This window comes from Silene latifolia, chromosome 9 (genome assembly GCF_048544455.1).
Source record: "Silene latifolia isolate original U9 population chromosome 9, ASM4854445v1, whole genome shotgun sequence".
Classification (NCBI taxonomy): Eukaryota; Viridiplantae; Streptophyta; class Magnoliopsida; order Caryophyllales; family Caryophyllaceae; genus Silene; species Silene latifolia.
Genome location: NC_133534.1, coordinates 117,926,111 through 118,070,289, shown reverse-complemented (window position 1 = coordinate 118,070,289; position 144,179 = coordinate 117,926,111).

Here is a 144,179-nt window from a genome sequence, read left to right as displayed (position 1 = left end):
GTTCAAATCAGTCAATCACATTTCCGAATGTAAATGGTAACGTAAATCAACAACCAGGAATCCAGTCAACACAATTCAACAACGACGATAATAGGACAAGTGTATTTCCCTACCTCATAGTGGCAAAGAAATCCAATTAAGCGATTAAGAAGTCCAAAATAAAGCAACGAATCTGATTATCGATCCTTCACGAATCCGTCACCTAAAACAATTATAATATTTATAATTACTAACTACTAAATATAACAATCTCCCAAAATAGAAGTTTCCCGAAATACAATCCCGACACCAAACTTAGACTCAATTGATAGCTAAAATAGCCCGATTAATATTTGACCCAACTTCCCAAATAGACAGTTATTAAAGTGGAATTTCTTAAAATGGAAACTTTCCCGATATAGTAACTTTTCTCTTTTAACCAACCCGACTCAAAACCCGACTTGAATTATTAAATGTCTCGGGAATTAAATTAAATAACCGATATGATAATTAAAAGATTAAACGGATTATTTGATTAAGAGAAACCCGAATTAATTATTGAACTACTCACAACAATCCCGTCTCTAATTATATTAAATAATTCGGGAATTAAATTAACTAATCATTTAAAGGACTCGGAAAATAAATTAATTAATTAAGAGTACGACCGCATAACGAATTATAATGATTAACTAATAAAAACTCGTTTCAAACAAACATAACCCGTCCACATCACTACCCCTACTTCGCTCTCGCCCACACACCACCACCGGCCACCACAAGGCCGTGTCAACCACCAGCCCCAACACCCACTTCAACACCACCACCAAGGACCACCCCCACGACGGTCGACTCTCGCCGGCGAGTCAGACCGTGGCCTTCTTTGGCCTGGTTCCACCCCGCGCCTCACCAACACCCACTGTTTCTCTCCTTTCCTCCACCGCAACCAACACCCTATCCCTGCCTCACCACCACCGTACTGCTCACCGTCATCCCACGAACCCAGACACCGTGGCACCACCATTTCGACCTCCCCGAGTCCACGGTGGTGCCACCCCAACACACCTCTCTAACTCGCCTTGAAACCCGCATCTTAAACCCGTTTCTACCACCCCCCTGCCGCCGCCTTTTTATCATTATTATCACCGCTCAAAACCACCCTAACCACCACCACTCCACTCGTCCCTTACCACCCATTACCCTTACCCCGACATCAACCACCCATATCCCCTCCCTAAGACACGACACGACACTACAACCAACAACCCACGACATTCATATAAAACAGAGGAAGGAATTGCTCTTACCATTTTTCTGCCACCATAACAGCCACCACGGCCGCCTAAGGACGTCGACGACCACCCCTAGCCCTTCCTTGCTGCACCGTGACCACCCATGCTCTCTCTCTCTCTCTCGTTTTGCGTGAAAGCCGAGTTTGAAGCTGGTGAAGAAGGGTGGCGTGAAAGAGGGAGGCGGGTTGAGGGAGGTTAGGGTAAATTAGGTTTAGGCTTTAGGGTTAGGGTTAAATTGGGTTAGGGTTATTGGGCTGGACATGTTATTGGGCCAACTCAAATGGGTCGATGATTAATTGTTTAGCTCACCTTTCGAATTATATATAAAACCGACTCAATTAACTTAGCTCGATACGACGCGAGTTAAATAAAGTAACTTAACATAATTATCGACTCAACAATTTGCCCGACTTAATTAGTAATATAATATGATAAAATGTATAATAAATAATATTATATGATATCCATTTAATTTATTATATAAAATCCATTTAATTTATTATATAAAATACGGGGTATTACAATCCTGATTTCTCTGAGGAGTGGATCACTCACATAGAGGGAGGACCAGCTCAAGGAAGGAAATATCTGCTGCATGAGCGTTTTCTATTTCATGGCAACAACTTGTGTTTACCAAGGGGATCCTACAAGGCTTTGATGATCAGGGAAGTCCATTCAGGAGGATTAGGGGGACATTTTACGGTCCAGAAGACCTTGGAGATTCTACAAAACAAGTTTTACTGGCCAAGAATGATAGGAGATGTCAAGGCAGTCCTTAGGAGGTTTTCAACATGCCAGAAAGCCAAGAGCTCCTTCCAAGGAGGACCATACACTCCATTTCTTGTCCCTGATAAGCCTTGGGAAGATGTGTGTCTTGATTTCATTGTGGCCCTGTCTAGGACACAGAGAGGAAAAGATTCAATCATGGTGGTTGTGGATAGGTTCAGTAAAATGGCTCACTTTATAGCCTGCCAGAAAACTGAGGATGCTGCCAGTGTTGATGAATTATATCTGAGGAAAGTTGTGAGACTCCATGGGGTACCTAAGACAATTGTCTCAGACGGAGATACCAAGTTCTTGAGTTACTACTGGAAAACCCTATGGAAGCTTCTGAACACAGAGCTTTTGTTTAGTACCTCCCACCCCCCTCAAACAGATGGCCAAACCGAGGTCACCAACAAAACTTTGAGGAGGATACTAAGGTGTCTAGTCAGAAACACCTTAGAGGATTGGGATCTGAAGCTAGCGTCAGCGCTAAATTTGTATTCAATAGAGCACCCTCCACTACTAATGGTCATAGTCCCTTTGAGGTAGTCAATGGGGTTAATCCACTTATGCCCTTGGACTTGTCTTATGTCCCAAGGAAAGAACTGAATCCATATGCCAAGAAGACAGTTGAACAACTACTGACGTTACATGAATCCGTGAAGAAACAAATTGAAAAGTCCAATGAGCTGTACAAAAAGAAATCCAAGGAGCCTAGAAAGAAAAAAGGAATTTGACGCAGAAGATCTGGTATGGATGATCCTCAAGAAAGAAAGATTTTCATCAAAGAGAAAGAACAAGCTTATGCCTAGGGCATATGGACCATTTGAGGGCTTGGAAAGAATTGGCCCAAACGCTTACAAGATTGACCTTCCAGGGGACTATGGGGTTCATGGAATATTCAATGTGGGTGATCTCAGTCCATTTTATGAAGACTCTGAGGAAGAGGAGGATCCAGGCTTGAGGACAAGCCCTGTTCAACCAGGAGGGGTTGCAGCAGGAGCTGATAACCAGGCCACTGTGTGGACATAGCCCACCTAGGTGCCCAGCCGATCTATGGACGCATAGCGGTCTTTTGAAAGCCACACTCGGCGGCGTAAGAATGCTTTCGATCGGATCATTTTAGATCGGTCGGTTTCGTCTCGGCAAGGGTCTCGAAACGATGCAAGATATGTTCGGAGTCGCCACCAAGCATTTGAGGGATGCTTAGAACCCGTTCTAATCAACTTTATACCTAGGTCAACCAAGGCAAAAAGCGGTGTTTGACATAGGTACTAAAGATAAGGAGTCGTCCCTCTTTAGCATCCTATCTCTAGAATGACTCTCGTACGCCCTGGATAAGGTCGTCCACAATCCAAAGTTTCTGACTAAGAGGTGAAAGTATGTATTGGGAAGCCCTTTAGTCGGACACCCAATCCTGCCTGCGGTAGCGGCCTGTACTAATCGATCTTGGTTGGTTAAATGCGAAAGTTGATAATATGGGTAAATGCATGAATGCGCATGCACGAGTTTGAACTTAACATATGAGCTTTCTATGTTGGTTATTTAATCCAAATATCAATTATTTGATGTCAAGTTGGATTTAATGTTGATTTGCATGCAAGACGGAAATTAAACATCCATTTACCGAGTTAGCTTTATTATGCATAACGTGATCCATTTGTCTTAGTAAGGCGTTTTGCAAATACAATGTGAAAGAGAAGATTTGTCATTTGATCCGTCATGTATTCAGGTTATCCGAAGTCGAGATCGTCCTAGAAAAGTGTTGGAAGGAAAAAGGGTCTGCATCAGACAGCCTATATATGTGCGAGCCATCCGGCGATGCAAACAGGCATGTCCTGGTTTGGGAATTGGAAAACGATTAGCCTGTTTAGGCGCGAGTCAGCAGACGGTTCAAGGACGTCTTCTGAGTGATAAAAACGTTTGTAAAGTGGTTAGAAAAGAGGTTATTTGAACCCGTCTTGATTTGAAAAGGTCGTTTAGACCGCTTTTGTGTTAATGTGTGGCACGGGACTTGAATAATCGCCATTGTATTGACAATATTCGTTGTCGGGTTCGGTTTTGCAAGCTTGACATGGATAGTCTTGAAAATGATTATGAACTAATTGTTTTAAGTTCAATTTTGTGTGATTAGTCAATGTTTATCATCGTACTCGGGTTAAAACCCGACATGGTATGTAGAACCAAGGATGATTTTGTATTCATGACTAATATGTTTGTTTTTGAAATGTAAAGAAATGAAATAAAAGGTTTTATAATGCCTTTTAAAATGTAATTAACCAAATATTATCACCGAAACACGGATTAAACCGTCATGGTATTAGGAACCAAGGGTGAAAAATGTTTCATGGTTAAAAGTTTATCATGAAAATTGATTTGAAGTAATTGAAATGGTAAAAACCGATTACAAATGAGAATTGAAATAAAGAGGAAGATGAGACCAAACACGGTTGGATTAAGGCCTGAGAGGGCGTTTAGGCGCGAGCCCTCCTGCTATACAAGCAGCCCCTGTCTCCAGCCAAAATCTGGTTTTGGCTCATTTAACCTATTTATGAATCTTGTTATGCATGTTTTAGCATGTTATAATCATAAAACAGATGAAAAACATGATAGATGAGGATTTTTACACCCTCATATTTACATGCTAGGCTTGAGACGAGAAATCGACGAAAGTGTTTCAACTTGTTTGGTCGGAAAACGCGGTTTGAAAACCGTTTTAGCAATGTAAAAGGGTGTTTTAAGTTTAGTGATGGTGTAGTTGGTCGAGATGGTCGATCAAATGATTTAATGTACGATGACGGTACCAAACAATATGTAAGGCTTGCGTTTTTGATCGGTAGGTCGAAAACACGTGTCGGTTTGTGACTTGAGAAGTCGAGTCTAGAATTTTAAGGGGGAGATGAGGGGGCGAGCACTCGCATAAAGTGTTATGGCGTGTGAAGGTGGGTGTTTATAGAGAAATGGGTGGTTGTGTGCGCTTTGAGCGACGTGGCCGCATGGGCTGCTCGAAGAGGCGCGAGCCGTTTCGCGGGTCTTCGAGGTGTCTTGTCACTATCACGTAATTGAAATCATGATTTGTTCTATTTTGTGCCGTCGTAATGCCGAAATTTCGGCTGACGTTTTTTGTTTTGTCCTGATTGCAGGGGAGTGTTCTCGGCCCACTGGGTCCGTTACTGAGACCTTAGAGGTTATTGTTTGCGACTGGGCCGGTTAGTACTCCGGCGAGTGCGCCCAAGGTGGTGGTAGAGGACGCTTCTAAGGAGGAGTTCAGTGAGGAGGCTGTTAGAGCCGAGAGAGCTGTGGGGGCTCGTCAAGAGGCCGTTGGTGCTAAGGGACCCACGGGGGCTCGGGAGGAGCCTGTTGTTGAGGCCGTTAATGCTGGGAGGGCTCAGACAGGGTCTGAGGCCGGTACCTCTGGGAGGAGGGTTTTTACTAGAAGAAGGGGCCCTCGACCCAGCAGACGAGAGCTTTATAATGTCGCTAGGATCATTGGGAGGCCTCCTCCCCGTCACGTAGAGTCTCGCGGGCAGAAGAGGTGGAGAGTGGAGATGGAGGCCGATGACGTCTTTGTCGAGAACTAGGATGTCAGACGGTTAACAGCCTCTCGAAGGGTGAATCTACGGGCGGTGCCTGCTTGTGCCGAGGGCTTTGACGCTAGCCAGTTGTTTTTGCGGCTAGAAACTCACATCTCTTATCGCGCACACGAGGGCTTGGTGAGTCTGCTGCCTTGTTTGAGTTTTTGCTGTTTTTGTTATTTCAGACCTAGAAAGGTATTCTGATGCTGTTTGTTTCTCAATTTCAGGAGATTGCTACCATGAGGACTTTCTCAGGCTTTTCGACTTGTCTGGGTTTCTATGACGTTCTTCGGGCCGGTACGAGGGCGTTGATAGAGAGGTCGACTCTAGGGCTTCGATTAGGTCGAACGTGTCTCTGATCCATGCCATCTTGTACCGTTACTGGGATACGACGTCATCGTGCCACATGGAGTTCGGGGAGGTCGGTGTCACCCTAGAGGACTTTGCCATGATATCGGGCCTTCCCAGTGGCGAGACGTCGGTTGAGTTCCCGGAGACGCCGCAAGAGTGTCTTTCGTCGCGGTTACGGATTTGATTGACAAGGTTTTGCCTGCGCCGACTGACACCACTCCTTTTCTGATAGGGAACTCCTATATGAGGGACCACTTCAGGGGGAGAGTGGCGGGCTTTGTTCCGGTGCCGTTGGCTAATCCGGCGGTAGAGGCTGAGACTGACGCGCAAGTGGCACGGCTGTGGGTGTGGTACTTCTTGAGTACCACGTACTTTGGTGACAAGGGTTAGCGCTTGTCGACCAAGGTACTTCCTTTGCTTGCTGACCTGGATGCCTTGGGTCAGTTTGACTGGGTGACGCTGGCTTTGGCGAGTTTTACCCGTTACCTGCACGCTGCAGTTCGTCCGGAGGTGATGGGGGATGGGAGTTCTCCCGCTTTTGGTTAGTCCCGGCCTCATCTTGGAGGTACGAGCATTTTTGTGGTTTTTTTATTTTGATTTTTTATTGATATTTTATTGATTTGGCAATTCCTGAAAAATTGGCTGATTTGTGGTTGCTGTGTTTTTTTACAGGCTTGGTTGTATGCTTACTTCGTCCCCCTGCGCCCGAGGACGTCGGGTGATGTGCCTTTGGCTTACCCTGCCGTGTGGGGTTGGACGGTGGCCCGGAAGAAGTTGACCAAGTCGACTTACGAGGACTGTAGGTGTCGGGTGATCGCTCCCCGAGCTGGTGGCATAAGTCGTTGCTTCTTACCTCTTTTGTTTTGTAGAAACAGATAGAGATCCGATGACTAGGTAGCCTAGAAAGCCCGAATAGTTGATTAGCTTTGCCTTGAGTGCAGTTTGTCGGGTGGCCTTGGGAGCACTACACATGCATACCGGCTGCTGTCAGGGAGCGTTTGCGACCTCGCAGTGGCCAACGCTTGTACCTCGAGACAGCGATCGAGCCAGTTTGGTACCTGGGCGAGTGTTTAGCTCGTCAGTGTTTTAGTGAGACCTTTGTGGCGCCGGTCGATCCACCTAGGATGTTGTTCCAGGAGTGGACACCTGACGAGGTTGAGGAGCACCTCCACGGCCGTGGGGGTGATGAGCTGTTGTTACGGGAGGCAGACTACGACACCTTCCGCTTGTCGAGGCTTGCTTGGTACCCGATTGAGGTACGTTTCCCTCTATTCTTCGTTTTCGTTGCCTCTTTTTGTGCTTTGGTGGAGTGGTTTGTTACCATTGACGCGGATTCCCGCTGCAGGGCGTCGACATGCTCATGAGGACCCAGCCCGCAGTTTTCCCAACACAGACCACCTTTCAGGGGCCAGGTGGTGAGGAGCTACATTTGCGTCTGCCAGAGCTTGCGGCTGCTAAGGTGATCGACGCTGGCATGGAGTGGAGATTGACGGTTCTGAGGGTGAGTTTCTGATTTGAATACTCCTCTTTGTTTGTATTTTGCCTTGTATTTTTGTTGTATTAAAGGACTTTTCTGGTTGTAGGTGTCGACCGTTAGTCATCAGGCTTTATAGCGGATGGCTAACCGGTGGAGGGCACTTGCTGGTGACCTAGCTGCGAGGGAGTCTCTGGAAGATCATAGATCCTAATTAGACTCTCTAATTAAAAATCAAATTATCTCATAATTTGTGTTTATGTGATCTATGTAACATGCATGCAATATAGAAGCATATTAATATAAAAGATGAGCAAAATAATATTCCTTACATTGAAAATTGGTAGTATTTGGGCACAACCAAGATCACCATCTTGGTTGTTCTTGAGCTATTTATCAATGGCAAGATACTTCATAACCCAAGTTTCCAAAGAGAAAGCCTCCTCTCAAGTACACTCCCTCACTCCACCTACTCCCACCGGTTTTCCTCCTCCATATAGACCAACAATTGCTCATTTTACATACTACTTCATTTTTGTGTATTTTGCATGTGAATGAAGTTGTTGGTATTTTCTCTCTAAAATTAATATGAACATTTTACTAAGCTTGTTAGTAATTAAACAAAAATTATTACTAAGATTGTTAGTAATATTTACATATTATCAAGGGTAATCTTACTAATATCTAGTTAATATTAGTAAGGTTGTTGGGTAAGTTCTTGGGTGCATTTGAGAGGAGGCTTTCCCTTTGCAAGCTTGGGTTATGGAGGATCTTGCCATTGATAAATAACTCAAGAACAACCAAGATAGTGATCTTGGTTATGCCCAAATACTACCAATTTTCAATGTAAGGAATATTATTTTCCTCATCTTTTATATTAATATGCTTTTATATTGCATGCATGTTACATATATCACATAAACACAAATTATGAGATAGTTTGATTTTTAATTAGAGAGTCTAATTAGGATCTATGATCTTTCAAGTGGTATCAGAGTTTAGGCTTGTAATTTACATGTTGATTTTAAGCATATTAATAAATTATGAGATAATTTATAAAAACTCAAAAATTGTGTTAGAAGAGGTTTTAGCAAAGAAATTTTTGGGCATGCATACCTACTGATCTCAAAAGGTTTGTGGTAAAATTTGGTGATTTATGAAGTTATTTTGCTATTTTTAATGATTTTTGGTAGAAAACCGAGTCAAAAATGTCGTATTTTGGTTAAGAGTTAACTAAAAGTAGTTAAAAGTTGATTCGGGTCTTGAAATGTTTTTGATGTTTCATGCATATTTTCTACAGATTGTATATAAAATTTCGAAGGTTGGTTTAAAGTTTTGCATATTTATTGATTTTATGAGATAAAAGTCGATAAAAGTGAAATAATTTAATCATATACTCGAAACATTTGTTCCTGTCCTTGGTAAATTTATGTAAATTTAAAAATATGATTTAAAAGTTAAAAGTGAAATTTAAAATATGATTTCACCTTGTTTTGATGTTTATTGGTTTTAGCGGTTAAAAACCGATAAATATCGATCTTTTTCTTCATAATTTTTATCCGAAATTTTTGGGCAATTTTTCTGACATTATGGTTTTCTTGGGAGTGTTCTGGAATACGCAAAATTTTTTGTTTCAATGTTGGGTAATATTTTAAATTATTTTGGATTTATTACTTAAAAGTTATGATTTTACCGATTAAATTAGCAAAATATCACCAAATCAAACTAATTATTCATCATCAAATTAGTGAGGACTAAGTTTGAGGTCCACAATAGTTTGGAAAATTAGTTTGGACTTAAATGAGATTTAAGAGTTGATTATTGATTTTTACAAGTTAAAAATCGATTAAATCCACAAAACCAAGATGGATACCAACGATTGATAGATAGGGCGATTTTGGCATCATTTTACAGTATTTTTAAGCATATTTATTTAAATTGAATGAATGATTGTCATTTATTTAAAGTATTTATTTTGTTGTACCTAGTATGGCCTAGTTTATTTTAATCGTTATTACCCGAAATGAATGGGAATAGCGATTTGTTTGTAATTAAATACGATCTCGTATCGTCGGTTTGTAATTAATTAATAGTTTTTATTTATTTTACTAATTAATGAATAATAGGAATAGCTATGTAATTTAATTGTAATAGTTATTCTTACCTGCGTTTCCAAAAGACGGATTACATCGAGACGGATTCTATTTTTGGAAGGTGTTCCAAATCCCACAAGAAGAAGCCACTTTTGGAATGAAGAGGCAAGGGACCAAGGAGTTGGTTTCCGATATGTAATAGTCTAGTTTATTTTAACTAGGTGGCCATACACGGATTCTATTCATATGCTTGCTTGTTTTTATTTTCGCGCATGCCAAAATCGCCATTCACATGCATTTTATTTTCGCGGTTGTCAATTCACGTCATTTACATTCACCAACTTAGTTCACTTATAGGGAATTTATGACTAAATTGACAAGATCTCTCACATAACTAAAATTGAGATTAGCCTTACCAATTAGTAACACCTATGAATCCCTTGTTCATTAGAGCCACGCTCGCCCAAGCGGGGTGTTCTCTTTTTACCTTGGGTAAGTAGGGTAATAAATGGTTATCACGCACCAAAGTTGGTTGGACTCAACGGGGTATAAGACGGTCTTGTATTCCGGGGCTAGTAGATGGGTTTGTTGAAATCCGTCGACCAAGAGTTCTCATGGTATAATTAATCAAGCGTTGACTTACCAAATTTACACAATTATGGGATGTTTCGCCCAAGCGATGCTCATTTTAGTTTAATATTTGGGTCTTGGAATAATTTATATAATTTAGTGGGAGATCATTATATAAATGTTAAAACTTGTTGAACATGTTTTCACAAGTATTTTTAAAACATTGAATGTTAATTTTTCCTATTTTTCGTTCTTTTTCATTAATGTATTTACTATGACATCGCGCATTTCATCCTCCTTTCATCCTCCATTTATTATTATACTTGTTTCGTTCTTTCATAGAAAGCGGTTTCTTTGAAAGAATTCGGTAGCAATGATTGGTAACATGATTTACCAATTCACCTACATAAGCTTACAACAATTATTGCGATTATTTTACAACTAGACATCCATACGTATTATATAAAGGGGTTTAATGTTGCGAACTCTTATTATGAGTTTAACAATAAGGAGTCAAATTTTATCAAGAGAGTCTTGATTTCAAAAGTGACACCTTCGTCATGATGATGACATATTAGTTTTAATTACTCAAGAGTAATTCAAAAGTTTGCGAAAAGAGTTTTCAAAAACACAAAGAATACTCTAATATGATACCGTCAAATGGCTCAATTCGAGAAAGGCCAAATCTATTGTTTATGCGCTAAAGAGTTTTAGGCACATGATGACAATTGAACGGTTAGGTAGTCCAATTTCGCAAGAAGTTGAGATTTTGCCAGATGTTGCACTCACTTTATAGTAATTCACTCTTACTAAGTGTATAAAATATCACGAATGACTTGAAGAGAGGTCTTCATAAGATTCATTTTTTCTTGTTGAAGCAAAGAGGAATGTGAAAGTGAGTGGGAGTGAAGAAGAAGAAACCCTAGATGTATGCGATAAGACAAAGTTGAAGGAGACATCTACTCAAAGGATAGGCTAGTTCCACTACCTTGGTATGAGATACCAAGTACGGGTCATCTCTTTGTAAAGAAGTTTACATGAATTGATAAAACGTAAGACGTCTAGCATAGGACATTTTTATATCGAAATGATGCTAGAGTAGCAATGATTTCGATAGGGACAAATGTACCTAAATTTGACTTTAAAAGAATTTAATCATCTATGTTTATACATAGAAGGCATCACTCATGTGATTTAAAACAAAAGGTTGTACCTACTCCTATGATAACTTGGTGGTAGGTTTAGACCACTCAAGTTAGAGGAATTTTACAATCTTCGCGAAAACTAAATGTTATACTATCTTGTAGATTTTAAAGTCTGTAATACGGTGAACCCAATTGATCAAACCTCAAGTAAGTTCGTTTAAAACGAGTAAACGATAAGCACATCGAACAACCATTTGATTGAGAATCTGATGGTATGTGTGCATGTATTATGTTTTCTTTTGCTGAAAAGAAATACAATAGTGAGGTGATTGACCATATACATACGAATGTGTAAGGCCGATAGTTGGTTATATATATATATATATATATATATATATATATATATATATATATATATATATATATATATATATATATATATATATATATATATATATATACTTCGTTACTTTTACCGTAATGTTAAGTAGATATATAAGCCTCGTATCTATTTAATAAGACATAAAAGTGATTTTTGAAACGTGGAATATTTTCAAAATGAAGTAGTAAACCAAAAGTACGACAAATTCAAAAATGCTGATCGGAAATTTCAAAGTAATGACTTTGAAGATCAAATGGGTAATATCAAGTAATGACCTTGACGATCACTAAGAAGATTGTGAACCATAGAGTATGGTATAGTCAAGAAGATAAACCAAACTTTTTGAGATATGGTTTGAGGTTTTCGCAATTTTGTAAGCTATTTTCTCACTAAGGATGTGTTTGGATAACAAAAGTGGAGGGAAGGGGAGGGGAGGGGGAAAGAGTGAAGGGAAAGTGAGAGAATGGAAGGGGAAGGGGAATGGAGTGTGGATGTTTGGGTATAATTTCCCTCCAAATCTTGCCTATTATGGAGAGATTTTAATTAGGCTTGGAGGAGGGAAATTGGATCCCTCTAAATCTCTCCCCATCCATTTTCCTCCACCCTCATTTGATACCCAAACCAAGGATTTTAAATCCCCTACTCTCCCTCCCTTTCTTTTCCCTCCAAACCTCTCAATCCAAACACACCTTAAAAGTTTAAAACCCGACTATAATAGCCTAAATGACTCCATATGAGATATGGATAAAGAGAGTCCCTAACTTGTCATTTTTATACATTTAGAACCATAAATGTTTATCTTCAGAACCAATTTATGTATTTGTGAGGGTTATCCAAAATTGAACCACATGGTTTTTACTCCTCCAAAACGAAAACAAAGAATTTGTGGCTCTTAATGCTGTCTTTCTAGAAAGATTTTCATTTTCTGGAAGACAGAGTGGGATAAATTTTGAACTTACAGAAGTCCAAGACCCACAAACTGAGTACAATACAAGAAGACGTTCTTTATTGAGGCTCGGTGGTTATAAGGAGATATGATTGCGATAAGATTGCATTACTTTTCGGAAGTGACGAATCATCAACCCTCATCAAAGGCTTTTCTGTAGTATGAACTCTATGTGATGGCGTGTCACCATGCAATTCGAATTGGTCTTCTTCCATAAGATGTGATAAGGAAGGAAACATGAGATGTTTTCGAGACTTGATTTGGGGCGATAACTTTACACCAAATTAGGTTACATTGATCTTGTCATAAAGGTTACATAAGATGTTTAAATATTGGGTTCGTTATAGAGAGTTTGTGACAACCTAAATGCCTTTATCAATTCGAATGTTCTTAGCAATATAGCCTCTCATGAGGATGAGATTAGGCAAAAGGATAACGAAACTTTCTCCTTGAATGTAACTCATGAAGGGAGAAGTTTTGTTGATCTTGTTAATGCTAAAAAGCTTAGCATGCTTGAAAGATCCCTTTTGTGATCTTATATACGTCAAAGCTAAAAAGCTTAGCATGCTTTAAAGATCCCTTTTGTGATCTTATATACGTCAAAGCGTTGGAACTTTGGGTTCAATCATGTAGTCTATCAAAATGGTATTACTCGAGCGTCGAGGTACCATGATGATACATGGAGTTTAGTGGGAGCTAAAGTGAGTTTCTTAGTCTAAATATGTGCTTGACATATTAGTGACTAGAAATGTAGTTAAAGTGAGTTTCTTAGTCTAAATATGTGCTTGACATATTAGTGACTATAAATGTTGCTAAGGTGATGTTTCTTAGTCTAAATATGTGTTTGACATATTAGTGACTAGAAATATTCTCGGGTTAATATTTGAGAGTAGCATGGCGCATCTTAAATATCCGGATCTAAAGAGATAGATCTCCATGGATATTAGCATTTTAGTCAAGAGACTTATGTGATAAGATTGTTGACTCATTCAAGTTGTTGAATAATTAATATGATCTCTTATGCTTCCGCTGCAGGATCTATTAAATATGCTAAAAGCTGCTCTCGTCGGGACTTATCATATTGAGAATATGAGAAGTCATTACCAATCATTTCCTAGTGAGTGTCACTAGATGATTATCAAGAGCATTCTCGAGTACTTGAGAAGCACTGAGAATTTACTCTTGTAGTTTGGAGAAATATATGAATTTCGTGTAAAAGGATTACACGGAAACATTCCTATGCTTATAAGATGTTATGGGCATAGTTAAGGAATGATTAGCATGTAAGAGTGCTATGTGCATAAAGAATAATATGTATAAGAAGTTATACATATATAAAGCTGATATGTATGAGGAGCCATACATAAAAGATGTCATATGAAGGATGTGTATGTATAAGTGTTATACGCATAAATAATGAACGAAAGCTAAGTACATTACAACATCCGATGTTGTAAAAGAGATAGTTGATATCCGGAATTTAATGGAACTAGAGTAGTTCTGTTAGCCGAATATCATCCCCCAAGAGACTGTGAAAACAGGGGGAGCGTTTAACTGGCTTTAGAACCAGAGTCTAAAAACTTGTTTAGACATGTACTTAGAAAGGCTCTATGTGATCAAAAGATTGCATAGAACAAAGGAAAAAAGCAATGGAAATTAGAGTGATGCAACTGTTGTTAATCCTCTAAGCAAAGCCGTAGGCATAAGGTAGACATTATGGTTATGTCATCTCAATGTGATTGAGGAGTATACCTTAATTGCTAAAGATCGTTATGTAAATATTGGACAGAGTATTAATATTTACGTAAGTCATGATTGCATTCATTGTTTGAGTTTCTTTAAAAACTCAATTATTCAGTTTGACTGAAAACAAGAATACCTTGTTTATCCGAATTGGTTGTGGAGACAATGTTGAACCCCAATTCAAGTGAATAGGATGAACATTGTATTAGCCCCTAGTCACTTAATGAGGTGACGTCTCAGAGTGACTAGATTGTAAGACGATTGATGGTAGGTTCAGCACCATAAGGTCATAAGGATGACTAGTCGTTTACGTAGGCAGGCTATAGGACACTTTGCCGGGCAGTGACCTTTATAGAGTCCCTTAGATCTATTACAGACGCGTGGTCATGGCAGGGACTTCTATGATATTCCTATGAGTTGATTCTTTAAACTGGAGACTATTATCTGAGCAAGTGCAGAGTTCGAGTGACTTTGGTTTTTGTCCTAGGTCGTTCCGTGAAAGGAGGCCAAAGGACATCTACTGGGTCATGGTGATCTGTATTGTGCAAAAGGATAGATATGGCAGACAGGAATTGTCCACCCACGTTGGGTTTAAACATCTCAAGGCCACTCGACGAGTTATGACTACAAATGCGTGGCCACGCTCGGAAGTAATCTGTGGGAGATTTTTCCGGTCAGGTAGTCACAATCCCGATCGAGAAAACCACTCACGATATGTTCATGTACAAGTGCGACCTGAAAGACCCCTTGCATTGAGTGGGAGATTGTTGTTAAAACGGACAAGAGAATCGGTAACACACCCTTGTAGAGTACAAGCAGGATATTGTTGGGATAAGGAGACTATCCACAATTGTGTGTTATAATCATCACACAACTTGTCTTGGACAAGTGGGAGATTGTTGGAGTTTTTGTCCTCCACAATAGTGCATGATAATATTATTAAATCTCATTAAGGAATATGCATGGGATATTCATTGATGAGATTTAATAATATTATCATGCACTATTGTGGAGGACAAAAACTCCAACAGTCTCGGCTTGCATAGGTGCTTTTTATTGGTTGTTTTATGTGTTTTTTATGTGTGTTGTATTTCATGTTTAGATCTCAATGACATGTATTGTGCTTCGCAGGGTACTGCGGATCCGGCGGAGCTTGCTCGGGTCCGTGCTGAGTTGGATGCAGCAAGGTCGACGATCCAGGCACACGAGCTGGGGATCATCAGTCGGGACCAGGAGCTGAGGCGTCGTGAGGACGGGTTGCCGAGCCGAGATGCAGAGATTGCCTCTCTCAGGGCTCAGTTGGCTGCGGTAGAGGAGCTTCGCGTCATAATGGAGTACGAGACGTTGGAGAGCTCTCCTGAGAGGGGGCCCGAACAGGAGGTGGTGTCTACTTTGCCCGCGACTCCTCGTGAGACCGAGACTTGTCCAATGGGAGGTTTTGAGTAGTCGTAGTTGTTTGCCTGTGTTTTAGACTTTTGTTTGTACATACTTATATTTTGCGTGAGGCGGTTTGTATATATGTGTTTTTGGTTTGTAGTTTACTTTGTTTGGCTTTTTTGTGTTGTGTTTCGGAGAAGCACGGTCAACGGCTGATTCTCCTTTGCTTTGCATTTGTTCCTGCATCGTTAGTGTAGAAAACTGGCAACATGTAGCACATATGCACACACGTAACCACACAAAAGCAGTTGACAAAACTAACCACGATGACTCGAACTTGAAATTTTGAAATTTGAGATTTGTAAAATTCCGCGACAGGTCATCACGTTTGGATTTTCCAAATGAGATTGTTTTGAATTTTTGAGTAATTAACTCGTGTTTGAATTAAATTGCATCGAATTTTGCCGAAAATTGCTTTGTAACTCGAAAAACTAAAACTCAAACCATCACGGATGAATTTTAAAAGAGATTTTTGCGAGTGTATTTGATTTGATAGATCAAGACTCGGTTTTGTTAGAGTCTCAATTTTCGAAGAAAAATGACGTCGTGTTATCAATTCTCGATTTTTGTGGAAAAAATGCGAAAAATGTTAGGAATTTTTTACTGACATGGAAACGATCTGCCACGGATCAGGGCGACTAGCCCTTCCCCCCTAAAAAAAAGAGAGGAATACTTGTATGCTTAAAGCTGCATCATGGAAACCGTGTCGGATTTCGTAAAACGCAAAAACAAGAAAATGTGAGTGTGAAAAAACATAAAACATCCCAGATAGGTCCGAAGAGGCGTGAGCCATCCAGTGAAAGAATCTAGGTGTCAGGAAGAAACACAACTTGATAGGGACAAATCAAGGTGCGGATCCTGAGGACCAACCCAAAGAGGCGCGAGGCCAAGGGCGATGGAAGTGAGCTTCCCCTTTTTTCAGAAAAAAACGCTGATTGTTTTGTATAAATAGGGAAGTTTGTGCTTCATTGTTTCATCATCCGAAACACGAAAAACATCTCTACAAAAAAAACCTTCTTCTTCTTCCACAAATTCGAAAATAGGTTGCGACATTGGTGTCGGGATTTGTCGACTCCCGAGAAGTATCAACTCATTGTAATGGGAGTTGGTCAATTGTTGGTGCTTCGTCAACTGAAGGTGAAATCCTCGTTTCTTTAAGCATGCTCTCGGTTTTGGGATTCAAAACATCATGTTTTCGTTTTCCCGAAAGGTGAAATTTGTCCTCTTGCCAAAGAAGTAGGCGCCATTGGTGGATGGTCGGGTTGTACTCCGGTGCTTCCTCCGGCTCGATTGTGTTACAAAGAGAAGTTTTGTTCAAGGTTGGGCTTGTCGCCAAGTCAAGTGAACTTTCTCTTTGCTCCCCATGCGATGGATATGTTGGATCTTATCAACATTTTCTCAAACCGGTTGGATGTCAATGTCTCGGAGGTGGCTAGGAGAAGGGCTCTTGCCTTTTTCCTAGTGAATGCATACCTCTTTGTCGATGCCTTGATGAATGAGGGGTCAAAGTGTTATGGTAGTATGACCCTTGTGCACATAGTTGAGAAAATGAAACATGGTAGGGATCTATCATGGTTGGTGCATGGCGAGATCATCCAAGCATTGGATTAGAAGGGCTCTTGTGGAGTAGCTCCCTCTTTCGGATCTCCAAGGATCCTCCAAGTGTGGCTATTGGAGAGGCTAAGGTATGTAGAGCCTCCGGCCGATTCTTCTTCTTACTCCTTACATCACCTTACTATTAGGAAAAAGTTGTACTCGAATAGTTTTGCATCCACCGAGGCCTATTGGACCTCGAGATTGGTGGTGGAGGGTGGTCCTTATATCCGTTGGGTGGTGCCATGTTGGCACTTGATGTCCTTCACGGGGTTGCCCGCTTCGGCCGCTAGTTCTTGTTCTTTGATGGTTGTGGGCTTGAAGGTTGCTTCCTTCATCTATCCCGAAAGGCTTATGAGGCAAATGGGGCAACAACAAAGGGTGCCTGCTCAAGATATTCTCGTCTAAGAGAGTGTGTTCCGAAACTCCGAGCTCGTGGAGGTCTTCGAAAGGTGGTGGGTCACTCGGCCGATTTAAGTGGTATCAAACCCCGTTGCTACGACATGGGTGACTCCCGCTTATGTCAAGTGGTCAAGAGCTCAAACCATGGAGGAAAGGTCCAAATCTCGTCAGGACGAGGTTGTCCACTTGAAGTATAGAGAGGTTGGTAAGGCCAACCGTGCCTTCTTTGATGATTTCGTTGATGGAGCTAGCCCGGATGTAATGAGGCCACCAAAGAGGAGAAGCTCGGGTCCCAAAGGGGTATTAGGCCATGTATGGGCTCGGCTTGGGCCGAGTATGGGGTCTTGCAAGAGACCGGAGGCCATTGCCGTTGTAGATCCGTTGAGGATCCGTTCCGAAGAGGAAGTTCAAGCTACGCGGGCCAACTAGAAGTACAAGAGAAAAATGTACCCTGAGGGAAAAGGCAAGGGTAGAATGGAACGGTGAAGACCTTCATTACCCATTTTATTATTATGTTGTATTAGTGTTTGTGAGTTTTTATTATGTTGTACTAGCTAGGTATTGTGTATTTTGTGCTAGTTTTACTATGTGAGATGTCTTAGTTGACAGTCTAGCTTTGACAAGTTGTAGACTTGCCTAACTTTATTTGTTGTCAAATTTGTAATCCTTCTTATTATTAATTAAATAAGAGGATTGATTGTGTTAAAAGAAATTGTGAACGCTTGTTTCTTCCATCCATTTTGTAGAGGCAATTCGGTTTGAATTATTCTAAACATTGCACCTGGGAAATGGGATTTTTGTGAGAAGGGAGAAAGGCTTCTTTTTTTGTTCTTTTGTGGAAACCGGAATGTTTTTCCTTTCCTTTTTTTTTTGAAGTCGATATGGGTGATGTTTTTTGTATGTGGGGATAGTTGTATCCTTCTTGTGTAAGAAAGGACTGCCTACGTATCCACCTGAAAAGGTGAAATCAAACCATGATCGTAGTTCGAAACGTTTTGTAAATTTTATTTGGGTTTTGTTGTTGTATCTCTCTTGTGTAAGGAAGGACTGCCTACGTATCCACCTGAAAAGGTGAAATCAAACCATGCTCGTAGTTCAGGTTTTTTTTGTATGAGTGGAAATGGATGTTGCCTTTAACAGATCGAAGCTTGTTTGAAACGCGGCAAGGTGCCGCAACTTTGACTCGGTAAAACACGCAATTTCAAATCAGAACGCGTTGAGGAACTTGACTTGAAAGGGATATGGTGGTTGCTAGTTGTAATACTAAGGCAAGGTTCGTGGGTTGCTAGGTCTCAGGGGTAGTATTTCTTGAGTTCGTCTAGATTGGTCGGGTTTGTAAAATCCTCCCCGTCTAGGTCACTCAGTCTCACTACGCCCCCCGAAAGTATTTTCATGACCAGGTATGGCCTGGCCCAGTTGGGTTTGAATTTCCCCCTCGGATCGACGGGTAGTGGTGCTCGAACCGACTTGAGGACCAAGTCGCCTTCTTTGATGTTCCTGGGTTTGACCTTTTTGTTGAATGCCCATATTATACGTCGTTGGTATAGCTGGACGTTGTGCAAGGCGTTGAGTCGCCGTTCATCTAGTAGCGTGAGTTGTTCGAACCTTCGACGGGTCCATTCCGCCTCAGAAACTTGACTCTCCAGTAGGATGCGAAGAGATGGAACCTCCAACTCTACTGGTTGAACCGCTTCCATACCGTATGCTAGGTAGAAGGGTGTGGCTCCTGTTGGTGTTTGAATGGAGGTGCGGTATCCCCAGAGTGCGAATAGAATCGGAGTTTGCTCGGCCAGTCGCGGTAATTTAGCTTGCATCTTTTTTATGATGGTGACAAGAGTTTTTTTGCAGCCTCTACCTCTCTGTTGGTTTGGGGACGATAGGGGGATGATCAGTGCCATTTGATTTTATATTCGTCCAGCAAGGCTTATGCTTCTGCCCGGAAGTGGGAGCCTTGATCGCTGATGATTTCATGGGGTACCCCATATCTGCATATGATGTTGTCCTGGATGAACATGGCCACTTGTTTGGCGGTCAAGACTGCATAGGACTTTGCTTCCACCCACTTGGTGAAGTAGTCGATGGCGACGAGGATGAAGCAATGCCCTTTGGTGCCTATCGGGTTGACTTTCCTGATAATGTCAATGCGCCTGGTCGAGAAAAGCCAGGTTGATGTCATGGTGTGCAAAAGGGATGGTGGTATATGTTGTATGTTGGCGAATATTTGGCAATTGTGGCAATGTTTGGCGTAGTTTCTACAATCGGCTTCCATGGTGGTCCAGTAGTAGCCTAACCGCATGATTTTTCGGGCTATCATCATTGCGCTCATTTGGGGGGCCGCATTCTCCGTCGTGGGCCTCTTCCATAACCTTTTTTGGCTTTGTGATGGTCAATGCAAAGGAAAAGAATCCCTTGGGGTGTTCTTTTGTATAGTTGTTCTTGGTTTATCACGAATTGTGATGCAAGTAAACGGATGGCTCTTTGTCCTCTGATATCAGAGTTGGGAGGGAATTTATTTTTGGTTTTATAGTTAAGGATGGCTTGGTACCAAGGTTCGACATGGTTCTCCTCGTCGTTGTTGATGGCGTAGATGTGAGTTGGTTCGCTCCTTCTCTCGACACATAGGAGCATCGATATCATGTCGTCGGGTATGTTGACGAGCGCGACAAGTTTTGCTAGGGCATCAGCAAATTGATTTTCCTCTCGACGTAAGTGGAAGTAGTCGACTTGGTTGAAGAACTCGGCCTCTTGATTGATTTTTGCTCGGTAGGGTGCTAAGCTGTCGCTTCGTATTTTCCATGATCCGGACACCTGATTGATAATGAGTGAGGAATCGCCGTGGACCCTCAGTCTCTTGATGCCAAGTGTTATGGCTGCTTGTAGGCCGATGAGGAATGCTTCGTATTCGGCGGCATTATTGGTGACGGCGAAGTTTAACTTGACTGAGATTGGAACATGTTCTTCCTCTAGCGATATTAGAAGGATTCCTACCCCGAAGCCTCTCAGGTTTGATGCACCATAGAAGTATAGGTCCCATGCATCGGAGTCAGTGCAAAGGATGTCTTCGTCAGGAAGTGACCATGTGTCGGTCGTTGGATCCTCGTTGACAGGGTTTTCTGCTAGGAAATCGGCGACTAACCTTCCCCTGATAACCCTGAGGGGTACGAATTTGAGATCAAATTCAGATAGCATGAGTGTCCATCTAGACAGCCTTCCGTTTAGTATGGGTTTTTCGAAGATGTATTTGACCGGGTCCATCTTGGATTAGATGTGAACCGCATAGCAGAGCATGTAGTGTAGCAGCTTCTTTATTGACCAGACCAGGGCAATGTAGGTTAATATCCGTATACTACCCTTTAAATTTAGGACTATAACGTAAATTTAACATGCGAATATCGTCATAAAACATAAATACAATAGAAACGATAAGTGTATAGAAATCAACCTCGGGTCCTTTAAATTGCGGCGTAAAGAACAGAAATCTAAGCAGATTTCCTCCTAATCGTTGCACCCAAGACTTTGTCCGAGATATGCCCTTGTGCTAGAATAGTGTTCTCCGATTGCCTTGCAATATTGGGAGAACTGATGTGAGTTTGCTTGAGATGTGAGATCTCGGTTTCTCCAGAGAAGAATGCTCTTTTTCGAAACCCTAATTTCTTTCACTGATGAACATTAGGTTAGACAAGAGGAGAAGCTCTCCTTATGTCCTTGGATGGCTCGGCCAAACCGTGAGGAGGGAGCCTCATGGGCTTTTTAATTTCCTCTTCACTTAAGCTTGCGGTCCGGTCCAAAACTCGCTAAGTGTATATGACGCGGTCTGATTATAAACTGTTATCGGTTATCGGAAATTAAGGCATCAGCTAATAATACGGGTTAGCTGAATTATTAATTCGTGTCCGACAAAACAGTATTGTATAATTACATTCAATATACATTTAATTAAATATAAATCACGTATATTTAATTTTACGAATTAACTGGTTAATTCGCCTTAGCCCATGATATTTAATCCTTATTAAATATAATATCTCAACATCACATATTTGACTAATTACTAGTCAAATAACTCGGACTAACTGGTTAGTCAATTTTGGCATCTATATGACAGTATTTTCACACCGTCACATCTCTCGAACGTATCCTATAGGTGTGACTTTTAGGGACCATTGATCACCGCCATCATCCGTATGACAATAACGTCAAACTTATCTAGCAAGCCAACCGTTATTGATAAACGTGGATCAACTGATAATAATACCAAAGTATGCCCTTTGATCCTTTTAGAGGTTTATGAGTCCTTGCACTAATTGTTAAGGACACCAACCCCAACAAGCTCCCACTTGTCCGTACAAGTGTATGTGCAATGACGTTATCCGCACTAACCGGAGGACACAAGCTCCAACAAACTCCCACTTGTCCGAACAAGTGTATGTGCGATAACCGATTCTCATATTCATTTAAAATCTCTCCCACTCAATGTAAAACAATTTGCCGATCTGGATCCACAAAGGTCGTATTTTACAATCGATCTGTATCTAGAGTGGTTTCCCCGACTAGAGAGTAACTTAACCGATAAAACGAATCCGTATCCGAGCATGGCCATGCATTTCGATTCTGACTCCTCGAGTGGCCCTGAGAAATATCGAGTACCCGATAAAGGCTGAATATTTCCTTCAACTCGACTCCTTCCGATCTAAGCACAACATGAAATGACCCAGAAAAAATCTACTTGGCCCCTGTTACGGATGACCGTGAGAAAGAAACCAAAGTCACCCAAAATCTGCCGTAGTCTCAAGAGACAGTCGATAGTCTAAGAATCGACTCTTAGGATCACCATGGAAGTCCTATCCACGACCGGGCAACGAATGTTATAAAACATTTAGGACTCCACGTCGATGTCACAATTGTGTCCTACGAAATATCCGTATAAATCGCCTCGTGATTGGTCGACAACAACTGTTGACTTATGGCTCGTTGAACCCACCATCAACCAACGTCACGGAATAATTGCGAGTTATCGGCTCATGTGGGCAATTAAGGACAAACAAGATATGATGTTTGTTCAATTCACTTTGTGGTGTTCAAAATTGTCGTACAATTCCACATGAAAAACAAAATATATATATAAAATATCAAAACGATGATGTCGTATAGAGTACAAAGGAGAATGAATCTGATCCATAAAAGAGTACTACAACTCATGAACACGTTTGATTCCCATGGAATTTACGTGCCCTTCATGCTTATCTTGTCGTAATGCTTTAGTGAGAGGATCTGCTATGTTATCATCTGTAGCAATCTTTTCTATCACTACTTCCTTTTGCTCCACGTAATCCCGGATTAGATGAGCTTTCCGTTGTACATGTCTAGATTTGTTGCTAGACTTTGGCTCCTTAGCTTGGAAGATGGCACCACTATTGTCGCAATAGATGGTGATCGGGTCATTCGAACTAGGCACTACAGAGAGCCCATGTAAGAATTGACGCATCCATATCGCTTCCTTTGTTGCTTCAGACGCGGCATAGTACTCGGACTCAGTCGTAGAATCTGCTGTAACAGTTTGTTTCGAACTCTTCCACCGATCAGCGCCATTAAGAGTAAAAACGAATCCAGACCGAGATTTCGAGTCATCTCGATCCGTTTGGAAGCTAGCATCTGCACAGAATCGGTTGCGCATAGCTTTTGAGAGCCTCCATAAGTCAATGCCCAATCTTTAGTCCTCCGGAGGTACTTAAGAATGTTCTTGACACCAACCAATGTGGTTCACCTGGTTCTTTGGGAATCGACTTGTCATACTCAATGCATATGCCACGTCCGGACGTGTGCATATCATGGCATACATGATTGATCCTATAGCCGAAGCATAAGGAATCCGTGTCATGCGCTCTTTCTCTTCCGGTGTCTCGGTGCCCGAGACTTGCTCAAATGCACCCACAGGGACATGGGAAGGAACCCCTTCTTGGAGTTAGTCATACTGAATCTCTCTAGGACTTTGTCTATGTAAGACTCCCCGATCGAGAGATAACATCCGTCGTGATCTATCTCGATAGATACGGATGCCTAGAATTCTTTGTGCCTCTCCCAGATCTTTCATCCGGAAATGGTTTTTCAACCATACTTTCACCGAAGTTAAGAGAGGTATGTCATTCCCAATCAGGAGTATGTCGTCAACATACAATATTAGGAAGACAATCTTGCTCCCACTCGACTTGATATATAGACATGGTTCCTCGACCGATCGAGTAAATCCATTGTCTTTTATCACTTGGTCGAAGCGATGATTCCAACTCCTTGATGCTTGCTTAAGTCCATAAATGGAACGCTTAAGTTTGCACACTTTCTTAGGATGCACTGGATCAATGAAACCTTCGGGTTGTACCATGTACAACTCTTCCTCCAAAAAGCCGTTTAAGAAGGCGGTTTTCACATCCATTTGCCAAATTTCATAGTCATGAAAAGCGGCAATCGCTAAGATAATCCGAATGGAACGCAAAGATAACTACGGGTGCAAAAATCTCATCGTAGTGCAAACCTGGCACTTGGGTGAAACCTTTAGCAACTAGTCGTGCCTTGTAGATATCTTGCTGACCTTCCACAGAATGCTTTATCTTGTAAAGCCATTTGCATTGAAGGGGACGAACCTTAGCAGGTAAGTCAACAAGATCACACACGTTGTTCTCATACATGGAGTCCATCTCGGATTGCATGGCCTCAAGCCATAGCTTTGAGTCAGAACTTGTCATGGCACCTTTATAGGTTGCGGGTTCACTACTCGTTAAGAGTAGAATGTCATCTATGTCATGTTCCTCGACCATACCAATGTATCTGTCCGGAGGAATAGAGACTCTTCCCGACCTCCTAGGTTCCTCAGGAATATTCACCGCAGCCGGGATTGAAGGAATAGGTTCCTCCAATAGTTGCTCGGTATTTGGTTCTGGAATCTCCGACAGGTCGAAGGTTCTATCACTCTTTGCATTCTCGAGAAATTCCTTCTCTAAGAATGTCGCACTAGCCGCAACAAAAACACGTTGTTCGGTTGGCGAATAGAAGTAATGACCACGTGTTCCTTTAGGATAACCTATAAAGTATGTCTTGACCGATCGCGGGCCGAGCTTATCCTCGTGTCTCCACTTGACATAAGCCTCGCAGCCCCAAACCCGTATAAAGGACAAGTTAGGGACCGTTCCCTTCCATAGTTCATATGGAGTCTTGTCAACACTTTAGACGGACTTGATTAAGTATTAGAGCGGTGACACAAAAGAGCATAACCCCATAATGAATCATGTAAAACCGTGTGACTCATCATGGATCGAACCATATCAAGTAGTGTTCGATTTCTCCGTTCGGACACACCATTCAACTGTGGTGTTCCAGTGGAGTTAATCGTAGGGCAACCCCACGTCCTTCGGTGTTGATCAAACTCGTGAGAAAGATACTCGCCACCACGATCCGAACGTAGTGTTTTAATCTTTCTACCTAATAGGTTCTGTACCCTATTTTGGTATTCCTTGAATTTCTCAAAGGATTCACTTTTGTGCTTCATTAAGTAGACATAGCCATATCTACTCAAATCGTCCGTGAAAGTGATGAAATACCTATAGCCTTCTCGTGCGGTGATTGACATAGGACCACATACATCCGTGTGTATGAGCCCTAATAGGTCGGCAGCGCATTCCAACACCTTTGAAGGAAATCCGAGTCATCTTACCGATGAGACATGATTCACACGTGCCAAATGATTGAAAATCAAAGGCCGAGATAGCTCCATGTTTGATGAGCTGTTTTACGCGTTTCTCATTAATGTGTCCCATACGGCAATGCCATAGATATGTTTGATCTTTGTCACCAACCTTTAACTTTTTATTCATTACGTGTAATATTTCGTAGGTCCGATCTAAAACATAAATTCCGTTCATGGAAACGCGCTTGCCAGTAAATCATATCGTGTAATGAGAAAATGCAAGCATTGTTTTCTATTACAAATGAAAAACCATGTTTATCAAGCGCGAGAAACCGAAATAATGTTTTGGAAAGACTAGGTACATAATAGCAGTCATATAATGACAACTCAAATCCGCTTGGAAGTCTGGATCACATATGTCCCCTTGGAGATGGCAAATACTCTTGCTCCATTCCCAACACGCAGTCCACCTCACCCTTTACGAGGGGTTCGATGTTTCGAGCCCCCGCACATGATTACACGAGATGAGAAACCACAACCAGATATCAAGTACCCAAGTTCCGTAACTTGCGTGGTTAATCTCAATCATATGAATAAAAGTAGAAAAGAGAGAAGACATACCAACAGGTTTAACACGACCTGCCTTTAAGTCCTCATGATAAACAGGACATGTGCGTCTCCAATGCCCAGTCTTGTGGCAATGATGGCATTCCATGTTTTCACTCTTGCTCTTTGTCATGCCTGATGAGTTACTCGCCTCACCAGGACCACTCTTCCCTGAACCCGACTTCTTGAACTTCGCCTTACCTACTATTAGGTTTGCCGGAGATTTGCCCTTACCTTTCCCTTTGTTTGACACAACGAGAACATCCTGTTTCGAGCTCCCACTGCACTTCATGTCCTTCTCGGTGCATGCGAGGAGGGAGTGCCATTCATGGGGAGTTTTCTTCAAATCATTCATATAGTAATTCGCTCTGAATTGCGAATAACCATCGTGGAGTGAATGAAGAATACGGTCGATAACAATATTCTCGCTGATGTTACAGTTAAAGGTCTCCAGTTTCTCGACATTCTCAATCATGCTGAGAATGTGTGGGCTAACCGGTTGGCCCTTCTGGAGTCTCGCATCAAAGAAGCGAGTGGTATGCTCATAGGTCACGATTCTCGGTGCTTTCGAGAATTCCTGAGTGAGCGTGGTGAAAATCTAGTTTGCACCTTGGGCTATGAAGCGTTTCTGCAAATTGGGTTCCATTGCAAAAATAAGTACGTTCTTCACCGCACCCGCTTCTAAAGCGAAATCGTTATACTTGTTGATTTCGTTAATTCCAGCCGTGGGACCTGGGTTTAACGGCATGGGCTCAAGCAGATATTTTGAGCTTTCCGTCGGCGCGGCAGCATTCCGTAATCTTTGCCTCCCGGTCCATGCGTTGGATCCGTCATTCTTGATCGAGTGGACTGATTCATCTGACTCATGAAGATCCTAAGCCAGGACTCACGGTCCAATGTGGCACTTGGCATTGGGTTATCACTTGAACCACCATTTGATGTTTAGCGATTTAAAACGTGATCTACACCGAAAAAGAAAGAAAAACAAAACGAAATAAGCAACTCATCGAGGTGATTTAAGTCTATTTTAAAATTCATTTTAAACATGTAGACTCTCGCACTTGCATAATTGATCTCCCTCAAGAATGATACAAGTGATCCCAAGACTCAATTTCTGTAAATTGATAAGCCAACTGTTTAGCTAATTCTTCCGGAAGAACTCTTGGTCGATAGATTTCTGTAAATCCTATCTATAGTCCACCATAGTCACAGGATCGTACGAGTGACCATGGTGTTGAGATAAAATAGGTCAATCAGTTCCAACTTACCCGACGTAGAAGGGGTCATAGTATGCCTACCGACGAAGAAGGGACTCATTGGAGTTTGACCTATAAAGACCGTTCTCAATTTTGGTTTATACGAGGAAGATCCCATCAACAAAATTATAATTCATTTTAAGTGAACGAATAACTAGCGTCTGTCGTGAATGAATTTATTTGGAAGATGGCTTAGAAACGTGTGACATGAGAATGTCAATGAAAACTAACTCGTGACCTCTATATGTGTCAGTTTTCATGCAATAAGTTATAGGTGGTTTGGTTTTTAGGCGGAATATGATGCATATTATCGTTGCATAAAAAAAAAAGGAATGCGATACGTAAATAAAAATTCCTAGTGTGGCCTATCCTAGTAAAAGAACAAGATACAACTTTGGAATCCACCGTTGGACCCGAAAAGCTTGTCTTGATGTTCCATCTTGATCCAAGTAGCGGGAGTGAGCATCCGGTCTCCATCTTTAGTCTTCTCAAAAATTACAATTTAAAATTACAAATATAAACCTATTTACATTCTAATTAAAACTGTAATTACAAGTGAAAAATCCAAAACGGAGATACAAGATCTCAAAATACAACCAAGACCGTGTTCCATCATTACGGTAACACGTTCTACTAAGGCCACACTAAGTTACAACTGATTGCAAAAATTTAAATACGTAATAAAAGGCATTCACGGCATTCATAAATTAACGATAAATAAAAATGCATCAACTAAAACAAATTCATTCGTGACATAATTCCGTAATTATGTTAAATTTATCCAAACCACCTTTTAATGATTAAAATACATGTGATAAAACCGCTTCTATCATTTAATTTTAATCCATTATAATCCGTCATTTTAAAGACGCTTTAAAACAACTATATGGTACGTGAGTGAACCGATTCACTATTAAGCGAGTGTACTATATCCGTATAAAGTACATATTGAAGCCAAAAGAAAATTTAAATCAAAAGAAACAAATTTTCAAAGTCTGTTAAAAGATTTAAATCCCTCGATCCAGGGACACGAGTGCTCGATCGAGGGACAGAGGGCTCGATCGATCAAACTGCAAGTCGATCGAGAGGTATGCTAACCAGGAGGTGCTCGATCGACAACACCGGTGGTCGATCGAGTACCTATATCAAGAATCTTGCTCGATCGAGTACGAGGACCTCTCGATCGAGCGGTGGGGTTTTAAAGGCTGGTCGATCGAGTGCAAGTGCGTGGACTCGATCGAGCAAAAAGATTTGGGTCAGGGTCGATCGAGTACAACAGGGACTCGATCGAGCAAAAATCATACAGAAAAGCCACTCGATCGATTAGAAACTTGGTCGATCGAGTGCAAAAGTCTCTGAAAACTTAAAAACCCTCGTGAAAACTGTTTTCGAGACAGAAACAATTTCAATTTTTTATCAAAACGCATCAAAACAAATTTAACAATTTGATAAAACTTGACATATTGTTATAATCTCCGTATAAAACAACAATATGTATAAAACAAATTGAAAACAAGGGTCACCGTGTGTAAACATGACACGGTTTACAAAAAAAAAGCAAAAACAACTGAAATAAAATTCCAGCCGCACGGTTTTCTAGACAAAACATGATCGTCTCAAAACGTTTTATGAAAAACACATAGAAAATTTACGTGGCCTCGCTCTGATACCACTTGTAGGTTAATATCCGTATACTACCCTTTAAATTTAGGACTATAACATAAATTTAACATGCGAATATCGTCATAAAACATAAATACAATAGAAACGATAAGTGTATAGAAATCAACCTCGGGTCCTTTAAATTGCGGCGTAAAGAACAGAAATCTAAGCAGATTTCCTCCTAATCGTTGCACCCAAGACTTTGTCCGAGATATGCCCTTGTGCTAGAATAGTGTTCTCCGATTGCCTTGCAATATTGGGAGAACTGATGTGAGTTTGCTTGAGATGTGAGATCTCGGTTTCTCCAGAGAAGAATGCTCTTTTTCGAAACCCTAATTTCTTTCACTGATGAACATTAGGTTAGACAAGAGGAGAAGCTCTCCTTATGTCCTTGGATGGCTCGGCCAAACCGTGAGGAGGGAGCCTCATGGGCTTTTTAATTTCCTCTTCACTTAAGCTTGCGGTCCGGTCCAAAACTCGCTAAGTGTATATGACGCGTCGATTATAAATCTGTTATCGGTTATCGGAAATTAAGGCATCAGCTAATAATACGGGTTAGCTGAATTATTAATTCGTGTCCGACAAAACAAAACGATTGTATAATTACATTCAATATACATTTAATTAAATATAAATCACGTATATTTAATTTTACGAATTAACTGGTTAATTCGCCTTAGCCCATGATATTTAATCCTTATTAAATATAATATCTCAACATCACATATTTGACTAATTACTAGTCAAATAACTCGGACTAACTGGTTAGTCAATTTTGGCATCTATATGACAGTATTTTCACACCGTCACATCTCTCGAACGTATCCTATAGGTGTGACTTTTAGGGACCAGTTGATCACCGCCATCTGTATGACAATAACGTCAAACTTATCTAGCAAGCCAACCGTTATTGATAAACGTGGATCAACTGATAATAATACCAAAGTATGCCCTTTGATCCTTTTAGAGGTTTATGAGTCCTTGCACTAACTGTTAAGGACACCAACCCCAACAGGCAAGTCTTTTCCGGTTAGGTGTACCTTGTCTCATACTCGATGAACTTTTTGCTGATGTAGTAGATGGCTTGTTCTTCGCCGTTTACTGTTTGTGCTAGCATTGCAACCATGGTTGTGTCGGTTACAATCAGGTATAGGGATAAGGGAATCCCTTGTTGAGGCGGCAGGAGGACAGGAGGTTTGAATAGGATTTCATTTATCCTGTCGAAGGCCTTTTGACAGTCGTTATCCCAATTGGTGTGATCGGAGGCGCGAAGCTTCTTGAAGATTGGTTCACAAATCATAGGGAGCTTGGCTATGAAGCAGCTGATGTATATGACTTGACCGAGAAAACCCCGAATCTCCTTCTCGTTCTTAGGCCGAGGCATTTGTTGAAGAGCCTTGATTTTCGTAGGATCAATTTCGATGCCTCTTTTGCTAACGACGTGTCCGAGGAGCTTTCCGGAGGTGACCCCGAATGCACACATCTGAGTATTTAGTCTCATGTTGTATTTTCGCAGACGAGCGATGAATTTCCGGAGGGCGTTGATGTGGCCGTCCCGTTCTTTTGATTTGACGATCATGTCATCGACATATACCTCCACCTCCTTGTGCATCATGTCATGTAGGATAGTGGTGGCGGTTCTTTGATAAGTTGCTCCGGCATTGATTAGACCGAATGGCATGGCTGTGTAGCAATATGTACCCCGCTGTGTAGTGAATGCAGTCTTGTTCATGTCTTCCTCAGCCATTTTGATCTGGTTGTACCCAGCATACCCGTCCAGAATGTCGACATGTGGCAGAGGGAAGTCGTCTTTTGGACTTGCTTTTTTCAGATCCCTAAAGTCAATGCAAACCCGAATTCTCCCATCTTTCATAGGTACAGGAACTATGTTGGCCGCCTAGTAAGAGTATTCAGACACTTTGATGAACCTTGCTTTGAACTGTTTGTCTACCTTTTCTTTGATTTTGAGGGCACATTCGGCGCAACTTCTATTTCACAAGCTTAGCTCCGGGTTTGATGGGTATCCTGTGTTCTGCAATCTCCCTGTCGATCCCAGGCATGTCTTTGTAGGATCAAGTGAATACGTCCTTGTTTTCGTGTAGAAGGTCGATGAACTTCTGTCTTTCCGAGGGGTCATGGGTTGTTCTTATCCTAAGTTCTTGAGGTGTGTTATCATTTCCTACGTTAATAGGTTCGGTTTCCTCAATGATGGGGGTCCTATCTTCTCGTTTGTCAAGTTCTTTGGCTAGGCGAGGTGGGTGGTCACTAAAGTCAAATTCCTCATATTCGTTCAGAATGGCATTTGAGTTAAAATGAGACGAGTCATAAGCAAACTTAGCGTTCATTAAGTCGACTTAAGCGAAAAGCTCGGATAGGACAGACATCTCATGGGCAGTCAGAGGCGACACAGCAGAGGAGGTGGCCCCTGGAACAGGCTCCAGGTTGTTACCTTCCGCGGGAGTAGGGATAACCTTAGTTGACTCAGCCTCTGAAGCAGCCACAGGTTTGTGATAAAACAGTGGAAAGGGGACCTTTACTGGGACATCAAGAGTACCAGAAGCTAAGACTGACTCTGACTCAGACTCAGACTCAAACTCGGACTCAGACTCTTCTTCACTTTCCTCTTTGAACATAGGGCCTTCCCCAGTTGTGACCTTGAGGATGCGGCCTTGGCGATTGGTCCACTTGATAGTTTTCCTCCAGCCCTGTGCAGTTTTCTCTGGGTCATTATTAGAGATTAAGGCGGTGGGATCGAACTGATTATCCTTTAGAGCGATGTTGATGATGTCCTCATAGCCGAGGTGCTTGATGTTGTCCTCTCTGAAGAGGAGACTTACGGCTTGTCCGTCGAGGCATGGGGTCGACTCAAATTTAGTCGGCGCAGCTTTTGTGTTGTCGGGGATGAAGTAGTAGTCTTGAAAGACTTCTACGCCCGGGTGCTTGACCTTGGCTACGGAGTCATAGATTGGCTCGGAAAAACTGTTGTAGAGCTCGTATTCTCCCTCGGGGACGAAGTATCCATTGAGAGTCAAATTGTAGGGATGGAGGATGACTCCGTGCTTTTTGCGCTTCCGTATTATGTGGTTCATCTCTTGGACGTCTTCATCGGTAGGCTCATAGCCTAGCCCAAAGGGGATGTTAGGGAGCTTGGCGTGTTTCATTGGAGGCAAGGTGTTCTTCAGCGGATTGAGGGGTAAGCCCGGGAAGTAACCCTAGCGCAACAGAGTGCGGTTGACTGTGAGGTTAGAGAACGGGTCACAATCAAGAGGTGATGACTCATCGGTTAAGGCATTCACAGCTTGGAATCCCCACATTTTGCTGTCGTCCTCTTCAATGACCTGAGAGGCTATTCCCTTCTTCATGATAGCCTTGATCGGGGAAGCGGGAATTGTGATTGTCTTCTCGTTGAAAGGGACCCTGATTTTCTGATGAAGGGTTGAGGTGACGGCCTTGACGGCGTGAATCCAGGGGCGTCCCAGAAGCTTGTTGATAGAGGCGTCAATATCGACCACCTGAAAACTGGCTTGTATTTCCAAAGGTCCACTTGCAATGGTCAAGGTGATAAGCCCCGCAACCTTACGACGAGTGCCGTCATAGGTGCGTACTCCTTGGTTAGTTGGGACCAAACCAGCTTCTTCGATACCCAGTTTATGAGCCGTCTTGAGGGGAATGACATTGACCGTAGATCGGTCATCCACTAGAACCATAGGCACATTCTTCTTGAGACATTGTACGGTGATTTATAGGGCCAGGTTATGGTTGGCTCCGAACGGAGGGATATCTTCGTCAGAGAGGATGACCGGGTTGTTCAGGTCGGGGACATCCCTTGTCATTGTTGGGATTCATTAATCTCATTTTTTTACATATCCAATATATGAAAGTTTAATTTAGTTATAAAATTAAATCGGATCTTATGCATGCAAAACAATTACTAGTATAAGGAGAAAATCAATTCTTACATTGATGATTTCGGAATATGGGCACTAGTAAATTCACCTTCTTACTAGTTCTTGTGCTTTCCAAAGGTGGAAGAACAAGATTCAAGTGGAGAATCTCTCCCAATGAATTATACCCAAAGCAACTCCCTTAATAATTATAATTAATATGATCTAGTATTAATTAAAATCTAACTTCAAATTGCCACAAAAATTGATTTTGGCCCTTGAGAATTTCGGACAAGGGGAGTATTTTGTGAGGTTTCTTTCTCTAAGTTTATTTCACAAATTCTCGAGAATGGTTATTTTTCTAACACTATAAAAAGTAGTGAAGTAGTGAATAATTATAAAAGAAAAATCCTTGGCCTTTTTCTTATAGGAAAACCGGTTGGGAGGGGGGCGGGTGGGGGGGATATAGAGGCCAATGCATGGTCTTTGTTCTTCTGAAGATAAGACTAGGTGTGCATGGCTATGTGTAGAGTTTAATCATTGTGTTTCCATTTAAAATAAACAACACAATATAAACTCTAATCCTCCCTCCTTTTTTTTTCGGTACATACATAAAAGGGAAGGTCCATTTTATTTTGGCATTTGTCAATTTTGTCATATGTCACATGTTACATGACATGTGACAATATTATGTAATTTTTAACATATTAAAAATCAGCATATTTATAAGATATGTCACATATAAAATTAACAAGTAATTCTTAATTACTTGTACCAAAATGGTTTATATAATTATAAATCACAACTACTTGTGTTCATAATAAATTATTCATCCTGTTTTAATTGTTTCGTAAACAATAATTTAATCTAAGTAATAAAACGATTCGATTACTTAGACCGTATCTTATTTAATCGAATTACAATAAGACACGTTAATTTTACTCACAAAATAATCCGTCAATTTTAAGCAATTTAATTAACTCGTATCGGCATACGATTAATTAAATAATCAATAAAGAGCATTACCCTATAGGTATGACCTTAGGAGATCAACTGATCACCACCGTCGTACGACAGTAATGTCAAACTCTAGTCAGCCAATCATTACCGATATGTGTGGACCAGTTGACTGTAAAATATTACTTTTCCTCATGTATTCTTAAATATGAGATTTAAACATGTGATCATCATGATCAACAATTGTGATCGCATTATTGTCGGGGACACTTACTCTAACAATCTCCCACTTGTCCTCGACAAGTGTGCGTCACCAATTCTCTTGTCCTATTACTATCTCCCACTCAATGCAAGGTGTCTTTCGGGTCGTGCTCGCAGGTGATCATATCGAGAGTGGTTTCCTCGATCTGGAGAATAACTGATTGACCGGAATTATCTACCATAGATACCTTCCGACCGTGGCCACGCATTTCCAGTTCATTACTCCTCGAGTGGCCCTGAGATATTGTTTTAACGCTGACAAAGGGGTGGACAATTCCTATCGCACTATTCCCTTCGACTAGCCACAACTCATCATAACCCAAAATAAGCCCATTTGACCCCATTTACGATGGTCGTAGGAATATAAATCAAAGTTACACTGAAACTGTGCCATCTTTGGAGAATAGTCTTTAGTCAAAAGAATCGACTCATTAGAATACTATAGTAGCTCTCGCCACGACCAGGCTATATAAATTTGCCAGAACTCTATAAGCGGTCATAAGCCCGACAGAGTGTCCCTTACAGTCTGCCTATATGATCGACTAGTCATCTCATATGACTCTATGACACTTGAACTTGCCATCAATCGCATCACATTTTAGTCACTTCGAGACGTCACCTTATACAAGTTACTATGGGCACATACCATGTTAATCCGGGTTCACTTTAACGGGGTTCATTATTGTCTCTACAACCCGTTTGGATGTAACAAAGTACAAGATGAGTTAATTATAACTCAAACAATAAATGTAGACATTTCATTTGAGTAGTCAATACCATATTACTACCATATGTCTTACAAGTGTGTTAGCACTTGTTGATGCAATAAAAGTTCAACACACCATGTGTCCACGTGCTCAAACTTTCGAATAGCGATTTCCCTTATTTTCATGCTATCTCTCATAGCATGAACTCTACCAGGCATATGTCTAGTCTTCGAACTAGACTTTGGTTCTTTAATCTGGTAAGAAACCCTTTTGTTGTTATCACATAACCAACAATTTGGATTATGGTGGATGATACAACTTGCACTAGTCAAGTGTTCCACCAACTCACAATGCACTAGTCAAGGACTTCTCACAAATCCTTGTATATTAGAAAATACTTGTTTTGTGTTACTTCTTACCACAACCAAGTATCCTTCCAAATTCTTATTTCTCTCTTAGCGTAATTGGCTTAGGATCTTCATAAATCCTTATGTGTTTGGGAACTCCAGCATGTGTAACTTCTTATCACACAACTGAGTGTTCTTCCAAACTCTAGAATAGCTCATTAGTTCTCCTCGAGAATACATGACGATTATTATATGGCTTACCAATGACTCATCATGCTCTAAGCATATGATTTATTTAGGACATGTGCATGATTATTCTAATGGCGGAAACATTAGTGATCTTAATCATGTAGTCAACAGTTCTTAGGTTCAATGAATGACCATGACCTTCTCATGGTAATTCCATCTTCATCCATATGAATAACCTACGTATCTTGTTGATTTGATGTGCGCATCTTAATGCCAATCCAACATCCCATGTTTTAATTGGATTCATCTTAGTCCATATTCATCCAGAATTGAAAACTTAAATGTTTTCTTTATCAAAGATAGTATATGCTCGTCATTCTCAATGAGTAATAAGTTGTAAAATTCATGGAGGATGATTACTCCCACTAAATCTCATGTCTATACATGACAATTTCAAACTCCCACTCAATTTCACATGTTTCGTGTTTGACCACTCAATCGAAAAATTTCATGAATTGAAATCATTTTTGCTTTGCTAGGTTGTTATGATAAAACCACATATGTTATCAACATATCCTTTCAAAATACCTATCTGGAAAGAGGTTTTGATCTCTAACAATGGAAAGAGATTTTAATCTCTAACTTATTCATTCTTAAAATGAAGCGAAGTAATCTCATTACTAAAATGTAAAATTCAATATGGAGTTCATACGTCCCTCTCAAAATACTCATTTCGGAAAGAGGTATAACTTGTCCATTTTCATGAAGTTTAGCAATGCCTCTAGCATGGTTAACCATTAACTTAGCTATTATAGACATCGATATGACTTTCTATGCAACTCTTAATCATAAATCTCATTTATATTCAAGGATGCATTACGTTTCATTAGGCTCTTAAGTAAACGTTAACGTTGAATCTTTATGTTTAGTTTGATCATAATCAAACAAGAAACTTTATGTTAAGTCTTTTCATTAGCCATGTTTCTTTAAGTACTTTGATTTGGTCTCCTTACGTAGTTTCCTTATGAACGTCTTCTTTTGGTCTCCTCACGTAGTTACCCTAGGAACATCTTCTTTTGGTTTCTTTACATGGATTCCATCTATAAATAATTAGTAATGTATACAAATTATTATCCCTTATATAGATCTCATATACCCAAGGTATACAAGTCATTCTTTGTGTCTTAATATTACTCCCACTCTATCTTTAGAATAAATACACTAAATATTCAAAAGATAGCTTTTGTGACACAAATGATGTTTTGGTGAAGAAGGAGAGATATCACATAGATTAATAGACTTATTCGATTTAATGGGTGTATGTAGGTTATTTAGTTTCCATTAAGTGAGTTCATTAACTCAATATTACTTTATAATCGATCATACACAAACTCCAAGCTTATGGACATATAATGAATCTATCATTATAATTGTCTATTGGATCAATTTAAGTAGATATTCATATGTTTCTATGTTAAGCATATAAAGATGAGTTTTAGAACAATTAAAATACGATGAACGTAGTGACTTGGGTTGCAAACTAAGTCACTATTAATCCAAAATTACAAGCATTTTTCAAAGGATTAAAACAAATTTCCATGTCAAACCAGGAAATTAAAATAGTTCTAGAATTAAAAACACAACATGAAATTAAAGACAATAAATAAAGCCAAGCTTCATGGGTGGTTACTCCTAGCTCCCTCACGATCTCTTAAGCTTGTTTTTCCTTGCCCTTGTCGTTGCTTGGAGGAGGCCCTAATTACAATAAAAAAGGGGATACTTTATCACAACTCGTATCAAAATACCAAAGTTGAATTAGAAACATAAAAGAAGGGATAGTCATTTTCCTAATGGAGTGATCTTTCCATATTTGATGTCGCCTAGGTACTTAGGACAATTCCTCTTCCAATGCCCAACACCATTACAATAGTGGAATTTGTCCCCAGAGGGGGCACCCTTCTTAGGCTTTGAGGAGCTAGCTTCACAAGCCTTTCCTTTGTACTTCTAGGGAGTTTGCTTCTTTCCCTTGTGACCACCTTTCTTGAAATTCCCTTTGCTCTTTTGATTAATGTTGAGCACATCCTTGGTGGTGATAGCATTTAGCCCCATGTCCCTCTCGGCTTGCACAAGCATTTTGTGCAACTCATCAAGGGATACTTTCAAGTTTTGCATATTTAAATTCACCCTGAATTGGACATATGTTTTAACCTTGTTCAAGAAATGAAGAATTCGATCAATGATGAGTTCCTCGGGAATCTCTACCTTTTGCATTTTCAAGGTCTCGACATGCTCCATTAACTTGAGCACATGAGGGCTAACTTTTTGGTCCTCCTTGATGTTGAGATCAAAGAATGCGGAAGCCGCTTCATATTGAATGATCCTCGGAGTTTGTGAAAACATGGTCACAAGCTTCGTATAGATCTCTTAGGCGGTGCTAATCTTTATAGCACTCCTTTGGAGTTCGGCCTCCATTGAGAAGATCAACACATTTTTGATCGCAGCTAACTCCTTTTGGTAAGTCTCATAGGCTTGCCTAGCGGCGGGAGTAGACCTAGCGGTAGGTGCGGGAGGAGAGGCCTCGGTAAGGTAACAAATCTTATCGTCACCCTCCGTGGCCAAGCGACGTTGTGCGTTCTAATAGGAGAAATTTGACCCATTCTTTTGAAGTTTACATCGGATCGGAGCCATGAAACATTGGTGAGAGTGTTCGAGCTAGTGGTTGCGTTTGAATTTGGAGTTGCCATTGCAATAGAGAAAACAACTTTGACTACAAAATAAAAGTGAAGGAATTAATAAACATCTATTGTTTTGATAAAACTTGTAAACATTTTAAACAAGTTTTAAGCATTTATATAGTGACCTCTACCCAACTATTATAAATGATCCCGAGATCCAAATTCATATCAATTCGGGCACGGTGAGCCGATTCATCCCTTATCAATATAACTCGGTGGATTAACTCTTTGATCGATTCAACTTCTAGACTCTCGGTCGATAAAATTACTCTAATATTTATCTTTAGCCCGAAACACATGCGACTACGGTCACGAATACTTCCGTTGAGCTCAATCCAAATTTCGATGTAATAACATTTTACTACCCGCTTACCCAACGTAACAAGGTTTGTATTACGGTGAAGCCGGATTAACTCCCTTATGAAATTGGGTTTCGTGGTTTCTACAATTTGGTAAGGCTAATTCTCAATTATTAATTTAGTGAGAGGTCATGTCAATTTATTGTCTATCACGTTTTAAGTGAACTAAAGCGGTGAACTACGATATTTACAATTGACACGGTCGAGGACTCGCTTAAATAAAATGCATGTTTAGTTATGGCGACTTAGCGATGCATGCAAACATATAAATAAAATGCAAAGCATAAATATAAAATCCTAGTATGGCCTTCCTAAAAAGAAAATTTAATTAACTATTACAAATTCGGAAACCAACTCCATTGGTCCCTTGAACTTCACTTGGCACGCATTCCAAGGCAACGCCGTCTTGTCGGAACGCCTTTTTCAAATGGCACCGTCTTCAAGGATCTCCGGAATTACAAGTAATAAATAAAATTACATAATTTCCTATTATACATTTGTAATAAAAATTAAATCTATTAAATTACAAAACGGTAATACGAGATCACAATAATTACAACCGAATCGATATTCCCATACATTCCGGGTACTACCAATTAAAAAACTAAGGCCATACTAAGTAAAATTACATAATTCAAAAATTATATAAATCAAAAATATGATAATCATAAATAAAATGCAGCATTAAAATATGTATGAACATGCTTAATTTTATACCAAATCGCCTTTAAAGAGCTAATATCGTATATTACATCGGTTTTTATGGATTTGCGTGATTTAACTTATTAAAATCACAATATGTTACATAAATTCATATTTATGTTCAAGTTAATTATCCTAACCATCTTATGACTCAAAACTTAGTCTTCACTAACATTTTGACAATAATTTAACTTGATTTCTTAATATTGTTCATAATGGACCCAAAAATACAATTTTATATTATAAACTCCAAATCAAATTATAATAATTTCAAATAATTTCAAAATTTGAAATTCAAACTCATGAATATTCTGGAAAAATACCACGACACTAATAATGTTCAAAACTTAAGTTTAAAAATTTCGAAATTTTTCGAGAAAAACATTGTTGCGGTTTATCGGTTTTATCAAATATGACCATTAAAATAAGAGAAAATTAATTTTAATCAACTTTTCACTTTTAGATCTGAAAATGTGGGATAAAATGCAACATTGGACATTTTTCTTAAGTCATGAAATATGTTTTAGCATTATAGGCTAATTTAAGTCACTATTTATTGAATTTTTACTCAAAAATTCATAAATCATGCATAAGGAGTTCAATCCGTCTAAGTTTTTACACACACTGAGTAAAAATGCATGTGACAACATATTAAACTTTCATGACTAGATTCGAAATTTAACTCATATTAACCTAATAAACCCTTTAAATTCGATTTTGACTTATAAAATCCATATTTTATGCAAAATGACTTAGTTTTTCACGAAATTTAACATGCAATCAGTAGATGATAATATATGAAATCATATCCAAAAATCACTTAAAAATTCGACGTTTAACTATTTTTCGTCCAAAATTGACATTTTTCTCATAAAAATCACATTTTAATGCCAATAATATATATAATGAAAATAAAATCCATAAATCAACCCATATGACCTAAAATCCATTTGTTTACATATCCAAAAATCACAGTTTTATTTGTTAACTAATTAACTCGGAAAAACAAACCCGATTTTGCATGCAACAACCTTGTGCTCTGATACCACTTGTTGGGATTCATTAATCTCTTTTGTTTACATATCCAATATATGAAAGTTTAATTTAGTCATAAAATTAAATCGGATCTTATGCATGCAAAACAATTACTAGTATAAGGAGAAAATCAATTCTTACATTGGTGATTTCGGGATATGGGAACTAGTAAGTTCACCTTCTTACTAGTTCTTGAGCTTTCCAAAGGTGGAAGAACAAGATTCAAGTGGAGAATCTCTCCCAAGGAATTATACCCAAAGCAACACCCTTAATAATTATAATTAATATGATCTAGTATTTATTAAAATCTAACTTAAAATTGACACAAAAATTGATTTTGGCCCTTGAGAATTTCGGACAAGGGGAATATTTTGTGAGGTTTCTTTCTCTAAGTTTATTTCACAAATTGTAGAGAATGGTTATTTTTCTAACACTATAAAAAGTAGTGAAGTAGTGAATAATTATAGAGGAAAAACCCTTGGCCTTTTTCTTGTAGGAAAACCGGTTTGGGGGGGGGGGGGATTATAGAGGCCAATGCATGGTCTTTGTTCTTCTCAAGATAAGACTAGTTGTGCATGGCTATGTGTAGAGTTTAATCATTGTGTTTCCATTTAAAATAAACAACACAATATAAACTCTAATCCTCCCTCCTTTTTTTTCGGTACATACATAAAATGGAAGGTCCATTTTATTTTGTCATTTGTCAATTTTGTCACATGTCACATGTCACATGACATGTGACAATGTTATGTAATTTTTAACATATTAAAAATGAACATATTTATAAGATATGTCACATATAAAATTAACTAGTAATTCTTAATTACTTGTACCAAAATGGTTTATATAATTATAAATCACAACTACTCGTGTTTATAATGAATTATTCATCCTGTTTTAATTGTTTCGTAAACAATAATTTAATCTAAGTAATAAAATGATTCGATTACTTAGACCGTATCTTATTTAATCGAATTACAATAAGACACGTTAATTTTACTCACAAAATCATCCGTCAATTTTAAGCAATTTAATTAACTCGTATCGGCATACGATTAATTAAATAATCAATTAAGAGCATTACCCTATAGGTATGACCTTAGGGGATCAACGGATCACCACCGTCGTACGACAGTAATGTCAAACTCTAGTCAGCCAATCATTACCGATATGTGTGGTCCAGTTGATTGTAAAATATTAATTTCCCTCATGTATTCTTAAATATGAGATTTAAACATGTGATCATCATGATCAACAATTATGATCAATTGTCGGGGACACTTACTCCAACAGTCATATGTGCCACCACTTCTTCAGGAGAGAAGGTAGAGGGAACCGTCAACTTTCCCAAGGCTTATAGCAAAGTCTACCGGTGTTCGAAGGATGTAGCAATTAGTTGCCAAATTGAAATTTCTGCCCTGTCTTTTTGCACTTGTTTAAGGATCGAGTTTTCAGGAACCCTGGGTTGAGTGTCCACGTCCGGGACAACTTGGTCATTCGTCGTTGGAACAACTGCTGAATTGTTCGGGTTTTGGTAGGGGCGTCCGGACCTGGTAAGGTAACCGATCTCTTTTACTTGTTTGCCCTTTCCCGAAACCATGTAGACATCCTCCGCGTCGTCTCTCCAGATACTGTTGATTTCGGGATCACGAGGGTACTTTGGAGGGGTATTCCTCGGTGGGTAGTTTTTGTGAGGGATTTTTTGTGGGGGTAATTTTTGTGAGGTTGATTATTGTGGGGTTTATTATTGTGGGGTCGATGCCAGAATGGTCACGGTAGCAATCCTTCCTGGTGAGGGTAGTTTCGGGTGTTTTGAGGACCATTCCTCGGGCGCGGTGTTGGTGTTGGTCGGTTGGAAATCAACCTGTGGTAGGTGTCCTCAAGTGAGGTAATCGGTTTTGAGAGACTGGCAATGGCTTCCTCAACCTGTTGGAACATGGTGAGCATGGTTGCGGCATTGAATACGAACATTCCGTCTGGGGTATCCTTTTCCAAGGCATTCACCTCGTCATCAATTGGCAGGATGAGGTGCGAGCAATGCAAAGTTGGCTCGTCATCAGAGATGGAATGGATTCCCAAGGGGTTTGTTTTGTTGTTTGGTTTGGTTGGTGGGCGTAAAGGTAGTTCCCCTTTCGCGATCATGTCTTGAATGATATGCTTCAGCTTAAAGTAGGCTTCCGTGTTATGACCCTTACCCTGGTGATACTGGCAGTAGGCATTGGGGTTCCAGAAACGGGTTTTCTTAGCCTCGGACGGGTCCAAAGTAGGCCCGATCGGTTGTAGTTTCCCTTGGTCCATAAGTCTTTTTAGGGCACTTGCATAGGTTGACCCCAAGTTTGTGAATACCCTTTGAGGACGCTCAGTTTTCTTTGTGGTTGGTTCGAGGAGATTGACCTCATCGATTTTGTTTGTCTGACCATAGGGGTGAGATCCAGTGGATGTAGACCCCTGATAGCCTCTACCGGTGGTTTTGGCTAGGACACCCTTGCGGAGATCGTCTTCAATGTGGGTCCCGAGGATTTGTAGGTCTTGGAACGTTTTAATGTTTTGATATCTCAGCATGTTGGCATAAACTGCGCAGAGATTGTTGACAAATTTCTCTACCAGAATTGATTCACTCGGCTTACTGACCAATTGAGTGCTTACCCTCCTCTAACGGGTTAGGAATTCTGTGAACCCTTCCTTACCATTCAGAGTCAAGACCTCAAGAGTGCCGGTGTTAGCTTGGATTTCAACATTGTCGGCATAATGTTTAGCAAATTCAACGACAACTTCATCCCAAGTAGTGAGGTTTTTGGGGTTTAGGGAATAGTACCATTGGCGGGGAATCGGTTCCAGAGATGACGGGAAGATCCGAGTGAAAAGTTCTTGTTTGACCCCCTTAATAACCATGTAATCCTTAAAGGGACGAATGTAATTGAGCGGGTCCTCTACTCCCTTAAACTTGGGTACATCAGTCATGGTAAAATTGTCAGGTAGTTGATCCCCAACGGGTTCGACCCTTCGATTGTTCTCAAAATGGAAGTTGTTACCACGAGCTAGGAGTTGTTCTTCTAGGAGCTTGAGCCTTTTCTCGGTTTCAGTCAAAGGCGAAGTGCTTTGTCCCCAGTTTCCTTGTTTTTCAGGGTGTGAATACGGGTCTCGACATGGTCCATGGTGACCTTAAGAGCGGTGACTAGGCTGGCCAGCTGAGCAGTCGTGAGATCTCTGTTGTCATCGTTGTTGTTGGATGAAGTTGAAGAGGAGGTCATGGCTCTGAGGCAGAAAATGGCTCACATTACAACCCAATCCGACATGGTTTAAAGACTAAACACAGACAACACAACGGCTGGAAAAACAAATCAGACTCAACAAGACGAGGGCGACCGTGTGTGGTGCCTCGGTGCTGACTCGATTTATAATGTGAGGGTATTGACCGGACTTTGACTTGAGTCCAACGTAATGGCGTGACGCCATTGAACAAGTCTCGAGGTGAGACGACTCATAAGTAAAGACCCATAAGCACGCTTGCTTCTACTCGATAGACAGGAGGCGGATTTGGAATAGTGCACTGAAATTTTCGAAAATAGAGATTTTCAAAAAGATTCGTTTGTCGCTTTATGGACGGCTCCCGAAGAATAGGGATCTTCGAAAGTCGGTCTGTTGAAAAGTTGTCTTAAGTTTGTTTTTAAAAGACGGTTTGAGTTTGAGTTGACTCTAAAAACAACGTACTGTTCCCAAAGACGGTTTTTGAAATTCAAAATTGTATGTTTTAAAAATCGAGCTTTGAAATGTTTGAAAAGGTCTCGGGAACAGCGTATGGTCCCCAGGATTCGAAAAAGGTTCGAAAAGGGGTGTATGCCTATTCGGGTTTTAAAAGAGCCATTGTGTCGGCGCGAGACGGGTTAAAATCCGTGTCTTGACGCGACGATTATAACGGCGTAAAAAGAAGTTTTTGAAATGGTTGTAGAAAACCAATTTTGAAAATCGTCATTACGACGGCCTAGAAAGGCGTGCTTTTAGGAATGGTTGTAAAAAAAACGGGTTTGAAAATCGTCATTACAACGGCCTAAAAAGGCGCGTTGTTTGAAATGGTTGTAGAAAACCGGGCTTGAAAATCGCCATTGCGACGGCCTAAAAAGGCGTGTTGTTTGAAATGCAACGGTCGGCAAACGACCGAGGTATGAAACGACCATTATAACGGCGCAAAAAGAGGTTTTTGAAAGTTTGAAATGACACGGAAGGACTTATGATTACATAACAGATAGGCACTCGCAGTTTCATTATATTATGCATAATGCTGACACGGGTTTTGGCTTAAAAGGGTGGGTTACACACCAAGCGATCAAACCCTGATTTTCAAGAGGGATACCAATCCAAACAAAATGTGTAAGGAGGGTTCCCTAGCCTCGTGCTCAAAGGTGATGAAAGCTCTTTGACGAAACAGAAATGTGTAACGTCAACGGTATGCTTGACTCGATCAGGATTCGAAGCGCGAGGGTGAGAAAACTCACGCCGACGAGACGAGCCAATTGGTCGAAAAGAGTTAGGTTGTGGGTCAGGACAAGGAACCCGACTATGACCGTAATATCAATTAACGCATTTCAACCAAGACCTCATTCGAGTCTCACCATCTAGGGATCACAAAGACACAATTGTCCTAGTTCTCCCCAGCGGAGTCGCCAATCTGTGGACATGGCCCACCTACGCATCCAGCCGATCTGTGGATGCATAGCGGTCTTTTGAAAGCCATGCGCAGCGGCGTAAGAATGGTTTCAACCGGATCATTTTAGATCGGTCAGTTTCTTCTCGACAAGGGTCTCGAAACGATGCAAGAGATGTTCGGAGTCGCCACCAAGCATTTGTGGGATGCTTGGTGATACGGTCGTTCCTGTACCAAAAATAAATACCTAAGTACAACTAACAGAAGTCAGCGGTAAGTAGGGTCGATCTCCAGAGGGAGGCGGTCCCTATTAACTTGTCTACTCGGCCTGTCTAATGTCACAGTGTGGGGGTTTTGGTTGTTTGACTAAACTAAATAAGATAAAGCAAGAGAAATAAAAACGAGAAGAATTAACAAGCAAGGGAGAGAGGACTAGGATTTCGGGTCATCAATGAACGTCAGTCAATCGCAGTTACGGTCACAGATCAGTCGATGTGTCGGTCTAAGGTGCAATGAATATCTCCTTTTGGTCTCAATTCGCCCTAAAATGCTATTAGCTTAACTTTCGCCCTCACTAAAGCATCCTATTGTTCACTGCAGGTCTCACCCCTTCCAACCTTTCGGTCTAGGTCAAGGCTTACCTAAATTAAAAGGCTACTTGTGTCGACTCAACTAGCAGGATACAATTATAGCAGCGATTAACAACATAGACTAAAACAACAACGACAACCTATAAACCTAATTAGCAATTTAACATCAGTCCATTGAATCACCTAATCCTAGCAGAGAAATTAGCTAGACATAATAAAAGTAATAACAAAAATAAAAGGAAGAAGAACAATAAACATTAATTAAATAAGAGATAAAAGGAAAAGAGAGAAAGATTACAGAGGAAAGATCCGGAAAATGAGAAAGTAGTATCCAACAGTGAAGAAGGGAAAAAGTAACGTATGAGATGTGAAGTATGATAAAAGATCCCCCTTAACCTAATTATCAAAGCTTAAATAGGAAAACAAAAGTCTATCCCAAAATTAAGCCCAACATGGGTTAATTAATCCCGCGTAACATCAAAACCACTCGATCGAGTAACTTTAAATCACTCGATCGAGTAAAATTAAGCTTAAACCACTCAATCGAGTAGAAAGTCTACTCGATCGAGTAAACCTTAAATTGAATCTACTCGATCGAGTAGAAAAAGGACTCGATCGAACATAAATCTACTCGATCGAATACTTTCCAACACACAATTCCTGCTTTGCGCACTGAACTTCAAACGGTTGCCATTTCTTCGTTACTTGGGAAAACAGGGCAATTCCAGTGGCGTTGGAAAGCTAAGAGAACAAACTTTCATATCCAATTAGAATCACCTGAAAATCAGTTGTAGAACTCGAGATATAGCTCTTCAAATAGGCACTAGCGATTTGAAGTTCTTCCTTTGCTCGCCTAGCTATCTTTCTTCTTTGCGCATCTCAAAATAGCTACATTCCCGCTCCAAATTCACTCTTCCTCCAAATGCATGCTAAACGGATGGTAAAAGGCTCGATTTCACTATTTTCTGGTTCATTCCTGCCAATAAGACAAAACAAACCAAAGGAGCATATTCGGGGCATTTCGTAGCATAAACTACGATAATAACATAGAAATACGTGCATAAAAAGACCTAAAAAGACTATATAAAATGCACGTATCAAATCTCCCCAAACCAAACCTTTACTCGTCCTCGAGTAAACTAAATGCAAACTAATGGAACGGAAAAGATAACTCAGAGCTAGCTATAACTTATCTACTTAAACCAATTTAATGCAAACTAAAATCAACAGTTACAGCTACAATGGTCATTACGCAAACGAATTATAAGATGTCCATAAATAAAGCTGACCTATCGACCCTACAAGACCAACAAAATTGGACTGTCACGTGGTCACTCTTCTCTCATGAAGCAAAGGGTGAAAGTATATGTATAACAGAGAAAGAGAAAACAGTCACTCACCTAGACTGCGACCTACATAACATGCATGCAACAAAAATGATAGACGATTCAAGTACTACACATACATTCCAACCAACAATGTCCGTCACAGCTGAGGGCTTACAAGTGATATGGGAAAGTGAGGTGCAGGTGAGAAAAGGCAAAACAAGTTATGGAAATGTGGAGGTAAAAGCGTCAAGCTAGTTCCTAAACAGGACCATATAAGACCGTCTGAATCTCAACTGACTGAAAAATAAACACAAGCTCCCTTCATTGGCACAAAACTCACTACCCAATACACAATCTCCTCAAAAAGGTATGAATAAAACGGAGGAGTGAGACCGTCACAAGATAAAAATGAACACGTACGGTCTCAATATTCAACCACCTCAATAAAATTTTCACACTTTTCTTCCCCTGGTTTCTTCCTGTGAACGTGATTTTTGATTTTTTTTTCCTTTTCTTTTTTTCTTTTTTTTCTTTCCTCCTTCCTTTGTATCTCCCGGAGCAAGCTCTGTATCCTTTGGACGCTTCTTACCTCTCGAACGAGGTCTTTCTGGTGATTTCTCGCTTAATCGAGCACTAGTAGGCTCTCGAACAAGCTTCCCGTCTTGAAAACTACTCGATCGACCAAATTGCCCATTCGATCGAGTGGTTTCTTCATCAATATCACTCGATCGAGTGGAAATCTCACTCAATCGAACAATCTGCTTTTCCTGTTCACTCGATCGAGTAGAAAAACCACTCGATCGAGTACTTTGATTACCAAAACTGCTCGATCGACCTCCAGAAACCAGTCGATCGAGCACTTTCTTGGCCGTCAGCTCATTTTCTTCGCCAGAACACTGTTCACCATCAGTTATAGCCTTCTTCGGGTCTGATTTCAACACTTCCGATCCCTCATATGAACGACCGCTTCTCAAATTGATTAAATTTACCGTCTCATGTGGATTCTTCTCATTTTGAGTCGGTAATTGACCCTGCTTCCTTGTGGATTGATTCGTGGCTAGTTGGGCAACTTGAGTTTTAAGCGCCTTGATGGACGCATCTTTCTGTTGATCACTCAGCTGCCACTGCTTTGTAAAGGACTACAACACACACTTAAGCTCACCTATTTCACTCACCCCACCGGAAGATGATGCACCGTGATTGGGAGGAGCGAAGGAAGGAGGCTTCTGAAAGCCTTGTTGATTCTTATGTGGAGGAACATACGGCTGTTGCTGGGGCGGAGGTGGGGTAGGATTGAGCACATTTTGACTAGTCCGCCTCAAATTGAGATGGACTGCCCCTTGGTTGTTGTAATAGGAACCCCCTCATTGCCTATATTGCTGAAAGGCAAGGACTTGTTTCTTCTCCACAAGACAGCCAACAGCAGTGTGGCCATCATTACTCCCACATCTCTCACATGAAACGGTCTCTCCTCTAGTAAGAAGATGGACCGTCTAAGGCTCCCCATGTAACACCCCCATACTCCGAGTGCCTTACCAGGACCACTCAGGTATGGAGACATCACCATCTCGGTTGCCCGAGGTATGATAATCAAACAACAGCGATAAAGAAACAACATTATTATTAATCGTTTAATGAATGAATACAATCCTTGAAACCCAAAATGATAATACGATACATTATTCCAAACTGTCTACTCAAACTGAAATGTAAATAAAACTAAACTACAAATGAAGACTCTATCGTCAAGTCGTGGCCATCCCACTATCCCGTATCATCTCTATACCTCGCTCAATATCTGCTCACCATCCCCGAATGGATCACCGCAGTTTTCAAAACAACACCGGGTCGATACTAATCACACAATCAAAACAGATAACAATAATAAGACAAACAGACAGCCGAACTGCCACACACACACACACATCCAACCAACCGTCTCAATCATCGATCGTCCACTGGACCAGCCCTGCCAGTGGGGGACCGCAGCCGTTCCCACCTAAGCCCCGCTCATCGTACGAGCGATAACCCTGTCCATTAATGTGCACATCCCCTTTCGTGGCGGGTTCCACTAAGGGCGAAACTAGGGCGTGAGATCACTCCCGCAAGTGACCCCACTCAGCCGAGAACGCATCTCGAGAACCATCAACAACACAACCACAATCACAAACACAATTACAATCAACAAATCAATTAACTAACTACAAAGACATCACCAATATCCCATTATGGGACTAATACCGAGTAGAAATCCTACCCGGAAAGCACACAAGGCACGGTATCTACAGCTGTCTCAAAACGCCTCTTCTATGAACTCTCCTCCTAACATAAACATACGAATACTACTATTCAATCACTTATTCACAAAAACCCCCAATTACTAAAATTAGGGTTTCACTAATCCTAACAAAACGTTATAAAAATTATGCTAGAAGCTTACCCTTGACGCAAGGAATCCAACGACACAAACTACGATGCAAACCGACCGTCTAATCTCCGGGAATTGTTAAGGACGCGATTAGGAAGAAGGACCAACTGCTTTCTCTCTTAAACAGGTTTTAGGTTTTGGCAAAAGTGTTTTAGAATAAAGACGAATATGTTTATATACCTTAATCGCGTAATTAACAAAACCCGAGAAAAACCCCCGATAAACCGGACACTCGATCGAGTACCCAAGGTACTCGATCGAGTACCCCCCTACTCGATCGAGTGCCCCAGCTACTCGATCGAGTGCCCAACAGTCGAAACTATTTTATTCTCGCGACACACCCCTACTGACAGAGTAAGGGCTACTCGATAGAGTACCCCCAAGACCATAAATACGGAGTATTACAGTCTTCCCTCCTTAAAAGGAACTTCGTCCCCGAAGTTCAAACCACTACCAAAACAAAGGTACTCCCATAAGCTTCCCGACTCGAAGGTCAAAATAAACACAACGTAAAACATGCTACCTAACCCAACTTATCCCGACAACATACCGACACAACATATACAAGGGGTGTAAAAACCCTTAAAAACTCTCGCGATCATCTCCTACCCCCCTAAAAGAAACAAGGTTACGTCCCCGTAACCATACATACCTGATCAAAAAGGAAAGGGTAACGCTCTTTCATGATATCCTCCGCCTCCCATGTAGCTTCCTCAGTCTCATGGTTAGACCAAAGGATCTTAAGCAAAACTGTCTCACCACTCCTGGTCTTTCTAACTTTTCGGTCTAGGATCTGCTTAGGCATCTCAAGGTACGATAAAGACTCATCCAGCTCTAAGCTCTCTGCCTCCAACACATGTGACGGGTCACTCACATACTTCCGCAGCTGCGATACATGAAACACATTATGTACTCTCTCCAAAGCGGTACTGTAACGCCAAACGATAAGCCACTTCCCCAACTCGCTCTAAGATCTCATAAGGCCCTATAAACTTCTGGCTTAGCTTGCCTTTCTTCCCAAATCTCATAACTCCGCGCATAGGAGACACTTTCAGAAGAACTTTGTCCCCAACTTGAAACTCTATGTCTCGTCGATGTAGATCTGCATAACTCTTCTGTCGATCCCGAGCCGCTCTCATCCGTTCCCTGATCATCTTAATCTGTTCCACCATCTCATGTACCATCTCTCGGTCCTAAAACCACTTGCCTCAAAGACTGTCGTCCCAACAGATTGGACTTCTACATCTCCTCCCATACAAAGCCTCAAACGGTGCCATACCAATACTAGTGTGATAGCTGTTATTGTAAGAGAACTCTATCAAGTCCAACCTCTGCTCCCAGCTACCACCGAAGTCCATCACACACGCTCTCAACATATCCTCCAAGGTCTTGATTGTTCTCTCGGTCCGCCCATCTCTGTCGCGGGATGAAATGCTTTGTACTCATCTTCAAAGCTGTTCCCAACGATTCCTGCAACTCCTTCCAAAACCTCGATATAAACCTCGCATCTCTGTCAGACACTATGTCCTTAGGGACTCCATGTAACTTAAGCACGTTCTTTCGATAGGCCATAGCCAATTGTGCCTTAGTCCATGTATCTTTCATTGGAAAAAGTGAGTGACTTGGTCGACGATCTACTATCACCCAAATCATATTGTTACCTTGTTGACTCTTAGGTAAACCCACAATGAAATCCATGGAAATGGATTCCCACTTCCACTCAGGCACCTCCAAGGATTGAACCTTACCTTGTGGTCTTCTCTGTTCCCCTTTTACTCTCTGGCATGTCAAACAACGGGACACAAACTCAGCTGTCTCTTTCTTCATCCCAGGCCACCAAAACGTTTTCTTCAAATCTTTGTAAAGCTTGTCTCCACCCGGATGAACTGAATATGGTGTGCAATGCGCTTCTGTCATGATTGTCTTTTTCAACTCCTCGTCATTAGGAACACACCACCTACCATCAAACCTCAAACTACCATCTGTATGAATGGAAAACCGGGACACCGTCCCTTTCTCTACTCCAGCTCTCCACTCCACTATCTTAGGATCCAAAGCCTGCTTACCTCGAATATCATCATAGAACTCCATATGTACTGTCATATCACCCATAGCCTCTCCTTTCTGCAACATATGAATCCCAAAGCTCGCTACCTCATCCCTCAGTCTCATCAAAGATAGAGCTGTACACAAGGAATGTACACTCTTCCTACTCAAGGCATCAGCTACAACGTTGGCCTTTCCTTCATGGTAGATGATTTCCATGTCGTAATCACCAATCAACTCCATCCACCTCCTCTGTCTCATGTTCAACTCCTTCTGCGTGAAGATGTACTTGAGACTCTTGTGATCAGAAAATACCTTAAAGATTGCTCCATAAAGGTAATGTCTCCAAATCTTGAGAGCAAACACCACTGCACCCAACTCCAGGTCATGAGTAGGGTAATTCTCCTCGTAAGGCTTCAACTGCCTAGAAGCATAGGCGATCACTTTACCATTCTGCATCAACACACATCCCAACCCATTCTTCGAGGCATCTGTATAAACCTCGAAATTCTCGCTTCCTTCAGTAATGCTAGGACAGAGCGTGGTCAAACGCTCCTTTAATGTTTGGAACGCCTTCTCACAACTCTCATCCCAACGAAACCTGTTCTCTTTCCTCATCAACGCCGTCATCGGTCTAGCTATCTTGGAGAAATCTTTCACGAACCGCCTGTAGTATCCAGCTAAACCCAAGAAACTCCTCACCTCAGCAACATTCTTTGGTGCTTCCCACTTAGTCACTGCCTCAATCTTCGCCGGATCCACAGCTACCCCATCTTTAGAGATTACATGCCCCAGAAAAGCAACTTTCTCCAACCAAAACTCACACTTGGACAACTTAGCATACAACTCATGATCTCTCAACGTCTGCAACACAATCCTCAGATGCTCCTCATGCTCCTCCTTAGTCTTTGAGTAGACTAAGATATCATCGATAAACACCACCACGAACTGGTCCAAGTACTGTCTAAAGATCCTATTCATCAAATCCATAAACACCGCCGCGCATTGGACAACCCAAACGGCATCACCACATACTCATAGTGGCCATACCTCGACGTGAAGGTCGTCTTTCGGTATGTCCACATCTCTAATCTTCACCGATGGTACCCGACCTCAAATCGATCTTAGAAAAGACCGTTGCACCACTCAACCGATCAAACAGGTCATCTATCCTTGGCAAAGGATACTTGTTCTTTATCGTCACACGGTTCGACTCCCTAATCTATGCATAACCTCAAAGTTCCATCCTTCTTCTTCACGAAAAGAACTGGTGCTCCCCACGGCGATACACTTGGTCTAATGTATCCCTTCTCTATCAACTCATCCAACTGCTTCCTAAGCTCCTCCATCTCCTTAGGACCCATGCGGTACGGTGCCTTAGAGATTGGCCCCGTCCCTGGCTTCAACTCAACGGTGAAATCTATCTCCCTCTGCGGTGGTAACCCCGGAATCTCCTCTGGAAAGACATCTGCATACTCTCCCACCACTGGTATCTCCTCAATTCCCGGGCTCTCTATCCGATCATCTCTCACATGGCACGAATCGAGGACATCCCTTCCTCGATACGACTTCAAAGCGACAAATGAATCAACTTAACTTTGGGTTTGACTAGAAACCCACGGTAAGACACACTAACTCCCTTAGGACCTCGTAGGGACACTTTCTTTTGATGACAATCTATCTTAGCTTTATACTTTCCTAACCAATCCATCCCAACTATCATCTCAAAACCATTAAAAGGAAACTCTAGCAAGTCTACGGGGAAGTCGACTTGCCCAACTATCAAAGATACATCTCTAAACAACCTCCCACACGTTACAGACTCACCTGAAGGTATGAAAACTTGCTCCCTAACAGACTCATATACCCTCAAACCCAACTGCTTTACATGACTCGAAGACACAAACGACTGAGAAGCCCCCGAATCAAACAAAACAAACGTAGGAACGCCATTAACAAGAAATGTACCGGTGATAACGTGCTCATCCTCCTCACCGCTTTCTTGTCCATCATGAACAAACTTGCCACTTGACTTCGCCCACCTCCCCGGACAAGATCGGGCGATGCGGTCGGCTTAGCACCCGACCCTTGATTGTTGTTGTTGTTCATCGGCGTCTTCGATAAGAATTACCGCCGTTGCGGTTGCCTCCACTCTGGTAGCTCGACCTCCACGGTTTGGCCATGATCCCGCCGGTCTCGTTGCTCGCGAAGCTCGCGCAGTCTCCGGAAAGATCCCGGTGCACTTGTGCACTCATGTCTCTTGTGGCCTACGCCACCACATCCAAAGCAGTCACTCCCACCGTTGCTCACACTCCCACGACCTCTCCCAAAGGAAGTTCCAAAGATCGAACCCGAACCGAAGAAAACCCCTTAGACTGATTGTGGTTGCCTTTCTTGAAATTAGATTGGCCACCACCCTCGCTCTCCGACTTTCTCTTCTCTCCACCTAACCTCTCCTTAGCCATCTCCACTAGCCTCTCGGCTCTCCCGGCCCTCTCATATGCTTCCTTCACATCGCAAGGACTCCCACGGGTAACTTATCCATAATTGTCGTGGTTAGCCCTCTCTCAAACCTCAAAGCAAGATTCTCCTCACTCAAACCCATGTCCTCGATATCCGGATTTCTCATTGAACTGTCTCGTAGTACTCACCACGACATTTCAGCCGTCATCTTAAACTTATCGAACTCCTCCCTCAACTTACTCCTCACATGCTCGCACGAACTCCTTCCTCACAAAATTTCCTACGAAACTCCTCCCAAGGTATAGCAGGTAACCCCTGGTTGGTATATAACTCCTTGGCACTCACTTTCACCGAGTCCCACCACTTGCCCGCGGCCTCCCTCGAGATAAAATGCAGCTGATCCACCCTCATCTCATCGGACAACGAACTAAATCTAGTATGTTCTCCATCTCCCTCAGCCAACTATCAAGGTGGTTAGGCTCCTCAACCCCCTTGTACTCCTTCGGGTTAAACCTCGCGATATAGAGGCTGACTTTAGCATGGTCAACCTCCTTCTCCTTACTCTTATCCTTGTCTTCATTCACTCTCTTCAGGGTCTCCGTAAGGGCGTCTTGATGTTCCAACATCTTAACGATGTCATCCGTAGTCATAAGCTCAGCTCTCGCGTACAAGGCATTTCTCTTGGGCGGCATCTTGAAGCTATAGAAGAAAGGGATAAACATAAACTCGCGTACTAAACCTCAAAACACGAACACGCGTTGCCCAGAACCCACTCGATCGAGTATCCAAACCCACTCGATCGAGTAAAGGGCTACTCGATCGAGTGCCACCATGTACTCGATCGAGTACCCAAACTCCAGAACTAAACAGACCTTCTGATCTCTAACCCACTCGATCGAGTATCTAGGCTACTCGATCGAGTGACCCCCTACTCGATCGAGTACCCCTAGTTACTCGATCGAGTGCCCCAAAACTCGATTCTGGACTCAAAATCGCCAAAAACCTACCCGATCGAGTCAGTCTCACTCGATCAAGTACCCCCAACACGTAAGAGATACCCGCATATTATTCGTATACTAATATGCCAACTTTATAAAATCACATGATAACAGAGTAAATACGCTACGCATCTACGCTACTATCGATAAGATCAATTCATCATGCTATTAAAGCCACATTATAAACATCCAACATGTTATCATCTCATTAACATGTTCCACATATCATTATTTTCTTTCAATGCTCAACTTCCTATTTCAACGCCAAACATTCAATCACATTCATCACTTTGTTGCACAAGTTACTAAGCACACACATGACTCAAACACATTTTCCCCCACGTGACCGGTTCAAAGTTGTAGGGCGACCCCTTGCGACTTTAGGACGTCTCCCAAGCCTTTGCACTAGCTCCTAGAACTTTTACCCCGGGTTCATTTTAATTGACTCTCTACGTTCATTAAGTTCATTGGTTACAGGTTTCAGGATCGTCGCTCTGATACCATTTGTAACACCCCCATACTCCGAGTGCCTTACCAGGACCACTCAGGTATGGAGACATCACCATCTCGGTTGCCCGAGGTATGATAATCAAACAACAGCGATAAAGAAACAACAATATTATTAATCGTTTAATGAATGAATACAATCCTTGAAACCCAAAATGATAATACGATACATTATTCCAAACTGTCTACTCAAACTGAAATGTAAATAAAACTAAACTACAAATGGAAGACTCTATCGTCAAGTCGTGGCCATCCCAGCTATCCCGTATCATCTCTATACCTGCTCAATATCTGCTCACCATCCCCGAATGGATCACCGCAGGTTTTCAAAACAACACCGGGGTCAGTACTAATCACACAATCAAAACAGATAACAATAATAAGACAAACAGACAGCCGAACTGCCACACACACACACACATCCAACCAACCGTCTCAATCATCGATCGTCCACTGGACCACCCTCGCCAGGGGGGACCGCAACCGTTCCCACCTAAGCCCCGCTCATCGTACGAGCGATAACCCCGTCCATTAATGTGCACATCCCCTTTCGTGGCGGGTTCCACTAAGGGCGAAACTAGGGCGTGAGATCACTCCCGCAAGTGACCCCACTCGGTAGAGAACGCATCTCGAGAACCATCAACAACACAACCACAATCACAAACACAATTACAATCAACAAATCAATTAACTAACTACAACACATCACCAATATCCCATTATGGGACTAATACCGAGTAGGAAATCCTACCGGAAAGCACACAAGCGCACGGTATCTACAAAATGTCTCAAAACGCCTCTTCTATGAACTCTCCTCCTAACATAAACATACGAATACTACTATTCAATCACTTATTCACAAAAACCCCCAATTACTAAAATTAGGGTTTCACTAATCCTAACAAAACGTTATAAAAATTATGCTAGAAGCTTACCCTTGACGCAAGGAATCCAACGACACAAACTACGATGCAAACCGACCGTCTGATCTCCGGGAATTGTTAAGGACGCGATTAGGAAGAAGGACCAACTGCTTTCTCTCTTAAACAGGTTTTAGGTTTTGGCAAAAGTGTTTTAGAATAAAGACGAATATGTTTATATACCTTAATCGCGTAATTAACAAAACCCGAGAAAAACCCCGATAAACCGACACTCGATCGAGTACCCAAGGTACTCGATCGAGTACCTACTCGATCGAGTGCCCCAGCTACTCGATCGAGTGCCCAACAGGTCAGAAACTATTTTATTCTGCGACACACCCCTACTCGACAGAGTAAGGGCTACTCGATAGAGTACCCCCAAGACCATAAATACGGAGTATTACACCCCAGCAGCTTGTAACTCCAACTTGTCAAACCTAGTGATGTGACCATGATTAGAGCATATTTAGTCCCCGAATTGGCCTTGTTCCCATGCTTTTTAGTGCATATTTGGGTCATTTATTGTCTTTAGTTCTTTGTTTTGCATATTCTTTGAGGTTTTGTGTCCTTGGTAGGAAAGGAGTGCAAACCTTGCATTTTCATGGCAAAACGAGACTAAGTTGATTGAATTCAATGACCAAGCATCAAGGAGAGACAAGATTAGAAGGCCTTTGTACATATTATAGTAGATGGGCAATGATGAGGAAAGATCCTTGCATCCCCGAGGAAATCTCCAAGGATTTTATGAAGAAAAGAGAAGAAAAGAAGAAGAAAGCACGCTGCATGTCAACCCGTGCGTCTTCCCAAGAAGACGCCCGTCCACCAAGCCACAATCCGTGCGTCTTCCTTACAAAACGCCCGAGCAGCAACCCCAGAAGACGCCCGTCTTCTCCCAAAGACGCCCGGGCAGAGACATAGGAATCCGGCCGTCCCGAGCCTAAGAAAGATGCCCATCCTTCAGAAAATACCGGCGTTTCCCTAAGTAGGGACTTAATCGTCATTTAAGCCCTTAGTTAACCCTAATTCCTACACCTAATCCCCACTATAAATACCCCATTAGTCTAATTGGAAAAGCATGTTCTTCTTATCAATTCTTAGAGTAGTTAATACCAATCAAATCTCTCTTTAGTTTTGTAATCAACAATTAATCAAGTTTTAATACAAGTTTTATTTCCTTAATCTCTCTTTTGTTCATCATTTATTTTGGGTAATTGAAGATTATTTGGGTTATTATTGGGAGATTGACAACCTCTCAATCAAGCATCAAGTACTTCTTTTATTCTTTGCTTTATTATTGGAATCATTAGTAGGTATAATTCTCTTAATCCCTTTTTAATTATTGTTAATTACTTTCATTTATTCATCATGTTTTACTTTGTTGGTATGATTGACAACATTGCTAGCATGATCAACTTGATAATGAGTGAGTAGTCACCTAGCTAGGGTTAATGGGTAATTAGGGGAAACCAACATGGGGAATGATTCATGCTTAAATTAATATGCTTTCATGGTTTATTTGCTTGCTTGTTTTGATCTCAACTCATGCACATTCTATGTTTGACGAAATGCGAGCCTATGAATCCTTGCATTTTTTTACCCATCACCTATCTTTTCAATGAGACTTGTAAGACATAAACCAACTCGAGTCTCATTAGACCATGCATGTTGTTGAGTAGGAAAGACTAAGTCGACTTGTAGGTGTTGTACAATCTAATCGATTCGGCTCCGGGACCCAAACTTTCCTAGGATTATAAGATATAACCCAACTCAATCCATCACAACAATAATTGCTTGCTTATAATTTGAGAACATGTTTGTATGATCAATTACCATGAATCCCCTATGACCCCATGACACCCTAATGCTTTTTTTCAATTATTTACAACCCTTTTAATTCATCTTGCTAGTTTACTTTCATTGCTATTTAGTTTAGTGACCTTCTACATCAGCCCAAATTGTGACACCCCTAAGACACCACTAGTTTCAATAGAAATCTCATCTCAATTCCCGTCCCTTGGGATCCGACCTTTACTTGCCTCTTTACTAATTGTAGAGTTGTTTGTGAAGCTATAAATTGTGTTTTGGTCTAGGTGCTCCTAACGACAAGTTACCGAAAAGATATAGTTCGTGTCCGACCAAAAATGGCGCCGTTGCCGGGGACGGTGTTAACTTGATTTAGATTTTCTTATATTGTTATTAGTTGTGTCTTTCTTTGCCTTGAGGAAGCAAAACTCCTCAAGGTTTGTTCTAATTGTTTTCAAGTTGTTTGATATTTTGCAAGATGGACCTTATAGATTGTTTTGTAGAGGACCACTTAAGTATACCTTTCTTCAAAGATCCCATGCAAGCATTGGAAGCCTTGGAAGCAAGTGAGGCTAAAAATATGTATTGGGAATTGGAGGTGGATCTTTTTGAGGCCGCTCTAGCTAACAAAGAACTTACTCATGCGCAATCCGAATTAGTGAATAACATCCTTGTGGAAGCATGTCAACCCATAGAAGATGAGCCATCCATCCTAGAAGACATTTTACAAGCTCAAGAGCAAGAGGAATCCATTATAGAATTCGAATGTGATGAGGTTGATGAGAATGAAGAACAAGTTGAATATGCTATGAGAATGGAATGTCTAATGGAGATGGAGGAAATTCTAAATGAAACTCCAAAGGAGGAAAGTGAGGTACAAACTCCTACTTTAAAACCCCTTCCCCCAAATTTGAAACATGCTTACCTTGATGAATCAAAGACCAAACCCGTGATTGTTAATGATAGACTTGATGAGAACCAATTGGGAAAATTGCTTGATGTGTTGAAACAACATGAGAAGCCTATAGGTTATAGTCTAGATGACCTTAAGGGGATAAGTCCCAACTTTTGCATGCATAGAATTCATCTAGAGGAAGACCATAGACCTACCATTCAACCTCAAAGAAGATTGAACCCCCACATACAAGAAGTTGTCAAAGGAGAAGTTATGAAATTACTTGATGCGGGAATCATATATCCCATATCGGATTCTTTGTGGGTTAGCCCCGTCCATGTGGTACCTAAGAAAGGAGGTACCACGGTAGTGACAAATGAAAAGAATGAACTAATACCCACAAGGATGATCACCGGTTGGCGTATGTGTATTGACTATCGTAAATTAAACTCCGCAACAAGAAAGGATCATTTCCCCTACCATTCATTGACCAAATGCTTGAGAGGTTAGCCTCCAACAAATTCTTTTGTTACCTTGACGGGTATTCGGGATTCTTCCAAATCCCTATACACCCGGATGACCAACATAAGACCACCTTCACATGCCCTTATGGTACTTTTGCATATAGGAGGATGCCTTTTGGTTTATGTAATGCCCCCGCTACTTTCCAAAGATTCATGATGAGTGTCTTCTCCGATTATCTAGAGACCATAATGGAAGTTTTTATGGATGATTTTAGTGTTTATGGAAAGGACTTTGACACATGTTTGCGTAATCTTTCTCTTGTATTGCAAAAATGTGAAGATGTTAGTCTTGTTTTAAATTGGGAAAAGTGTCACTTCATGGTCAATGAAGGAATTGTTTTGGGTCATTTAATTTCGGAAAAGGGCATCGAGGTCGATAAAGCTAAAGTTTAGGAGATAGAGAAACTCCCACCTCCCGTGAATGTTAGAGGGGTGAGAAGTTTTCTCGGTCACGCGGGTTTTTATCGCCGTTTCATAAAGGATTTTTCAAAAATAGCGAAACCCCTCACTCAACTTTTGCTTAAAGATGCCCAATTCCAATTCACTGATGAGTGTGTTGAAGCCTTTACTAGAATCAAGGAAGCACTAATCTCGGCACCGATCATTCAACCTCCAAATTGGGAACTACCATTCGAGATTATGTGTGATGCTAGTAAATACGCCGTTGGAGCGGTTCTTGGCAAACGGGTAGGAAGAGCTCTTCACGCCATCTATTATATAAGCAAGACTCTTGATCCCTCCCAAGTGAATTATGATACCACCGAGAAGGAGCTTCTTGCCATTGTCTATGCTTTGGACAAATTCCGTTCCTACTTGCTTGGATCCAAGGTGATTGTCTTTTCGGATCACCGTGCTCTCCGACATCTCTTGATAAAGAAGGAGGCAAAACCAAGGTTGTTGAGATGGATTTTACTTCTTCAAGAATTTGACTTGGAAATAAGAGACAAGAAAGGAGCCGAGAATGTAGTGGCGGATCACTTGTCAAGGATCCGGTTTCATGATGAAAATGGAGAAACCCCGATCAATGACTCATTTCCCGACGATATTTTGATAGCCATTCAAACACAACTTGAAAGGCACATCACCCCATGGTTTACCGATTATGCTAACTTTATTGTTGGAAAAGTACTCCCTCCAAATTTGAACCACAACCAAAGAAAGAGATTCTTATTCGAAGTGAAGAGGTACTTTTGGGATGACCCAAACCTCTACAAGGAGTGTAGTGATGGGATCTACCGGAGATGCATCCCTCAATGGGAAGTCTAAGGAAACTTTCAAGGGTGTCACTCATCACCTACGGTGGGCACCATGGAGCAAGAAGGACCATTGCAAAAATTCTTCAATCGGGCTTCTATTGGCCTACAATGTTTCAAGACACAAGAGAATTCATCATTCATTGCGATGCTTGTCAAAGAACGGGGAATATCTCTTGGAGGAACGAAATGCCACAAAGGGGTATTCTAGAGGTGGAGACCTTCGATGTTTGGGGAATCGACTACCAAGGGCCCTTTGTGACATCCAATGGGAATAAGTACATCCTTGTGGCCGTAGACTACGTCTCAAAGTGGGTGGAGGCAATTGCCACTCCAAATGATTATGCAAAAACGGTCACCAAGCTCTTCAAGAAAATAATATTCCCAAGATTTGGAGTTCCTAGAGCAATCATAAGTGATGGAGGAACGCATTTTCATGAGAAGAAACTTGCATCTGTTTTGACCAAATATGGTGTTCAACATAGAACCGGCTTGGGATATCATCCTCAAACAAGCGGTCAAGTTGAAGTTTCAAATAGAGAGATCAAACAAATCCTTGAGAAAGTTGTGAACAAGACCCGAAAAGATTGGAGCACAAAGTTTTATGATGCTCTTTGGGCTTATAGGACGGCCTATAAGACTCCCATAGGAGCCTCCCCTTACAAGCTTGTCTATGGAAAAGCATGTCATTTGCCAATCGAATTGGAGTACAAAGCTTTTTGGGCAATCCAAGCACTTAACCTTGATCTCAAATTGAGTGGTCAAAAGAGGATGATTCAAATTCAAGAGTTGGAGGAATTCCGACTACAATCCTATGAGAATGCAAAGATTTACAAAGAAAGAACGAAATTACTCCATGACAATAGAATTAGACAAAAGGCCTTGCACAAAGGAGACAAAGTCCTCCTATTCAATTCCCGCTACCGACTCTTTCCAGGAAAGTTGAACTCTAGGTGGATGGGTCCCTATGTGATAACCGAGATTGGAAAATATGAAGATTTTGAACTCAAGGCGGAAGATGGAAGCAAGTTAAAAGTCAATGGTCAAAGGTTGAAGCCATACTATGAGGGAGCGTTTATTGGAGAGGTCGAGGTCACCTACCTCGGGCCTCCTAATCCGTGAAAGAACCATCAAAGGGAGAGTTTGGTGGAGTCCTCCCCAAACCACCACTTGTAAATATACTAACCCTCTAACTTGTATTTATAATTTTATTGCATTTATTTAATAATAAACATAAACTCTTTTCATAAGAGTAAGTGAGGGAAGGTCACTAACGAGTTTTGAATGAAGGAAGGAACCAATCTTCAAGTGTGGGGAAGCATCTATAAAAGGAAAGAAAGTTAAAGGAAGAATTCACAGCTTGAACACGTGCGTGTTCCCCGGAATCCGGCAGTCTCGCTGGAATCCGGGCGTCCTGGGAAGAATCCGTCCGTCCTTCTAAACTAAGAAATTGAAAATTTTGGACTGTAGAAGAAACCGGGCGTCTCAGAAGGGAAGATGCTCGTCCTGAAGAATCCGGCCGTCTCTGCAGAAATCCGGCCGTCTTTCTACCTGTGCATTTCAAGAAAATTCCCTGGAAAGGAATCCGCCCGTCTTCAGCTGAAGACGCCCGTCCCGCAATCGTAAAATCCGAGCGGCTTAGGCTCGGGACGCCCGTCTTTGTGGCGTCATATTTTTTGGAAAGTTAGCTGTGACAGAATCCGGGCGTCTTACCTAGAATCCGCCCGTCCCGAGAAGCCTGAATCCGAGCGTCTTCTGCTCGAATCCGCCCGTCTTCCTGCGATGATTTGGCCCGACTTTTCTTAATCTAATTACACCCCACCACACAATTTGTGACACATCACCCTTCCTTCCACTTGAATTATAAAAACCCAACTCCTTATGACTCCAAAGCATATCTAAATCACTCTTTTACCCCACAAAATCAAAAAGCCCCAAATTTCTAGGGTTTTCAAAGGCAACATTCAATCTACAAGGAGCATCTTTATTCTTTAACAAATCAAAAATCCCAGCTCAATAATCAAAGAATGGCACCAAGGAGATCTTCTTTTAGGAATGGGAGAAGACCAAGGATGAGGGCAAGTTCTTCCACCTCCCATGTCAACACATTAAGAAGGGAGCATGAAGAAATAGTGGATCTTACAAGACTTGATGACTTCTCAAATGTTGAGTTTATCAATGATGTGCAAAGACTAGTCTTCCACCGGCTTCTAAGTAAGAACATACTCCCTACTAAGTTTTTATGTCATGATACCTTGAGAAAACTTGGGATTTATCACAAAGTGGAAGCTCTCTTTGAAGTATTTGGTCTCTCTACCCTTTTCCACATGTATGAGCAAACATATCGATCTCTTGTGCTTGAGTTTTTGAGCTTTTTGAAGATTACAACCTTGAACAAAACAATATGCATAGAGTTTAGGTTGGAGAATGTCCCAAGAATGATGACCCTTGTAGAATTCGCAAATGTGCTTGGACTCGATGTTTCGCCTACCCGAACATCGAAGCCAAAGAAATACAGTGTTGAACCTTTGTGGAGGGCCATGACCGGCCGGGATTTCATACACAACAAAGAATGTCTCGCTTTTCATATCCAAAATCCGATCTTAAGAGTCACTTAGAGGTTCCTCTCGGGCACCCTCTTTGCTCGCCGAGATCCGGCGATCGTGAACCAACTAGACCTTGTGTTTATGGAATCCTACCTCAATATTCAAGGAAGAAGTGTGTACCACTTCAATGCACCGCTAGTGTTACTCGATAAATGGGCAAAGTTTAGAAATGGTGATGATGACGGGATGAAACACATTGTGAATGGAGGACTCATTACTAGGCTTGCGAAGCATTTCAATTTGAGATTCAATGAGAATAATGAGTATGCTCCTCTTTCGGGAAACACGAGGATAAATGAAGATCTTCTTCTCATTCATCATCATTGGATAACCCTTGAGGGGGTTGATAAGCGGATCAAGTGGTTAACGAAAGGAAGTGATCCGATATATCTACCGATGACCGGCCTACCACGAATTTCCCCGAGAAGAGGACATTTGTCTCCAATCCCATCCTACCTCATCCCTCCAAACCCAACCCAACCAAGACAAGCACCACCTCCTCCAAATCCCCAACAACAACAACAAGAGCAACAATCTCAAAATGAGAAGATCAAAGTGCCTCCCTACCCATTTCCTTATCAACCGTACAACCATCCCAACCCCTTCATCCTTCCTCGTGACGACTTTGTCACGGGAATTCTACAAGATTTGCACTACCGACAATACGAAACCTCCGTGGACATTTACTATGCACTCTATCCTCAATACCATGATATGGTTCAAAAGGGAAAGATTAGTGAGGAGGGAGCATTTCCCTCATGGGCTCAAATGGACTTACTCTTCCCCAATTCGGAGAGGGAAAATGAAGGGGCAAACGAGAGACAAGAGGAGGGGAGCAACAATTCTTGCGGAGGGGACACAGTGGAGCTTGAAAGTGAAGAGGACGAGTTCATGGACCCGAGTATGAGTGATGCATCAAAGGAGATATGCGATAGTGATATAGAAGGAGATGATGCCAATCTCTAGAGGATTACTTCATAGCTAGGTGGAGCGGGCGTGAGGCACCCATCTAACTTTAAGTGAAGTTTCCTCATCTCCTCTCTTTAAATTTCAATTTTCTTGAAAAGAAGTTTGTGTTTTGTTAACTTGTACATTATTTATCTTGATCATGATTGGTAGTCCTAGCAACATAAAGGACTAACACCTCGGCCCCATTGAGGTGTTCTCATTTTATTGTTCCCACCTTTTGAAAATCCAAAATGACAAATTTAGTTTCATGCATTGTATCGTGTGTGCATGAACTACACCCAACCTTAGGACATTAGCAATAATGTCTAACTCAGTTTGGGGAAGTACATGCATACACAACGGGAGGTAATCTAAATTATCCTCTCCGTCATAAACAAAAACCCATGCATTATGTAGTGTAGATTAGTGTAGCTTGCATTTAGTGTAGAATTCATGAATCATGCTTGCATGATTTCCCATCACTTTGGCCATTGAGGACAATGCCATTATTAGTGTGGGGATGGGGAATTCTAACTTAACTTTTATTCAAAAATCCAAAAAAATTGAAAAATTTCGAAAAAACCATAAAAATTTGAAAAATTAAAAAACCAAAAACAAGTTCATTTTCTTTGTAGTGTAGTCATGTATATATTGTATATATTGTGTTTGTTTTATCCTTGTTCACATTGATCGACTACGCCACATTCGAGACATGAGGATCATGAATACCGCATGGTATAATCTTTCCAATCTCCTTTTTCCTCTTTATGTTAATGACTATGTGGCTTTATTTTGATTGATGCGGTATAAACAATGTGAACTTAGGACTTGCATTTAGCTTATATGTCATATTAGTTGGTAGAATCATTTGCATTACGATGTTTATATGCTAGTTGCATCATGGCATGTAGTTTGCATGGTAAGAAAAATTTTGCGAAACTGTCTACTTGGGAAGCTTGACAAGTGTATATAGGCCCTAGTAGATGCTTTTTGTTCTTAAGACTTTGCTTGTTAGATTACTTGTAAAACACCCTAGGATGTGTCATGCTAGTATCCTTTGCCCATGGATTAAGGCCTAGTCAAGAGTACCTTGTGGTGTGATAACTCCTTGGCTACCGATTATTCCAAGGTGACCCTTGAAACCATGAATCCATCCATCAAACATGTTCTACCACATTTTTTGTCATCAAAGGGAATGGGCACAAAAAAGAAATCAATTTGAGTTCAATGAAATGAAAAGTGAAAGAAAGTTTGCAAAGAAATGCATCAAATGAAAAGAGGAGCAAAAATAGAACTCCTAAAGCTTCAAATATAAGCCACCCTCACTACATATGGGGTGACTTTGAAAATGTTCAAAAAGAAAATGCAAAAAGTTGAAAAGTTGTCAAGTGTTGAAATGCCAAAAATCAAAAAGAAATGGCAAGAAAGTGTTCTCAAATGTTATATGCCACAAGGAATTGGGGGGGGGGGGGAAACAACAAAAGCAAACTCCCAAAGTGAAACTCAAATGTCTATCGATCCCTTTATCCATCGTATCCATTTTTGTGCATGGTAGAGAGGGGACGACCCTTCTTCTTGTCTAGGCGAGAAGGGGAATTCCGTGATCTTCCAGTGTTTCTAACACCATAGGGAGTCTACTCTTGACAAAAGCATTTAACGATTGAAGACAAAGGTACCCTAGCTTGACACAATTTGGAGGTGATTTATTGGTATCCTTCTAGGCTTAGTAGTTTGAACAAATTGCATCTATGAAGGAGTGTGTACCCTTGAATTGCTTCCCTTGTAGATAATTTCCGCCACTAAGATGAGGAAAGTGGCTATTCTTTTGTAGATGCATTGATTATTTGTTTTGTGTGCTTAATGTTTGGATGTGTCGCCATTTTGGCAAGACCCACCTTGCCTTGCAAGAAGGCATCCTACCTCATGGTTGTCTTGTTGTGAGTTGAAGGGGCGGAGTGAGACCCGCTAATTGTCTCATATCAGCTATGTTATTAGGTTAGTTTAAATAATGGTCCTAGTCTTTGTCACCTCTTTACTCGGGACGAGCGAAGGTTCGGTTTGGGGATATTTGATGTGACCATAATTAGAGCATATTTAGTCCCCGAATTAGCCTTGTTCCCATGCTTTTTAGTGCATATTTGGGTCATTTATTGTCTTTAGTTCTTTGTTTTGCATATTCTTTGAGGTTTTATGTCTTTGGTAGGAAAGGAGTGCAAACCTTGCATTTTCATGGCAAAACGAGACTAAATTGATTGAATTCAATGACCAAGCATCAAGGAGAGACAAGATAAGAAGGTCTTGCATTTAGCTTATATGTCATATTAGTTGGTAGAATCATTTGCATTACGATGTTTATATGCTAGTTGCATCATGGCATGTAGTTTGCATGGTAAGAAAAATTTTGCGAAACTGTCTACTTGGGAAGCTTGACAAGTGTATATAGGCCCTAGTACATGCTTTTTGTTCTTAAGACTTTGCTTGTTAGATTACTTGTAAAACACCCTAGGATGTGTCATGCTAGTATCCTTTGCCCATGGATTAAGGCCTAGTCAAGAGTACCTTGTGGTGTGATAACTCCTTGGCTACCGATTATTCCAAGGTGACCCTTGAAACCATGAATCCATCCATCAAACATGTTCTACCACATTTTTTGTCATCAAAGGGAATGGGCACAAAAAAGAAATCAATTTGAGTTCAATGAAATGAAAAGTGAAAGAAAGTTTGCAAAGAAATGCATCAAATGAAAAGAGGAGCAAAAATAGAACTCCTAAAGCTTCAAATATAAGCCACCCTCACTACATATGGGGTGACTTTGAAAATGTTCAAAAAGAAAATGCAAAAAGTTGAAAAGTTGTCAAGTGTTGAAATGCCAAAAATCAAAAAGAAATGGCAAGAAAGTGTTCTCAAATGTTATATGCCACAAGGAATTGGGGGAAACAACAAAAGCAAACTCCCAAAGTGAAACTCAAATGTCTATCGATCCCTTTATCCATCGTATCCATTTTTGTGCATGGTAGAGAGGGGACGACCCTTCTTCTTGTCTAGGCGAGAAGGGGAATTCCGTGATCTTCCAGTGTTTCTAACACCATAGGGAGTCTACTCTTGACAAAAGCATTTAACGATTGAAGACAAAGGTACCCTAGCTTGACACAATTTGGAGGTGATTTATTGGTATCCTTCTAGGCTTAGTAGTTTGAACAAATTGCATCTATGAAGGAGTGTGTACCCTTGAATTGCTTCCCTTGTAGATAATTTCCGCCACTAAGATGAGGAAAGTGGCTATTCTTTTGTAGATGCATTGATTATTTGTTTTGTGTGCTTAATGTTTGGATGTGTCGCCATTTTGGCAAGACCCACCTTGCCTTGCAAGAAGGCATCCTACCTCATGGTTGTCTTGTTGTGAGTTGAAGGGGCGGAGTGAGACCCGCTAATTGTCTCATATCAGCTATGTTATTAGGTTAGTTTAAATAATGGTCCTAGTCTTTGTCACCTCTTTACTCGGGACGAGCGAAGGTTCGGTTTGAGGATATTTGATGTGACCATAATTAGAGCATATTTAGTCCCCGAATTAGCCTTGTTCCCATGCTTTTTAGTGCATATTTGGGTCATTTATTGTCTTTAGTTCTTTGTTTTGCATATTCTTTGAGGTTTTATGTCTTTGGTAGGAAAGGAGTGCAAACCTTGCATTTTCATGGCAAAACGAGACTAAATTGATTGAATTCAATGACCAAGCATCAAGGAGAGACAAGATAAGAAGGTCTTGCATTTAGCTTATATGTCATATTAGTTGGTAGAATCATTTGCATTACGATGTTTATATGCTAGTTGCATCATGGCATGTAGTTTGCATGGTAAGAAAAATTTTGCGAAACTGTCTACTTGGGAAGCTTGACAAGTGTATATAGGCCCTAGTAGATGCTTTTTGTTCTTAAGACTTTGCTTGTTAGATTACTTGTAAAACACCCTAGGATGTGTCATGCTAGTATCCTTTGCCCATGGATTAAGGCCTAGTCAAGAGTACCTTGTGGTGTGATAACTCCTTGGCTACCGATTATTCCAAGGTGACCCTTGAAACCATGAATCCATCCATCAAACATGTTCTACCACATTTTTTGTCATCAAAGGGAATGGGCACAAAAAAGAAATTAATTTGAGTTCAATGAAATGAAAAGTGAAAGAAAGTTTGCAAAGAAATGCATCAAATGAAAAGAGGAGCAAAAATAGAACTCCTAAAGCTTCAAATATAAGCCACCCTCACTACATATGGGGTGACTTTGAAAATGTTCAAAAAGAAAATGCAAAAAGTTGAAAAGTTGTCAAGTGTTGAAATGCCAAAAATCAAAAAGAAATGGCAAGAAAGTGTTCTCAAATGTTATATGCCACAAGGAATTGGGGGGGGGGGGGAAACAACAAAAGCAAACTCCCAAAGTGAAACTCAAATGTCTATCGATCCCTTTATCCATCGTATCCATTTTTGTGCATGGTAGAGAGGGGACGACCCTTCTTCTTGTCTAGGCGAGAAGGGGAATTCCGTGATCTTCCAGTGTTTCTAACACCATAGGGAGTCTACTCTTGACAAAAGCATTTAACGATTGAAGACAAAGGTACCCTAGCTTGACACAATTTGGAGGTGATTTATTGGTATCCTTCTAGGCTTAGTAGTTTGAACAAATTGCATCTATGAAGGAGTGTGTACCCTTGAATTGCTTCCCTTGTAGATAATTTCCGCCACTAAGATGAGGAAAGTGGCTATTCTTTTGTAGATGCATTGATTATTTGTTTTGTGTGCTTAATGTTTGGATGTGTCGCCATTTTGGCAAGACCCACCTTGCCTTGCAAGAAGGCATCCTACCTCATGGTTGTCTTGTTGTGAGTTGAAGGGGCGGAGTGAGACCCGCTAATTGTCTCATATCAGCTATGTTATTAGGTTAGTTTAAATAATGGTCCTAGTCTTTGTCACCTCTTTACTCGGGACGAGCGAAGGTTCGGTTTGAGGATATTTGATGTGACCATAATTAGAGCATATTTAGTCCCCGAATTAGCCTTGTTCCCATGCTTTTTAGTGCATATTTGGGTCATTTATTGTCTTTAGTTCTTTGTTTTGCATATTCTTTGAGGTTTTATGTCTTTGGTAGGAAAGGAGTGCAAACCTTGCATTTTCATGGCAAAACGAGACTAAATTGATTGAATTCAATGACCAAGCATCAAGGAGAGACAAGATAAGAAGGTCTTGCATTTAGCTTATATGTCATATTAGTTGGTAGAATCATTTGCATTACGATGTTTATATGCTAGTTGCATCATGGCATGTAGTTTGCATGGTAAGAAAAATTTTGCGAAAAACTGTCTCTACTTGGGAAGCTTGACAAGTGTATATAGGCCCTAGTAGATGCTTTTTGTTCTTAAGACTTTGCTTGTTAGATTACTTGTAAAACACCCTAGGATGTGTCATGCTAGTATCCTTTGCCCATGGATTAAGGCCTAGTCAAGAGTACCTTGTGGTGTGATAACTCCTTGGCTACCGATTATTCCAAGGTGACCCTTGAAACCATGAATCCATCCATCAAACATGTTCTACCACATTTTTTGTCATCAAAGGGAATGGGCACAAAAAGAAATCAATTTGAGTTCAATGAAATGAAAAGTGAAAGAAAGTTTGCAAAGAAATGCATCAAATGAAAAGAGGAGCAAAAATAGAACTCCTAAAGCTTCAAATATAAGCCACCCTCACTACATATGGGGTGACTTTGAAAATGTTCAAAAAGAAAATGCAAAAAGTTGAAAAGTTGTCAAGTGTTGAAATGCCAAAAATCAAAAAGAAATGGCAAGAAAGTGTTCTCAAATGTTATATGCCACAAGGAATTGGGGGGGGGGGGGGGGGAAACAACAAAAGCAAACTCCCAAAGTGAAACTCAAATGTCTATCGATCCCTTTATCCATCGTATCCATTTTTGTGCATGGTAGAGAGGGGACGACCCTTCTTCTTGTCTAGGCGAGAAGGGGAATTCCGTGATCTTCCAGTGTTTCTAACACCATAGGGAGTCTACTCTTGACAAAAGCATTTAACGATTGAAGACAAAGGTACCCTAGCTTGACACAATTTGGAGGTGATTTATTGGTATCCTTCTAGGCTTAGTAGTTTGAACAAATTGCATCTATGAAGGAGTGTGTACCCTTGAATTGCTTCCCTTGTAGATAATTTCCGCCACTAAGATGAGGAAAGTGGCTATTCTTTTGTAGATGCATTCATTATTTGTTTTGTGTGCTTAATGTTTGGATGTGTCGCCATTTTGGCAAGACCCACCTTGCCTTGCAAGAAGGCATCCTACCTCATGGTTGTCTTGTTGTGAGTTGAAGGGGCGGAGTGAGACCCGCTAATTGTCTCATATCAGCTATGTTATTAGGTTAGTTTAAATAATGGTCCTAGTCTTTGTCACCTCTTTACTCGGGACGAGCGAAGGTTCGGTTTGGGGATATTTGATGTGACCATAATTAGAGCATATTTAGTCCCCGAATTAGCCTTGTTCCCATGCTTTTTAGTGCATATTTGGGTCATTTATTGTCTTTAGTTCTTTGTTTTGCATATTCTTTGAGGTTTTATGTCCTTGGTAGGAAAGGAGTGCAAACCTTGCATTTTCATGGCAAAACGAGACTAAATTGATTGAATTCAATGACCAAGCATCAAGGAGAGACAAGATAAGAAGGTCTTTGTACATATTATAGTAGATGGGCAATGATGAGAAAAGATCCTTGCATCCCCGAGGAAATCCCCAAGGATTTTATGAAGAAAAGGGAAGAAAAGAAGAAGAAAGCACGCTGCATGTCAACTCGTGCGTCTTCCCAAGAAGACGCCCGTCCACCAAGCCACAATCCGTGCGTCTTCCTTACAAAATGCCCGAGCAGCAACCCCAGAAGACGCCCGTCTTCTCCCAAAGACGCTCGGGCAGAGACACAGGAATCCGGCCGTCCCGAGCCTAAGAAAGATGCCCATCCTTCAGAAAATACCGGCGTTTCCCTAAGTAGGGACTTAATCGTCATTTAAGCCCTTAGTTAACCCTAATTCCTACACCTAATCCCCACTATAAATATCCCAGTAGTCTAATTGGAAGAGCATGTTCTTCTTATCAATTCTTAGAGTAGTTAATACCAATCAAATCTCTCTTTAGTTTTGTAATCAACAATTAATCAAGTTTTAATACAAGTTTTATTTCCTTAATCTCTCTTTTGTTCATCCTTTATTTTGGGTAATTGAAGATTAATTGGGTTATTATTGGGAGATTGACAACCTCTCAATCAAGCATCAAGTACTTCTTTTATTCTTTGCTTTATTATTGGAATCATTAGTAGGTATAATTCTCTTAATCCCTTTTTAATTATTGTTAATTACTTTCATTTATTCATCATGTTTTACTTTGTTGGTATGATTGACAACCTTGCTAGCATGATCAACATGATAATGAGTGAGTAGTCACCTAGCTAGGGTTAATGGGTAATTAGGGGAAACCAACATGGGGAATGATTCATGCTTAAATTAATATGCTTTCATGGTTTATTTGCTTGCTTGTTTTGATCTCAACTCATGCACATATTATGTTTGATGAAATGCGAGCCTATGAATCCTTGCATTTTTTACCCATCACCTATCTTTTCAATGAGACTTGTACGACATAAACCAACTCGTGTCTCATTAGACCATGCATGTTGTTGAGTAGGAAAGACTAAGTCGACTTGTAGGTGTTGTACAATCTAATCGATTCGGCTCCGGGACCCAAACTTTCCTAGGATTGTAAGATATAACCCAACTCAATCCATCACAACAATAATTGCTTGCTTATAATTTGAGAACATGTTTGTATGATCAATTCCCATGAATCCCCTATGACCCCATGACACCCTAGTGCTTTTTATCAATTGTTTACAACCCTTTTAATTCATCTTGCTAGTTTACTTTCATTTCTATTTAGTTTAGTGACCTTCTACATCAACCCAAATTGTGACACCCCTAAGACACCACTAGTTTCAATAGAAATCTCATCTCAATTCCCGTCCCTTGTGATCCGACCTTTACTTGCCTTTTTACTAATTGTAGTGTTGTTTGTGAAGCTATAAATTGTGTTTTGGTCTAGGTGCTCCTAACGACAAGTTACCGAAAAGATATAGTTCGTGTCCTACCACCTAGCATTCATGGCTTCCAGCTGAGCCACAACCTGCTTATCGACTGCATGAACTGTTCTTATACTATCCCTCGGGTTACCATACTCGGCACTGTGATTCGCCATCTCCTCAATAAAGGCCCATCCTTTATCATCATCGGTCTTTTCCTGGAATCTCCCATTAGATGCCGCATCAAGTATGGCTCTGTGGTCGTCATACAGCCCATTGTAGAACTGATTAGCTATAAACCATGGGTCAAAACCATGGTGAGGAATAGACCTCACCAACTTCTTGAATCGTGACCACGCCTCATACAAAGTCTCATCGGGAGCCTGCCTGAAACTGGTAATCTTGGCCCTCAATAGATTGGTGCGCTGTGGAGGGAAATATCTCTTGTAAAAGGCAAGAGCAAGAGACTCATAATCTGTAACCCCTGCAGCTGTGCGGTCCAAGTCAGTCAGCCACTCCCTGGCTGAGTCAGTCAAAGAGAAAGGAAATAGAACCTCCTTAATCTTGTCTTGAGTTACCCCTTTAGTGGCGGGGATAGTAGAACAATAGTCTATAAAGACCTCCATGTGCTTCCTCGGGTCTTCACCTGCCACACCTCTATAAAGATTTCTCTCCACCAGATTGTTATAGGAAGGACGGATGTCGAATGTATTCCCATCCTCAGTGTGGAGATTGAAACCCTTTGGAATCGAGGTTGCTTTAGGCACTGAATGACTAGAAAGTTTTGGCATCTTTACTGTAGGAATCGGACTGTCTTCTTCAAAAAGAGAGTGATGTAGCTCTGGCTCGAAAGTACTCAAGTCTTCCTTTCGTGATTTTCTCTGCAGACGGAGTCTATGCCTGAATAATCTCTCTAGTTCTGAATTAGCTTGAGTCGCCTTGATGTAAGACGAGGTCCAATTTATGTGAAGCTACTCGTTTTAGAATTTAACAGCATAGAGAATTGTAGAACAGAAATTAACCGGCAAGGGAATTAAAGTGTTTATTTTTTGTTTTTGTATGATATTGAACGAAAATTTTAAGGATATGACGTGAATAAACTCTCCTCCCTCGCAAGGAACTCGATATTACACACGACTGGGTTGTATGACTCTTACCTTGCAAGGATTGAATCACACTCAAATCTTTCACTCGCAAGGAAGAAATCAAACTTATAACTCACAAGCAATAAGTACACAACAAGAAACTCTGTATTAATTCTCAAACTCCATTTAATAAAATTGAATACAAAGTCTTCTATTTATAATATAGTAGGCCGACTAAGAGGACTCCTAAAACTGTCTAAAAACAACTTTCCTAAACTCGACCCTAAGAAAATTTGCAAAATTGTCTTATTACAACTTGCTAGAATTAGGAAAGAAAATACAAGGAAAGAAACAACACTACCTTAAACTTATTAGGCAAAATAAAATAAGGAAAATAAGGCGTATGGCCACTTGTTGGAAAACTCGATTTAGGGAAGAAAACTTGAGTTAGTTCGTCACCCGCGCAGAAGTTGGACAGCTCAACTTAAAACGTTCATATCTCCTTCGTTACTTAACCAAATAAGGCATATGGCCACTTGTTGGAAAGCTAACTTCATATACTTTCATATCAAATAGGTATAACACCAAAATTAGCCATAGTTTAGGATATATTTAGCTTTTAAACTAAGTGAACGAAACTGAAATGTCAAGAGTGACTTGAGCTTGCGTTTTTCACATAAACCCATGCTCAAAGAGGGATGTGCACATTAATGGCTTGAGTTACAGAGAGACTCGTGTGGTTGAGACACGACGTCTGGCAGGGGATCCGGTTGGCTTCCCGACCCGGTACGTCTGTGCGTGTCTCGGTACCTGTTTATGGTTGTTGGTATGTCTGGGCGTGTCCCGGTACCAGTGTGGTAGTCGGTATGGCTGGGCGTGTCCCGGTACCTGGTGGTCGTTATTTGATAGTATGTCATTCATATCATAGTCATGTTGCATATTCCCACACTCGTGTCATGTCAAACTTTATTTATTGAAACTGACGTTTGTGTATCTGTGTAATTGTCACCAATTTCCGCGATGGCCTGTGTCGATCCATATGATATTTCCAATCATATGGCGAGTCGGTTAAGTACAAGTTTTGTTTGTTGACGTGATCGAAATTTGGGCTGCGCATTGGACTTGGAGTCGAGTAGAATAACATAGATGACATAGATGGTGGTCGACTTGTAATTTGTATAGTTCACATTTATTCATTTGTTTACATTCATGTAATCACTAAACTTGTTGTTGAGAATAAATGTTTCTCAATTGTATCTCTGATTTACCGCCTCGGGCAACCGAGATGGTAACATCTCCTAATTGCCTTGGCCGGGTAAGAAGGGGGTGTTACATTATTAGAGCGCAAGGTCAACATGCGCTCGACCCAAAAAAAAGTATTGAGTCAAGACTTGAAGATGACGTACACTGTAAGGCGTGAAACTCCTAATGCTCCAGGGAGGGCTTATATGTTCGCGTAATGTTACGTGGCTTTCACAACGATAAGTCATGTTGCCCAAGAGAAGAACGTTACCGACCCGGCTCGGCAAGGAGGGTTAAGACTTAATGGAGGCAATAAAAAGTCGTCCCTGGCATAAGTCCAAATTAAAGGCGGTCAGGGGTGATGCGCTGAGGCACTGGGTGTTGATCCAGTTCAGGGTATATTGAATGATGAGGAGTTTGGTACGTAAGTGTAGCACAAGTCCCGTTAGGGGACATATAGACTCCTGATGAGACACATGGTGTCTAGGTTAAGGAGAGGTTATCAAAACTTGGTGATATTAAAAGTGTCTAGAGGATATTCACGCTTTTGCACAACATCGTACTATTATAGACTGTGTACGCCGTTGCAGCATGTGCTTAGCATGAGCATATTCACGTTTTTGCACAACATAACCTATTGTAGCAAGTCAACTGAAATAACAAATGACAATTAACCATGTGATGGGTATTTTTGGGTGGCAATTATAGAAAAATGTATTTGATAATTGTAAAGTTTGAAAAAAATAGTTTATTGAATGACACCCAAGTACATTTAACTCGTAGTACTCAATGATTCCATATGTTATTGTTTGGGCATTTCCCCTGAAATTTAAGCCCTTTAAATAGATTAAGATGCTAATACCTATTTAAAGACATAATTAGCATATTTAATATAGGTTCGGAGTGTTAATTTATTGGTCGCTTATTTGGGTAATGTGGGACATGCATGCTTCCTAAATTACATGGCTGACAAAGTTGCTCCTCTCATATGTCAAGCCTTGATCTACAAACTTCTTTTGTGAATATGCATGTGTATATGTACATCTTTGACAATGAATAAAAGAGTTGCATTATACTATTATGTGAAAGCTTTTACTCTAAAGAACCTTTTCTTTTCCGTTTTATGTCTTACTTACCGTTTTGTTGCTAGATGGTCGGTCAGGTGAAAGGGAAATAAATATGCCTTCTTTAATATTCTTTGTCCCCACTATATGGTATTGAATTTTGGACGGACTCTACATTACGGTTTCTTGGCTTAGTAATTTTTTCTTGAAAGTTATGCAACTGTGTGTCTGTGTGTAAAGATTAATATGCCATTTTAGTGCATAACACACCACTCGAGATCTAATAAGTACATATAATGATATTAATACTACTCCCTCCAATATATTAGAATTGTCCTAACTTTTAAAAATCGGAGGGAGTAGCAATTTGATTTTCCGCCCTTTGAGGAGGAATATATTTCTCATAAACATCATCCGCCTCCTATTTGTAAAAGCGATGTAATAATTGTCTACGAATGTGAGAACGAATAGGATCCAAGCAAGGGTGTAACTGATCAGGTTCCATAGTAGAAATGGAGCCTGGTGTCATGAAACTGCTACCTACTTCAATCAATATGGCAATAAATAAGATGTGTCAAATTAAACAATATGGCGGGCTGTAATATAAATGGATAGTACAAAAGTAATCTCAACGGCATTAATTCAATCAATCTCCCAACTGATAACCTAATTTTCCGACAATTAAAGCATGCCATCCTTGCGTCAAATCAATATATACTTGATTAACATGTTTGAAGATCACTGTCAATGCTTTGATAACGAGGTTTCAAAATTGTACATATTTTAGTGCAACAAATATTTGTACCCCACAAGCTACTATTTCTAGTTTTTACTCGAGTAAACCATAGGACAAAGACCCAAATTATTGCATTTTGGAGATATAAGGACCTCAACTTTCTTTAGGGAGTTTTGAGGATGACAACAAACGTCTGTGATAAAGTCTACAGTCCAAGTCTTCAAGACGTCTGATAGAGTCAAACTTGTCGAGTCAGTAAGGCATTCTTAGGCCTAATTTGGTTTTATTTAAGGGTCTTTTGTCGGTATAATTGTAATACTCCGTATTTAATAATTATTAAATAATACTCCCTCCTATTCTACATAATCTTCCCTCTTTCCTTTTTCATCTATTCACAATACCTTCCCTCTTTCCTTATTTAGTAAAGTTTTATACTTATTTTAATCACCTCACCGCGCAACAATACCCCACAATACCTATATTTTGTCTTATTTTAATCATCTTACCCCATAACAATACTTATTTTAATCACCTCACCCCACAATAATACCCCACAATACCTTCCCTCTTTCCAATTATCTCACCCCACCACAATACTTTAACTTATTTAATTCAAACACCCTTAATTCTCGTGCCACCCACGAATAGGGAAGGTTATCGGGAATAGGAGGGAGTAATATTTTATTATAGTTAGCGAGTTATGTTGAGACGGAATAATATAATAATATAATAATAATAACATACATGTATTATCATACTCCCACCTATATACATATACCCCTTATAGCCCATCCACTCAACCTTATCCAATGGCAATCCACCAAAATCCACCATAAATTACAGAGAGGAAAGAAGAGAGAAAAGGAGAAGAAAATAGAGATTGCCTTTTGTCCCTCCGCCTTGAGATCGTAAGGTAAACCGTCTTATACTAGCCATTATGCTATTATTTTTATACCGTTGACCCGTCCCGACCTTGACCCACCTCTGACCGTCTTTGACCACCCGATTACCACCGTTGACCATCCCAAAATGGGATTTGATCGAGTGAAAAAAAGGGTTTTAAGGGGGTTGTGTAATACGGGTTAGGGCTGAGTTTTCGACCGGGTTACGGGTTAGTTTTGGTCTGGGTTTGGGTAGATCTGGGTTGAGGGTTGAGGGGTGAGTTGAGGGGTGGTCTTGGGTGGCCGTGAGGGTGGCTGTAGGTGGCGGGAAAGGGGAGAGAAATAAGGGGTGCGGGTTGTTGTGTCGCCATTGTTGTTACTGCCGCCGTGCTATTGTTGTTGCTGCCGGTGGTGACCACGGCGTGGGGGTGGTCACTAGACCACCATGGTCAGGGATAGTGGCTGGTGCCGGCAAGGGTGGTGGTGGTGGTGGTGTGTGTGTGTGTGTGTATGACAGGTGTGGTGGTTGCGGGTGGTGTTGTGGTTGGTGGTGGCCGTGGGCTGCCGCTGCTAGCCGTGGCGACCGTGGCTAGTGGTGGTGGTCCACGGTGGCAGCGGTGGTGGTGGTAGTATTTGGGTTCGAGTCAGGTTCTTGAGTGAATAATTAAGACGGGTTTTATTTATTTAATTAAGTCATATTATTTAGTCGTATACGTATTAATTCGTATAATTATACGTATTGGTATAATTAGATTGGTATAATTATACATATTTGAATACGTATTGAATTAGTATATTTATACGTATTTGTATACGTATTTGTATGATTAGATGAGTATATTTTTACGTATTTGTATTATTATCATATTTTTTGAAAGGGGTTTTGTGAGACGGTTTTACGGGATGGGCCTAGCTTGTGTGACGGTTTGCTTATGAAGATATGCTATGAGGTAGGTTAATCCTACTCAGTTTCAATATGTTTATATGGTTGAGTGAGTCGGCATTGATTAGTCATTTGCATTATAACATGATATCGGTTAAGATGATTGGTTGAGTCGATAATTGGCATGTTGTCTGGTATCTTGCATTATTTGTATCGTATTGTGTGTTGGATAATGGCGGTTGTGTTTTTGGGTTGTTTTTGAGGAGACGGGAGACGGTTAGGAGGCCGTCTTCCGCTTGGGTCGCCTCTTGGAGCTTTCCCACTCCAAGAGGGATCTGCACATTAATGACTTGAGTTTGGAGGGACTCGTGTGGTTGAGACACGACGTCTGGCAGGGGATCAGGTTGGCTTCCGGACACGGTATGTCTGGGCGTAACCCGACACCTGTTTGTGGTTATCGATATGTCTGGGCGTGTCCTAGTACCAGCGTGGTTAACGGTATGTCTGGGCATGTCCCGGTACCAGTGAGGTTGTCGGTATGTCAGGGCGTGTCTCGGTACCGTGGTGGCGGTTGTTGGATATCATGTTATTCATATCATACTCATGTTGTATGTTCACACACTCGAGTCGTGTCACACTATATTTATCTGTTGAAACTGACGTTTGTGTGTCTGTGCATTGTCACCCATCTCTTTTGGGGTGGCGTGTGTCGATCCATATGATATCCTTTGGTCATATGGGGAGCAGGTTATGTTCAGGTTGTTTGGGTAGTACGCGGGAGACGGGACGAGCTTGATGATATCACGAGATGAGTCTAGTTGGCTAGAAGAGTATAGATGTCCCGAGTTGTATTTTATTTTTTCATTTGTTTACGTTTATGTAAATCATTAAACATTACATTAATAAATTGTTCTTTGATTGGAGTTTTGAAACCCTACGTCGGAAAACCGAGATGGTAACGCTCCAATTATCTTGGCCGGATAATCGGGGTGTTACAATAATGAACAAGTCTTACCGCCCTGTTGGTTGTTGTGCTTAACATGTTTTAATGCCTAGACGAAGCATGGTTGTGAGAAAAGAGTTCGGAGTCCCGAACTAGTAACTCAAACCGCACCTCGGAACAAGCAGTCAATGAAGACGGAGTCCAAAGTAGCTAGAATAGAAGTTGACACCCCTTGATGAACTAGCACGCAAGAAAAGTGGTGATTGGAGCTAGATAAGAAGAAGAATAGAGAGCAGACCACATGCCAGAACGCAGCCTGCGTCTGGTAACGCAGTCTGCGTTGTATGACGCAGCCTGGGATCTCCTCAGCTTTCGAAGATTAATCACCCGTCTTAAGTCATCTCGTTGAGGCCCAAATGAGGTTTAACCTAGAAAGGAGTACATCCATATATATAGCTCATGATTTGAAGACCTAGTTTTATCATCTATCATTCAATAATCAAACTTGTATGTTGAGTAAGAATTTGGTAATAAGAAGGCAAAGTTGTAAGCTTTATTTTTGGATTTCAATGCTAATCTTTCCACAATTCTTAGATTGTTCTAAGGTTATGGAAGGCTAAGCCTTTAATCTTGGTGTAATTTGGTAGACACTACTTTCCTTAAACATTGTAAGAATCTCTCAATATTTCCTCAATAATTATTGCATATTCCTTGAATTTCATGTTCATGTTGGATGTTAATGTGTTAGCAGTAGCTAACCTTGCATGTTATTCTTCCTACTAGTGCAATCTTTGTAGCAAACTTGCATCTTTATGAATTTGGTTTAAAGTTTGTATCTTTATGAGTGGAATTTGCAAGTTAGTTTGAAGAGTCTATCGATCCGAAATACTCAAGAGGGGAGGGTGAATTGAGGATTTAAAAACTTTTACCTACTTTTTCTATTGTAATTGTATAATTAATTATTTAAAGTTTATTGATTAAACTTTAACTAATTAACAAAATAGAATAAAGCAAATAAACGAAAGTTTTTTAAATCCTCAATTCACCCTCCCCTCTTGAGTATTTCGGATCGATAGACTCTTCAATTGGTATCAGAGCCTCGTGGTCTTGATTGCCTAACCGCAAAGAGGCTGATCTGTCTATCATTATTTATATTATCGTTTTATATTCTGCTGCCTATCACGTGATAAATGGATTCCAAATACCTCAAGTGTCCCATCTTTGATGGGAAGAATTATGGGTTATAGAAGAACATGATGACTCACTATGTGAAAGGTCATGATTGGGAGTGCTGGAGGATTATCCAAAACGGACCGCACAAAATTCTAGTTGCATCCGCTGAAAGCACTACTTATGAGAAGAAAGAAGAGGATTATATCGAGGCCGACTACAAGAAGGCCGAAAAGAATTATAAAGCTATAAGTCTATTGCAGAACGGCATGATCACTACAGAATTCGATCGATTCTCTTCGTGCTCCACGGCCAAGGAGATATGGGACGGCCTTGAACTAGCTTATGAAGGTACGTCCATTGTTAGGAAGCACCGCATAGATCTGTTAATGCAGAAATATGAGCTATTCAGTATGGAGCCTAATGAGTCCTTGGATAGTATTTCCGCACGTTTTTCAAGCATCATAAATGAATTGAAAAACCTAGGAAGAAAGTTCAATACTGAGGACATTGCACGGAAGGTTCTTAGGAGCCTAACTAAAAAGTGGCGTGCCAAGGTCACAGCAATGGAGGAATCGCGAGATCTTGAGAACCTATCCTACCAAGAACTCATTGGTGCTCTCATGTCCCATGAAATTACTCTAAATGCTGATGAAGCCGAATCGAGTAGAAAAAATATGGCCTTGAAAAGCGAAGATGTTAGCTCCGACATAGAAGATGAGACTGTTTTGTTTGCACGTCGTTTTAAAAGTAGAATTTTTCGAAACAAGCAAGCAAAATCTTCCTTTAACAATAATAAGTCCTTTAACAAGAAAGCAACGGAATCAAAATCATCTTTTGTTAATAGAGGTTGCTTCAAGTGTGGAGAATCTGATCAGATGATCAAGGATTGTCCAACATGGGAGAAAATTAAAGACAAGGCAAAACGCGAGAAGACAAAGAAGGAGTTTAAACAAGTAATGATGGCTTCGTGTTGGGGAGATCTTGACTCAGAAGATGATGAAGGAGATCTTGACTCAGAAGATGATGAAGGATCCGAAGATGATGAAGTAGCCAATCTTTGTCTCAGCAGCGTTACTCTTGACCTAATCTCTGATAGCACGAATTCTCACTCAAATTATTGCCTTCTGGGAGAATCAGATGAAGATGACGATAATGAGGTTAGTTATCTTGAACTCAAAAAACGTGTTAAGAAATTATCTAAGAATCCCCTAATTGAGTTCTTTGAGCAATCTCTTGATAAGTGTCATGAACAGGATTTGGAACTAAAGAATCTGAAAGAACAGATTCTCGATATTGCTGAGGAGAATCAAATTCTAAAGGCAAAAGCTAAGAAGTTGAAATCTAAAGTTACAGCTGATAAAGCTACAACATTAGACACTTCTAATGCTCAAAAGAAGGAATTAGAGTCCAAAGTTATAGCTAATGAAGCTATAACTTCAGACGTAAAGCTTAATATTAAGCACCTTTAAGCTAAAGTTATAGCTAGTAAAGCTATAACTTTAGAACTTCGAAAAGCCGCAAGGAACTTTTAATAACTAAAATCACATCTGATGAAGTAGTGATTTTAGACCAAAAGAAAGAAATCGATTCTCTCACAAAGCAATTGAAAGAATCTAAAACTGAGATGATCAATGTTAAGAAACAACATTCAGATGTTGTATTTATTCTTAACAAAAGGAACCAAGACTTTCGTGATAATTATAAAAAGGAAAATGACGTAGATCACACGAAATGTCTTGAAGAAATTAAGAACCTAAAGGACTTACTTCTACATGCAAGGAACGTCTATGATAAGTGGGAAGGTAGTATAAAAGTCCTAAATTTCCTAACCGAACAATCTAACAATAATATGAACATGGGGTTAAGACATGAGTGCTACAGCCGTAGAGATCACTCTAAATGCAAATCAACACCTTCCGATTACGATTTCAGAAAAAGAAAATATGCTGATCTTCCTAAATATCTGATTTCCAATTATTGTGGTCATACGGGTCACATCCAAAACAATTGTGTCAAACGTGTACATGATATACATAAAAATACCGAATTTGTTAAAACGGTTGACACAACAGTCGAGGACGAAGTATCCCCTATAAAAGAACCTAATGAAGAAAGGAACAATAACTTTTGTTGGTTTTACGATATGGCTTTTGATTACACAAAAAAGCCTAGCACCTCACAAACTCCTTTTCAATCTAAATAGAGTAAACCTAAAAACAAGGAGAATGGTTATGTGAGACCTAGAGAAATCCCTAGACCTAGAGAAAACCCTAAACCTATAACTCCTCCTAAACAAAACTACCCAAGGTTTAGAAATACAACAATTAGACAAGTTTGGGCACGAAAGGATTTAGTATATAGAGTATCTAACTGTAAAGGACCCAACCTAGCTTGGGTACGTAAAAACTGTATCTAATCCTTTTGGAGGTAATAGTGAAATAAAACAATCAATGGTATCTTGACAGTGGATGCTCAAGACACATAACTGGAGATAAGAACTTGTTTTTTTTACTCAAACCCTTCAATGGTGGAAAGTGACGTTTGGGGATAACAAGAAGGGAAAAGTGATTGGTGTGGGCAAAGTTGGAATTTCTAAATCACACGCAATCAGTGATGTTTATCTGGTGGATGGTCTCAAGCATAATTTACTTAGTATATCTCAACTATGCGACAAAGATAACAAGGTTGTTTTTCATACAGATGTTTGTCGTATTATTATTGAAGGTACAAGTAATATTATCCTTGAAGGTCATTGTAATACCCGCCCTTTTAGAGACCCTTTGACCAGCATTGACTGACCTTGGGAGCGGTAATAGTCCTTAGAAGTGCGTGCCAAGTTACCTTGGGTTGTGAGTTGTGCGTGGTACTCGATAGAGTAGAGGCTACTCGATCGAGTAGCTTGGATACTCGATCGAGTAGGGGGAGACTCGATAGAGTATGTGGGACACTCGATCGAGTAACGGGTTTTCAGCGAGGGTTTATAATCGCGTTTTGTTAAATCCGCAAATCATTTCCGCCTCATTTCTTCAATCCTTTAGTTGCCTCTTTCCCTTCCCTTCACCATAAAACCTCCATGGAAGCCTTTGAAGGTTCTTGTGCCTTAGGAGAGCATAGCTTGAGTCGGGTAGCGGTCTTTTGCCAGGTTTCTCCTTGTAGGTATGTCGTCATCATCATCCGTATCCTTGTCTTTGCGGTTAGGGTTTGCTTGTTAGTGATAGATGATTGTGTTATGTATATAGGTGTTGCTTGATTGCTGGATGTTTCGTATGATGGCATGGAGTGGTTGCAGTTGCTTAAAGGTAGGTTCGCCTACTCAGTTTCTGTAGATGGTCTAGTGGGTCGGTTGTTGTGTCGTTGTGGTTGTATTGTGGTTGTGTTTGTGTGGCAGCATATATACGGTGGTCGGTCAGTATATACAGTTTGTTGGTTGTGTTGTATTGCAGCTGTCTGTGATTGTTTGTCTCTGGTTCTCGAGATGCGTTCTCGGCTGAGTGAAGTCACTTGCGGGAGTGGCTTCACGCCCTAGTTTTGCCCTCCGTGGAACCCGCCACGGGAGGGGATGTGCACGTTAATGGGACAGGGTTATCGCTCGGTATGATGAGCGGGGATTTGGTGGGTACGACTGCGGTCCCCCACTGGCAGGGCTGGTCCAGTGGACAGTCGGTGACGGAGGATGATTGGAGTGGGTGTGCTTGTGTGTATGCCTGATTGTGTTGTGTTGTGTTGATGGATGTTGTTGATATTGTCATGTCTTATCTCAGTACTGACCTTGTGTGGTTGTCTTGTTGTCTTATGTGTCTGCCGTGATCCCTTTTGGTGAGCAGTCCGTCTTAGCAGGTGTTGATGTTGTTGATAGCTGGAGTCCAGGCAGGGATGAGTCTTCACGAGATTTGATAGTGTAGAGTGTAGCCAATGAGTTGTACGTTTATTTTGGTTAAGTTGGTTGTAACGCTTGTAATATAACTATAAATGTTATTTTATCGACTTTTGATGATTACTTACCTCGGGCAACCGAGATGGTAGCGCCCTTATATGCTAAGGAAGGCCTGGTTAAGGCTCCTCTGAATATGGGGGTGTTACAAAGTGGTATCACAGCGACGATTTTGGAACCTGTAACAAATGAACCTAATGAACTTAGTGAGTTTAATAAAATGAGTAATGTCGCAAAATAAAAAGGCCGATTTTGAAATTATGTTGTTATTTGTTTATAACGTTTCCTACGACTTTAGTCACATCTCGTGTATGGAAGTATAATTGTTTCCACTTGTTAGTGGAAGTAATTTGTATGTTGAAGTCAAGTTGAATAGTATACTTAAAAGGCGGTCATAGAAAGATAGTCGTGAGGCCGTGTGTTGGAATATAATTATACTGTTGAGTTTCGTTTGATGAACACAAGTTTCCTGTTGACCATGGACCTTTTCGCGTCTCACCTTGGGTTGGCCAAGCCTCCCAAGGATTCCATCGGTGAGATCCCTTCTGAGTGCGGTGTTTGCCGCCTAATGCCTTGTCTTACCGGAAAGCCAGCTCCCACCTCAAGCAACATGTTGATTAATGATGTTCAGCATGTTACCTTGAGGATCCTTCTTCGTTCTCTTTCGAACCTCCTTTATGATAGACCGGATATTAGCAAACTGAACAATTATGAGGTGTTGCTTCTGATGTCTTACCTCAACCCGGAGCGGACCGAGAGGGTGGTCTTTAATGCTCCTGCCATGGTCTGCGCTAGCCTTGATTTGATGGCTACGACCACTTCCCGGTACTTGAGTTGTGGCGCTATCGCCACTCGGCTAGCTGAAAAGCTAACCTCCTTTGAGGCTTCTTCCGAGTATGTTCCTCTGGCTACACCGGTGCCTACTATGGACCGAGACTACTACCTCGACCTAAAATGGTTGAGAACTTTAGCTGATGGCAGCCTAGCTTGGAGGGTGTGGGGCATGAGCTGGATGAAGATTCCGGCTCCTGAGCACCTCCCACCGACAGAGCCGTTAGACCCTGTGGTTATAGCTGTGGACTCCGATGAGGAAGAGGAGGGTGATGATGGACCCCGGCAGTTGCGGACGTACCTCATCGATGACACGATCCTCTAGGTGATGCTCGAGCCGAAGAAGGGAGAGAATGCAGCCGTAGTGGAGGAGAGGCCCAAGTTGGGGAGAGGACCCCGTCGAGTGAGGGAGAGGACCGCGGAGACTAGACCACGGCCGGTAGCACCACCGCAGCAGCACCCTTTTCCGTGCTACCCCTACTTCGACACCCCGGAGACGCGTTCGAGCTATTTGGCAGAGAGAGTGTCATCTACTTTGACACTCCGGAATATGCATAAGATGTCGTACACTTAGGGGATAGGGACCGAGGGACCACATCCAATGTGGTGGAGTGGAGTCGGGGACTATAGTGGGGTTTTCCACTCTTACGGGGTGGATCAGTCAGCTTGGGGGACACCTCAGTCTTTTGCTTTTGGTGGCTTGACCCCATGGTACGTGAGTCCTGGAGCTGGGGCGGGGGTTGATGCGGGTATTGGGTCATCGGGAGCGGGCACATCGGGAGGCGATGGTGGTGGAGATGAGGTGATGGAGGAGGAGCTCCAGCAGCAGCAGCATAAGTGATACTCCTATTTCTTTATCCATGTTTATGGTCGTTGGTGTTGGATGTTAGTAGTTGTTGATAGTTATAACTTTTATTTTGGATTTGTATGGTTGGCCATAAGGCCAGAGTTACTAGCTTGACTTTATTGCAGGATTTTTGGGAGTCGGGAAGTCATCCCGACTCACGTTATGTGACATTTATATATGCATATATATGGGTTATGACAGGTTTTCCCAAGATTTGACCTGTAGGTACTCGACAGAGTACCCCATACTCGGTCGAGTAGCTATAGGTGTGGCAGAAATGAGGCATTCTGAGCTGAGGGCTACTCGATCGAGTAGCCAAGACACTCGATTGAGTAGCGGGCACTCGATCGAGTACCCTATATACTCGATCGAGTAGCACTGTTACAGGAACTTTCGTAAAATTTAAAATTGTTTAATGGTTATATAATTACATGTTTGATGTTTAACATGGTTATTAATGAGTAGTAACATGTTTGAACCGTTCATTCAATATGTTGGAAGTCGTGCTTGGTTTTAAAGGCGTATTTGCAACGAATAGTGAAGTTGTAATTATTCTTATTGCATTCATTTTACATCCGTATTTTCTACAAGTTGTATTTCACCGGATTCTATATATACAAATTCAAATGATATGCATATGCCTGCTTGACGGTGACTAGTTATTCGAATATGGTTTCATATATCTTTATGGTTTATTGGTTGTACGAGTAATATGAGTAATGTCAATAATGAATCATAGGGTTTGGATATATGTCAAGATGTAAGTAGTAAGTAACATGTGTCGTAATTTAGTGGTGAACTTCGGGGACGAAGTTCCTTTTAGAGGGGAAGAGTAATGTCGCAAAATAAAAAGGCCGATTTTGAAATTATGTTGTTATTTGTTTATAACGTTTCCTACGACTTTAGTCACATCTCGTGTATGGAAGTATAATTGTTTACACTTGTTAGTGGAAGTAATTTGTTTGTTGAAGTAAAGTTGAATAGTATACTTAGAAGGCGGTCATAGAAAGATAGTCATGAGGCCGTGTGTTGGAATAGAATTATATTGTTGAGTACGTTAGTGGTGATAATGTGACATGTTTCGCGTTGTTGTTTGTTGCTAGTGAAAGTGTAACCTTGTAGTGTGTTGGGTAATCCTTAATTATGCCGGTTTGTGTAATGAGGGTAGTATTTCAAGTAGTAACTTGTAAGAGTCGACCTATATAGAGTGTTAGACAGTTGATGATGATGACATGGGAGGGTATTTCCGGGGAGTAGTGGCCTGTGTCGAAAGAGTAGTGATGTCGTTGTGTTCCCGTGTCTTGTGCGTTGAGATAGGTGAGTTGAACTTCGGGGACGAAGTTCTTTTTAAGGGGGGAAGACTGTAATACCCGCCCTTTTAGAGACCCTTTGACCACCGTTGACTGACCTTGGGAGCGGTAATAGTCCTTAGAAGTGCATGCCAAGTTACCTTGGGTTGTGAGTTGTACGTGGTACTCGATAGAGTAGAGGCTACTCAATCGAGTAGCTTGGATACTCGATCGAGTAGGGGGACACTCGATCGAGTATGTGGGACACTCGATCGAGTAACCGGTTTTCAGCGAGGGTTTATAATCGCGTTTTGTTAAATCCGCAAATCATTTCCGCCTCATTTCTTCAATCCTTTAGTCGCTTCTTTCCCTTCCCTTCACCATAAAACCTCCATGGAAGCCTTTGAAGGTTCTTGTGCCTTAGGAGAGCATAGCTTGAGTCGGGTAGCGGTCTTTTGCCAGGTTTCTCCTTGTAGGTATGTCGTCATCATCGTCTGTATCCTTGTCTTTCAGGTTAGGGTTTGCTTGTTAGTGATAGATGATTGTGTTATGTATATAGGTGTTGCTTGATTTATGGATGTTTCGTATGTTGGCATGGAGTAGTTGCAGTTGCTTAAAGGTAGGTTCGCCTACTCAGTTTCTGTAGATGGTCTAGTGGGTCGGTTGTTGTGTCGTTGTGGTTGTATTGTGGTTGTGTTTGTGTGGCAGCATATATACGGTGGTCGGTCAGTATATACAGTTTGTTGGTTGTGTTGTATTGCAGCTGTCTGTGATTGTTTGTCTCTGGTTCTCGAGATGCGTTCTCGGCTGAGTGGAGTCACTTGCGGGAGTGGCTTCACGCCCTAGTTTTGCCCTCCGTGGAACCCGCCACGGGAGGGGACGTGCACATTAATGGGACAGGGTTATCGCTCGGTATGATGAGCGGGGATTTGGTGGGTACGGCTGCGGACCCCCACTGGCAGAGCTGGTCCAGTGGACAGTCGGTGACGGAGGATGATTGGAGTGGATGTGCTTGTGTGTGTGCCTGATTGTGTTGTGTTGTGTTGATGGATGTTGTTGATATTGTCATGTCTTATCTCAGTACTGACCTTGTGTGGTTGTTTTGTTGTCTTATGTGTCTGCCGTGATCCCTTATGGTGAGCAGTCCGTCTTAGCAGGTGTTGATGTTGTTGATAGCTGGAGTCCGGGCAGGGATGAGTCTTCACGAGATTTGATAGTGTAGAGTGTAGCCATTGAGTTGTACCTTTACTTTGGTAAAGTTGGTTGTAACGCTTGTAATATAACTATAAATGTTCTTTTATCGACTTTTGATGATTACTTACCTCGCGCAACCGAGATGGTAGCTCCCTTATATGCTAAGGAAGGCCAGATTAAGGCTCCTCTGAATATGGGGGTGTTACAGTCATAGAAAAAGAAACGTATATATGGTAGATTTAAATGTTGTGCCTACTAACTCTTTTACATGCATGAAAGTTACACTTGATGATCCCTGTTTATGGCTATGGACATGGGCCACAAGCCGGTCTGTGGATTTTTGGCCATCTACCGATCCGTAGCCACGGGCCACGTGCGCGCCAAGCCAATATGTGGACATGCATCGGTCTTTTGAAAGCCACCCTCGGTGGCATAAAAATGCTTTCGACCGGATCGCTTTAGATCGGTCGGTTTCGTCTCGGTAAAGGTCTCGAAACGATTAGAGATGTTCGGAGTCACCACCAAGCATTTGTGGGATGCTTGGAACTCATTCGAAATCCACTTTATACCTCGGCCAAACGAAGCACAAAGCAGGGTTTGACATAGGTACTAATAATAAGGACTCGTCCCCCTTTTAGCATTATATGCCCAAAATGACTCTCGTATGCCCTCGATAAGGCCATCCACTATCCAAAGGTTCTGAGTAAGGGGTGAGGGTACGTATTGGGAATCCCTTTAATCGGACACCCAATCCCGCCCGCGTTAGCGGCCTCTACTGATCGATCGTGGTTGTTTAAGTGCAAAAGTTGATAAAACGGTGTAAATGCATGAATGCACATCCAAAAGTGTTAACCTAACATGTGAGCTTTCTAAGTCAGTTTGTTAATCCAAATATCAAGCATAAGATGTCAAGTTGGATTTAAATTGATTTGCATGTGAAAACGGAAATTAAACATCCATTTACCAAGTTCGGGTTATGATGCTTAAGACGATCCATTTATTGAAAAAGGGTGTAAAATGACAAAGTGTAAAAACGTAAGCTTGTCAATCTGATCCGTCATGTATTCGGATTAACCGTAATCGGGATCGTCCTAGACAAGTGCTAAAAATGAGGCAGAACAGTGCCAGGCAGCCCCATAGGGGCTCGAGCCTATTGGCGAGGGTAAGGGCTCTAACCTAGTTTTGAAAGGTGGAAACAGGCAGCCTCTTGGGGCGCGAGCCATGAGCCGACCCAAGGGGAGTCTCCTGGTTGTTAAAAAGGTTATTTAAAACCGTCTTTTGTGATTAATGATTTGCAAGTATGATTTGCATGACTGAGAATAATTACTATTATGTTAGTAATATTCGTTGTCGGATTTGCAAGTTTGAAAAGCATAGTAAAATGTATAAAAGGAAAATGTTTGATTTGAACTAATTATGTTAAGTTCAATTATTTCTAATTAGTCAAGTTTGTCGTCGTACTCGGGTTGAAATCCGACATGGTATAAAGAACCAAGGATGATTATGAATTATGATTAATATATTTGCAAATGTAAACAAATGAGAAAAATGGTAAATAAAATGAAAGGGGGTTAAAATACCCTTTAATTTGTAATTAACCAATAATATCATCGAGTCACGGAATAAATCGTCATGGTATAAAGAACCAACGATGATTTTTGTAATGGTCAAAATATGTTTATCATAAAAATGAATTAAAATGGTAAATAAAAGAAAAGGATTTCCTTTAAAATGTAATTAACCAATTAATATCACCGAGTCATGGATTAAACCGTCATGGTATATGGAACCAAGGGTAATTATAATTTATGGCTAAAACGTTTGTCATAAAAATAATTTGAAACATTTAAAATGGTAAAACCCGATTGCAAATAAGAAAGAAATAAAGAAGAAAGACGAGAACAAACACGGATGAGTCTGACTTGGAAACCCACAAGAGGCGCGAGCCTCCCTGCATAGCAAGGAGCTCCTGTCTTAGGCCAAAACTCCGTTTTGGCTCGTCTAACCTAAATTTGAATCGTGTTATGCGTTGTTCATGCTTATAAACTCATCAAAACAGTAAAAGACATGAATTAAAGTGAGATATTTACACCCTCAAACTTACGTATTTTGATGTTTGCGTGGTAGACGACTTTAGAGACGGTTTTCTCGTTGTGACTATTCGCGATCAAAGAAGTGTAAAAGAGTGCCTTAAAAAAGGATTTGGTTTTTGAAAATATGTTGAAAATATGTTAATTAAAACATGTTGATTAATGTTGAGTTGGTCAAATGGGTCGGTCGAATGCACGGCGACGGTACCAAACAAAATGTGTAAGGCTTGTGTTTACGATCGGTAGGTCGTAAACACGTGTCGATTTTGTGACTTAGGAAGTTGGGTCTAGAAGTTTAAGGGAGAAGGAGGGTGCGGACTGTCGCGTGAAGATTATGGGGTGTGATGGTGGGTATTTATAGAGAAATAGGGGTGGTAAAAAGTCGGTTAAGTTTGCTTGCTGGCCAAGGGCATGCCTAAAGAGGCGCGAGCGACCTTGTGATGGAAAGGAGTGTATTGTCCCTTTCAATTTGGACTCGGGTTTGACCCGTGTGAGTCGGGATTTGAATTTCGAGTCGGTTTTGGCCCGGTGTCGGTTTTGACTCTAATTAGGGCCATTTTAATGGAAATGACATGATAAAGATATTCATGGAATTATTTTTGACATTCGAGATTTGGGTTGACTCGGGTTGACTCGAGTTGCGGATTTCTGAGTCGGTTTTGGGTCTGAAGACGGTTTTAACTCTAACTAGTGTTATTTTAATGAAAATGAAGTTAGAAAACTTTTGAAATCATTTTTCATATTCGTGTAGTGCATTAAACCGTCTCACGTATAGCCAATCCACGCACGTATATCAAAAACAAGTTATAGTCCGATCGTCATCGAGTGGTTTTTGGGAGGTGCAGATACTGGGTATCTACACTGGCATAAATGTTTTGGTCACATTAGCTCACTAACCTTGAACAAACTCAAGACATGGGACTTGGTTGAAGGACTACCTAAGATCAAATTCGACCAAGAGAAGATGTGTGACACTTGTGCTAGATGCAAACATGTGAGATAATCATTCAAGCCTAAAAGAGTGGTAAGCACAAATCAAGCCTTGGAATTGGTGCACATAGACTTATGTGGTCCTACGAAGGTAAGAAGTAGAGGAAGATCCAGGTATGTCTTTGTCCTCGTAGATGACTACTCAAGGTTTGTATGGCCTATCTTTCTTCATTCAAAAGATGAGACTTTTGATGAATTCGCTTGTCTTATGAAACTCGTTCAAAATAAATATAAGACTAACCTTGTGTCTATTTGTACGGATCATGGTACTGAATTTGACAATCAAGCCTTTATAGAATATTGTAGAGTTAATGATGTAGGACATAACTTTTCTGCACCATCAATTTGAAGTTTGAAAAAGCTACGGCTAGACTTGAAGAAACCTCAAAATCACCAAAGCATCATGTTAATGCCATGACGGCATCTTCATCAATCCGAAGTGGGATATGTGAGAATTGTGGAACTTTGGGGCATGACCAACGTGAATGTAGGGGAATAAATGAACAAGTGAATGCTTTCCAAGCATACAAGAGTGGTACCCCTTATTCCAACTATTACAATGAAAACACCAAATTCTATCCAAATCTCTCATACAAAAGCCAAAATGTTCAAAACCCTCAAACAACATACACCCCACCTCCCATGAGAAACCAAAATGAAAGACCCTTTTACAACCAAAACCAAGGTTACCAAAATCAATCTCCATACAATCAGCAAAATGACCAAGGTTTTGATGTTCAAAAAGCGGTCCTTCAAATGCAAAAGAATCAACAAGAATTTTTCACTCAAATGCAAAAAGATAGTCAAGCAAAGGAAACCACCATCAACAACATTCTAGCTCACATCAAAATGTTGGAAACCCAATTGACGCAACTAGCATCTTCAAGCTCACAAAGACAAAAGGGGAAATTACCACCTCAAAGTAATCCCCCAAGACATGAAACGGTTAGTGCCATTCACTTGAGAAGTGGTGCAAGGTATGAAGCACCGAAGAAGCTAGTTGAGGATGAGGTTGTGGAAGCTAGTGATAAGGAAGAAATTGTGCAAAACTCCAAGGATGAAGAATCATCAAAAGAAGAAATTTCAAAGAAAAATGAAGACAAGGTCAAGGAGAAGGAGCCCATTGTGATTAGACTTCCTTTTCCAAGTCGTCAAGCGAAGCCCAAATTTGATGACCAACTTGGAAAATTTATGGAAATTGTGAAGAATTTGGAAGTCTCAATTCCTTTCACGGAATTAATCAATCACGTACCGCCCTACGCGAAATACATGAAAGACATCCTCACAAAGAATAAGTCGATCCGGAAGCTTGAGACTATCGCCTTCACTAAGGTGAGTAGTGCAATAATTCAAGGGAGTTCACCTCCAAAACTCAAGGATCCGGGAAGCTTCTCAATACCGTGTACCATTGGCGACACCACGATCAACAAAGCCTTATGTGATCTAGGGGCTAGTGTGAGTGTTATGCCGTACTCGGTGAGTAAAAGGTTGGGGATGGGAGAGCTTAAATGCACCAATATTACACTCCAAATGGCAGATAGATCGACGAAGACACCATTAGGGATATGGGAAGATGTTCTCGTGCGAATTGGGAAATTTTTCATCCCGGTGGACTTTGTCATTGTTGATATGGAAGAAGATTCCAACATTACAATCATTCTAGGAAGACCTTTCTTACACACCTCGGGTGCGGTGATTGATGTAAAACATGGAGAGCTCACTCTAAAAGTGGGAGATGAGAGCATTACTTTCAATCTTGACAAGACTATGAGAGCTCCCCGTTTACATGAACCATGTTTTATGATTGATCATTATAGCCGGAAGGATGATAGGAAGAAGCCGGAACTTCAATGGAAGAAGAAAATTGAAGATGCTCCATTCAAAGAGCAAATGAATTGTAACAAAGAGAGCTTGCAAAGCTCACCAAAGTCAAGCAATGAAGAAGATGACCTTATTGGCCAAGAGAAGAAAATGGGAGAGTTGTCTCCATCAAACCAAGAGATTTTTAATAATCAACTTAATGAAGTTTGTGGTCTTTGGAACGACGAATTTGAAGGGATTTTCAATCCCTACATTGGTAATGCCATCGATCAAGACCGACAACAAGGGCAAAGGTCTATCGAAGACCTTTATCACGACAATGAACAAGCTTTTGATTACTTTTTCAAGGTGTTGAGCAACATCAACAACACCTTGGACATGCCCCCTTGACATCTCATCAAGAATGAGAGTTTGGTGGAGTCCTCCCTAAACCAGCATTTGTAAATATTTCTAACTCCCTAACTCACATTTTAATTCTTAATTTGCATTTTTGTCATTTTTGGATTTCAAGATGTTGAGCAACATCAGCAAAGGTTCGGTTTGGGGATATTTGATGTGACCATAATTAGAGCATATTTAGTCCCCGAATTAGCCTTGTTCCCATGCGTTTTAGTTCATATTTGGGTCATTTATTGTCTTTAGCGCTTTGTTTTGCATATTCTTTGAGTTTTTGTGTCCTTGGTAGGAAAGGAGTGCAAACCTTGCATTTTCATGGCAAAATGAGGCTAAATTGATTGAATTCAATGACCAAGCATCAAGGAGAGACAAGATTAGAAGGCCTTTGTACATATTATAGTAGATGGGCAATGATGAGAAAAGATCCTTGCATCCCCGAGGAAATTCCCAAGGATTTTATGAAGAAAAGGGAAGAAAAGAAGAAGAAAGCACGCTGCATGACAACCCGTGCGTCTTCCCTAGAAGACGCCCATCCTCCACCTTCACAATCCGTGCGTCTTCCTTACAAGACGCCCAGGCAGCAACATTAGAAGACGCCCGTCTTCTCCCAAAGACGCCCGGGCAGAGACACAGGAATCCGGCCGTCCCGAGCCTAAGACGCACGGATTCCAAGACAGCGCAAATTCGTTTCTTCAAACTTCAAGAAAGATGCCCATCCTTCATAAAATACCGGCGTTTCCCTAAGTAGGGACTTAATAGTCATTTAAGCCCTTAGTTAACCCTAATTCCTACACCTAATCCCCACTATAAATACCCCATTAGTCTAATTGGAAGAGCATGTTCTTCTTATCAATTCTTAGAGTAGTTAATACCAATCAAATATCTCTTTAGTTTTGTAATCAACAATTAATCAAGTTTTAATACAAGTTTTATTTCCTTAATCTCTCTTTTGTTCATCCTTTATTTTGGGTAATTGAAGATTATTTGGGTTATTATTGGGAGATTGACAACCTCTCAATCAAGCATCAAGTACTTCTTTTATTCTTTGCTTTATTATTGGAATCATTAGTAGGTATAATTCTCTTAATCCCTTTTTAATTATTGCTAATTACTTTCATTTATTCATCATGTTTTACTTTGTTGGTATGATTGACAACCTTGCTAGCATGATCAACATGATAATGAGTGAGTAGTCACCTAGCTAGGGTTAATGGGTAATTAGGGGAAACCAACATGGGGAATGATTCATGCTTAAATTAATATGCTTTCATGGTTTATTTGCTTGCTTGTTTTGATCTCAACTCATGCACATATTATGTTTGATGAAAGGCGAGCCTATGAATCCTTGCATTTTTTTACCCATCACCTATCTTTTCAATGAGACTTGTAAGACATAAACCAACTCGAGTCTCATTAGACCATGCATGTTGTTGAGTAGGAAAGACTAAGTCGACTTGTAGGTGTTGTACAATCTAATCGATTCGGCTCCGGGACCCAAACTTTCCTAGGATTGTAAGATATAACCCAACTCAATCCATCACAACAATAATTTCTTGCTTATAATTTGAGAACATGTTTGTATGATCAATTCCCATGAATCCCCTATGACCCCATGACACCCTAGTGCTTTTTATCAATTGTTTACAACCCTTTTAATTCATCTTGCTTGTTTACTTTCATTGCTATTTAGTTTAGTGACCTTCTACATCAACCCAAATTGTGACACCCTTAAGACACCACTAGTTTCAATAGAAATCTCATCTCAATTCCCGTCCCTTGGGATCCGACCTTTACTTGCCTCTTTACTAATTGTAGAGTTGTTTGTGAAGTTATAAATTGTGTTTTGGTCTAGGTACACCTAACGACAAGTTACCGAAAAGATATAGTTCGTGTCCGACCAGAGACCCGCTAACTGTCTCATATCGATTATATTATTATTAGGATAGTTTCATAAAGGTCTAGTTCTAGTCACCTGATACGGTCGTTATGTACCAAAAATAAATACCAATTACTACCAACAGAAGTCAGCGGTAAGTAGGGTCGATCTCCACAGGGAAATGGGAAAATGTCTGCTAAACTAAGTTCGTCTGAGTCACAGTTTCTTGGGGGGTTTTAATTGATTGTTCTAATCTAAGCAGATCAAAGAAGAGAAATACAGCCGGAGAATTGATAGCAATTAAGCAGAGAGAAAGTAGCTAAGACAGTCGGTTCACCATGATTCTCAAGAATCGTGTTCTAGGGTCTTAGGTCAATGCAAATTCGATCTACAGGGCAATGAATATATCCTTTCGGTCTCAATTCACCCTAAAGCACTATTAGCATAGCTTCCACCCTCACTAAAGTGCCCTAATGTTCGCTACAGGTATTACCTTTTCCAATCTTCCGATCTAGGTCAAGGTGTACCACGATTTATTACCTATTTGCGTCGACTCAAACAGAAAAGAACAGTTATATGAAGCGATTACCAACATAGATCACATTCACATCAATTCTAATCATCTGAGACACAATTTCCTTAAAATCATGGCTCCCCTATGTCATAGCAAGAGAGAATTAGCTATGCATAATCATTGAACAAGCAACAATGATACATAAACCGCAGAAATTCAACATAATGAAGGATAACGAGAAATTAACAACAACAATAATGGAGATTAAAGAGAAGAAAGCAATACAACAAAATAATAGATTAAGATTAAGAATAAAGAGTAGAATAAGAGTACCAATTACAATGAGAAAATCCGTAGTTAGGGTTCAAGAGCAAAAGTCTCAAAGAGTAGAGAGAAAGTGTCGAAGGAAGGGAGGAGGTGCTATCACACTGCCGTCACAACCTTATATCTAATTACAAAGGCCAATCTCGAAAATAGTCCAAAACCCGCATAAAACACAAAGTCTCTCGATCGCGTGAAAAGAAACCACTCGATCGAGGACAACTCTTAAAAATCCTTTCGATCGAATGAAGATGGAGCTCGATCGAACACTTAAAGTAACAACTATCTCGATCGAATAACAGCAATGCTCGATCGAGTGATTCTTGATTGATAAAGCATTCGATCGACCCTATAGAGTAGCAAAACTGGTCGATCGAGCTATATAAGCATGAGCTGACTACTTGACACCTTTCGAGGCTACTTCACGCATCTCTAAGTGACAGATTCCGAGCTCCGATTCCTTATTCTCCAAAATGCATGCGACCGGGGTAAGTTTAGGCTTGATTTTGCTCCTTTCTGGTCCATACATGCAATTCGCACAAGACAAAACAAAGTAGACTATTCGGGGGCATTTATAGCTAGATGCCATATAAATAACCGAGAAATGCGTGTAAAAATGAGGTAAAAACCTTATATAAAATACCACATCATCACCTCTTTACTCCGGACGAGTAAAGGTTCGGTTTTGGGGATACTTGATGTGGGTCATAATTACGCACATTTAGTCCCCTAACTAAGCCTCATTTTTCAAACTAATATAGCATTTCATAGCCATTCTATTCATCATTTGCTTCCTATTTTCTTTCCTAGTGCATTTTATATGTCTTGTAGTAAAGGAGATAATGAGGCGGAATTCCCGTCTCTCGAACATATTCGGAAGCTTGTTGACGATCTTGGATGGACTAGTATGAAGAGGAGGTAAGAATGATGACCAAGGATGATCGAAAGAAAGAGTATATGAAGCCATCATAGGCATAAAAGTAAGAAAAAGGATTCTGCAGCTCAACCCGATCGGGTTATCCTTCAACACGTTCTGGTCATTCTCAACCCGCTCGGGATGAAGCTCAGGACGCTCGGTTTTTGCCCATATCGAGCGGATTGTTATGCAGCGAGATTGTCTTCGCAGTGGGGAGTCGTGGGTCTCCTCTTAAGACTTGCAAGGCTCTAGTCGACACCTAAGCATATTATTTCCTAATCTACCCTTGCTTAACCTAATAATGTACCACTATATATACTCCCATTTGTAATAATCAAGAGATTAAGCCCTCTTAGTGGTGGCAAAGCTTCCATATTTTAGATTAAGCTTTCTTAGATTAGATTAGGAGTAGCTTATAATAGATTAATCTCAATCATTCTACAAAATTATACATTAATCTTTCCTTAATTATTATTCAAGATTTATTATTGTGTAACTGAAGACTATTGGGTTATTATTGGATAATTAAAAACTCTTCATCAATCAATCAAGTTTTCTCCTATTATTATGTGCTTATTTTTTGGATCATCCTTAAGTTGGTATAATCTCTTTTACCCTTTGCTTACTTAATTATTGCTTTACTCATTCACCATGTTTAACCTTATTAATATGATTGACACCCTTATTAGCATGTTTATCATCACCATGAGGGAGTAGTCTCCTAGCTAGGGTTAATGGGGGATTAGGGGAACTATAACATGGGGGTAGATTCATACTTAATCTAATATGTTATCATAACATTGCTTGCTTGTTAAAGTGTTAATCTATATATGCATATGTTATGCTTGATAAAATGCTTGACTATGATACTTTGCATTTATACATCTCTTATCTAGTCAACAAGAATTGTAAGATATAAACTAACTCGAGTCTTGTTACACCATGCATAGAAGTGAATAGAAAGAAAGTAAGTCGACTTGTAGGTGTTGTACATTCTTGACCGACTCGGCTCCGGGACCCAAATCTTCCTCTGAATCGTAAGACATAAACTAACTCGATTCCACTACAACAATAATTTGCTTGCAACTATGTAAACATGTTTGTATTGTCTCCACCATGAATCCCCTATAAACCCATGACACCCTAGTATTGTTTATCATTTGTTTACAACCTCATTTCCATTTACTTGTCTTATTTATATTTCCTTGTTGTAGCTTAGAACACAACTTCAACCCAAATCAATTATGAGACTAGCACAAATTGAGATAGATAGACTTAGAACCCAAGACACACTGTCTCATGGATTGTCCTCGACTTAACCACTAACTATTTGTTTGTTGAGATTATAAATATGTTTGATGGATTAACGACAACATCACAAAACCAGCCTGGGATTTCATATCATCGCTATCTGTTCGGAAACTGGCATTCGTGTAACCTTTTACACGTAATTCAGTATCTCCTCCAAACACTAAGAATGAATTTTTAGTCCTTCTCAAGTACTTAAGAATATTCTTAACGGCTATCTAGTGACTCTCACCTGGATTGTTTTGATAACGAATCGTCATACTCAAAGGAAACGAGACATCGGGACGGGTACAAATCATAGCATACATGATCGATCCAACAGCGGAAGCATAAGGAATCGATTTCATGTGTTCAATATCCTCAGGCTCAGTAGGACACTGTGACTTACTCAAAGTAATCCCGCTACCTATCGGCAGAAATCCTCTCTAAGAGTTTTTCATATTAAACCGATCAAGACTCTTATCTATATAATCCTCTTGACTAATTGCTAATATTCTTTTAGATCTTTCTCTATAGATTCGGATACCCAAGATGCGCTGAGATTCTCCCAAATCTTTTATTTGGATGTTTTTTCCCAACCATTCCCTTACTGAAGTAAGTAAAGGTACATCATTCCCAATGAGTAGTATGTCATCTACATACAAAACAAGGAATACTACCTTGCTCCCACTAAACTTCGTGTATAAACATGGCTCCTCAACACTTCGAGTGAAACCATTCTATTTAATAACATGATCGAAATGATGGTTCCAACTCCTTGATGCCTGCTTAAGACCACAAATGGATCTCTTAAGTTTTCACACTTTGTTAGGATTTTTAGGATACACAAAACCTTCAGGTTGTGTCATACACACTTCCTCTTCTAGAAACTTATTCAAGAAGGCGGTCTTGATATCCATTTGCCAGATTTCGTAATCATAAAATGCAGCAATCGCTAACATAATCCTAATGAATCGAAGCATTTAAGAAGGCGGTCTTGACATCTATTTGCAAAAGTCTCGTCATAGTGTAAGTGATGTGACTCATATTTAAGCACATTTAATCCCAGAATTAACCTCGTTCCCATGCTTTATAGCACATAATTGGCTCATTTACTATCTTTAGTTTCCCATTTTGCATATTCTTTGAGGTTTTGTCTCCTTGGTAGGAAAGGAGTGCTAGCCTTGAATTTATGAGGCGAAATGGAGATCAATGGATTGTACCTAATGACCAAGCATCAAAAAGAGACCGACACTAGAGGCCTAAGTAGATAATAAAGTGGAATGGGCAATGATGAAAAGATCCTTGCATCCCCGACATGATCCTTGAGGATTGTGAAGGAGCAAAAGAAGAAAAGTAGTCTGTCTAAGAATCCGAGCGGATTGGGCACGATCCGGGCGTCTCTGAGCACCATGATCCGGGTGTTTTGTGCCCAAGACGAGCGGGTTGCAGTAGCTGGATCCGAGCGTCTTTCCCAGGATCCGAGCGGATCGTAAGTCAGAACAACCTGTGCCTCAGCACGGGACGAGCTGATCAACACGGGACTAGCTAGAGGATCCGCTCATTTCCTTCGGGAGTACCATTTCCTCAACTTTTTTTAGGGTCTTAATGTTAGGTTCATATACCTATTATTAGACTCTTCTAATAGTGAACTAATTAACTTCTTAGTTTGTGTTCTTTAGATCTAGTACATGCATAACAAAATAAGAGATTAATGAAGAAAAACAATGTCCCTTACATTGTTAGGTGGGTCGAAATATGGGCACAAATAAGGTCACCTTCCTTATTTGTTCTTGAGCTTTAATATATTGGATGATCCTCCAAAATCTCAATGTAGAGATTCTCCTTTTGATTGCACCCAAGATTTAACCCTTATCACTACTAAATAATATTTGCTAGATATTTATTTAGTAATCTACCTTAAAATTGATTACTAATACTCATATATTACACTAATAATATTAGTAATCTCATTGAACAATTTGGATCAAACTTCTCAAGTTTTTAGAGGAAAAACTACGAATGTGAAAGGTTTTTGTGTGATAAAGACATATGCATGTTTTTAGAGAACAAGTGAGTAAAAGTATGAACAACAAAATGTTCTCTCACACTCCCATATGGTCCGGCCAAATGCTCTTATTTAGAGCATTTTGGTCTTCTCCAAAAATCACATGCATATCCCTTTTCGGTGTAGGTTATAGGCTTAGCTAGATAAAAGTTGTGTCATAAGTTGTTGGATTATCTTTCCAACAATAAAATGACAAAAATTTAAAATTCAAGCATCTTACAATATGGACGGTCCATATGTACTATTTTGGTCCATTTTTGTCTTATAATATTTGTCCCACAAATGTTTATAAGTCTCATAATTAAATATTAATTTGATCATACAACAATTGTGTGACAAATTAATAAACATATATTCACTCAACTTATTGAGTAATATTTTGCCATTATATCAACATACAATGGGTCCCATAATAGCTAGTTATTTAATTTACAACCTCTTGTAAATGTAAATAACTAATTACCTCCACCTCTAAATATTTATAAAACCGCAACATAATTTAGTGAATTAATAAATTAATCCACTAAATCGAATCATATTTAATCACATTACAATAAGATACATATTTCCTTTCAAAATATAAATTGTTCTTATTTAAGGAATTAATAAACTTGTATCGATATACAATTAATTAACTTTATTGATAAGGGCATCATCCTTTAGGTGTGACCTTAAGGGATCAACTGACCACCACCGTCATACGACAGTAACGTCAAACTCTAGCAAGCCAATCGTTACCGACTAATGTGGATCAGTTGATTATATAAATGAATCATCCCTTACGTATTCTTAATATGAGATGTAAACATGTGATCGCACTATTATTGAGGACACATACTCCAACAATCTCCCACTTGTCCGAGACAAGTGTGCGTCACCAATTCTCTTGTCCTATTACAATCTCCCAGTCAATGCAAGGTGTCTCGCATGCCGTACTTGCATTTGATCATATCTTGAGTGGTTTCCTCGATGTGGAGTGTAACTGTCTGACCGGAATTATCTACCGTAGATACCTTCCGAGCGTGGCCACGCACTTTTAAGTCACTACTCCTCGAGTGGCCTTGAGATTTGAAACAACCCTGACAAGGGGGTAGGCAATTCCTATCGCACTATTCCCTTTGTTTAGCCACAGTTCATCATAGCCCAAAATATACCCATTTGACCTCATTTACGACAGTCATAGAGCATAAATCCAAGCCAATCAGAAATTTGTGCCAACTTGGGTGAATAGTCTCTAGTCAAAAGAATTGACTCATGAGAATACTATAGTAGCTCTTGCCATGACCAGGCTTTATGAATTACCAGAACTTTATAAGCGGTCACAGCCCGACAGAGTGTCCCATACAGTCTGCCTATGTGATCGACTAGTCATCCCATATCACTCTATGGCACTTGAACTTGTCATCAATCGCATCACACTCTAGTTACATCAAGACGTCACCTCATTCAAGTAACTAGGGGCGAATACTATGTCAATCTAGTTCACTTTAATGGGGTTCAATTTGTCTCTACAACCCATTTGGATTTAACAAAGTAATGGGTGAGTTTAACAAAACTTAAACGATAAATGTGATTATCATATATGAATAGTCAATACTCTATTACTACTTCATATCTCATAATCAAAAGTGTACCTTTTACAGTAGTTGAAATGCAACAAAAGCTTGGCAAGTGGATATACCATATATCCATATATTCCAACTTCATAAATTGTTATTTCCTTCTATTCAATGTTATTTTTAATAACATGAATGTTATCTAAGTATAGATATAGTCCTCTTACTGGACTTGGGCTCTTTAACTTGAAAGATGCTCCCACTGTTATCACATAACTTGTGATAAAGTCTTTGGTAGAGGAATCTACTCTCATTCTCTATGTTGACCATTTTATCACAATTTACTTAGATTCCTTTTTTTTTGGTGAAATGTGAGCTTTTTTGTATTAAAATCATAAACGAGTTACAAAACTTTCAACTTACTTGATGTTTCTCAAAAACTAAGCTAAGTACAAAAAGGACAACGAACATTAATCATACTTAGCCAACTACAATCACTAGGCATAGAGTTATTACATAATTGCTTCACTAATCGTCCATGCACTTGATGTTGAATCATTGAAATCGATACCATACCAGTCATCGATAACATAGTCCAGCCTACCAGAATTTCTTTCCATCCAAATAGCATACCAAGTAGCCATTTTGACTACTCTGCATACTCTCCTTTGCAGCTAAGAATAGGAAGAAGAGCTCCCATTGAGCTTCAGCTGCAACCAATGCTCCAATCCCATAATTATCCTTGAGGAATAAGCACAATCCCAAAACAGATGGTCATGTGTTTCCTCCCCCATCTCACAAAGAACACATCTATCAGTAGTACTCAATCCAAGCTCAAACAGTTTAGATCTCGTATTCAGAGCCTGTCTATGATTAAATCAACCAACAAAAGCATGTTTTGGGAGAATCCAAGAGTCCCAGAGATCATGATACCATTGAACAGGTGGGTGTCCTCCCTGTAACCAATGATATTCAGCCCTAATAGAATAGTCACCAGTAGAGGCAATCCAGGAATTACCCTGAAAACCACTAGCCAAGCACTCCTTAACCCTGCATATATTCCTCCAGTTCCAATTAGAATCAGGAGGAGGATGATAAGTAGTCCAGTCAGCACCCTTCATATAAATGTGATCAATCCAAAGTACCCAAAGTCTGTCTGCTTTTGTATATATCCAGTTAACTAACTTTCCCACATTAGCTATGTTCCACACCCCAGCATCTTTTATACCCAGTCCACCTTCTTTTTTACTACAACAGACATTATGCTAAGAAACCAAAGCTGCCCTGTTATATTCAGCCCCCCCCCCCCCACACCATTAGTAATTCCTACAAATGCCTTCAATTCTCTTAATAACACCCTTAGGAATTAAGAAAATGGAAGCCCAATAATTGTTTAATGTATTGAAAACATAGTTGATTAGGACTAACCTACTAGCATAACTCAGTTTTTTAGCCCCTATTCCTCTAACTTTAGACACATCTTCTCCAGAGGGATATTGCAGTCAGCTCTGGTTAATCTGCCAGGTTGAATAGGTATACCAAGATATTTAAACGGTAGCTTACCCTCTTGGAACCCTGAGATCTGAGTGATATCCTGTTTCAGAGCATCAGACACCCCATTGAAGACAACCTCTGACTTAGAAGCATTTACTTTGAGGCCAGAGGAAGCAGAGAATGTAGCAAGAACTCTAAGGATGAGCATGATGGACTGCACATCCCCTTTGCTGAACATTAGGAGGTCATCAGCAAAAAGTAAGTGCGTAAACCTTAGGCTCTTACATAAAGGGTGGAATCTGAAATACCACTTTCTAGTAGCAAACTCCATTAGCCTAGAAAGGTATTCCATGCAAATACAGAATATAAGGGAAGAGATAGGGTCTCCCTGTCTAAGGCCTCTCCTACCCCTAAAGTAGCCAAAATGAGCATCATTCAGATTAAGAGTATAGGTATGAGTAGAAATACAAAGCATTATCATCCTCCAAACTTTTCAGGAAACTGAAGAGCCTCCAACATCTGATCTACAAACACCCATTCAATGGAATCATAAGCTTTCTGGAGGTCAAGCTTAAAAAGACGAGGAGAAGCTTTGCCTCTATGATACTGCCTGATAAGATCCTGGCAAATCAAGATATTTTCTAGGATGCTCCTCCCTTTAACAAATGCTCCTTGGGTCTTGCAGATATGATCAGGTAATACAGGAGCCAGTCTAGAGCAAATAAGCTTGGATATAACTTTGTAAATAACATTGCAACAAGAGATAGGTCTATAATGCTTCACACTAACAGGCCTATCAACCTTGGGGATTAAGGTAATAATAGTAGCATTGATTTGTGTCAACAGCTTGCCAGTGTCAAAAAAATTAAGAACAACTCCACATATATCAACACCCACAATGTCCCAAGCATCCCTGTAAAACTGACTAGTGTATCCATCAGGGCTAGGGGATTTACTAGGAGGAATACTAAATAGACACTTCTTTACCTCATCAGCAGTGACAGGGCTATTAAGGAGAAGACAGTGTGCTTCAGAGAAGCAAATCCCTTTTCTAACCACATTAAAGTTAACAATATCAGTAGTCTTCTGAGTACCCAGTAGCTCCTGATAGTAGGCCAAAAAAGCATTCTGAATTGCATCCCCTTCAGTACAAAGACTACCATCTTTGTCTTCAATTTGAAAGACATTGTTCATCATCACTCTATTCTTCATAGAGTGGTGAAAGTATGAAGTGTTAAGATCCCCCTCCAGAGACCATTGCGCCTTAGCCTTCTGAATCAGGAAACTGTCTCTAGCAGCAATAAGGTCCTTAAGATCATGAGCTAAATCCAATTCTTGTTGCAGCAGATCAGCATCACTTGGATTATCAATGAGAGCCTTCTGAATGCTCTCCAGAGCAAGACTAGCAATGTTTGTGTTGTTCTCAATATCTGAAAAGCACTCCTTGTTAAGGGCTTTAAGGATAGGTTTCAAAGCTTTAAGCTTCTTTATAAATCCAAACATTTTAGTACCCTGATAATGTTGTGACCAAATACCAGAAACTACAGTCTTAAAGTTTGGGGCAGTCCCCCACATGTTAAAATATTTGAAGCTTTTCCTTCCAACAATCTCAGCATTCCTGTCCATAATAGTTCATGGACAGTGATAAAAAAAAGTCCCTCAGGATGGAAATGAGCAACACTGTCACCAAATTGGTCAAACCATTCCTGATTACCCATAGCACAATCAAGCCTACTATACACCCTATCCTAGGGGCCCTGCTTATTAGACCATGTAAAAAGAGCACCAGTAGCAGGCATATCCTCCATACAACAGATAGACACACAGTCTTGGAAGTGTTCCATCTCAGCATCATAGGTGTTCCCACCCAGTCTCTCAACAGGACTGAGGACAGTATTAAAATCACCAAGCCAAAGCCAAGGGGTAGTACAATCCTCAGAAAACTTCTTCAAAAAGTCCCATAACTCTAGTCTTTCATTTAAACCATTATGAGCATAAATAATAGTAAGATAAAACCTCTTATTATCGGTTTGGGATTGAACCAGCATATGTATATGTTGTGCACTATAGGACAAAAATTGGATATCAAACATACTAGGCTTCCACATAACCCAAATTCTACCACCTTTATGCCAGCTGCAGTTAGTGGATACACTCCAACCATCACAAATAGAGGAATTTTTCCTCAGGAGACTCCCAGGTTTCAATTTAGTTTCAAGCAAACCAAATACACCCACCCCATTATTGTGCATAAACCACTTCACCACACGCTGCTTATTCAGGTCATTTAGACCCCTAACATTCCAAAAACCTAAGCTATGCATTAATATGAGGGTCAGGGCGATCCTTTCCACTCTCTACTACTTCCCCCTGAGTAGCATTGTTACTCTTTAAGGCATCCATAAAAGTATAAGGACTGAATCTACCAGATAACCTCACACCAACTATCCCATCCTGTCTATTCATACGCATAATCTGCTTTGCTGGGGTAGACTTGATTGCAGGAATAGATCTAATACTAGCCAAAGGAGGGAAGTTAGCTGGTAACAATGAGGGAGGGGTCACAACATCAACAGGGTCCTTCTGAGTTTTCTGCAAGGGTCTCCAAATTTTTTGCTGCTTTGGAGGAGCCTTAATAGAAGGAGCCTTAGATTTAGCCTTCCTCCTATCAGGCTTCCTGCATTGGGTAGAATTATGCCCAATTCCATTGCAACTTGTGCAGGAGATAGGCCTCCACTCATACTCAACTTTAACAGACACCAAATGACCAGACTCATCCAAGAATTTAATCTGTTCAGTCAACTCCTGATCCATAGGCAATTCAACCATAACCCTAGCATAAATAAACCTAACTTTGTCATGAGTTTCAGCATCTAATTTCACATAATTACCAACAAGACTAGCAATTTTAGGGAGGCAGTTCCCCTAAAATTTCAATGGAACACCATACAACTTGATCCAAATAGGGTCTACTGCAACTTTTTCCTTAACTAACTCCATATCCAAGGTCCATGGCTTAATAATGATGGGTTTGTTATCAAACATATAATAGCCAGAACGAAGTAACGCTTCTTTACCTGATTTTTTAGTAAGCCTTACTATGAAGACACCATTGTCAAGGAAAGAAACCCTATCAATTCCAAATTGATCCCAAGCATTATAGACATAATTTTCAACAATATCCCAAGGTGGGTTAGCACCCAGAATGTAACAGATAACAGACTGGTTCCAGAATTCTACCTCATGTTTAACATCCTCTGTTGTAAACTGAAGCAGTTCAGAAGTGTCCTCCTCTTCTAAAACCATCTCCATAACAGGGACATCCTTTCCACCCTGCCTAAGATACCAGCTATCCGTCACAGCCACTTTCCCTTCATTCAAATTCAAGACTGGCACGCCCTGAATATCGTTGATAGCTCTAGTTTTACCAGTATCTAAAGATGAAGGACGAGGAAAGCTACAACCTTTAGAGCCGCCATTAGTTGGGGATTGTACAATCGAAGCTTTAACAGAATTTAAGGAATTTCTAGTAGCTGAATTTAATGGACTAAATTGATTTTGTGAAAATTTTAGCGTCGTCATGATTGTTGTAGACGAAGAAGATATTTAGGTCATGAATTTTAGAGCTTTTCTCTCTCTAACTTTCTCTCTCATGATTGTTCTTTTTTATTATTTACTTAGATTCCTTTTGTAGAACTTGCAATGTACGAAACTAAAACACTTTTCTAGTCTCTTACTCCTAAGTCAATGAGACATTCTAGGATTTCGACAAACCCTTTTTGGTTTGGAAACTAAAGTTTGTGCAACCCTTCAACACATAACTTAGTATATCATCCAAATAATTGAACAAATCCTCAATTGTTCTTTAAGGCTTTCACAAGACCATCTTATGAATTAATCTGTTATTGACTTATTATGCTCCTAGCATATGTTACACCATGGCATGTGCGTCTGTTGGCATACATGATCATTCCAATGGCGGAAACATTAGGAATCAACTTCATCTAATCAACAACTTATTAGGTTCGGTGAACGACTATGACTCCATCATAGTAATTCCACTTTCATCAACATGAATAACCTACTTAACCTTGTTGATGTTAAACAGATACGAAAAATCTTATCATCATAAGACTGTCAACTCTATGCCAATATTCTGTCACATAGATTTAGAATTCTAGAATAGATCGCACCTTTTCCTAGTCTCCCCATCACTCTTAACAGAAGAGAGGATTGGTACATTATTCTCAATAAGTAATATGTTATCAACATATAAGAGATGGACAAATAATTCTTGCTCCCACTTAACTTCATGTATAATCATGTGAATGAAACCATTCTCAATTATCACATGAACGAAAAATATAATCCTTTTATGCTTGCTTAAAACCATTCTAGGATCACTTAAGAAAGCTACGCATAATATGTTAGGATTTTTAGATCTTTATCTAAGGTTTTGTGTTCCAAACATCCTTCTCTAAATTCCCATTTCAGAAAAGCGAATTTTTAATATCATTTGCCATTCTTCATCAAAATGAGATGTGGTGATTCCTAACATAATTTTGTTAGGTTCATATACCTCTTATTAGACTCCTCTAATAGTGAACTAATTAACTTCTTAATTATTTGTTCGTTAGATCTAGTGCATGCATAACAAAATAAGAGATTTATAAGGAAAAACAATGTCCCTTACATTGTGATATGGCTCGAAATTAAGGGCACAAATAAGGTCACCTACTTTATTTGTTCTTGAGCTATAATATGTTGGATGATCCTCCAAAATCCCAAAGCTCCAAATTAGAGGCTCTCCTTTCGATTGCACCCAAGATGTAAACCCAAATACTACTAAGATTATTAACTAGATAATAATAATAGAAGTTAACCCTTAATATAAATTACTACCTTAGTAAAATCAATTACTACTACTAGTAAATTATGATGAATTATGTGAGTTGTATTTTTGAGTTTGCATGTGTGAAGAGATAGAGAAATAAGCTAGTAATTGAGCCAAAAGATAAACTAACTCAAAAATGACACACAATGGTCTATATAAAGACCATTATGGCCGTCCAGCAAGAGCAACAAAAGGGAATCTTTTGTTCTTGTTTTATTCTCTTGTTTGATAAGGTAGAGTGTAGGAAACAATTATGTGAGATGTGTCATAGAAGTGTCACAATCACACTCTATTCCAACACAAATGAACAAGAAAAAAATGAGCATATTTTGCTCTATATTGCCGGATATATGGAGCCTCTTAGGTCCATTTTTGCCTTTTGACATTTGTCCCACAAACGAATATAAGTCATATGTTCAATTATCTTACATAATGAATTATTAATATAATCATTTAACAATTAAATATTACAATCAATAATATACTCTCAACTTTCAAATAGTGTTACTACCATTATATCAATATATAATGGGTCCTACAATTGCTAGTTAGTTAAAATTACAACCTTTTGTAACTTTGAACAACTTATTACCTCTACTTCAATCTAATGCAACAACTTAATTAATATAGTGAATTAACCTTTTAATTACTAAACCAAATCTTATTTAATCCAAATACAATAAGATATAATTAACTCACATAATATATTAAGGGGATTAATTAATCTGTATCAATATACAATTAATTAATATTTATGTTTGGGCTTCATCCTATAGGTGTGACCTAAAGGGATCAACTGAACACCACCATCATATGACAGTAACGTCAAACTCCAGTCAGCCAACCGTGACCTATAAATGTTGATCAATTGATTATATAAATGAATCACCCCTTACGTATTCTTAATATGAGATTTAAACATGTGATCGCACTATTGTTGAGGACACATATTCCAACAATCTCCTACTTGTCCGAGACAAGTGTGTGTCACCAATTCTCTTGTCCTATTACAATCTCCTACTCGATGCAAGGTGTCTCGCAGGTCGTACTTGCACTTGATCATATCTTGAGTGGTTTCCTTGATCTGGATTGTAACTGTCTGATCAGAATTATCTAACATAGATACCTTCCGACCGTGGCCACGCATTTCCAGTTCACTACTCCTCGAGTGGCCTTGAGATGTCAAACAACCCTGACTAGGGGGTGGACAATTCCTATTGCACTATTCCCTTTGTATAGCCATAGTTCATCATAACCCAAAATATACTCGTTTGACCTAATTTACGATAGTCGTAAAGTATAAATCAAAGCCAATCAGAAATTTGTGCCAACTTGGGTGAATAGTCTCTAGTCAAAAGAATTGACTCATAAGAATACTATCGCAGCTCTTGCCACGACCAGGCTTTATGAATTACCAGAACTCTATAAGCGGTCACTGCCCGACAGAGTGTCCCATACAGTCTGCCTATGTGATCGACTAGTCATCCCGTAAGAGTCTATGGCACTTGAACTTGCCATCAATCGCATCACACAATAGTCACTTCGAGACGTCACCTCATATAAGTAACTAGGGGCGAATACCATGTCAATCCAGTTCACTTTAACGGGGTTCAATTTGTCTCTACAACCCATTTGGATATAACAAAGTAACGGGTGAGTTTAATAAAAACTCAAACAATAAATGCGATTATCATATGTGAATAGTCAATATACTATTACTACTTCGTATCTCATAATCTATAGTGTATTATTAACACTAGTTAAAATGCAATAAAAGCTTAACAAGTGGATATATCCTATATCCATAAATTCCAACTTTATCGATTGTTATTTCCTTCTTTTCAATGTTATGTCTAATAACATGAATTTATTTAAGTATATGTCTAGTCTTCTTACTAGACTTGGGCTCTTTAACTTGAAAGATGCTCCCATTGTTATCGCATAACTTGTGATAAAGTCATTAGTAGAGGGAGTCACCCTTAATCCCTACGTTGACCATTTTATCACAATTTACTTAAATTCCTTTTGTAGAATTTGCAATGTGCGAAACTAAAACACTTTTCTAGTCTCTTACTCCTAAGTCAATAAGACATCCTAGGATATAAACAAATCCTTTTCGGTTTGGAAACTAAAGTTTGTGCAACCCTTCAACACATAACTTATTTTATCATCTAAACATATGAACGAATCCTTAATTCTTCTGAAGAATCTCAAGGATGTTCTTTAAGTCTTTCACAAGCCATATCATGGGAATTATCTTGTTATTGACATATCATGCTTTTAGCATATGTCACATCATGGCATGTGCATCTGTAGGCATACATGATCATTCTAATGGCGGAAACATTAGAAATTTAATTTCATGTAATCAACAACCTAATAGGTTCACTGAATGACCATGACTCCATCATAGTAATTCCACTTTCATCAACATGAATAAACCATTCAACCTTGTTGATGTTAAACAGATACGAAAGATCTTACCATCATAAGACTCTCAACTCTATGCCAATATTCTCTCACATATATTCAAAAATCTAGAATACTTTATTTGCATCCTTTTCCAAGTCTCCAATCACTCTTTCACAGAAGAGAGCATTGGTACGTTATTCTAAATAAGTATTATGTCTTCAACATATAAGACACGGGAAAAATAATTCTAGCTCCCACTTAACGTCATGTATAATCATGATTCTTCAATCATGTGAATGAAACCATTCTCAATTATTACATGAATGAAAAGTATAATCCTTTAATGCTTGCTTAAGACCATCCTAGGATCACTTAAGAAAGTTACGCATAATATATTAGGATTCTTAGATCTTTATCTAAGGTTTTGTGTTCCAAACACATCCTTTTCTAAATTCCCATTTTAGAAAAGCAAATTTTTAATTTCATTTGCCATTCTTCATCAAAATGAAATTCGACAATTCCTAACATAAATTATCTTGATCAACATCTTCATGTCAATCTTACGCATTTGAGTACTATAAAGCTCTATTTACCTTTAAAGAGACCCTCGCTTTAAAGTAAATCTACTCTTGAGTAACAATTTTCAGATTGTAATGCAATGGCTCATATGTAACAACGTCATAATACTATCACTTTCACAAAGCAATATTTTAACCAATAAGACATGTGCGCTAAACTCCCATTCTATCTTTACAGATTATAGTTCCACTACTTTCTCAAAGTAACACTATAAGACATGTTTGTGACGATTCAATCTACTCCCACCCTATCTCTCAGAAATACATCTATCTTCTGGAGAGATAGCTTTGTGAGTTACAAATATATATATGGTGGAGTATTAAGAGTTTTTCTAGACTATGCATTAGCTTTCACAAGGCCATCCCTATCACGCAGTTTGATTCATGTAATATGCGAGTCTGATCCACGTCATTTGTTAAATAGACTCTCTATTTTAGGTATCTACTGGTTGACCGTCCGTTTTAGAATAATGTGTCCATTTTGTATTGCAAATTCCCTAATGTATGAGTTCAATAGCTCAACAAAACTTTATAATTGATGTTACATAAGTAAGTTGTTACTTTTAGTAACAATGGCATAAGGAGAATCAAATTCATAGCTTATGGACACATAATGACCTAATCATCATAATTGTCTTATCTGATCAATTTTAAGTTGATAATCTAATGTTTCACTATGCAAGTAGTATATGTTGAAGATCTTAGAACAAATGGTATGATAAAATAAGTGACTTGGGTTGAAAACCAAATCACAAATATCCAAAGCACAACAATTGTTTAAAGGATACAAACAGATTACCAAGTCACACAAGGAAATCAAAATAGTTCTAAGAATCTCAAATACATCATAAAACTAAAGACAAAGAAAATTGAAGCCAAGCGTCCATAGATCCATTACCACGGTCGGCTACCTCTAGCTTCCCTCACGATCCTCTAAGCTTGCTTTTCTTTGCCTTTGTCCTTGATAGGATGCCCTATTTACAATAAAAAGGGTAATCATCACAACTTGTATCAACATACCAAAGTTGAGATCGAAACATAAAAGATAGGGATAGTTATATACCTACTGGAATAACCTTTCCAGCTTTGATGTCGCCAAGGTACTTTAAACAGTTTCTTTTCCAATGCCCAACACCACAACAATAGTGGCACTTGTCCCCGGAGGAGGCACTATACTTGGGCTAGGAGGAACTAACTTCACAAGCTTTATCTTTGTTCCTGTTGGGAGTTCGCTTCTTTCCCTTTTTCCCACTTTTCTTGAAAGTTCCCTTGCTCTTATGATTGACATTGAGCACATCTTTGGTGGAGCTAACACTTAGCCCCATATCCTTTTCGGCTTGCACAAGCATTTTGTGCAACTCAACAAGGGAAACTTTCTTGTCTTGCATATTAAAATTCACCCGGAATTGAACATATGCATTGACTTTGTTGAGGGAATGAAGAATCCGATCAATCACAAGTTCGTCGGGAATCTCCACCTTATGCAACTTTAAGGTCTTATATGCTCCATCAACTTGAGCAAATGAGGGCTAAAATTTTAGCCCTCCGAAAATGTTGAGATCAAAGAATGCGGAAGCCGCTTCATATTGTATGACCCGTGGAGCTCGTGTAAACATGTTCACAAGTTTCATGTAGATCTCATGAGCGGTGCTAATCTTTATAGCACTTCTTTGGAGTTCGGCCTCCATTGCAAAGATCAACACATTTTTGGTTGCGACCGACTCCTTTTGGTAAACCTCATAGGCTTGCCTAGCGGCGGTGGTAGACCTAGCATTAGGTTGGGCGGGAGAGGCCTCGGTAAGGTAACGAAGCTTGTCGTCACCCTCCATGGCCAAGCGAAGTTGCGCGTCCCAATCGGCGAAATTAGACCCATTCTTTTCTAACTTACAACGATCCATGAAGGATTGGAGCCATGACACATTGGTGAGTGTGTTGGAACTAGTGGTTGCAGATGTGATTGGAGTTGTCATTGCAATTAAGAAAACGATTTTGACTACAAAATAGGAAGTGAAGGAATTAATGAACATCTATCGTTTTGACAATACTTGTAAACATTTTAAACAAGTTGTAAGCATTTATATACTGACCTCTACCCAACTACTATAAATGATTCCGAGATCCAAATTCATATTAACTCGGGCATGGTGAGCCGATTTATCCCTTATTAATATAACTCGGTGGATTAACCTGTTAATCGATTCTACTTTTAGAACTCTCGGTCGATAAAATTACTTTAATATTTATCTTTAGCCCGGAACACATGCGACGACGGTCACAAATACTTCCGCTCAGCTCAATCCAAATTTTGATGTAATAACATTTTATTACCCACTTACCCAACGTAACAAGTTTAGCACCCCGGTGAGCCGAGCCTACTTCCTCTTGAAATTGGGACTCATGGTTTCTACTATTTGGTAAGGCTAATTCTCAATTATTATAAGTGAGAGGTCTTGTCAATTTATTATCTATCACGTTTTAAGATAACTAAATCGGTGAACTACGATAATTATAATTGACACGGTCGATGACTCGATATGAAATGCATGTGTTGTTATGGCGATTTGGCAATGCATGTAACATATTAAGAGAAATGCAAAAAATTAATAATAAATTCCTAGTATGACCTTCCTAAAATAGGAAATCAAATAATCTATTACATGGCACGCCTCCCAAGAACACCGTCTTTGAAGAAACTCCATAATTACAAATAATAATAAAAATACAAAGCTTTCTTATTATACATTTGTAATATGAAAAATTAGTAAAAATAAAAGTGATACGAGATCACATTAAATTAGAATCGAATCAATATTCCCTTTCATTACGGGCAATATCGATTAAAACTAAGGGCATACTAAGATAAAATTACATAATTCAAAATTATATAAATAAAAAGACATTGAACAATTGAAATATGCAGCATTATAATATGTGTCTAACATGCCAAATTATGTGCCAAATCGCCCTATTTAACTTGTATCGTTTATATAACCCGGTTTTATGGAAATGCGTGATCATAACTTCTTGAAATCACAAATTAACACTTAAATCACATTTAAGCTCAAGTTAATTATCCTAATACTCTTAGGACTCAAACATTAGTCATCACTCAATTTTTGACAATAATTCAACTTGATTTAATATTATGCTCAGTTTTGTCCTTAAAATCATAACATTTATGAAATAAATCCAAATTAAGTTAAAATAATTTCAAAATTTGAATTTTAAATTTTTGAACATTCTGGATTAAATCCATGAACCTCATAATGTCAACAAATCATGGTTAAAATTTTTGAATTAATTTCGAGAAAAAATAGTTGCAATTTATCGGTTTTATATCATAAAATATCTAAAGTATCCAAAAATTAATCCAATCAATTTTACAACTTTAGATCTGATAAGTGGGATATTAATTCAACCTAACATATTTTTCTCATGCCATGCAATTCGTTTTAGCTATTTATGCTAAAATAGTCACTATTTATGCCATTTTTACACTAAAAATTCATAAATCATTCTAAATGCGATCATTTCATCTTAAAATTTACAGACACTCTGTAAATCATGCATGTGACAACATATTAAAGTTTTATGGACAAATTCGAAATTTAACAATTTTTAACCATTTTACCTCTTTTAATCCATTTTTATCTCATAAAAATCATAAATCATGCAATATTTATCAAATTAATACGGGATTTTACACCCAACTTGTAAAATATGCATGTGAGGTCATATATAATTTTCAAGGTCATAGAGTATGTTTAACTTATTTTAGTGAATAAAAGTTCATTTAACTCATAGAAATGTAATAAAATCACTAAAAATCATTAAAATGAGCAATAAATTTTCAAAAATCATAAAAATGAACTAAAAATATTTTAGGACCAGAATATATAACATGCATGAAACATCCTATCATAAGCTCTGATACCACTTTTTAGGTTCATATACCTCTTATTAGACTCCTCTAATAGTGAACTAATTAACTTCTTAATTACTTGTTCTTTAGATCTAGTGCATGCATAACAAAATAACAGATTTATAAGGAAAAACAATGTCCCTTACATTGTGATATGGCTCGAAATTAAGGGCACAAATAAGGTCATCTTCCTTATTTGTTATTGAGCTTTAATATGTTGGATGATCCTCTAAAATCCCAAAGCTCTAAAGTAGAAGCTCTCCTTCCGATTGCACCCAAGATGTAAACCCAAATACTACTAAGATTATTAACTAGATAATAATAGTAGTAAACCCTTAATATAAATTACTACCTTAGTAAAATCAATTACTACCACTAGTAAATTATGATGAATTATGTGAGTTGTATTTTTGAGTTTGCATGTGTGAAGAGATAGAGAAATAAGTTAGTAATTGAGCCAAAAGATCAACTAACTAAAAAATGACACACAATGGTCTATTTAAAGACCATTATGGCTGGCCAACAAGAGCAACAAAAGAGAATCTTTTGTTCTTGTTTTATTCTCTTGTTTGATAAGGTTGAGTGTAGGAAAAAAATATGTAAGATGTGTCATAGAAGTGTCACAATAACACTCTATTCTAACACAAATGAACAAGAAAAAAATGAGCATATTTTGCTCTAAATGCCCGGCTATATGGAGCCTCTTAGCTCCATTTTTGCCTTTTGTCATTTGTCCCACAAATGCTTATAAGTCATATGTTCAATTATTTTACATAATTAATTATTAATATAATCATTTAACAATTAAATATTACAATCAATAATAAACACTCAACTTTTAAATAGTGTACTACCATTATATCAATATATAATGGGTTCTACAATTGCTAGTTTGTTAAAATTACAACCTTTTGTAACTTTGAACAACTTATTACCTCTACCTCAAACTAATGCAACAACTTAATTAATATAGTGAATTAACCTTTTAATTACTAAATCAAATTTTATTTAATCCAATTACAATAAGATATAATTAACTCACATAATATATTAAGGGGATTAATTAATCTGTATCAATATACAATTAATTAATATTTATGTTTGGGCTTCATCCTATAGGTGTGACCTAAAGGGATCAACTAAACACCACCATGTGGACGCGGGCCCACGGGGTTCGCTTGGGAAACCAAGCTTTGCATTTGTGGAGTCGCCACCAATTTATTGTGGAAAATTGGAAACCGTTCGAATACTTCGCGTCATGTCAAGACACAAAGTAGTGACATGAACACGAAGAACTCGTTACCCTTAGCATTCTATGCCTAGAATGACTCTTGTGGATGCCAATGAACACAGATGTTGACAGAGATCTGGAGTAAGGGGTGAGGGTACGTATTAGGAAGCTCTTTTGATCGAACACCTAATCCCACCCGCCTCGATAGCGGCCTCTACTAATGATTAGGGAAATTATCTATACTTGATATGTTGTCGGTTATATGCATGCAATGCAACATCCAATAAATTAATCCTAACATGTGAGAACTAACTAAGTCGGTTAACAGGTAATTTAGCACACGATTGAGTCGAAGTAGGAATTTAATGTTGATTACATGTGAAAACATACAAATAAACGATAATAAAGAATTAAAGAAAGTACGATAATTGAAATTACAATAATTACAATGGTTTGATGATTTACGTCGAAAATACATTTAAAACGGATAATTTGGAAAAAGAAAGGGAAAATAGATTAAGGATAGAAAACGAACAGATTATAAGGTGATAATATGGGTAATAGTAAATTAATACGTAAACTAATAACTAGGTCAAAGCAAAAACAGAAGTTCAGAGGCAGAACTCAACCCGGAACAGGCGCAGCAGAGCTGCGTCCCTTGGAAGAGGCGCAGTGTTCACTGCGTCTGTTCCTGAGGTGAATTGTGGCTGTGAAGCCGAAATTGCATATCGTTAGTATTCATTGATGAATTAATGATTGATTATTGATATTTGACTGAGATAGAAGTGGTTTAGTGGATTATTTACATGCAAATTCGTCATAAAAACAATAAAACATGAGATAAAACTAATTAGAACAAATTAAGGCTAATTACAAGACTAATTATGAGATTAATTATAAATTGAACTTATCAAAACAAATTAATTAGGCTTAAATTAATGACAAATTATTGATGATGACGACGATGAACAGATGAAAATATACCTAAGGATGTATTCCAGAGACTTGATATTGATGAATCGAATCTCTAAAACCCGAATTGATTTTAATGACGAAAACCCGCAAATATTAACTACTTGGGATTTAAGTCGGGAATTAAAAGGTGATACATTACTAATGAATTATATGCTAAAATTATCATGTTAATGAAATAAGAACAAGCAAAGACGAAGAAAAATCACACAAACGAATTAAACAGAGGACGAAGGAAGAAGAAGGAAAGCAGGAACTGCGGCAGCCTCAGGAAAAGGCGCAGCAGATGCTCCCTTCGAAGAGGCGCAGCAGTTGTTGCGTTCCTTCTCGACATCTGTCTCCTGTTAATCCGTAAAAAAGGTTTGAATAAAGGTTTTATAAATCGGTTTTGAATACATTTTCGACATAAACCATACAATAAATGATAGGATTTACACCCTCAGACTTACATGTTTGACGAAACGAGATTAACTAAGTTAGCGTTTAGTGATGCTCGACTCGAATGTACGACGAAAGTGCCCTCTAAGAGGAAATTAAACAAAGTTGAATAAGTTGATTGAGGTGGAGTTGGTCAAATTGGTCGGTCATACAAAATGAGGCTGGTACTCAGAAGGATCTGAGCTTATGTGGTCGAAAGTTCAAGCACGTAGATGCCAAAAAGCAAGAGCGTGGTCTTAGAAAGCAAAGGGAGAAGAGAAGGGCAGACACTCGCGTGAGAAATATGAGGACCGAAAGTCTCTATTTATACTAATCACACGAAGGAATTAGGGTTTCGGTAAAACTTTGGAAGTAAATCTCGAAAAGATCTTAAAATACGCAGAAAGGAGTTGGGGAAGAGGCGCAACAGATGCTGCGTCCTTTCCCCAAGGGTTTTCTCCTGTGGAAGAATGATTTTCCGCGTTTCTATTATGGAATTGCGGTTGATCTTAATTTCCTTATTATTTAAAAAATAATTTCGGGATATAATTTACCAAAAGATTAAAAGATTGAAAATATGGAATAGAAATATCCGGAACATTCCAGAATATTCCGACTCGGCATTTTAAACGCTTATTAGAAAATGAAGACGGTTTTTGACCCGGACTCCAAATGTACTCTAATTACTGTAAAAACGATCGCGACGGCGCGTAGATGCTGACCAAGGGGTAGACACAAGTAATTGAGCTATCACTTGACGATGAACTTACGAATTGCCATAAATCGTTCCGTGTAACAAACATGCGGCCCAATCATCACCGGGTGGCTTGCGGTTTGTGCAGAAATGAAGTATCTAGAAAGACCCCACTTTGATTGAGGCTTGGACAAGGCGAAAGTCAAAGTATAGCCATCAGGTCAATCGAAAATTACAACCTGATGACTACGGCGACGCGAGGCGGCTCAAGGGGTCTGAGCCAAGGACCTGTCATCAGGAACATTTTAGAGTCTGTCGACTATCGGGGAGGGTCGTTTAAAGTCCATTAGACTACATAAGGAGGCTCGCCAGCCATAAGAAGAGACCATACCTGAGATTCCTTGAAACTCCTTACTCTTTTGGACTCCCAGGGGAAACAAACCGTAATATCGAATGGCAGCAGGACGTCGGTAGAAACTGCTGGGGTAAATCTGCTTGGGTCGGTCTTCAAACAAACTTCGGTAGAAACTTGAGATTGAGTATGAACTCCACGTCTTGAGAGGAACAATTGGATGTCTTGAACTCTCGCTGGGGGAACATAATTGAGGCGCGTCGAAACACCTGTCAGATAAAATTCGCTCGTTGTTGCAAGCGAAGTCTTGATAAAGTACTGCGACAGTTCGCAGTTTACTCGAAAATACGGGTCCGAACGAAGAATAAACATCAAATGGACCAAATATACGATATATGGTGTTGAGGAAGTGGCGCACCAAAGATGGGCCCACAAATAACGAACTTGTAACGAATTTTCGAAACTTGATTTGGAAGGAAGCTGAGGAAGAGGCGCAGCAAGAGCTGCGACTCTTGAAAGAGGCGGAGCACCTGCTGCGTCCTTTCCCGGTCTTGTCTCTGTCCGAGTAAAAACTCGACAGAGGACGTGTTTTATTTCATAATAACAAAACACAAATCATCTAAACTCCCTCAAATTCCAACCTTTTTCCATCAAAATTTAACCAAGATCTTGCATTTGCCATGACCAATCGAGGTATGTGTTCTATTTTTGCATTAAACTTCCGTATTTGCGCAATTTGGACCGACAAAATTAGTGTTTCCAACCCTAAATGTCGAAAAATATAGGGCTTTTCCCCTAAATGATCTTGCCTTGTAAAATTAACTTTGTAAATGGATAATTGGTAGCATAAGGATCATAACCATGCGTTCACTTCCAATTTTCATTGAGTATTGAGCATTGGAGTGAAATTGTGACGGTCTCACAGCTGAGTTGTAAATTTCTTCGAAAGTAGCCTTAGGATTGCCCATTTGTGACGAAACTTGATATTCAGAATCCTTGTGTGATGGGTAAACATCCTAACATTTCGGAATTTTGATTTGTGACGGCTTTTTTAGGACACTTTTCTAGGGCATAATCGCCGTTATAACGAAATGATGTCGAAACTCCGACTCGAACCCATGACTAGGCTTGAATTTAGGCTTGACTTGACCCATATTACCACATGAGTGGTCGGGTTTTGGGAGATATGGCCAAAGATGGCGAGAAAAGAGCGATTTCGGAGCTTTGAAAGCTTGAAAACCCCCTAACTAAGGCTCGCCGGCACTTGACGCGGCCTAATATAGTCTAATTTTGCAGGTGACGAGGCTTCTACTTAAGGGAGGGATCCCATGAACGTGGACACTATTTTTGACCCTTCTCTTACGCTCGAGGAGTCGTTAGAGGAGGCTTTTGCTGCTGCGACGGAGGCTGCTGAGGAGGAGGTTGTCGAGGATGAGGCTGTTGAGGAGGAGGCCCTGAGGCGGGCCAACGTCGGACGAGGTCGTCGTCAGCTGAGGGGAGCACTGGAGTGGGCTGAGAGATGGGATAGCCGACATCTCATCTGGGCGGCGGAGAGTCACCTGTCCTACAAGACGGTGAAGAGCTTCGTAAATTGAATTCTTCATTTTTTCAGTTACCTTCTTTCTTGTCTTTCATTTGTCATTCTTCCCTTTCATTCGAGCTAAATATAGCTTTCGCATTGAATCAAAATAGGAGGCCGGGAACATCAGGTCCTTTTCCAGCTACACTACGATGATGGAGGCTTACGGGAGGCTGTCAGCGGAGGAGCAGACCATCATCGAGTTGGGAGCTTTTGGGGCCTTGGTACGAGCGTGGAGGGATATCAAGGGAAGGAAGATCTGGGCTAACCTTTGCCTGGTTTGAGGTTTCCTTGATCGGTTCTGGGACACGACCTCGACCTTTCACATGCCTTTCGACGAGGTTGGGGTCACGTTGGAGGATTACGACATGATTTCTTGTTTGTCGTGCGGGAAAGAGGCAGTGGTGTGGCCGGAGACAGCCATGAGAGTGGACTCGGCTGAGGCTAGGAGTTTGATCAGTTGGAACCTGGCGGCGGAAGCTGCTGCGGTTCCCGGGTTGTTGCCGAGCTCCTACGTCAGGGATTACTTTACTGGGAAGATCCCAACAATGGTGATGATCGATGGGAGGAAGACGGCTCCTCCTCCCTACACTGCGGAGCAGAGAGCTCGTATGTGGCTCTGGTGGTTCTTGTCTTCACTCTACCTTGGAGACAAGGGGGAGAGGCTATCGACGAAGCTTCTTCTGACTTGAGTGACCTAGGTCGTTGGGACTGGGTCACTCCTGGCTTTGCGGTCCTCACTCGCTACATGAGGGCCATGGTTCGTCCGGAGCTGGTGGAGAAGGGGACTTCTCCTGCTACTGTCGGCGCTGAACTGCTGCTGGAGGTATGAACCTTCATTTCGTATCATAAAAGATCATTCATTTTCCTATCGAATCACGAAACATCGTCATTGATTATCTTGTTTTACAGGCGTGGGTGTACTCCTACTTTCCGAGCTTTGCGCCCAAGAGGACAGAGCCAGGGGCGAGAGCTTTTCCCGTTGTGAGGGATTGGGTGATGTGCCGTAGGAAGAGCCAGCGCTCTTCTTACGATGTCTGTCGACGGGACATGAACGCCCTGTAGCCGGGTGGCGTGAGTACCTTTTGATCATTTTCCTTTGTCTGTTTACTCACCACTTCCATTTAGAAACGATCATAAGAATGACCTCTTGTTTGCTTTGTCTTAGTGGGTGCCCAGGCCATGGGTGGACTACGCTGACATCCCTACTTTTATGGCGGAGGTCCTTCGACCTAGAAGTTCAAGACGGCTGCTGTTGAGGACGTCGATAGGTCCTGTATGGTACTTGGGCAAGCGTTTGACTCGCCAATGCTATCGTGATGTCTTCACGGTTCCCATCGATCCTCCTCGGACGATGTTTATGGAGCCTTCCGATGCTGACAGGGAGGGTGACCTGGCAGACGTCGGCGGTGACGCTCTCCTTCTTCCCAACGAGGACTACTCTGCGTTCACTCACCGCAGGCTGGCGTACTGGCCGGTCGTGGTAAGTGCTTCACTTTTTCTTTCGAATTGGCTTTAAAACATGATAAATGATCACCAATTACTCAGACCATTTGAATTTTGCAGGAGGTTGAGGCGGCGGGCGTCGAGCCCCCAGCGTACCCCGAGACCCTCGAGTACATTGATGCGGTGGGGGATGACGACGATCGCCGAGCTTCGCGACTTTAACGAGACGGTGACAGATGCTGGCCTGGACGAGTGGCAGCATCTGATTCGGAGGGTAAGTTCCCCGACTTGATTAGCTTTTGTATAAGAATACATTTGTTTAATTTTGTCCAATCATTGAGAATCCTTGTTTATTGAAATGCAGGTAGTGCCATCTCGGTTCGTGGCTTTGTGGAGGGTAGCCAACCGACTACTGGCTACTGCCGTCGAGGCGATTGCTGGCGGTCGAGGACGTCACGTATGAACCTTCCGTTTACTTCATTTTTGAATTTTCTAACTTTCTTTATGTTTGAAATGATTGACATGAGCCAATCCCTTGTCATTTGCAGAGGGAGCGTGACCTGGAGCAGGAGTTGGCGCAGTCCTAGGAGGAGGCAGCACGCCTGTTGAGGGTGTTGGAGGTCCGCGACATCGAGATCGCTGCTCTCGAGGCGAGAGGTACCGAGCTAAGCGGCGACTAGTAGTAGTTGTGCTTTGTTTTTTGTTGTTTTTGTTGGTTGTACCGTACACACTTTTTTACATTTTAGGACTTTCATTTTGGACATTCGAACTTTATTTCGGGCATGAGCCCCCAGTTTGGTGTACATATGTCCTTTTGGTTGTATATATGATGGCCTGAGTGCCTTTGCTGCTGGGTTGTCTCGTTTGTACATGCAGGTTAGCTTTGAACAGGTTTGGTAGATGACGGTTTATGCCGTCATGCTGCCGAAATTTACTAATAGACAATAAAGAAACATACTTTAATAAAGGAGTTTAAAGTGATACAAGTCCAAATACCAAAACTGATAAAATAAATAAAACTGTTTCTCAAAACTGTCAAACCAACTGAAATAAACTAAGTTCATGACATAGCAGAACACTCTAGTGACTCATGTGATGACTCCGTCCTAGCTATCCCTCGCGCAAGCCATCTCATACCTGCTCAATAACTGCTCACCATCCCCGAATGGATCACCTCAATTTTTAAAATAATTAAACGGGGTCAGTACATATTAAACAAAATAAGACAACTGAAACAATATAAAATCCAAACCAATCAACCAATCTCCACCTCAACTCCACACACCTGACTACACACTAAAGTGTGTAGTCCTGCCAGAATACTTATCGCAACAAGTATTCCCACACCGTCAGTGGAGGACCGCAGCCATTCCCACCTAATCCCATCTCATCTCATCCGAGCGATAAACCCAAGTTCATAAATGTGCACATCCCTTCAGTGGCGTCAAAGAACCGCTACCACTCTCCTACATGATATGATGCACAAGGAGGTATAGGTATATGTCGATGACATGATCGTCAAATCCAATGAACGGGACGGCTACATCAGCGCCCTTAGAAAATTCTTCGGTCGTCTGCGTAAATACAACACGAGACTGGATCATCAGAAATGTGCATTCGGGGTCACGTCCGGAAAGCTCTTGGGACATGTCGTAAGCAAACGAGGCATTGAGATTGATCCAACCAAAATCAAAGCCCTTCAACAAATGCCTCGGCCAAAGAACGAGAAGGAGATTTGGGGAATTCTCGGTAACGCTCAGTACATCAGCCGCTTCTTAGCCAAACTCACAATGATTTGTGAACCAATTTTCAAGAAGTTGCGCGCCTTCGATTACACCGATTGAGACGACGACTGTCAAAAGGCCTTCGACAGGATAAAGAAAATCCTATCCAAACCTCCTGTCCTCATGCCACCTGAACAAGGAATTCCCTTATCCCTATACCTGTCTGTCACTCACACAGCCTGGGAACAATGCTAGCACAAACAATCGACGGCGAAGAACAAGCCATCTACTACATCGGCAAAAATTTCATCGAGTATGAGACAAGGTACACCCAACTGGAAAAGACATGCCTTGCCCTAGTATGGTCAACAAAGAAGCTGCGGCACTACATGCTCAGCTACACGGTTCACATCTACTCCAAGATGGACCCGGTCTAGTACATCTTCGAAAAACCCATACTAAACGGAAGGCTGTCTAGATGGACACTCAAGCTATCCGAATGTGATCTCAAGTTCGTACCCCTCAAGGTTATCAAGGGAAGGGCAGTCGCCGATTTCCTGGCATAGAATCCCGTCAACGAGGATCCAACGACCGACACATGGTCACTTCCTAACGAAGACATCCTTTGTGCCGACACCGACGCATGTGACCTATACTTTTATGGTGCATCTAATTTGAGAGGCTTCGGGGTAGGAATCCTTATAATATCACCAGAGGGAGAATATATTCTAATCTCGGTCAAACTAAACTTCGCCGTCATCAACAATGCCGCCGAATATGAAGCATGCCTCATCGGACTACAAGCAGCCATAACACTTGCCATCAAGAGACTGAGGGTCCACGGAGATTCCTCACTCATCATCAATCAGGTGTCCGGATCATGGAAAATCCGAAGCGACAGCTTAGCACCCTACCGAGGAAAAATCAATCAAGAGGCCGAGTTCTTCGACCAGTTCGACTACTTCCACTTGCCATAAGAGGAAAATCAATTTGCAGATGCCGTGGAAAAACTTGCTGCGCTCGTCAACATATCTGACGACATGACATTGAGGCCCCTATGTGTCGAGAGAAGGAGCGGGCCCGCTCACATTTGCGCCATCAACGACGAGGAAAACCATGATAAACCGTGGTTCCAAGCCATCCTGAACTAGAAAACCAAAAACGAATTCCCTCCCAACTCTGATACAAGAGGACAAAGAGCCATCCGTTTACTTGCGTCACAATTTGTGATAAACCAAGAACAATTATACAAGAGAACACCCCAAGGGATTATCCTCCTTTAAATTGACCATCACAAAGCCCAAAAAGTCATGGGAGAGGTCCACGACGGAGAATGTGGCCCTCACATGAGTGTAGTGATGCTGACCTGAAAAATCATGTGTTTAGGCTACTAGTGGACCACCGTGGAAGCCGATTGCTGCAACTACGTCAAACATTGCGACAATTGCCAAATCTTCGCCAACGTACAACACATACCACCATCCCTCTTATACATAATGATGTCACCCTGGCCTTTCTCGACCAGGGGCATCGACATCATCGGGAAATTCAACCCGATAGGCACCAAAGGGCATTGCTTCGTCCTCGTCGCCATCAACTATTTCACCAAATGGGTGGAAGCACAATTCTATCCAATCCTCACCGCCAAACAAGTGGCCAAGTTCATCCAGGACAACATCATATGTAGATATAGGGTACTTCATGAAATTATCAGTGATCAAGGCTCTCACTTCCGGGCAGAAACACAAGCCTTGTTGGACAAATACAAGATCAAACGACATCGATCATCCCCCTACCGTCCCCAAACCAACGGAGCGGTGGAGGCAGCAAACAAAACTCTTGTCACCATTATCAAGAAAATGCAAGATAATTACAGCGATTGGCCGAGTAAACTCCCATTCGCACTCTGGGGATACTGAACCTCCATTCGAACACCGACAGGAGCCACACCCTTCTACCTAGCATACGGTATGGAGGCGGTTTAGCCGGTAGAATTAGAGGTCCCATCTCTACGCATCCTACTATAGAGTCAAGTTTCGGAGGCGGAATGGACCCGTCGAAGGTTCGAACAACTTGCGCTTCTAGACGAACGGCGACTCAACGTGTTGAATAACGTCCAGCTATAACAACGACGTATACAATAGGAATTCAACAAAAAAGGTTTAACCCAGGAACATCGAAGAAGGCGACTTGGTCCTCAACTCGGTTCGAGCACCACTACCCGTCGATCCGAGGGGGAAATTCAAACCCAATTGGGCCGGACAATACCTGGTCAAGAAAATACTTTCGGGGGGCACAGTGAGACTGAGTGACCTAGACGGGGAGTATTTTACAAACCCAACCAACCTAGACCAACTCAAGAAATACTACCCTTGAACCGTAGCGACCAACAACCTCACCCTAGTTTTACAACTAGCGACCACCTTAACCCTTTCAAGTCAAGTTCCTCGACGCGTTCTGATTTGAAATATCATGTTTTATCGAGTCTAAGTTGCGGCACCTAGCCCGTTTCGAATGCCCTTTGATCTGTCAAAGGCAACATCCATTTGCACTCAAACCAAAACAACTGAACTACAAACACGGTTTATTTCACCTCTTCAGGTGGATACGTAGGCAGTCCTTGCTTATACAAGAGGGATACAACCGCAAAACCCAAATAAATAAACAAAAACATTTCGAACAACGATCATGGTTTGATTTTACCTTTTCAGGTGGATACGTAAACAGTCCGTTCTTACGCAAGAAGGATACAACCATCCCCATAATAAAAAAAACACATCCCCACAAAAAATCATCACCTATATCAACTCAAAAAAACAGAGAAAAGGGAAAAACATTCCCTTTCTCACAAAAATACAAAGAAAGAAGCCTTTCTCCCTTTCCACAAAATCCTATTTCCCAAATACGATGTTTAGGATAATTCAAGCCGAATTGCCTTTACAAAATGGATGGAAGAAACAAGCTGTTGGGCCCAGAATTATCCTGCCTGACCAGACATAAGCCAAGCAGTAACCAAAACTAAATTCCAAGCAAAAGACACCTGAAACAAGGCATTTATCAATTATGGATAGGCACCATACAGGAGTTGATGTAAGGCAGGCAATAGCTAACCAGCAGCCTGAAAGGAGAACACGTCAGGTATAAAACAAACGTTGAACGAGCATGGCAGGCAACAACCAAGCAGTTTATACATGCTCCCTACAAACAAGGAAGACCAATTCAGAAGGAAAAGATATGGAGAATAGTCAAAAGCAACGGCTAGAAAATGGCAACCACCTCCGGGTAAATAGGGCACAAGCTCTATTTACCAGGAAACCCTAAACGGCAGAAAAGGGACTTGGAAAACGAGTATGAATGCAAGAGAAGACAAAATCAGAAAGGACATTCAACACACTCTTACTCTCACTTACATTCTGGTATTCTTAAGAAATATAATTTAGCCTGTCACGCCTGATATACCAATACGCTGTCAGGCTGTCAATGATCATAATAACAATCACTCTTGGCTTGGTTCCCGTGGTTCTTTCCCTTATTCCCAGGGTTTTTCCACATATAAAATATTTGTGTCATTATTTATTATTTGTTCTTTTATTTAACAATACTAGTCAGACAAGTTTTTTGAGTTAGATCACCCTACACATAAATTCCATGGCAGGGAGTTCTTATTCAGTAAAATCCCTGTCAAAAGTATTGGCGCCCATCGTGGGGCATCTAGCTCAAAAATAATCAAAACCCATAACCAAACACCACAAAAAACTTGAGAAATGGCAGGAGATAGCAATGAGCAACAACTGGCTACCGCCCAACAACAATTGTTGTAAATGGAACAGTTGAAACAAAAAATGGCCCAGGCTGAAGCAGAAGTTGCAAAATTGAAAGAATCAGAATCCAGCCTGAAACTAAAGCTGGGAGAAAATGCTTCATGATCAAAGATGAAAGTTCAGCCTGGCACACCATTCTCCTCAATCATCAGGAACATTGATTTCTCCAATCTTGGCACTCCTACTCCACCAAAGTCCAAAACAGGAGAAGAAACAGACTCAGAAGAATTCAAAAATGAAGAAACCTCACCAGATCAGACCAACACAGCCATCATGATGGCTATGCTCCAGGAAATCCAAAAACTCCATGAAAGATTTGAGAGGATTCCAGGAGTTCCTACCCCAGTTGAAGAAGCAAATCCAGAGAGTTATGCTGATTCACCCTTTGTGGATGAAATAGCAAAAATAGACCTGCCAAAGAAATTTGTGGTTCCCTCAATGATAATCTATGATGGGACCACAGATCCACAAAATTATGTTCCCTACTACAAGCAAAGGATGCTGGCAGTATTAATTCCCAGTGAACTACGCCAAGTCTGCATGTGTAAAGGATTTGAAACAACCCTGAACGGACCTGCCCTGCAATGGTACATAAACCTGCTAAATGGAAGTATCAAGTCCTTTGCTGACCTGGTCAATTCTTTCAATCATCAGTTTGCCAGCAGCAGAGAACTAGAAAAGAGATCCAATGACCTATACAGGATTAAACAAAAGCTTGGAGAATCAATCAGATCCTACATGACAAGATTCAACAAAGAAAAGGTTTCAATCCCCAGATGTGATGTTGGAACATCCGTGGAAGCTTTCAGGCAAGGGTTACCCCTGGACATTGACTTCTATGATGCAATGACCATGAAGCCCAGTCATACCTTTGAAGATGTCTAGGCATTAGCCATAAGCTATATCAGGGTGGAAGAAGACAAAGGCTACAAGGAAGACAATGCTAACAGCAATTTAGGATATGTCAAAGTCAACAGAAAAAGTTCTAACCACAGAGGAAGCAGTTCGAGGCCATCTCCTTACACAAGACCTGACAGATCAGAAGTCAACTATACACATGAACAACGAGGTAACTCCTATACTTATCCTCCTATCCAAGAATATAACTTGTCTGTTGACATTGCAGGACTGATCAAGAGAATTGACCATATAGGAGACATTGTCAAGTGGCCAAAGAAGTCCGACAACCCCAACCCAAAGAGGGATACCACCAGGTGGTGTGAATTTCACATGGATATAGGGCACACAACAGAAGAATGCCTGGGACTGCGCAGACAAGTGGCTTACCTGCTAAAGAAAGGATATTTGAAAGACCTCATGCCAACAAAGAGCAGGGAAGATGATGGAACAAAAAAGAACACAGAAAGGCAACAACGTGACTTACCCTCTGCACCACCCATCTATGAGGTCAAATTAATCAATGGAGGATCACAGATTTGTGGCCTGACCAGTTCAGCTGCAAAGAAAATTACCAGGGAGTCAAAAATGAAATCTCCTTTTAAACCTAGCAATTTACCTCAAATTACTTTTGACGACACTGATATGCAGGGCATTCCAGACATCCACCACGACAGCCTGGTCATCACCATGCAAATAGGAACTGCACGTGTCATGAGAATCCTGGTAGATGGAGGCAGTTCGGTGACCCTGATCATGCTTGATGTCCTTCAAGCAATGAAGATTGATGAAAGCCAAATCATAAAGAAAACTAATGTCCTGATAGGATTCAGTGGAGAAACAAGGAACACATTGGGAGAGATACATCTGCCCACATATGTGGAAGGAGTATCCACATACGAAAGATTCGGAGTCCTGGACTGCCTGTCATCCTACAACGCCATACTAGGAAGACCATGGATGCACAATATAAGGGCCATACCCTCCACCTATCACCAATGCATCAAGATACCAACAGAATGGGGAGTAGCAACTATAAAAGGTGAACAAAATTATGCCCAGGAATGCTATACTGAGTCACTGAAGCCTTCCAAGGCAGGTAAGTCTCCTGCCTAGCAATTACAGTACCCTATCAGGATAACTCATGTGGCAGAAACCAAAATGGAAACAAATCAAATAATTTTAGACCCTGAGTATCCTGACAGGCAGGTACTGGTAGGATCTGATGTCCCTAACAACATCAGGCCAGAATTGGTAAGTTTTCTCAAAAGTAAATCTTCATGTTTTGCCTGGTGACATTTTGATATGACTGGTATAGATGCCAACATTATTACATATAAAATAAATATAGACAAGTCTTATAAGCATGTCCAGCAGAAAATAAGAAAATTTGCCACTGAACGAAATGCAATCATTAATGAAGAAGTGGACAAACTATTGGATATGGGGATGATAAGAGAAGTCATGTACCCTGACTGGCTAGCTAATGTAGTGGCAGTATAAAAGAAGAATAGCAAGTGGAGAGTTTGTGTAGATTACACAGACCTCAATAAAGCCTGCCCAAAAGATCCATTTCCACTCCCACACATAGACGCAATGGGAGATGCTACAGCAGGGCATGAATTCCTAACCTTCATGGATGCCTCAAGTGGATTCAACCAAATCAAGATGCACCCGTCTGACCAGGAACACACTGCGTTCATCACGGAAAGAGGCATATACTGCTACAGAGCAATGCTCTTTGGCCTGAAAAATGCAGGGGCAACATACCGACGCCTGGTCAATACAATGTTCAAGGACCAAATAGGGGACACAATGGAAGTCTATATTGATGACATGGTGGTCAAATCAAAGAAGGCTGAAGACCATGTCAGGGACTTGGAAACACCTTTCAAGATCCTGGAAGAATTCAACATGAAGCTTCACCCTTCCAAATGCCACTTTGGAGTCTCTTCAGGCAAATTCCTGGGTTACATGGTGACCAAAAGAGGAATAGAAGCCAGCCCAGAGTAAATAAAAGCCATACTGGAACTGGAATCCCCCAAGTCAGTCAAAGACCTTCAAAAGATGACAGGACGAGTTGCAGCCCTGAATAGATTCATATCCAGATCATCAGAAAGGTGCAAGGCATTCTATGACCTACTCAAGAAAAACAAGACATTCAAATGGTTGCCTGAACATGAGACAGTCTTCCAAGATCTCAAAACATACCTAACCACACCTCCACTACTTGCCAAACTAGACAAAGGAGAACCCCTGACGGTCTACCTATCTGTCATGGAGACAGCAGTAAGTGGGGTCCTGACTAAAGAAATTGACGGCCAACAGCATCCAGTCTACTATGTAAGTAAGAGTCTCATAGATGCAGAAACCAGGTATGGCTTACTTGAAAAATATGTACTTGCTTTAGTCATGTCTTGCACCAAACTTCGAACTTATTTTGAAAGCCACCCAATTATTGTAAGAACCAACCTGCCTATCAAATATGTCCTAAGAATGTCTGCGTTATCAGGCTGAATGGAAAAATGGTCAGTACAAATTAGCACCTATGACATAACCTTTGAACCCAGGACAGCAATTAAGTCTCAGGCATTAGCATACTTTGTGGCTGAATTCAGTCCCACCCTAGAACCTGACCTCATAAAAGAGGTCAATCACCTTGACACCCATAAGACAGACCATGAATGGACCCTACAAGTGGATGGGGCAACAAATATGAAAGGCACTGGCCTAGGACTAGTCCTGAAATCACCACAGGGAGACCTAATTGCACAGGCTATTAGTTGTGAATTCAAAGCCATAAATAATGAAGCTGAGTATGAAGTCCTGATTGCTGGACTAAAGGTATGTATAGAACTCGGTGTAGCAAACCTCAAGGTAAAAACTGACTCTCTCTTAATTTCCAACCAAGTTAAAGGAATATATGCAGCAAAAGATTCAAAAATGATGCTTTATTTAGAATATGTCAAAAACCTTTGCAATAAATTCAAAAACTTTGACATTGACCAAATACCAAGGGTCTTAAATACCCAGGCTGATGCCCTAGCCAGCCTGGGATCAAACATCAGCCCTGCTGTGTTTAATAAAATACCCATCATCCACCTGTTGGAACCAACCATAGAAAGGCCTGATTATATTTGTCCCATTCAGGAGGACACAACCTCTTGGAACAAACCCTACTATGATTGGTTCTTACAGGGGATACTCCCTAAAGATAAAAACGAAGCAAGGGCCCTAAAAATAAAAGCCTCTACTTATACCATTATCAATAACACGTTGTTTAAAAAGTCTCAGGCTGGACTTTACCTACGTTGCCTGGAACCAAATGAAGCCAAACAAGTCATAGAAGATATACATGATGGATACTGTTGAAATCATAAAGGTGGCAGAAGCCTGGCAAGTAAAGTCCTCAGGACAGGCTATTTTTGGCCAACCCTGAGAGTTGACTGCATAGCATACAGCTCCAAATATGAGGCCTGCCAAATCCACTCCCTTTATGTCCACCAACCATCAGAGCTACTACATTCCATCTCAGCCCCCTGGCCATTCATGAAATGGGGCATGGACATAGTAGGCAAATTACCTCAAGCGCCTGGACAAAAAGTTTTCATGCTAACAATGACTGACTGCTTTTCCAAGTGGATAGAAGCAGATTCCTACAGGCAAGTCAAAGAGAAGGATGTCATATCATTCTTAAAACGGAATATCATATGCAGATATGGAATACCTTCAAAAATAGTCTGTGACAACGGTACACAATTTGTGGGAAAGAGAACAACAAACTTCTGTGCACAATGGAATATCAACCTAGTCACATCCACACCAGGCTATCCAAAAGCCAACGGTCAGGCAGAATCAAGCAACAAAGTAGTAATCAGCTGCATGAAGAAAAAGCTAAAAAGGAGAAAACGAAGATAGGTTGAAGAACTCCCCTTAGTCCTGTGGGCTGACATGACTACACCCAAAACAGCCACAGGCCAGACACCATATTCCCTGGTCTATGGCTGTGAAGTAGTAATTCCAGCAGAAATTCATGTGCCAACCACCAGAAGCAGCCTGAATACCATAGAGGAGAACAGACCCCTATTGCAAGATAATCTGCTATAAACTGAAGAACTAAGAGATGCAGCCAAAGTCAGGATAGCCTCCTACCTACAGGCAGTAGCCAGAAGTTACAACAAGAATGTCAACATCAGAATATTCAAGGAAGGAGACCTGGTCCTAAGAAAAGTCTTCCCCAACACCATAGAGAAAAACGCAGGCAAACTAGCTCCCACATGGGAAGGACCATATCTAATTGATTCAATAGTAGGACAAGGAGCTTACAGGCTACAAACTTTGGAAGGAGAGATGATCCCCAGGGCCTGGAACATTTCCCACTTAAAGTTATTTCATGTTTAATCAAGAAGCAGGTAAAACTATCCACTCCATATACTTGTCAATAGAATCTTATAGGAAAATATATAAGGAATCTGCCTTCCTACTATGTGCTAAATTGCCTGAAACATGTCTGCCTAGGGTGTTTATTCAAATCATTTCTTACCAAATCCTGAAAACTTGTTTCACTCCTTCTTTTTATTTATTATATGCTGCACTTAAGGCTTAAACAATTATTCAGAATTGAGGGCCACTCCACCTAACCTGAAAAGCATTCCTGAAATGCTCTACAATTTGGCACATGCCTGCCTGACCTAAAAACTAACTGAGCTCAGTACATAAAAGACAAGTACAACGGTGGAATATACCAGACTAATTGTCAAAATAAGCCCTCCTGACAGGCCGAGGGCCATAAGCCCTCCTAACTGGCAACCACCCTCCTTTTAGAAACAAGCCCTCCTGACAGGCAAACAGAGCCACCATTTCCCAAAATACAGGAATAAGGGCCATAAGCCCTCCTGACAGGCATTATTCTAACAGAAAACGTCAAGTGAATTATTTACAGGTACAAATCAGGCCAGTCAAGCAAAGCAAGATAATCAAGGGGAGAAAACGATATATTTATGCCATAACATGCAAAATGCCTACCCAGGAATATATCCTTCCCAGGGCGAGAAAAACAACTGCTTATCCAGGAACACTCAAAAACCAACAAAAAACAAATTTAAAAACCAACTGTTTGTCCAGGGAACATCCCCCCCTGGATAGGCCAAAACCCCACAAAACAACAAAATTAGCCTGCTTTGGAAGCTGTAGCAGAACTAATTCCCTCATCAGCAGCCTCCTCTTCTTCATCTTCACCTCCTTCCCCTTCAGCATCACCACTTTTTTCCTTGGATGGTGGAGAGTCCACTTCCTCATCAGCATGAAATTTGCAGAGCTCAGGGTAAGTAGTGTTGAGGTTAGCCAACTCCTGGTCAGGATTCCAAAAAGGCCTGACTTCAACAGGCTCCTTCATGGCATCCACACGATCCCTGCCGAAGAAATAAAGTGCAGCATCCTTATAACTGGCCTGATTCAGATCCCTCTCCACAGCTAATTCTTCATTCACTTTCAACTGCTCCTGCATGGCCTGTTTTTCAGCCTTTAACTCTTCCTGGACAGTATCAAACTTGGCCTGAAGAGCTTTCTGATCATCTTGAGCAGATTTCAGCTTAGAAGACTCAACCACCAACCGAGCCTTCCCTGCCTCATTATCCTCCCTTAAAGAATGATTCTCAGCCTTAGACACCTCCAACTCAGCCTTAAACTTTGCAGTATCTTTTTTCAAAATATTTACCTCCCAATCCAGGGTATTTTTCAGGCTGTGGACTAAATCCAATTGACAAGCGCTCCTCAGCATGTCATTTACATTCTAACAAAGAAAACACACCCATCTAAGCCACAAAACAAAAACAAATAAACACACAAAAACACCCACACAAAGTCAGACAAAATATATACCTCCTGAAGCATGGTGATCAGTTGGCGATAGTCCCTAGTACGAAACATAGCGGCCAAAGCACGGGCGGAAGAATCCTGCTGATCGATCGATAATAAGGATCGTCAACCATAAAAGCCTGGGCCTGGATTTGTTCTTTAGCAAATTGAACCTCATCCAGTCGATCCCTAACCCCCCTGACCTCATGAACCCCTCCTGAAGATTCATCTACTCTTTTCCTCTTCTCAGGACGATCACTTTCATCCACAACCTTCTCAGGCGACACCAATCAACCTCTCCCGCACAGGCTCCGAATCCGAACAAAGACTATCACTCCCTGTGGCCTCACTACTCTTAGACTTCTCCCCTGCGATCAGAGAAACCCCTGCTATCACCAAGGACAAACCAAAGCTAGCAATCCTGGCAGAAGCCCTGGTGGCTGCACGACGAGGCCCTAAATCAGCAATATAAACACATGTCCAACACAGGAAACAGTAAGACAAAAGAAAGCAAAAACTTACTCCCTGACGAAGAAGCTCCTGAAGCCTTAGCACTCTTTACTGGCTTATACGTACTCAATTTGGCCTTCTTCAAACGAGGCATAGAGGCTTGCCCTAGACAGGCAGGCCACGCCCTCTCCTCTTCTGGCAACGCCATGAATGCTGCTATTCAGTCAGCCGACCCCTCAGCATCATGATTGTTCACCCAGTCGTTTAATACAAGAAACAAAGGCAAAGTATGTAAATTTCTCAAAATATATCACTGCCAAACCAAAATACAATAGAAAAGAAAGTTACCTCCTTCAACAACTGGATAGTTGAGATAGTCCAGGTCAGAGGCAATTGAATCAGCCTTGATAAACATATAGGTTTGAGCCCATCCCTTGTCATCCCCTGAATCAAGGTTGGTAATCAGGTGAGCCATCTTCAACCTGACTCGAAAGTTAAACCTTCCAGCAGAATGACTCTTCAAGTGATAGACGTTCTTGAAGTCATCCAGGGTAATAACCAACTTATGCTTAGAACACAAGTGCTCAACTGAATGGACAATCTTCCAGACCATTGGCATGAGTTGAAATGGGGGAACCCTGATAGCCCTGATCACCTCACTCGTGAAAGGAGAAACGGGAAGCCGACATCCACCCCTGACTGCCCATTCAAAAATACAGAACCGGCCAGGACTACCCCAATTAGCCCTGACTGGACCACTCTCAGGGATCCAAACTTCAGCTCCACTAGGAATGAGGCCCTACCCTTTATATAATGCTCAAAGGTCGGTTTTAGCTGATTGGCTTCGTGGAAAGAGGCTGCCAATGCATTAACATGAGTATATTCAACCCCCTTATATGACATGGATAGAATCTCTGGGGCAGCAACAACTTCCACCACATCATCCTCACGAATAACATCTGGAACTTTCTCAGCCGCAGCAGGAACCATTTCTACCTCAACAGGAACTATCTCAGCCTCAGCAGAAGCTTTGGAAGCTGCCTTCTTTCTCCTACCACCAGCCATATCTTATTTTTTTCCGGGAAAATGATTTTTTGCAAAGAGGGAATTTTAGAAAGAGAAAGAAGAAATTTAGAGATTGGAATATGAAGACAAAACACGGGAAGGCAATGTATTTATAGCCGCAAATCTAAAACGGCTAGGAAAGCAAGTGGTTAAGGCTAATCATGACTCTCCTAGGGTTTTGTGAACCTACCCTATTTATGACAAATAGCCGTTACAAGAAGCTGAATCAAACACAAATTCTGATCCGATAAAAGATTCTTGCACAATTCTTTGCCTGCCGCAAATTTTTATCTCCTTATTCCTGGCCAGACCTAATAATGGAATAAGCATATTAGGGGCAATTATTGGGCCCAGAATTATCCTGCCTGACGTGACATAAGCAAGGCAGTAACCAAAACCAAATTCCAAGCAAAAGACACCTGAAACCAGGCATTTATCAATTATGTATAGGCACCAAACATGAGTTGATGTAAGGCAGGAAATAGCTAACCAGCAGCCTGAAAGGAGAACACGTCAGGTATAAAACAAACGATGAACGAGCATGGCAGGCAACAACCAAGCAGTTTATATATGCTCCCTACAAACAAGGAATACCAATTCAGAAGGAAAAGATATGGAGAATAGTCAAAAGCAACGGCTAGATAAATGGCAACCACCTCCGGATAAATAGGGGCACAAGCCTTATTTACCAGGAAACCCTAAACAGCAGAAAAGGGACTTGGAAAACGAATATAAATGCAAGAGAAGACAAAATCAGAAAGGACATTCAACACACTCTTACTCTCACTTACATTCTGGTATTCTTAAGAAATATAATTTAGCCTGTCACGCCTGATATACCAATACTCTGTCAGGCTGTCAAAGATCATAATAACAATCACCCCTGGCTTGGTGCCCGTGATTTTCTCCCTTATTCCCAGGGTTTTTCCACGTATAAAATCTTTTGTGTCGTTATTTATTATTTGTTCTTTTATTTAACAATACTAGTCAGGAGAGTTGTTTGAGTTAGATCACCCTACACATAAATCCCTGGCAGGAAGCTCTTATTCAGTAAAATCCCTGTCAAAACACAAGCGTTCACGACACTTTTAACACAAGCAATCCTCTTATTTAGTTAATAATGAGAAGGATTACAAATTCAACAACAAATAAAGCTCGGCAAGTCTGCAACTTGTCAAAGCTAAGGTGTCGACTAAGACACCTCACATAGTAAAACTAGCACAAAACACACAATACATAGCTACTACAACATAATAAAAACTCACAACACTAATGCAACATAATAATAAAATGGGTAATGGAAATTTTCATTCTTCCATTCTACCTTTGCCTTTTCCCTCGGGGTACATCTTCCCCTTGTTCTTCTTATTGGCCCGCCTAGCATGAACTTCCTCTTCGGAACGGATCCTCAACGGATCTACAACGGCGACGGCCTCCGGTCTCTTGCATGACCCCATACTCGGCCCAAGATGAGCCCATACACGGCCCACTACATCTTTAGGACCCGAGCTTCTCCTCTTTGGTGGCCTCATCACATTCGGGCTAACTCAATCAACAAAATCATCAAAGAAGGCACGGTTAGCCTTGCCAACCTCTCTATACTTCAAGTCAACAACCTCGTCCTTAGGAGATTTGAACCTCTCCTCCATGGTTTGGGCTCTTGACCACTTGACATAAGCGGGAGTCACCCATGTCGTGGCAACAGGGTTTGGTACCTCCCAAAGCGGCCGAGTGGCCCACCATCTTTTGAAGACCTCCACAAGCTCGGAGTTTCGAAAAACACTCTCTTGGACGAGAGTATCTTTGGCGGGCACCTTTTGTTAACGCCCCATTTGTCTCATGAGCCTTTCGGGATAAATGAAGGAAGCAACCTTCAAACCCACCACCATCAAGGAGCAAGAACTAGCAACCGGAGCGGGCAACCCCGTGAAGAACCTCAAGTGCCACCATGGCACTATCCAACGGATGTGAGGACCACCCTCCTCCACCAATCTCGCGGTCCAATAGGCCTCAGTGGATGCAAAACTATCAGAGTACAACTTCTTCCTCATAATAAGGTGACGTAAGGAATAAGAAGAAGAATCGGCCGAAGGCTCTACATACCTTAGCCTCTTCAATAGCCATACTTGGAGGATCCTTGGAGATCCAAACAAGGGAGCTTCTCCACAAGAGTCCTTCTTGTCCAAAGCATGGATGATCTTGTAAGCACCAACCATGATGGATCCCTACCATGCTCCATTTGCTCAACCACATGCACAAGGGTCATGCTACCATAGCATTTTAGCCCCTCCTTCTTCAAGGCATCAACAAAGAGGTATGCATGTACTAGGCAAAAGGCAAGAGCCCTTCTCCTAGCCACCTCCAAGACATTAACATCCAACCGGTTTGAGAAAATGTTGATAAGAGCCAACATATCCACACCATGAGGAGCGAGGAGAAAGTTGACTTGACTTGTCGACAAGCCCAACATCGAACGAAAATTCTCTTTATAACACAACCGAGTCAGGGGAAGCACCAGAACACAACCCGGCCACCCACCAATGGCACCTACTTCTTCGGCAAGAGGACATATTTCGCCTTTCAGGAAAACGAAAACATGATGTTTCGAATCCCAAAATCGATAGCATGCTTCAAGAAACGAGGATTGCACCTTGACTTGACGAAGCACCGAAAATTGACCAACTCCCATGACAACGAGTTGATACTTCTCTGGAGGCAACAAATCCCGACACCATTGTCGCAACACATTTTCGATAGCATCCATGAATAATTTTTTTGGAATAAGAAGAAAGGTTTTTGTAGAGATGTTTTTTGTGTTTCGGATGATGAAACAATGAAACACAAACGTCCCTATTTATACAAAACAATCAGCGCCTTTTTCCGAAAAAAGGGAAGCCGACTTCTATCGCCGGTAGGCTCGCGCCTCTTTGTGCAGTTCCTCAGGATTCCCACCTTGAATTGTCCCTTTCAAGTTGTGTTTCTTCCTGACACCTCAAACCTCCCGCCACAAGACTCGCGCCTCTTCGGGCCTATCCAGGATGTTTTGTGTTTTCTCACACTCACATTTCAATGTTTTCGCGTTTTACAAAATCCGGCACGGTTTCCATAACGCAACTTTAAACATATGGGTTTTTCTCTTTCTTTTTTTAGGGGGAAGGGCTAGTCGCCCCAATCCGCGACGGATCGTTTCCATGCCAGTCGAAGTTCCGAAAAATTTTTGCTTTTTCGCATTTTTCCACAAAAATCGAAAATTGATAACACGACGCCAGCTTTCTTCAAAATTTCAAGCTCTCGCAAATCCGAGTCTTGATCTCACAAAAAATCAAACCAAATACACTCGCAAAAATCTGTTTTTAAAATTCACCCCTGGCGGTTTGACTTTTGATATTTCGAGTTACAAATCGATTCCGACAAACTTCGATGCAATTTAATTCCAATCACGAGTTAATTGCTCAAATTTCAAATCAATTCTTTTTGAGAAATCCAAACGTGACGACTTATTGCGGAATTGTCAAAAACTCTTTTCAAATTTCAATTTTAACTTCGAGTTATCATGGTTAATTTTGTTTTCAATCAAACGCTTTTTTTACGTGTTTACGCTTATGCGTATGTGCTACCTGTTGCCAGTTTTCTACACTAACGATGCAGGAACTAGTGCGAAGCAAAGGGGAACTAACAGCAGACAGCGCTTCTTCGAAACACAACACAAAAAAGCCAAAATCACAAATAAACCACAATCCAAAAACACATATATACAAACCCCCTCACGCAAAATGTAAATATGTACAAACAAGAGTCCAAAACACGGACAAACAACTATAACTACTAAGCGCCTCCCATCGGACCAGTCCCGATCTCACGAGGAGTTGCGGGCAAGGCAGACACCACCTCCTGCACGGGCCCCCTTTCCGGAGAACTCTCCAACGTCTCGTACTCCATCGCGACGCGAAGCTCCTACGCCGCAACTAACTGAGCCCTGAGAGAGGCAATCTCCGCATCTCGGCTCCGAAACCCGTCCTCGCGATGCCTCAACTCCTGGTCTCGACTGGTAATCCCCAACCCCTGGGCCTCTATCGTCGACCTGGCTGTATCGAACTCAGCCCGGACCCGAGCAAGTTCCGCCGGATCCGCAGTACCCTGTAAAACACAATACAGATCATTGAGATCTAAAAACGTGAAATGCAACACACAATACACAAAAAAAAACCTACAAAAAGTACATGTACGAGTCGAAACTGCCTCGCAGCTAGGTCACCAGCAAGTGCCCTCCACCGGTTAGCCATCAGCCACAAAGACTGATGACTAGCGGCCGACACCTACAACCAGAAAGGTCCTTCAATACAATGCAAGGCAAAACACAAATGAGGAGGAGTTTTCAGATCAGAAACTCACACTCAAAACAGTCAACCTCCACTCTATACCAGCGTCGGTCACCTCAACGACCGCAGTCTCTGGCAGGTGCAACTGTAGCTCCTCGCCCCTGGCCCCTGAAAGGTGGTCTCTGTAGGGAAAACTGGGAGCTGGGCCCTTATCAACGCATCGAACCCCTACAATTTGGGTCCACATATAAGGTAACAACCCCTCCTATCCAAAGAGGTAATGAAAACAGAGAATAGAGGAAAACATACCTCGATCGGGTACCAGGCAAGCCTCAACAGACGGAAGGTGTCGTAGTCGACCTCCGGCAACCACAACTCCTTACCTCGCTGACCGTGAAGGTGCTCCTCAACCTCGTCGGGTGTCGACTCCTGGAACAACACCCTAGGCGGGTCGACCGGTACCACGAAGGTATCAGTAAAGCACTGACGAGCTAAATGCTCGCCCAGGTACCAAACTGGCTCGATCGCCGTTTCAAGGTAGAAACGCCGGGAACTGCAAGTTCGCAAACGCTCCCTTACAGCGGCCTTAAAGTCTGTGTAGTGCTCCCGAGGCCACCCGACAAACTACGCTCGAAAAAGGGCTAATCAACTAACTGGGGGCTTTCTAAGCTACCTAGTCATCCTATCTCTATCTGTTTCTACAAAACAAAAGGGGTAAGAGGCAACAACTTACGTCAGCAACTCGGAGGGCGATCACCCGACGCCTGCAGTCCTCGTATGTCGACTTAGTCGACTTCTTCCGAGCCACTGTCCAAGCCCTCACGGCACGGTAAGTCGAAGGAATGCCACCAGTAGTCCCTAGGCGTAGAGGGACGAAGTAAGCGTACAACCAAGCCTGTAACCAAACACAGCAAACACAAATCAGCCAATTTTAAAAAAATTGCCAAAATCAAACCGCAAATCAAAATCAAAATCAAAATCAAAATCAAAATCAAAATCAAACTCAAAATCAAGATCAAACTCAACAAAACACTACAAAAACGCTCGCACCTCCAAGATAAGGTCGGGACCAACCAAAGCAGGAGAACTACCATCTCCCATCCCCTCCGGACGTACCGCAGCATGCAAGTACCAGGTAAAACTCGCCAAAGCCGGCGTAACCCAGTTAAACTGACCCCAAGTGTCGAGGTCAGCAAGAAGAGGAAGTAACTTGGTCGACAAGTGCTCACCCTTGTCACCAAAGTACGTTGTACCCGAGAAGTAACACAACCACAATTGCGCCTCCTGCGCGTCAGCTCTAACCTCAGCCTCTGGACTCGCCAACGGCGTCGGAGCGTAGCCCACCGCTCTCCCCCTGAAGTAATCCCTCACATATGAGCTCGTGATCAAGTACGGAGCGATGTCAGAGGGTTCGGGCAAAGCACTGCCAATCAAACCGGTAACCGCGGGGGAAGACGCTCTCTCCGGCGTCTCCGGGAACTCAACGGGCGTCTCCCCACAGGGGAGGCCCGATATCATGGCAAATTCCTTTAAGGTCACACTGACCTCCCCGAACTCCATGTGGAACGATGACGTCGTGTCCCAGTAACGGTCCATCATTTCCCGGATAGGACACATGTTCGACCTAATCAAAGCGCTGTGAATATCCCGCCAAGCAGCCACAAACGGCCCCAAAGCCGACCTATCTATCAACGCCCTCGTACCGGCTCGTAGAACGTTGTAGAAGCCAAGACAAGTGGAGAAGCCTGAGAAAGTCCTCATGGTACCAATTTCCTGGGATCAAAAAAAAAAACAAACAATGTCAGAACACCTATTCGGGTCTGAAATGTCAAAAACGACAAAAACTCGACAAAACGGTAACACTTACCGGGCCCTCGTGTGCACGGTTGGAGAGGTGAGTATCTAGTCGGAGCTACAGCTGGCTACCGTCAAAACCATCAGCCCAAGCAGGCGCCGCCCGCAGGTTCAGCCCCTGCGGGGCTGTTACCCGTCTAGCCTCCCAGCCTGCGAAGTGAACGTCGTCCTCAACCATCTTCGCCCTACGTCTCTTCAGTCCACGAGACACCACACGACGGGGAGGAGGCCTCTCAACGACCCTAACGACATTCTGCAACTCCTGTCTGGTCGTCCGAGGACCCCTCCTCCTAAAGACCCTCCTCCCGGAGGAACCAGCCTCAGACCCTGTATGAGCTTTCCCAACACCAGTAGCCTCAACAACGGGCTCCTCCCGAGCCCCCGTAGCCTCAGCACTAACAGCCCCAACAACGGGCTCCTCACGAACCTATGTGGCTCCCTCGACTCTAACAGCCTCCTCGGTGGGCTCCTCCTCCTCGGACACGTCCTCCACCACCGCCTCAGGCGCACTCGCCGGAGTACTAACCGGCCTAGTCCCAAACTGGTCCTCCAAAGTCTCAGCAATGGACCCGGTAGGCCCCGAACACTCCCCCGCAATCAAAGGCAAAACAAAAAACGTCAGCCGAAATTTCGGCATTACGACGGGACAAAACGGTCAGATCCAAAAAAAATCCAAAAATAAAAACCTGCAAAACAAGACAAGGGCAATAACAACAAAACAATTCACAAAAACCGCACACAAAAAAAAACGACTTGCAATTCTTTTCAAGCAAAAGACGAGTCAAAATAACAACAACAACAACAACAACAACAACAACAACAACAACAACAACAACAACAACAACAACAAAACAACAACAAAAACAAAAACGGCACCTCAAGACCCACAGAAGGTCCGCCAACAAGCAAAAAACATATTCCCGCTACAATGAGGTGTTTTCCTCAGCTCAAAAAAGGCAGTTTTGCCCCAATTCGAGCGCAAACAGGTCAAAATTTCACAATACGACCACAACAAAACAACGTGATTTTACCACGTCTCAAAGCGACCTAAACTACCGTTAAGGTCCATTTTAAAACAAACTGACTCAATTTGAGTTCAAACAGACGCTTATTTTGACAGTCATAAGACCGTCGCAAAAGGTAAAAAAATTCCAATTTTGCCCACAATACCCCAACAAAGGTTCAATATGGCAAACACGGTCTTCCCCGACTACAATACAACCTAGTGGGGCACAAAACTCAAGCAAATAAACTTAACATTGTGAAAGAGACGGTTTCCTCGTCTCATTCACGTTTTTCAAGCATAGGGAGCGGGAACGGGGACCAAAATGCAAACTAAAAGCACCCTATACTCCTAAATAGGTTTCTAACCGAATGCAATGATCAATTTCACTCGAAAATGGCTTAATCAAAAACGCCCAATTCGATTTTTGAGGGTTTATGGTTCTGCCCTAATTCAATCAACAAAAAGGCCAACAAATTCAAATGGACTCAAGAGGATTTACATACCTTGAGATGACATGTTGGCAATGGCACGAACTCAAGCAACAAAGAAGACCCAAAATGGCGATTTTTCTAGTGAGAATGGAGAGCTACCCATTCTCGCGTCTTTTCTACAAAAATAGGAAAGCTCCCTTCTATCGCCAAAGGACTTGCGCCTCAATGGGGTGTTCCTTCGCTTTGTTCAGCGAAATTTTGGGCTTTGGCCCAATTTCCCACAGAAACCTCAAATTTTCAACGACGGCAATAAAAACCGTCATTTTAAAAACAATAATAGTGAAATTCAAAATTCACTATTTCTTCAAATATCAACGACGGCAATAAAAACTTTCATTTAAAAAACAATAATAGTGAAATTCAAAATTCACTATTTCTTCAAATATCAACGACGGCAATAAAAACCGTCATTTCAAAAACTATAATAGTGAAATTCAAAATTCATTATTTCTTCAAATATCAACGACGGCAATAAAAACCGTCATTTCAAGAACAATAATAGTGAAATTCAAAATTCACTATTTCTTCAAATATCAACGACGGCAATAAAAACCGTCATTTCAAGAACAATAATAGTGAAATTCAAAATTCA